Source organism: Aulonocara sp. 'chitande type north' Nkhata Bay, linkage group LG4 (genome assembly GCF_057382095.1).
Source record: "Aulonocara sp. 'chitande type north' Nkhata Bay isolate Kocher_YH1m ecotype deep benthic linkage group LG4, A_spYH_male_GT1.1, whole genome shotgun sequence".
Classification (NCBI taxonomy): Eukaryota; Metazoa; Chordata; class Actinopteri; order Cichliformes; family Cichlidae; genus Aulonocara; species Aulonocara sp. 'chitande type north' Nkhata Bay.
The window spans coordinates 34,254,962-34,397,338 of record NC_141347.1 but is presented as its reverse complement, the minus strand read 5'-3'; the positions used below and the strand labels follow the sequence as shown (position 1 = coordinate 34,397,338).

The following is a 142,377-nucleotide window of genomic DNA, read 5'->3' as shown; positions in this document are numbered from 1 at the left end:
CAGACGCTAAACGTTATTTAGAGTTATCTGTAAAACTGAAGTAAATGATTTAAAAATAGTTTTTTTCTAACCATTTGATGCACTGACCTCTGTTTCACTGCTATATGCTTCAGACTTTCTCTTTTTGACTTCTTGTTTAAGAAATCATGGACCTGCACAGCAATCCTGATATTAGAGATAAACAAGTCTGCTACAATATTCTGCTCTGAATTACAAACAGCAACTTGTCTCAACTTCATGGCAACCTGTCCCACAGTATAGATGTGGAAGTCATGGATCTGGCTCTCCAGCTTCCCGTAGCTGCCTTGATCTATGTAACTTCTCAGAGGTTCAACTCGGAAACCTGCTGTGAGCCTGAGATGAGACTAACACCTTCTCCCCTTGACTTTCAAGGGCCAGCAAGAGCACATGCTGCTCAGGACCTGGGCAACTATCATGGGATGAGCAGGTAGCCCTGCACTTCACAAAAAACAAGAACCCTCCCCGGACGCCTCCACCAGCTTCTTCAGGTTCTTTTGTGTTTTCACATCGGACCCCACGCGGTGTAGCTCCACATCCCCAGTTCAGGGATTTGAACCTGACTCTCTTTACTCAGCTGGGGGCAACGTAGGAGACCTCACAGGGGAAATCTGAATGAGGTTCACCTTGGGACCTCCTGATCAATGTTCAGCTGATGTTCACATGGAAACTTTCTTTACTTTGGCCTTCAAAGTTTTTGTTTAAACATCATCTTCAGCTTCTGCTGCTTCTACTGTTTCGATATGTCCATTGTGATAGGCTCAGCCCTCCTTACCCCCCCTCACCCACCCTCAACCCCAACTATCAGCTGCATAAGCAACTTGTGTGCAAGTTACAAAACATTAAAGCTTCATTAACAGCTTGGTCCAATGCACCAACAAGATCCACGTCATGTTTCCTGTTTTATTTTGACAGCAGCTGTTTTCTGTGCCTTGTTTCAAGGTTAACTTCCCCCTCCGACTCATTAGGTGCATTGCCTTCAGCTGTGTCCTCACCTGTTACTCTCCCCTCGTTGTCTTGCATGTATTTATTTTCTCACTCACCCATTGTCCCCCATGCTTGTCTGTTTCCTTGCACCGCATTCCCTGAGTTTTCCACCATTCCTACCATTTCCTGCCCTGTTTATGTTTTTTTTCTGTAAATTATCAACACTAAACCTGCATTTCCTGGTTTCCTTAGTCTGGCATTTTGATCCCCATTCCTTCTGCCTCGACAATCAGCATCAGCCTTTTCCCACCGTACCACTGAATCCACAGATTGCATTGCAGTTTGTCATTTCTCAACTTTATAATGTCACTGGCTACATGAAGGAAGCAGCTGCTACGCAGAAGATTCATGTGGTAATAAATGATTCCTGTGGTTGGTCTAAATAATTCATCTTAATATTTTCTTGAGTACTTATCTCATACAAAGTTGCCAATTACTTCACTCCTCCTAATTTATCTTACTTGAGTTCTTTATTCTGGTGAAGCCAGAAAACACTTTGACGTTGAGCGATGATGCAAATTTTTCCATCAGTACTAAAAGGCTTTCAGAATGAAATGCCAAAAATCTAATTTGTTTGCAACTTTAGAGTCTACTTATAGGCCTTTTTGAAAACAGGAAATAAATCTCATTCTTTGAGTTTCTTTTAAAAAATAATTCAAAATTGAGATTAAATCCTGCACTGTTGTTTTTATCTCTACTAAGGATTAAACTAATGTCATGTTTTTGGTGACATTAAATGATTCAGTCCAGGAAGACTTAGAGAAATAAAGAGAGATTCCTTTTGCCTCTTTTAGCTCATTATTTTGGTTCCCGAAGTGTTTTAGCACCTTGTAACTGCTTTCATCAATCCCATTTTATGCAGTAGGACCAGACAGCTGTTTGCAGGGTACAAGCTCTGATAATCCCATTGTATGCTACCTCCAGAGCACCAAACAGTAGAGCCAACTATATTTAAAATGTTTAAATGAATGCTAAACATGGAAATCTGCTGTGTTCATTACCCACTGTAGATTTCCTGCATGCTACAGTCACAGTCAACGCCATGAGTGCCTTTCCCAGTGCTGACATGTACCCACTCTGAGGCCTGGATCGATCTTTTTGCCTGCAGCTTTTAGTCGTCATTCATCCAGCATTACTCGCTGCCAAGCTTGTCTTGTAGTGACCGTGCAGAGTGCATATTAACCATGTCATTTACCAGCTGTACCCATGTCACAGATTCCGTCAGTATGACAAAAGTTGGGGCTTAAAATAGCAAGTAGTCTTCTCAGAAAATCCAATCTAAATTTAAGCCTTGTTCAATCATACATAAGCCAAATTTCAAAGGAAGGCAGCTGAATAATGGAACAAAGTGGAGATTTCCCCATGCAGCTGTTGTGTTTTACATGGTCTGTTAGAAGCTACAGTACCTTCACTCTAAAACAGTCTCATAAAACTGGCAGCATGTCAATAAATGTAAGTCTGTGTCTCAGGTGAGTTTGTCAGTTCAAACACACATGTTGCAGCTCAGAACCTTTAAATTAACTCTACAGAAAGGCAAGCAGAATGTTTTTTAATCACCTTTTTGGTGGATTTTGGTTTCAGACCTGGTGATATACACCCAGACATCCTTTTCAAAATAAAAAGTCAGTAAAGTTCAGTTTAAAAAAATCCTGTTTTCTTATCTGCAAATGTATCTCCAAGCAAAAAGAGCATGTATGAAGTGTTAAAATTAAATTAAATTAAAAATGCTGCCTCTGTGTCATTTTATATTAATGACATGAGAGGAAGGAGTTAGCATCTTTAGTCAAATTAAATAAACATCAAACGAGCAACGGGCAGTTCTGACAAACCTGATTAGACCATCTGTATTTTAATATCTGCTTACACTTTTTTAAACCATTTCAGGTCATAATAGCAGGTTCTGTTCTCCACAGTAACTGTTGGTGCTGGTGAATGGCCCTGGAGGACAAGCCTGAGGAAGATGAAGCAAGGATGAGGGGCATAACGGTTGGAGGCAGTCGGTGGTGCTCTCTGGCAGGATTAACTGAACTGTCTGCTCTGGAGGAAGTACCCCCCAGGCCACGATTACTGTGCCAGGCAAGTATTCCTGTTTTAAGGGTGCTGTTAAAGATTAATAATAATGGATGTGGTGATGGACGATGTGGTTGACAGTGGAAAAGAGACCACCCTGTTTGATGTTCCACTTGCCGGTTCGAAAAGAGTTATGGCTCCTTATCCATCGCTCTAATCTATGTCCAGAAGATCCAGCAACGCCATCTTTGACTCCAAGTTCACCCAAAACTCAGGCCTTGTTAAAAGAACCTGTCCCTCTGTCAGTACACTCAGGTTAACCTTGGAATCTCCAGCATACATGTAATGCATGCAAGTAATTTTACATATTCTTATTTAATTCAGTTTTATTTATATAGCACGAAATCACAACAACAGTTGCCTTACGGTGCTTTATATTGTGAGGTAGAGACCCTACAATAATACAAAGAAAACAGAGAAAACCACAACAACCATGTGACCCCATAAGAGCAAGCACTTTGGAGACAGCAGGGAGGAAAAACTCCCTTTTAACTGAAGAAACCTCCAGCAGAACGAAGCTCAGGGAGGGGCGGGGCCATCTGCCGCAACGAGAGGAAGAAGAGAGAACAAAGACACGCTCATCAGTGTTGTTCTTCTTTGCTTCTTTGTAAGTTTTCATTAATCAGCTTTTATGTTGCACATAGCTATATATACATATATATTTTTAAAAAATTAAAAAATAGGGTAATTTCATGATTAACTGTTTATTGGTAGGATTTTGTTGTTTTGCACTCTCCTCTCCCTCTGCTGTCCTCTCTGATTAGACTGAGCAGCTCATCCTCTCTCTTTCGTTTTCTTTTCTCTGGCTCCTGCCGACTTTCATCTTCAGCCTCTTCCTTATTATCCTTCTCTGGTTCACCCACTGCTGAACTTGGCCCTGGAGTCTCCTCACGGATGGAGGCAATTAGGACAGGAGGCCTGGTGGACGGCCTTTGTCCCAACACTTCAACTTCATCCATGAAGCCAAACCAGGCCGAGGAGCAGCAGTGTGCTTCCCCTTCACACCCTCGGCTGAATCCAGATAGACGTAACCCTAAAGGCTGAGGAAACTGAAAACGGCAGTTGACAAACGGAGCAATAAAGAGCATTTTATAATAGCTTAGGAATTAATTACTTTATTTTAAATAAAGATGCATAATATTTGAAAACAAATGCAAACTTTGTATTTTTTTTTTAATTTTCCCTTTTTTTTGGCAAGGAGTTGATTTCCCCCTTCAGACTCATCTTCTCCACAAATGTTCTGATCACAGGCAGACAACATCTTAACTATGTTAACACCTGGAGTAACATGGAATACCTGGAGAGCAGGACACACAGCATCCAAAGAAACGTTTATTTCAGAGCCATATTTGGGATAAAAAAAATAAAGATTAAATTTGCTGACAGGACTAATGGAAAGAACAGTGGACTCTATCTACCCGCCCTGTCACTGGCCATCATTGGCTCTATAACAGAGAGATTTCTGCTGTAAATTCAACCTACGGTGGCAAAAGTCTTGGACCCTGTGAAAAAGTGGTCATTCTCTTTTCAGCTAAATGAAATAGGAAGACCAACATGTTAATCACAGTAGGTTTACTTTAGGTAAAGAAAACAACACATTTAGGTGAAAAAACACTTTTATACAAATGTTAAGAGCTTAAAAGCACTAGAGCTTCTAAGCTTTTAACATTTGCACAGCTAGCTTTTGAAACTCACATTTGACTTACATTTAAAAGCCTAATCCTCTAACGCATTTTTTGGAAGAAAGAAATAGCCCATCGGGTGGTTCAGCACAGTGAAACTTAGGGTAGGGGGGTCTTTAAAGGGGACCAATGTGACCTTTGAATCACATTTTTGGGCTGAGTCTTCAAATTGGGACAGTCGCCTCGCTGTGACGTAATCGGACTCTAAATGCAGCCTTTGGAGAATGTGGCCACTGAATTGGGACACAGCTAGTGAAGTGTGCATTTAGTCTTATAGATAAATGGTAATATAGGAAGAGTGCACACACTGTTCTGTGGTAAACACCCCTACACACACGTACACACAAACAATTTGCAGTACGACGTGTCTCTGGTTCTCCGGCTGGCAGCCTGACAGTAGCATCTGCATGAATCTGAGTTGATGACACTCTGCTCTGAACTGTCACTGGAGCAGATGGTTTATCAATTCATCGTAAAAAAGAGGGGAAAATAGAGTGCCGGGCTTCAGAAAAGCAAACAAACAAACCAACCAACCAGTGAACGATCAAAGTGACGCTAGCCTCCGGATCCCTTTGCTCTTCTCAAAAATGCATGAAAGGAAGATAGTGTTGTTGAATTTTATACAGTCAGCAGTCTGGGAATTTCACTTGGGAAGGAAACCATGTGTAGTGGGCAAATGTTTTATTCTCTTTCAGACTGATGGTGGGAATATTGCAGTTCCAGCTATCTAGAGACACTCACTTTAGCTTCTTTTTCTTCTTCTGCGTAGTGTCAGAGAGTGCATTAATGGAGCAACTGCTGAACAATAAAAGTCATGTTGACAAAGCTGGGGATTTAAAAGGATAAAACAACCGCTCTTTGTGATGTAAAAAAAAAAAAGAATCCAACTTAATAAGAAGTGTTTATAAGCAAGTTTGCTCAGCCGTCTTCATCTCCTCAGGTGGTTGGCTTTCTCTGACTGGATCGATGTTCAAAGGCCTAAATGCAAGTGACAGCACCACTTCATTCGTCTGGCATGAATCTCGTGGCGGAACCAAAATGATAAATTCATTTCACTTCAGTTTGCACCCGTGTGAGGAGTTTACAATCAGTCCGACCTAATGCGATATGTCTTGCAGATTTTCATGGCAAATTGAGTTTTCCACATCCCGCCAAAGCGAGTGCATGAAGACGAGAACGGACAAGCCGGCATCAAAAATAATCTCTCAGATTTCATATTTCACCCCGTGAATTTCAGAGCTCTTTGAAAGGTCTGAGTTTATCAGTCAGGTACTAACAAGCGTGGCTAAAGTCCTTCTTAAAGGTCATCCATCCACTGAGAGGTGAGGACGCTCTGAATAATTCATCTTCACTGTTATCCTTTGGAAATTGAGAGCAGGAAATCAATTACACATGCATGGCACCACGCTCCATATTTACCGCCTCAGTGTCTTAGGCAACATTTACTTTCTAATTAGAAGATAATCAACAAGTATAATGGATTTTACAAGGTAGAGGAGTGTAGTGCAGCGAGAACTGGAGTTTAGTTTGTCAAGATTAATTATTTCCAGCTGTTGAAGATACTTTTGATACAGCACAGCAGTGCTTTATTACAGTCCCAGCAATGTTGGCAACAAGGTCAAAGTCAGTTAACGTGTCTCCCTTTCTACGTGGCACAGTTAAAACGGCAACAAACTGAGCTTTTCTTTCAGCCTTACAGAGAGACGGGGAGAGGTGTGTGAGGTCTCAAATGGCAGAGCATTTACTCACCTGGATTTGAACGTTTTTTCTGTCAGCGCACGGGTTTTTGTACGTCCAAGCTGAGAGCAATTTTTACCTGTATTCTCACAAAACCCTGTCTCCTGGAAAAAGTGAAAAAGAGTTTATATGGAAACAAATTATTTCCTCGCTTTAATAGCTGGCTGATTTACATTCACAGATTTGTTATAAGAAATGCTTCATTCATAAACAGTACTGGAAACCTCAGGAGGTGGCTGGGGTAGATGGTGGGTGTACAAAACACACAAACCAAACGGATACAGCCCACTAACTTTATTGATTGGGAGCTAATTTACATCATCAAAGTACGTCTCTGTGTGTTTCTGGCTGTTACGCATTGAGAAAAAAACAAGAAAACACTAAACCATGATAGTGGAGCATTTACACACCTGAGTTGTTCAACGTCAGATAATAATGAAACAATTGGGTTGGCAAAGAAAACATAAGCACAGAGATAGGCAGAATGGGGACTCAATATATAAGTAATAAGTAACTCAATAAATAAAAAAAAGTCTGTATTATTGGGTATTAATACCCTTTATGTGAAACTTTTGAGATCAAACAAAGAGCATGGGGAATCACAAAAACAGCAGATCATAGACCGTACTACAAGGAGAACAGACAAACGATAAGGACAAAGAGGAAGGCAGGACTATTTATACACACTGGGAACAATAAACATTAGTAGAACTAGACCAAGTGAAATACATGCAGGTGAAAAAAAAACTGACCTTCAAAGTAAAACAGGAATTAAAAGAGACAAGAATAATGATTCCATTGGGTGCAACAGGCACTAACAGAAAGATGAGACACAGAAGAACAGAGAAAGAAAACCGTGAGGGAAATAAAACTTTAACTTTTAATAAAAATCAGAACATGAATCAAAAGAACCAGAACTCATCACTAGACAACACAAAGGGCAAAATAAGGAAACTGATTTCTTATTCTTTTTACTTATTTGTCGCACTTTAACATTTCAGATCATCAAACAAATTAATATTAGATACAGAAAACCTCAGTAAATATAAAATGCTGTTTGTTAAATACACTTTCCATTTATAAAGGAAAAAAAGCTATCCTAACCTGAATTGAATTGAAATACCTTTATTAGTCCCACAAGGGGAAATTTCATAAGGCTCCCAACCTTTTGCACGCAATGGCAGCGCCATCTTACCCTCCGACCATACATACATTACACAAAACATCACATGGGGAAGACAGGTCAGAGAGGTATAACAATGGAAAAGCACAACATGAGGAAAGATGAGGAGAAAAAATAACTCCCTCCAGACTGAGCTCCAACAGGGAGATCAGTTTGAGAACAGAAAAAAAACACCTCTGCACATAGCACATGAAAAAACTCTTAATACACCAAAGAAACACATGACAAGCAACGGGTGGGTAAAGGGTGCAGCATCGGAAGGGAATAAGCATCGAAGGCGTTTGGAAAGGGAGGGGGGATGAGTGTGTGCATATCAGTGTATATGTATGTGTGTGTGCGTGTCCATAGTTCAGCTGAGACAGTGTCCTTCTCCCTGCTAGGCTAAGTAAACAGTCTTCAAGCCAACCCAGGTGGCCTTGCATGGAATGGGAAGGAACAGACTAAACACAGTCGTTATCAGGGTGTTGTTGTTCGGCTCCAGCCTTGAGACCACAGCTGGCGCCAAAGGGGTATCCGCATAAGTGATAGTGGTTTTTACTTAGTGCGAGCAGCTCATATGAATTTCAAAGCAGTTCCACAGTCCAACAAATGGCCTGCGTGGCAATTTGTGAAAGAACTTGTTAAATCATAAATTAACTGTGATCAACCATGTTTTTAACTGAGATCAGCTCTGTTAGCAACACCCAGGCCTGATTACTGCCAGACCTGTTGAATCAAGATCCCAAGAAGGAGCACACTATTCCACAATCTACAGAAATATTTTAAAACAATGATTTAAAATAATTTCATCAGACTGGCTTCTCTTAGTCTGGAAAAGGTTAAAAATCCATTTCTACTCCTTTGGGACTCCAGCAAACCCCAGTGAGAGCCACAAATTGGAAAAAAAACACAGTGGTGCACCTTTCCAGGAGTGGCCGGCCTGCAAAATTACTCCAACACCGCATCAGGGACTCATTCAGGAGGTCACAAAAGCACTAAGAGAATGCGCAAAAATAGCATCTATGGGAGAGTTCCAAGGAGAAAACCACAAACCGACCAAAAGGAACATAAAGGTCATCTCACATTTGCCAAAAAATCATCTGAATGATCCCCAACGCCTTTGGAAAATATTCTGCTGACTGACGAGGCAAAAGCTGAACTCTTTGGAAAGTTTGAGTCCTGTTACATCTGGTATAAAACTAACAAAGCATTTTATAAAAAAAGAACATCACAGCAGCAGTCAAACATGGCGGTGGTAGTGTGATGCTCTGCGGCCATCCGTTACTTCTGCTCTCTACCAGAAATAAAAGGAGTGGCCGAGTCAATGTATTGACTTTAATCAGATTAAGATGCTTTGGCGTGACCTCAAACAGGCTGTTCGTGCTCAAAAAACCTCCAGTGTGGCTGAATTAAACCAATTTAGCAAAGAAGAGTGGACCAGTATTCCCCACAGTAATGTGAAAGACTCATTGTCAGTTATCATAATCACTTAACTGCAGTTCTTGCTGCCAAGGGTGCCATATCCAGTTATTAGGTTTAGAAGGCAATGACTTTTTCACATAGTAGGTTTGAATGTATTTTTTCCCATAATAAATTAAATCATTATTGAAAAACAGAATCTTTTTACTCAGGTTGAAACTGTGTAGACATAGGTATTGTACAATAACAATAAAGGGCTATGCTATTCTATTCTGCTCTAATATTAAAATTAGTTGTATTATATTAAATATGTAAATGTGACAAACATTGAGGTTTTTCACTACTAAAAAGAGCAAAATCAGAATCATCAGGATCAGAATACTTTATTGATCCCTAGGGGAAATTATTTTTCGTCACAGTGCTCCATTATAAACAAACATTAACAGAGACAGACAATACACTAACTAAGAATAGCACAATATTATTATATAAAAATGAAGTGAACAAACATCATATTTCTCTATCATAATCTCTTTGTAGGAACGTTTGCAGTGTAATACTTCATTGCTTTCCCTCCATGTTAATATCGGCACTGTAAACACTGGATATTCTTTGAGCGCGGGTTCTGTTTGCTATTAAAATCCTACTTTTCTTTGCTTCATCGTATGGCTATTTGCAGCTGAAGTGACCCATTTTCCTCCCAGCGATCATTTAAATTCTTTAAATTTTAATCCAATCTGCCTCTAATTTCAGAGACACATGACAAATCACCTACTAGTCTTGCCATATAGGCGTCACTACATCCACTTGAGATGTATGAACACCAGCTTTTTGAAAACGTAGCTGCTCCATAGCAACCAGGCAGCCCCAGCAGAGCCAATCACATTCCAGCAATCATCTTTTGGCCTTTGTGGGAGGCATTTTAAAGAGCCTGTTGTCACAGTGGAAGGAGAGGGATAATGGTGAGAGAGCACTCCAGTGTGGCCTATGGCAAATGAAGCAGTGATGTGCAGAGGAGTGGGAGCTCCCCGGTTACCTTGGGGTGTCCTTGAAAAAACACTGTGGATGTCATTTTCTGCCCACGTAACATCGGTTCCTTTTAGCCTTGTTTCTTTGAGACACACTCTGAGAAAAAGGAGTAAAAATACATAATGTCAGCCTATTAGTTACTATAGTAATACTATTATTACTATTATACTGTCCACTTTCTCAAATTTACATCTACAAACCTTCTGAATGAAATTACAAACAAAGACTTGGATTACAGTAACCATACTTGAAAAGGATTACTCCCTCCCATCTTCCACCCCCTACACCCTTCAGTAGCCCCTCACTATCTGAAATGAGCCGTTATGGTTTTCTTTAAAGCCCCTTCCTGAAAACCCACTTTTTATGATTGGCTCCCCCTCGCATTGGATTCCACAAGTAGAATCCAGTTCTTGTGAGAACAACTATAGATATTGTAAGACAGGGGTGTCAAACTCCAGTCCTTCCTGCTGCAACACACCTGAATAAAATTAGTAGGTCATTAGCAAGACTTATGTATGTATGCTGGATGCAGAGGTGGCAACCCCTAACCTTGCGCAAGTAAATTTAAATAAATGTAAGTTTTTGGAAAAATGTACTTCGAAAAGTACTTTTATTGCACCATGTTGATTCACTCATGAGCTGCTGTAACACGAATCAAATGGCTGAATCGCCACCTCAGCATGGAGTCAAGTTCTATAGAGTCTTGCTAATGAATTACTAATTTTATCCAGATGTTTTGCAGCAGGGACACATGTAAAAGCATCAGGACACCGGCCCTCGAGGACTGGAGTTCGACACCTGTGTTCTAAGAAAAGATTCAAAGATGAATCCATTAGAAGTTTACAGGCAAATAACAGCAAAGATAGATGTATAGCTTCCATCCTTTTGACTGGTGATTGTATCCATAAGCTTTTATTTTTGCTATGACTAATAAAATAAAGTTCATTTATATAGCAATTAAAATAACTGCTAGAAAGTAGCGAGACTAGTCACTATAAGGTTTTGGCCCCTAATGCTCTTGCAGAAGATCCAAGCACAAATGGCAAACTTGCAGAAGTACATATATGTAGCTTTGTCTTTTACCATTAGTTAGTCATTAATTAACTTCACACTGAGCTCTGTTGATAACATTCCTCTGATAAGTGGCATGAACACACGTTTACAGGCTTTTGCTGTTATTAAAGTAAACTGCATGCACCGTTTTCTCGTGCTTCCTCTCTAGGAGTAAATTTAACCTCCAGAACTACATTTTCAAGCCTCAGCAGGTGATTGGCTATGCTGTGACTAAATCCGCAATCCTTGTTTTGATGACCATTAACAGATTATTGTTCTTTACATAGACTTCTTCAAGATGCCAGGGTTCTACCTGATACTTAGGTAACAGGTATTCGTCATAAACTGTAACTCCTTAACACATTTGATATACACTGTAAGCAAACTGTCCAGGTAAATGTTCGGAAAACATTTTTAATGAACCTTAAAGGTGTTAAGGTTTTTAGAAGACTAAAGCAGATGGAGATGAAACGATGTTTAATGTAACAATAAAGAGCTGGTGGCACAGTGGGGGGTCATGGTTTTTAGAGATCAGGGCAGGTATCCAGAACAAGGTGGGAACAGGTGGGAACACAGTGGGAGATTTCTAGGAAGAGAAGAACAGAGTTCAAACTGCAAAATATCAAAAGCACGAGCAGCCGAGTTCCTTCTTTACTGTTCTTAGTGAGTCAAGCGACACTACCACATAGAGCAGAGTATGACGTTCACCTGCAGAGGAGTGGATGATGATGATGAACAAATGTGCCAAGGTGGGAACCACCAGAGGTGCCACACCCCCAGTGAAACACAAAAATAGATTACAGGTCGGCACAGAAGGACGGGAGAGAGACTAACAAAAAGAATTAGAAAAAATGTAAAACATTTCTTCCAATATGAAGAAAATGAGATGGAAAAGGGAGCAGAGTGGGACTTAATGCAATAACAAGAGTTAAGGTGAACACAATGTAAAAGTAGCATTAGGTAAATTAGCACTGTACAGTACAATTACTTGTGCCTTCAGCGCATATAACTTTATTGAAATGAATCATGGCATTGGTGCAATATTTTATTTTACTGCAGGACAAACTGTGCATTCTCAGGTGTTTGTTCATTATTAAATGATAATATAACACTGTAAGATATCCCTGTTTGTTCTGTAGCTATAGCTAAATTCATTTATCTTCTTATCACTTTTACTTCAGCTGCCTGTATCAGGAACATGATGTCTTTTATAAGATAACAAAATGAGGAATACATCACTGCGATTTGTTTTGTTTCAGTGGATTATTTTATTCATTTGCTTTCTTTTGTAATTTATCACTTGTAGGGTACACTGTCACATAGACATTTCACATTCTTTTCCATGCTATCTGGCTTTTATCCATGTATTTAATTGCTTTATAACCACTGAGAGCTGAACAACTCCCCCTTCCAGGGATTAATTTTACATTCCCACCATTTCAGCACCTCTCCCCTTGTTCTCCTCCTCTTGATCCCACTTGGTCTGACAGCTTGCCTGATGAAGTTAACCTGAGAATCTAGGTAATAAATCACATCACCTTGGTTGTCCAGTTGATAACGGTTCATACTCAGCAATTATCTACTGAATCAGACTGGTCAGTGGTCAAGTCCAGGGAGCCATAAATCTGCAGCACCTTCTGATCCCTCAGATATAACCAAAGAAAATGAGTGCAGGTAGGAAGAGAGGAGAAGTTAGAGAGAACAGGAGATGTTAGCGAAAACAGTACGGGAAATAAAAAGATCATTTTGCATCATTAGCCAGAGCAGGAGCTACGTTTCCAAATTGATGACCTCCAGCGGAACGTCTGCAGGTAAAAGCTTAATTGAAACCAATTCCAGTAAGTTGCCGCTTGCTGCAGAAAATTGGTCTCATTTAGAAGCAAGTTGTTAACTGGGATAAAAATTATTGTTTTCCTCTTCAAGACAAGTTGCTGCTGGGGTAAAATAATAGATCACGAGGCAAAAATGTCACAGTTTCCTTTTAACAGTGCAAAAAACAGACAAAACAGTTCATTAAATCACAGTAACGGGTCAGCCTCATACCTCAGCTCTTCCATTAACCCCATGTCTGACTCATAACCTTTATTTGAATTGCAGCTCACGGTGCACTTTATAGCCGAGTGCTTATGGTCCAGTACCGATAAACTGGAGTTGTTTTTGTGACAAAGCACTCCTGGGCCCACCTCCTGTATTTCACCACTGCATGGTTCAGCGGTGCAGTTAGAGGTGATAAATGATTTATTTTCTTCAGCGTTCACCACAGTTGCTCAACTTTACCCGAGCTGTTTCCACTCATAACACTGTATGATTTATGTGGGAACATTTGATTCCCTAACTTTGGGGTTTCTTTAATGCTCTGCCGTGTGGCCTGGAGTGGCTGGCACGATATAAATCTGCAAAATCAGCTTCAAAACACAAGGCTGCTGCAAAGGCGCCGTTCCTCATGAATAAAACAGCTCTTCTCCAGAGGTCAAGTGCTGATTTCTGATGGACAATCAGAATAATCAGCGGGATCATTAAAGTATAAGTTCACAAAGGAGATATGTCGGGTCACCAAGTTCAGAACGGAAAAAATGTACGGCTGCTGTGGCCAATTTGCCGCTAACTGCGCAGAAAAGAACTGGTGTCGTTGTCTCGCACAACCTTAGCTGGAGATGCACTGTTATTACAGTGTTATTGCTCTACAGCAAAGACCATTTTTGAAGATGCTGTTAAACCAGGAAGAAATCAATTAAGTAAAATAAGATGTACTCGAAGTTTTCTTTTCAAATTGTATGAGCAGAACCACAATCAGAAAAATATCTTTTGTCGATACGGTGTAGTTACGGGCATATATTTGTCAAAGAATTGACCGTTAACTTCAAATGGTTATAGAGTTGGCTGAAAAGACGCCATTCTTTGACTCAACTGACAAAGAATTTGAGCTGCAGCGAGAACATTGTTGGAAAATAATCAATCACCCCAACACATAATGGCGCCTTTATGGCGATGCAGTCAATTGTGCACAGAAATAAGGTGTGAGCAAAGAATGAGTGCAGGAGGGAGGTTCAGACTACGTTTTGTCTGTCGCCTTGTCAAACACGCACCATCACTCTGTGATGATGGGATGATGCGTCTCGATTTCTGCTTTTATAAAGTAACGAGATTTAAAAGGGAACGTGGTCAAATTGGGTTTGCTTTAGGCACACAAACCATCTGACTCAGTTTAAAATGCATGGGCTTAAAATAAATGCTGTTCATATTTTGCCTGTCCTTTCATTTTAAAATGTCTTAAACATTTACAGGTGTATATAAAGATAATGAATAACCTGATGTTCAACCACCCTCTCCTCCTCCAGGGAGGAAAGGGTGTCAAGGTGTCAATATATATGTCATCTGACCTCCTCGGTTGTCATTGGCTTCAATGTAAACACGTCACCAGGGACACTTACTAAAATATCTCCTGGTACTCTGCTTCTTCCATTGGCTGCAGTCTTAAGTCATCTGACTCCATCTCACGCTATCCATAGCATTCTCTTGTGTCTCACCAACCCTCTGTATGTCCACCTTCACTACATCCATGAACCTGTTCTGAGGCCTTCCTCTTATCCTAACACTAACACAGTGTGCCCAGTGTGTTAGCCCTTTCTCTCTCACTGCCTCTGAGCATGCCTTCCCCCTCTGCTCTTTTCCGTCTTTGCCCAACAGTGGTTTAGTTTCCACCACCACGCTGCTGGTCATTGTTAACCCAGGCTTTGACCAGTCTGGTATGGGAATCTCATTCTTTATGATCCACATATCTGATTTGTCAAAGATTTTATGTCGAGCTTTCATTATAAGCCTTGAGGTGACTGTTGCTTTGATTTGGTGCTATATAGAAAAAAAATTGGGTTGGACCAGCACTAGAACAATGAGTTGTGCCCCCAGTGACTGGGTTCCCTAGTACAATGGTGCAGGGTCATACCAAACAATATAAACACACAGGTGAATAACCCAAAGAACAATCCAAAAGGCATACACATGGAGCACAAATAGAAACTTATAGAGACAACCTGAAAATGTACAATATCTCTTAAAGAAATACTGTACAGATTAAGAGATTAAGAAATATAAAGTATATCTCAAATCAGAGAGAGGTGTTGTGGTATCTCCGAAGTTTATCTGAACTGCAAAGTCTAGACTTGGTTCACTCTGGATTGAGAAAAACCTCTTGTAATTGGATGAATATTGAAGATCTAATGGCAAATCTTTGACTAGTGAGCTGAGAATTATCATGCACTGGTTTCCATGTTTTGTAAACCCACGATGTTCCAGTTCTGGTGTCTGCATGGTGATCCAGTCTGGAATCTATTAAACAGTTTTTCAGCTGAGATACGACAGCAGTTACCTCATTGTGCTTCCTCTGCATGTCAGAAACCCTCAAATCCAGACAGGACATCCTGGCACAAGCCTTGTTTCCATGCTCTTGGATACTGGTTCATACAAATAGATCCTCTCTGATGATGCAGCGCTGGCTCCTCGTGACATTTTTAGCTGTTTGTCTTTTGCCCAAATTCCTCAAATCTTCTTGTTGTTGTCAGCTTCAATGTCCTCTTTAGCGGGACGAGGGACCGGTTGCTCTTCTCATTATGCTTGACCTCCTCCATGTTTGTCTGCATCTGCCCTCGCATCCTGCCCTCTTCTGTCTGTCACACAGCATAATCATATTCACACAGTGGAAATCACGTTACATATTAGCTGCCACTGTGGAAGGGTTCAGGGCAGCTGCCGGACAAGCCTAATGAATGGCTAACCATCAAAATGACAGCAATAATGGCATGAAAGGAGTTGCTACCCAAAATATCCCCAGCTCTCCTCCACCTGTCCTCCTCCTTCTACTGCTCCTCTGGGTGGTAGGTAACACACTCATTTGTCATACGGTTACCTTCAACTGAAATCCAAAATCGTCTCTCTGTCACTACAGGGTTGTTTCAGAAGCCTTTTTAGATTAATTGTCTGCTGCTAATTATCTTATATTTATGGTAAAAGACTTTTTTGTTTGTTTGCTTTGCTTGTAATTACTCTGTTCCCACTTTATCCAAATAGGTTTGCGACATGCATCCGCAAATGCCAAATATATTATGGCTCCAGCTTCTTAATGTGAGAATTTTTCTTTTTAACAGTTCAAATTATTTTAATTTATTTTGACATTTTGGTCTGTTACTGGGGCTAAACGAGCATCACTTTGGGTTATGGAAAAGTTGTTGATTTAATTTTGCAAACCAAGATCTTATAGGACTTCTCAGATGAGTGGGAGCTGGCCACAGGAAGTGACTGCATGAAGCTTTAATGTTGTTCTCCCTCCCTCCATCCATTTTCTTCCACTATCCCAGTTGTAATGGCAGGAGTAATAGGAGGTGAATGCACCTTGGACAAGTCCCAAGCTTGTCGCAGGGCTAGCATAACAAGCAAGGCACTATAGAATCAGAGTACTCTGAGAGAACCGTGCAGTTATTGTTGAATGCATTAATTAAAACTAAACCTTTTCAGACAGATATCAGAAAAATGTTTCTTAATGCTAAGGGGAGTATTGAAGCCTCACTGGAAAATGTAATCAGTACCAGGTAGGAACAAGTAGGAAGGATTTTTATACAAATGTAAAATTACTGAAGTTATTCTCTACTCAAAGTGACCACTGATGTCACCATTACATCCATACATTTTTTTTCTTTTTGAATCCATGAGAAGAAAAGTAATCCTACACATTAGCCGTGACTCATGTGGTAATAAGACCTTGTCCAAGTGAAGAGCCTTTTATTGAATTATTATGGGAATTCATATAAATAGTACTGATTAAAACAGCTCTTTCCAATGCATTTGTAAATACTGTGTTTCATATAACAGCTCCTAAACCGTGAACATGAATGGCTGCTGGACTTGGACTAAGTGTTTTGTCTTGAAAAGTAACGATCTGTGCAGCAGAGGAAGTAATATGCCTTTAAATGTCATATCCAGAAGGGTTGCTTTAGCCTCAATCACACAGGCCTACAAAAGGGTTGACTCCTGCCTGGCAGCCACTGGATGCTAGAAAAAAACCACTTGTACTCGCTGACCAGTTGGTTGGTTTGCTGAAGGCTGTTGGCTTTTGCAATTGCCCTGGTCACCTGTCGCTGTAATGGAAGACACCTACTTGCTGTAAACACTCACCAAGTGTTTGCTAAGTCATAGCAAAACAATGGAGAGAGCAATGCAAGTAAAAGTTGCATCTTTTGAAACATGTTTCATCAGCATGCACACCTTGTGATGGTTGACGTGCTTCTTTTGAGTTTCACTACAGCTCGGTGGTTAGTTAGTGCAGATAGTTCACCACCTGTCACGCAAACTACAGTAGAACATGATAATCTGCTAGCAACCAGAGAAATCACAGGGAGGTTTTCAGCGCACCACCCTCTTTGCAACTATTTCACTCATCAACAGCCAGCTTAGCCCGCTTACCGCATCCTATATCAGTTGCACGGAAGTAGCTGTCTACGTAAGTAATCTGGGCGCTACAGCTTTGAGCAGCTGTGCGCGCTCCTGCGGGCGGCAATTGCTTTCTGCCCGACGATCACTTTTTGGTACAACTCCTGGAGCTAAGGGGGCAAAACAATCAAATGAGTGCTGCTGTTTGACTGAGGAAGAACAAAGTAGTCGTGGTGAGCCAATCACATGACCACTTTAAGATGACAAAGCAACAAGGTGACATATACCCATTTTTAAATTGTGTTGATAGACCACGTAACAGCAGAGTCATGATAAACAATATATACGCCTGTTTTTTCTTCAATAGTTTCGCCACGTTTACTGTCTAAGGACAGCGCAGCGAGCACTCTCTGCCAAAAAATTCGTGTTGGTGGGAAAATGCACCATGTCAACCAATCAAAAACTGATATGGCAACATGACATTCGGTTGTTCAGGAAGAGGGGGAAGTTTTAGTGAGTGACGGCGAGAGAGAGAGAGAGAGAGAGAGAGAGAGAGAGAGAGAGAGACAGCAGAAAAAGAGAGAGAGCGAGTTTTGAGTTAATGTGTTGTCTTGTGTAGTTAGTGTGTAGTGTTGTGGATAGTTTTGTGTTGTGTGTCAGAACAATAAGGCGACTGCTGTCTCCAGGTAGAAACAGGAGTGACACACCTGCTGCTGTCACACCTGCAGGTATCAGGCTGTGATGTTCTCCTTTATAGTGGACAGAAATTATTTTTTTGGAGTGGCACAAATAATTTGTGCGGCATCTTATTTAATGCAGAACAGCTGATTGTTCTGTAAATAGTTTGAAATGGTTATAAAAAAAAGAGTAAAAGGTAAATGGCTGCAAATAACTTTGTTGTTTGCAAAACTTGTGCATATGATTTTAAAATTCACAATTTATATTTGCATTTAAGGTTATGAAATATGATTCAGTGAACATGTTTGTGGTTGTTACAGTAAAAATATAACTTTTTCTACAAAATGAAAACATAACTGTAAATTCAGATACGTGAGGTTGTGCTGAAAAGAATGATACCAAACAAGGCAAAGTTTTTAAAGGTGAAATGTAGAGTTCAAATCAAAAGTGGTTAAAATGGCCAATTATACCCTGGACCCCAGAGAGTTAAACATTTTTTTTTAAAGTAACGCTATAGTTACTTTTCAAGTAATTAATTACTTTTAGAATCTGGTAACTCAGTTTCTAACTCAGTTACTTTTTTGAAGAAGTAACTAGTAACTATAATTAATTACTTTTTCAAAGTAACTTGCCCAACACTGTCCCCAGGGGGTCAGGGAATACAGATTTTTTTTTTCCAGTCGACGGGGGTCACCAAGTAGCGTTCTGTTTGCTTTTGTTATTTTTAAAAAATGAATAAAAGCCTGTGTTGTTTTGTGTGTTAGTCGCTACAGGGTTAAAGAAGCTAAAACTGGTTGGTTGCATGCTGACTGCCTTACGTCAGTGTCATAAACTCTGATGACCCAATCATCACAAGAGATATTTTGAGAAAACGCATCATCAAATTCTTCTTCCTTTGCTGTAAAAAGGTCACTTCTTAGCGAAATATGTCGTATCTGTTTGGACAAATAGCCAATGATCATTTATTGCGTTTTTGGTCATAGCCTCACCAGAAATTTCTAAGTGTCAAGTCAGGTGATAAATCACTCCATATTGATGGCTCAAGCAGCCTTTAAATACACATATTAGTGGAAACCAAAGTGTTACTACGGTGCGGATCAATTAAGTCAAAAGGTCTATGGCGAGTGCTGAGCTGATGAGCAGAGGGAGGTTAGGAGTCTGATGGGGTCAATGTGATAACTAAAGCAAAGCTCACATCACCCAGACGATCCAAAGCCAAGTGAATATTCATTAAATCCTGCACAATAAGGGAGAATTTAATCTGCCAATTTAATTATGAAGCTGGCGCATAGGAAGGCTTTGGTCTAGATTCTGTTTCCCCGGGAGATTTGCCCTCTATCCCCGACTCCCACAATGAGAAGGAAACAGAAGAAGAAAGAGCAGCCATTTGACCAGCAATGAAGGGAGACCTGGCCCTTAATGCAGCTGCACATACCAGAGGAGGAATAATGAGTGAAGGATGAGAAGAGAAAGAATGCAACTACACGGCAGTGTGGCCATTACTTCTCTGCGTGGCCTATTATGCTGACAAACAAGCAATCTCTCCATAGCACAAATTAGGACACCAGAGGAAAACACGAAGTTACCGAGGATGGAAATTATATTCCTGAGAAGGATTCAGCATCAGTAATAGCTTTAAAATAGACTCTTCGCAATATGGTTTCCCAGATCCTCTTGGCTTCTTGCTTTCTAATGTGGAGTGAATGATTCTACAGGGTGGGCCATTTATATGGGTACACCGTAATAACATGGGAATGGTTGGTGATATTAAAGTCCTGTGCTGCACATCTCGTATCTTCACACCATAGACAATTGCCTTCAGATGACCCCAAAGATAAAAGTCTAAGGGGGTCAGATCGGGAGACCTTGGGGGCCATTCAACTGGCCCACGGCGACCAATCCACTTTCCAGGAAACTGTTCATCTAGGAATGCTCGGACCTGGCACCCATAATGTGGTGGTTCACCATCTTGCTGGAAAAACTCAGGGAACGTGCCAGCTTCAGTGCATAAAGAGGGAAACACATCATCATGTAGCAATTTCAAATATCCAGTGGCCTTGAGGTTTCCATTGATGAAGAATGGACCCACTATCGTTGTACCCCATATACCACACCAAACCATCACTTTTGTTCTTCCAACAGTCTTGGAGGGATCCATCCAATGTGGGTTAGTTTCCTCATCACTGAACAAAATCTTCTGCGTGAACTGAGGGTCCTGTTCCAGTTTTTGTTTTGCCCATTCTGCAAATTCTGCGCCGATCTGGGTCATCCTCGTTGAGATGCTGCAGTAGCTGGAGTTTGTAAGGGTGCCATTTGTGAGTAGCTAATATCCGCCGAAGGGATGTTCGACTAATGCCACTCTCCAGTGACATGCGGCGAGTGCTACGCTGTGGGCTCTTGAAGAAACTTAGCAAGTAGTTTGCTAACTGTAGCATGGGAGATGGGTGGTCTCGTAGGGTGTCTTGCATTGAAATCTGCTGCAATGACCCGGTTACTTTGTTCACCAGATATCAACACAATTTCGATCCGCTCCTCACGTGTTAACCTCTTCGACATGTCAATGGCTGTGAACAAAGAGAAACTTGTAAATAACTCATGAAAGAATAAAGTTACGTTGAAACCAAGCACACCATTGTTTTTCTTGTGACATTACCAATAAGTCTGATGTGTCACATGGCCCTCTTCCTATTGAAAAAACAAAAGTTGTATCCAAGATGGCCGACTTCTAAATGGCCACCATGGTCACCACCCATCTTGAGGAGTTTGCCCCCTCACATATACTAATGTGCCACAAACAGGACTTTAATATCACCAACCATTCCCATGTTATTACGCTGTATCCATATAAATGGCCCGCCCTGTAGAATAAGAAGCGAGGCTGAATAAAGACAGACAAGAGGGGCTGAATACCAAGTTGTCTCTGATTTGACAATATGCAAGTAAAAAAAGCAGACAAATTTCACCCACTGCTGTCTGCCTTTATATATTTTCTGCAGATAAAACCAATGGAAGAAGCAATGCATGGAAAAAAATGTTTTTGTTCACAAGACAAGTTGATTGTTATGGGAAGAAACCAATAAAACGGTTCAGAGTGCAGCAAGAGTGGGTTGAATGTTGGTAACAAAACTGGATGGAAACAATCTCAGAGCATGAGGTGAATAAGCATGAGAGGGGGACAAGAAGACCAAGAACAATCATTTGTATTGTGTGAATATTTTTTTCATTCCTCCCGACATGAGGGGGATGCCGCACCCTGTACTGTAACCAGGGCTGGACTGGGACAAAAAAATCGGCCCGGACATTTTGACCAGAGACCGGCCCACCAAAAATGTGACGTCATTCAGGGGTAAAACCGCAAAGGATTCTGGGAACTTGTGGCAAGAGGTACTAGCGCATGCGAGCTTTCAATTGAACTCGGTTACACAGCGATAAAAAGAAACACAAAAGATGGCAAGAAGCTGTTGTATTATTAACTGCAATAGCCGGTGTTGTGCCAAAAAGTGATTGTCTGCCAAAAACTGATTTCCGGTATTTGCCAAAAACTGTTGCTGGTGCAACATGTAAGGTTTGGCACAATTTGTTAAGATTTTGAGGAGTTTGAGAAACTAACCTTAAGCATAAAATAAAATTTACTATCAGTAACTTAATTGCACCCACCCAGCATTATATAAACTCCGTCATGCTAGCTAGTACGCAGTACCAGTTATTCTAAGCGACTGTAAAAAGTCAGCACAACGAAAATAAACTCCATCTAAACTTGGTTTATATCTGACACAGATAGACAGCAGGTCATAACTTCTTACCTGAAGTTCAGTTCCTCTGCCACTATGACCGGCGGCCGCCTCGGGTCTCTCCTCCTCTTACCTCCCCTTTCCCTTATCCACCTGCTGGCCTCCACCACTTGCTGATGTTGCTAAATCTGTGGAAGCTATGCCATAGCTACCGCCAAACAATTCAGTTATTTTTACACATGTGGCAGCGTCTGCCTGAAGGGCTTGTTTCTTTTTGGCCCTAATTTTCTCTGCACCTCCTTTCCTTTTTTTGTTCTCCATTTTTTTAGTTTGTCTATAAGATTGCTAAACAAGGGGGAGGGTGCATCCGACCTCCTCGGCTGTAATTGGTCCAGCCCAGAGTCGATCATGACCAATTGGCCAATCCAACACCTTTCATTATTTATACCCTTCCAAAAAAAAAAATCGATCTGCCCATTAAAACAAAAAATTGCCAGCGGCCCACCGGGCAAATGCCCGGTATGCCCGATGGCCGGTCCAGCTATCACTGTAACACTGAACAGCTAATGCCTGTGTTCTCCCAAAGGCGAGAGACTTTCAATGTTACACTAATACAAATCTCTATAAACATAGCTCTGCATATGAATATTCAGAATCTGCAGACAAGGGAGATGATTATTGGTCCCTGAAGTTTCTGGTTTACGTTCATCTTTAAGTGCTTTTGTCCAATCATGTTTGAGCAGGTTTTGATTACTTGCAAATTAATGAGGAGTAAAGGAGGCAACACACTGATGCATGGCTGCCATCTAATGACAGTTTAGCTTGATTTTTACATTGATCTGCTTTGGTAAAGAATAGAAGAGAAAACAGTGACGCAACAGGAAGTCCCTGCTTTTTGGAGAGCCCTGTAGTTATATGCAAGTTATTTATGCTATCATGCTAACATTTGATCCCGCTAATGCTGCTACCAAAGACTAATCTCACTTGTCCTGTGATATGATGATGATTACTAACACGTTTCCCCCCTTTTTGCCGTCAGGATTGCTTCAAGTCTTCATCGAACAGATTCAATAACATGAAGGAAACATTGCTCAGAGCCTTTGGTTCATGTTGATATGATAGCATCACACATTTGCTGCAGATTTGTCAGCTACACATCCACAATCTAATTTCCCATTCCACCACATCCCAAAGGTGCTCTACTGGATTAAGCTCTGGTGACTGTGGAAGCCGTTTGAGGACAGTGAACTGTAATGTTCAATAAACCAGTTTGAGATGAGCTTTGTGATGTGGCGCGTCATTCTGCCTGAAGCGGCCCTTGGTAGATGGGTACACTGCAGTTGCAAAGGGATGGACAGGTTATGGGGTTTAAATGATGCTCAGCTGGCATTATGAAGCCCAAAATGTGCAAGAAGATATCCCTCACACAATTATACAACCACCAGCGTTACTTTTTATTGATAATCCATATAATAAACAGGGCTTATCTGGCAACCACGTCACATTCAAAGTCACTAAAGTCACCTTTTAAACACAATCTGATGCTTCGTTTGAACTTCGGCAAGACTTCTTGATAGTGTCCTCTTTGCATGCCTAAATGAATAAACATACTGAGTGGCTGCCATGTGACTGGCTGATTAGATATTTGCATTAATGAGCACCTGAACAGATATAACTCACAAAGGTCTGTGAGTGTGCACTGTAAAATAGGACATTTTTGGAGACCAGTTTTGATCCAGTGTGTGATGAATACAATTAGAAATATTTTAAGACATGAGTACCTCTTAATTAATTGAATTATGGTGAATTAAATTGGCCAATCGGCCAGTGATGTTTTCCACTAAAATTAAAGTAATAGTTTAACTTTCTGTGGTTGTGGTCATTGTTTTCATTTTGCCTTCATTTTAAATCTGATTTACAGATCAGTTTATCTTTTTTTCAGCACATAAAACCTATGCAGTTGGGCTGCCCGAGGCATCAGCTAACAAACAAATGATTTGAGTCCTTTCCCAGTTGTTCAAGACTGAAGAAAATCCCTACTGTTAAACAATAAACAGCTTTATCTGCCAGTGGGCAAGTCAATACAAAGCCTTGTGCGCAGCCAATCATTGTTCAAAATGACAGTAGTGTCTTTTAATTCGTAGCAGCTACCCCAATGTTTCAGAAGGCTGTATGTTGGAAAAATCTGTCATCCATTCTTTTTCACTAATCCGGAGTTGGGTCATGGTGGTAGCGGGCTAAGCACTGTATTCCAGGCATCCTTCTCCTGAGCAGTGCTTTCTTTTTTTTTTTCTTTTTTTCAAAGGATGCTTTTTTTTTTTTAATGACAGAAAACAAACGAATTCACGTGCCAGACAACAGAAGTAGCAGCCTGAACATGCCTCTAACTTTAAGGCAGCAACATTGAGAGATTCATAAATTCTTCTTCGATCAAAAATTATATTCTCTATAGCAGGCTGATTAATAGCTTTTCCCTCTTCTTAAAAATAATATGATGGAATGAACAATCAAAGGTTCTGTCACATAACAAATCAGAGCTGTTGGTTTCTTTATTATGACTGCTTAGCAGTCTGCGGCCTGGTCAGAAGTTCAGATATCATCTCCCTGATGGTCCTGAGGGGCATGCCACAGAGGACGCCCTGATGCTTTGCCCTCAGCTCAAGCATAGCATCCACAATCCTCTGAGCAGTGCTTTTCCAAGTCCTCTCACAGGATCCCAAGATCATCCCAGACGAGATGAGACATATAATCCCTCCAGCGACTTCAGGGTCTACCGGATCGTCTGCTCCCAACTGGGGATGCCCAGAAAACCTCCAAAGGAAGGCAACTGGGAAACATGATCAAAACCAGTGCTTTCAGTGCTAATGTCAAAATTATACCTATTTGATAGACTAGTGAAGCCTGTTTTACCGTGTTAGGTTTAACTTGAATTATAATCTGAAGAAAAGTTCTTTTACAACTACACAGCCACCTAACCACAGTTTTTTTCCTCTCTCTTTCTGTTTATCTGAAAAGTGTCTGTCATATTGAGCCTCCAGTGCACATCCAGGCTTCCTGTGCTTTGAGACTGTTCTGTGATTACACTGGACAAGCAATACTCAGTGTGTGCAGCACCGTTGATTGCAAGAGGAGAGCAGAGGAGATTTGCAGCAGAAGTGATTTACTTCAGTTGTATGTCTCTGGATTTATCTGGCCTTTCACTGCCTTACTATGATCTGTATGTGCGCCCTGGGGCTGTATATAAAACACGTGGTTTTATATTGGATCTCACCTTTATTTAACCAAGAATCCCTTAAGATTGAAAAATCCTCTTTTAAAGTTAGACCCGGCCAAGAACGCAATCTATACATGCCATCGTATACAGGACAACCCTGTGAGGAGAAAAAGGTAGTTTAGCCATAGTTGGATAATATTTAAACAACTCAAGTGAAATAAACATGTTCTAAACAAAAATCCATGCTATGATAGACAACGTTTGTCAAAGTCAGGTCTACATGGAGAATAATAGACTCATTAGTCATGTAACCCAAAAACATACAGTTTATATTCCAGTCATATCATCTTTTAGCACAGAACATAGTCATGCATTCAGGAGGTTGGGGTGGATGGAAGGGTCAGAACATCGAATTTAGCATAAAAGATTATTGAAAACTTTAAATGTACAGTGGGGCAAAAAAGTATTTAGTCAGCCACCGATTGTGCAAGTTCCCCCACCTAAAATGATGACAGAGGTCAGTAATTTGCACCAGAGGTACACTTCAACTGTGAGAGACAGAATGTGAAAAAAAAAATCCATGAATCCACATGGTAGGATTTGTAAAGAATTTATCCGTAAATTAGGGTGGAAAATAAGTATTTGGTCAATAACAAAAATACAACTCCAATACTTTGTAACACAACCTTTGTTGGCAATAACAGAGGTCAAACGTTTACTATAGGTCTTTACCAGGTTTGCACACACAGTAGCTGGTATTTTGGCCCATTCCTCCATGCAGATCTTCTCGAGAGCAGTGATGTTTTGGGGCTGTCGCCGAGCAACACGGACTTTCAACTCCCGCCACAGATTTTCTATGGGGTTGAGGTCTGGAGACTGGCTAGGCCACTCCAGGACTTTCAAATGCTTCTTACGGAGCCACTCCTTTGTTGCCCGGGCGGTGTGTTTGGGATCATTGTCATGTTGGAAGACCCAGCCTCGTCTCATCTTCAAAGTTCTCACTGATGGAAGGAGGTTTTGGCTCAAAATCTCACGATACATGGCCCCATTCATTCTGTCCTTAACACGGATCAGTCGTCCTGTCCCCTTGGCAGAAAAACAGCCCCATAGCATGATGTTTCCACCCCCATGCTTCACAGTAGGTATGGTGTTCTTGGGATGCAACTCAGTATTCTTCTTCCTCCAAACACGACGAGTTGAGTTTATACCAAAAAGTTCTACTTTGGTTTCATCTGACCACATGACATTCTCCCAATCCTCTGCTGTATCATCCATGTGCTCTCTGGCAAACTTCAGACGGGCCTGGACATGCACTGGCTTCAGCAGCGGAACACGTCTGGCACTGCGGGATTTGATTCCCTGCCGTTGTAGTGTGTTACTGATGGTGACCTTTGTTACTTTGGTCCCAGCTCTCTGCAGGTCATTCACCAGGTCCCCCCGTGTGGTTCTGGGATCTTTGCTCACCGTTCTCATGATCATTTTGACCCCACGGGATGAGATCTTGCGTGGAGCCCCAGATCGAGGGAGATTATCAGTGGTCTTGTATGTCTTCCATTTTCTGATGATTGCTCCCACAGTTGATTTTTTCACACCAAGCTGCTTGCCTATTGTAGATTCACTCTTCCCAGTCTGGTGCAGGTCTACAATACTTTTCCTGGTGTCCTTCGAAAGCTCTTTGGTCTTGGCCATGGCGGACTTTGGAGTCTGACTGTTTGAGGCTGTGGACAGGTGTCTTTTATACAGATGATGAGTTCAAACAGGTGCCATTCATACAGGTAACGAGTGGGGGACAGAAAAGCTTCTTACAGAAGACGTTACAGGTCTGTGAGAGCCAGAGATTTTCCTTGTTTGAGGTGACCAAATACTTATTTTCCACCCTGATTTACGAATAAATTCTTTACAAATCCTACCATGTGAATTCATGGATTTTTTTTTCACATTCTGTCTCTCACAGTTGAAGTGTACCTCTGGTGCAAATTACTGACCTCTGTCATCATTTTAAGTGGGGGAACTTGCACAATCGGTGGCTGACTAAATACTTTTTTGCCCCACTGTAGCTGTCAACATGACTTCTTTAAAGAAATGCCCATAACTGCTGAGGACTCTGTATACCGCCCCAACTTCAAGAGATGAAAATAATTCTGCCAGAATGCTAAATAAGAGAGGACCGATAGAGCTAAACAGTAGCATGAGAAAGTAACCATTTGTATTTGTGTTTGACAATTTGTCTTCTCTTTAACATGTTCTGATGTAGGAAAAAACAAGTTAAAAGAGGAAACTTATAAACAAAGTAATTATGGAGATTTTTAAGGATCTTTTCAGCAGATGGTCATCTTTTCCAACTCTTGCAACAATCTCTGTCTGTGCTGCTGCTCTGATTTATCATAGAAATGCTGGTAGTGAGCAGCCTGCTCCCACACTCTCTAAACTGGCTAAACTAAGCGCTCCTGGCTGGAAAACGTAGGAGATACACAACAAATCAAAATGACACCAAAACACACTGAACAAACACAGTTTTGATGTCACTTTAAGCAAGGTACAGTTAATTTTTTCTTGATTTATTAAACAGAACTAAGCAATACATTATATTGCCAAAAGTATTCAACACATATGAACATGAGTGACAAGTTTAAAACCCTATGGATTGGTAGTGCACAGGGTTTAAAACAATGTCAGCCCACCATTTGCACTATAACAGCTTCAACTCTTCTGGGAAGGTCTTGCACAAGGTTTAGGAGTGTTTGGGGGAATCTTTAACCATTCCTTCAAAAGTGCATTTTTGAAGTCAGACACTGATGTTGGATGAAAATGCCTGACTCACAGTCTCCGCTCTAATTCATCTCAAAGTTAAGTTTCCATACCAAAATCATGTTGGAACTGGAAGGGCCATCCCCAAACTGTTCCCGAAAAGTTGGGAGGATGAAATTACCCAAAATGTCTTAATATGCTGAAGCATTAAGAGTTCCTTTGACTGAAACTAAGGGGCCAATTTGAACTTCTGAAAAACAACCCCCTCCACCAAACTTTACACTTGGCACAGTGCCGTCAGAGAAGTAGCATTCTCCTGGCATCCCTCCTCCTCATCTATCAGATTGACAGATGGAAAAGTATGACTCGTTATTCCAGAACACATCTACACTGCTCTAGTCCGATGGAGGCATGTTTAACATCACTAAATCCTACATTATGTATGTGCTTGGTGATGTAAGGCTTGGATGCAGTTGTTCAGCTTTGGAAACCCACTCCATGAAGCTCTCTATGCACTGTTTTTGATCTGAAGGCCACATGAAGTTTGGAGCTTTGTAGTGATTGATTGCAGAAAATTGGCGACCTCTGTGCGCTATATGCTTCAGCATCCACTGACCCTGCTCCATGACTTTAAATGTCCTACCAATTTGTGGTTGAGTTGTTGCCATTCCCAGTTGGTTCCACTTTTAACAACTGGATTTGTTGCGGGAAATTCTCCCTTCCTGGAATTCACCGACCTCCTGAGAGCGACCCATTCTTTCACAAATGTTTGTAGGAGCAGTCTGAATACCTAGGTGCTTGATTTTATACACTTGTGCCTATGAAGTGATTGGAACACCTGAATTCAATGATTTGGATGGGTGAGCTATTACTTTTGGAGATATAGTGTATATCACAAAGGTTAATCGGGTATTTTACTTCAAACACCAGCCCCAAAATACTCTGTGGATCCATATTCTCTGATGTTAATATTTGCTGCCTTCTTTTCTTTTTTTCAGTCTTAAGTCTAATAAAAATGTAGTGCGATAAACTTAAAATAAGCTGAGATCTTGTTATATGTATTTTCTGACTATGTGAGTGATTAACTGATAAAATAAATGGAGGCATTAATTAAAGTGATCATTAGTTGAACCCATAGAAACCAGAGTGACCATTTTAAAAGCAATATCAGAAGTTTGGCTAAAAACAGATTTTGTTTTTGCATTTTTTACAAAGAGCATCATTCAGCATCAGAGAAATGACGTCTGTTTTGGAGACCGGTAAGAATGAATGTGTGAACTCGCCTCCGTTTCATTGAAAAGATGAGGACTGTCACAATAAATCATTGAATCTGTCATCTGTCTGAGAGCCTTGAGGCTTTGAGAGATGCAGAGTGCATCTATTTCATCTCATTTTAAGTCATTACTGATCATAAGCAGGCCAGCCAAGGAGCTAACGAGAATAAAAGGAGTTCACGTCCCAAGGCGCTAATGCTTCAAACTCCGAGCAAATGAGCATGAAACTGCATCAGTGGTATTGTGCATCTGAGCTCTCAGCTCTTGTTATATTTGCAAGGGAAGATGTTTTTTGTTGCCGTGAAAGATTTCGACAAACCTCCAGTCCGATCTGCTGCTGTGACATCAAATTTAAAGATCTTATCCAGGGTTACTCACGCAGGAGTATAAATAGAGTGACTGCAAGCTATGTAGGCCTACTGCAGGAGAATTAATGTCCCTGCTTGGACAAGTCCGGGTCCCCCAGGTCTCCCTCCACAGTAGAAAAGAGCAGAAATAATTCATAAAAGAAACTATGAGATCTATACTTGTTAGGATTTCACGCTGGTAGAATCCAGATTAGAGAAAGTAACAGGATAGCACTGCTGCGTCTGCTGGCCATCTTAGGGGGAGATTACGCAGGTGAATCTCTTCCCATTGTTATTTTCCCTCAATTTTAACAGCAAGAGTCGGATTTTGTTGCCAGCAGCTGAAAAACAACTTGCCTTGGGAAACTCGCATCAGACAGCAGAGAGGATGGAGAGTCAGTCCACAGTCCTTTTCTGGTTTTTATTGTGCTTCTGCTGTTTTGTGTGATGTATCGCTTCGGGGACAGCGAGGGTATTGCTGCACCGAGAAGAAGAAAAACAACAACAAATAGGAGTGTAGCAATATTAAGGGTCTATGATTCGATTTGGATTGTGAGGCAATGAGGCAGAACAATCATATTTACTCTGCAGGCTGTGAAGGAAGGAAACAGAGGATTTTAATTAAATGCAGTGAAAACATTCTTTATACCCTCTGGCCAGGAAAGAACAAACATTTGGAGAACTGAGAAAACAACCAACCTATGGAATTTCAGTATTCTGCACCCAGCCTGCTCCCTCCATCCATAAAGTTGAGCGAGCGACAGAGAGAGCAAAAGAGAGAGTGGGGCAGGTTTTTAATGTATTGCAAGACCCAGGTTCAAAGTTCAACTGTGTCTCTTAGAAACAACATTCATGGATTGTGAAACAGTTTCCCAGACTCCTCTGTGCCACCAACATTATTGCCAGCTGGCAACATTTTTTAATAATTGAAGCATTAATTTTACATGTGATGAAACAAAGCCATGCATTTTAAAAATTAAACATGATTCTCTATTTTCTGATCTGTTTTGCATATTGAGCTCCTGCTATATCCTGTGAATGGAAGGAATCAACTGAAGCCGTTAACAGAGAAACAGCTTTAAACAAGCACACCGTCAGAAGACCAAAATTAAATGCAAACACACAGACAAAGAAATATTTCTCTGTTGGCTTATTTGATGATCAGAGTCATAGTTAAAGGTTCGGAGGGCCTGAGGAATGTTTTGACATTTCAAAATGGGAGTAGCTGCCATAGAATGTACATAACCACTATAATCTCTCATTCCTCCCAGCATCCACTGCACTCGCAAACAAGAGCTTAGCACTTTTGAAAAGGTCCGGCGCCACATCGTCGTGCACCTGTATGTTTGCCAGATTTGTATCTTGACAAATTATTGTATTATCTTTTATTTTTTGATGGGTTTTATAATGCAAATGCAGCTACATATAGTACTGTTTGTCCAAGAGAAATTTCCTGTGTGAGACAATAAAGTTTATTCTTATCTTACCTTAAAAAAGCTGGACTCAGTTTCCATATCTAGAAAGTGAAGCGCCTTAAACCTGCATTCTTTCAAATGACCAGCAGGTGGCAATTCCAGTGGTTACCAAAAGAGTTGCTGTTATGTAGAAGTTTATGGGGAAACAACCCTCAGCACACTTTCTCAGTTACATTAGTAAACATTTTCCTGATTGGTTCATGTCTTACTGAATACAACATGATGTTCATTTCATAATTTATGACGCTCATCTACAGAGACAACAAGCTTGCAACTTCTCTCGGTTTCCTCATTCAGATGCGCCCAGTTCTTGTGATGTTTGCTTTCAAAGAGCTCCAGCAGTGATTGCAACAGCAACACTTCAGCTCACCAACACGTCAAGGGGGCTACATCCATCTTTTATATGCAGTCTATGTGTAAACTTCACATGCTTTGCTGCACCCCACACGGACCATCCAGAAATCCGAACCACCATATGTCGCTGTGCAGCAGTAAAAGTTTTTGTAGCATGTAGTAAAATTTAAACCAAGGACACAGCATTGGATTTATGGACAGGCTGAGATTATATCACCACACTATTCAATGATAATAAGCCTCGACCAATTCATCACCACAGTCAGAAGCCCTTACCTCAGCTAAAGTCTGCTCCATTCATTCCGTCACAACAGAAACAGTCTCACAGCCACATTTTTTTCTTTCTTTCACTCCTGATCCTTTCTCGTGATAAATGAAAACGTCCCCGGTTCAGAAACAATTGGCTTCGCCGTAAATTTGTATGTCTGTTGGAAGCATTTGAATGGGTTCATTCATTTTTACTGTAAGCTGCTGTTTTGTATTCAGCAGACACGATTGTCAGGCTATGCTGTTTGTATCCACTTAACAAATGTGATCTAAATGCTGTTACTGGGGATTTGTCCTCCTGTCCGTGTAGTTCTGTCTATACTGAGCTCGGTGCCAGAAGTTCAGCTTCTTACACACAGACACAGTTAAAGGTGACGGCTGGAAGAAGGACTTTAGAAAACAACCAAGCTGCAATATTTTCTCTGTCACCGTGCATTGTGTTGCAGAACAATGTCTTGTACTGGTATACCGCAGCTCGTAGTGAGGACAAAGAGACCAATGACACTAAATATTTATCTGTAAAAAAATAAATAACACAATGAATTGAAGTATGAGAGCCAGCAGTTTGGAAAGGCTCACTGAGACCTTTGTGCAAAAACGAAATCAATAGAAATCTAAACCCAACTGAAACTAGCAAATACAAACCAGGTGCACAGGTGGCAGCTGTTGTCATATGTACTGCACCAAAAGGCACCACAAACAGAGTCCAGAGGTCCAGTTCAGTGATTTAAAGCAAGACAGGTGAAGTCGAGCAAACAGATCTCACCTACCGCTGCTTTTCAATCAAAGCAGCCAGACCCTGGAATATTTATTCACTGTGCAGTTATTATGAAGCGAGAAACTATCCATAGTGACCAGAAAGATTCTTGGTTGCCAAGCTGTAGCCACGGTTTGAATGATGAGCAGTTTTAACATGGGAGTCTGTGGGAACTGACTCACTTTTTTAAGCTGATGTAGCCACTGGGTTTTCATACTTACATGTTGACTTCAGGTTGTCATTTGATCATCGAGCAGATAAATAAAATCCTAGAATTTCATTCACCAAAGCTGAAGCCCTCATTTCTGGGTAGTCTCTACGACACAGTAGCTCATATTCAAATATTTCCATTAAAAATGCACAAAAAAAAAGTTCAGTGACTCGTAGTAACTGAGGGGAGGCCCAGCCTAGACCAACTGGATACAACCGAACTGGCTGAGTCAGAACCAGTGTTGAGGTCGTTACACCAAGAATGTAATTTATTACACATTACTTGTTAATTTTCCTACAAGTAATTCAATACGTTACATAATTGTCAGAAAAAGCAGCTTGTTGCACAACTAGTTACATCACTTTAACGTTACATGACCTGAAATGCACTGCTACATAATGACAAAAAGGTCTATCCTAATCAGGAAACACAAATTATCTTTCTTATAGAGTAACATATGAACATAAAACCAACAACAAGAACAAAACTGGGGCTTCAGTCCTGACTGCTCGATGCGTCTTTTGTTGAAGATCAGGCTCTGCTGGGCTGAAGCATACAGCTGACTCTGGGGTCTCGGCTAGCTTTGTGTTAGCACACTGTCTGTGCAGATGCTTGCAAAAGGCAGATGTTCTGTCAACAATATGAAGCAGCTGTTTCTGTCCTGGATGCAGTTTGCACTTTAACTTTACGCTCTTGTTTTGTTGTAAAATTTAAAAAATAATGTTCGTTTCACCGCTCCTCAAAAGCTGTAAACATTTCCTCCTCCGGGCACACCAACCAAACTGTAGCACAGTGTTTGACATTATTGTAACTTTCGAATAATTCATGAATTTAGTACAGTAAGGTATTGCATTACTGTGTTAGTGAAAAATGTAATGTGATTAACATGGTCAGTAATCCAGAATAGTCACATCCCCGACTCCTGTATCCAGATGGATGAAAATTCACCTCCTGCAGAGTTAATGAAGGAGGAAAATGTTGAAACAAATAAAAACTTCAGTGTTCATTTTTCACCCCTTGGGTTTCTGGTCTAGCTTTTCTTTCTGTAGCTACAATTTACAGATGTCCCATAAACATTTCACATGCAGACAATCATTTTGGAAAGAGGACAGTTTTAAGCACACGTTCACTGAAAGCATTTATGAGGCTGTGCAGAACGGGCAGATTGAGGGTTGCAGTTTTCTCAAGAATCGTTAATCCCAAACAGCATGAGTCTGACTGAAGTTCTTTCCTCACTGACAAAAAATACATGAAACTACAAAAAAAGAGCTTGTCCTGCTAGCTGTGTGAGAATCGTTTTGTGTTTTAGAAAACATCAGACTGATTTAATGTTGCCAGAACATTTTGGTTGGCTCACATTTCCTTACACAGCCTCCAAAGCTCTGTTTGAGTTTGGTGTGGTGATGGTAAACATTAGAGTAAGGCGACATAGATGATGCATTAATGTTAATGAATGTCCTTACAAAGATAACCAACTATGATTCCTACAAATAAAGTGATGAGAGCAGCATTTACTTTTTGGCCAAAATATGGAAATCGCTTCTCCAAACAACTTCAGACATTTACTGATTTCTCCAGTTGATGATGCATCACTGCTTTTCTTTGTAGTCACGTTATTTCCACTGACTTTGTGCACCAATAAAGTCATTTTGCCCCCCTTTGTGGTCAACTTTATGGTTTTTTGCTCACTTTGTCCGTACTCCTGTCGTTCAGGAATCTTGGCCACGATACAAAACTTCCCTTTTAAGTGTGAATGTTATACAAAAATTTAAACCCTTTCATATTCCCGTTTTCATACTTATCATCTGAAAACTCTGGTATAGTAAATCCCTGTGGTAATCTCTTTTAGTCTGACAAAAGCACAGAACAGCACAGCTTTTATGCTGAAACAGTGTGTCCGATCAGATTTGCAAACACGCTCAAAAACAACTTCCCATTAAACTCTGCTGTTTGCACAGTTTGAGAAGAAGAAAAACAGGCATGCATCTTAATATAAAAAACATATAAAGGTGTGAATGTTCACAATGTGCTCTTTAACGTCTTGTCAGTAGAAAAAGGGGGGCTGACATCAAGATGAGGTCTTAATTATCTCCAGACTTCTTAAATCAACCTTTCACTTATGTCGCTGTTTAAGAAGATAAAGCAAATCCGTCTCTGTCTGCCCACCTTCCCCGAGGGGGCTGCGTTTATCTCCTCACAGCATCTCCACACAGAAGCCACTGCAGAGTGTGATTATGCTTTTCTTCTCTGCACAGCTGGATTGAAATGTTGTCAGCCTTTTTCACCCGGCTTTACGGGCAATGGCAGAATTTGAGCAGCTCACTTCACTGCCGATTAGCATTTGTGAGAGAAAAGGGAAATTCTTGCATTCCTCTTTCTGGAGAGCTTATTACCCAAGGACACCCATTCGTGTTCATTCAGCAAAACCGAAAATTTCCCAATCACAGCCCTCTTATTTTAAAAAGCGGGGGAAATCTTCTACCACCTCAGGATAACAAGGACACAGTACGACGAGGCGCAGATTTTCCTTCTCCTTATTACATGTGTGAGGTGACATCAAGAAGCGAGGGAAGCCTGCCTCTGAAGCACGAATGCAGCAGGACTGCACGCTGGCCTGCAGGGAAATCAAAGCTGCGGAGATGGACGTGGAAGCTGAAGGCTAGTGGGTTTGAAAATGAAGAGATGTGCGATGTGGGACCACTCGGGATAATTGGAGCTCCTTAACAACGTGCCGAAGGAAAGATGGAACAGGACCGGCAACATGGGGCTCCTCGTTCAATCTGCCTGGTCATAACTTTCAGTTTTATCCCAAAAAGATCTCATCTTTCATCTAAATCACCTTCATAAAATTCCGGCTGTTGTTCTCCTCATCCTACCTGCAGCACCCTGCTGAGGTGAAATGTTTCTTTATATTTAAAAATTCTATCAGTATGCATTTAATTATAACATTGTCCGGTGCACGTTTGATAAATCTAGCATACAATTATGTGTTATTTTTGCATACAAATGACACTTAATGTGTGCACAGGGCAAGAAGATTTCCATGCACACATTAGCATGGAGGCCCTGTATCTTCTTTAAATGTTTGTCATAGCATCACACTGACAAACCACCTACAGATATCCAGCACACGAGGGTTGCTCCAAAGCACATCAGTCTCCATAGACGTCCATTAAAATGCATGTTTACAGCCTGTTTGTAGCCTCTATGGATAGTTTTCTCCTTCATCGCAGCTCCACAAGGGCTGATCTTTTATAACTCATCCTTCTTGGATGCTGGACTTAAGACCCTGGCACTTTGGCCAGAGCTGCCTGTAACTGGAATCAATCAGCTGCTGTCTGCTAGGAACTTACCTCCACTAACTTGAATCACAAAACAGAACCTCTCTGCAGTGTTTGTGCCTTTTGGGGCATTTTTAATGCAATTTCCTGACAAATAATATGGCTTCATGTGAGGTACCTCCAGTCTGAGAAGTTTGTGCTTCAGTTTTGGTGAGTGAAATTCGAGGATTTTAATCTAGTTTTTATTTTGTTGTGGCCCCGGGGCCTCTTGCGATGATGCTCTGTCTGTTCTGTGTTGCAGGAACTGCTATTTGGAGCTGAGTGCAGAGCATCTATTTAAACTACTCCTTCCTGTGGACCTGCAGCTGACACTTCCTGTGTCGCTGTCTGTGCCATTTCCACACACTTAGTTTTATATTTGACAGCACGGCCAAACTGGGCTTCACTCCACTAATGACTACTAACTCATGCACTTCATGTTTAGTCTCATTAAGTCAGTTCTGGCCAGTAAACCTACAAAGCAGTAAGGAGATAGTTTATTAGTCTGTCACAGTCCATACAGCCATAAACTGCAGCCATACAAGTTAACAGAGTTTTCAAGCATTGGCTGAAAACATAGCACTCCACTGTTCATCCATATATGGGGTCGCTCTGTTTGTTACAATACTAAGGTTATCGCCTTTCTATAATTACACAAAGCCAAAACTAGAAAAAAAGCATCAAAAACTGAAGATTCAGAGCACTTTGAAGCTAAACTCTCAATCTGAAGACATTAAATCTTGAATGCAGGCTTGCTTGAACACATGTGCTTGAATGGCTGGATTAAAAAAACTTCAGCAGAAGTAAGCGAAGGTTAAAAAGGTGGTACAAGAGTACGGACCATTCACAGTTTAGAAAGAGTCAATAGGAGAAGGGGTCAATCAGTGGTCACTCGCCAGCAGTGCGTCACTACTAAAGTGTAAGAATGTGATACCTGTGTATGTGGTGCAAAAGGGAACAGATTTCAGGACTTTTTGTTCCCAGTTTAGCAGAAAAACCTTCCATGCACAGCATCTCATCTCCCTCCACGAAGTGTGAAACTTTAAAGTGTTGTGTACTCGTGTACAGAGCGAGTACAAATAGCTCTTAATGACCTTTAGAAAGGAGCGCGGCTTTCTATCTCTCAAACTCCATTACTGTACTCTATCCGCCTCGACCGAGCTTCATTAAATGCTTCTGCGTAAGACATCTGATTACCTCCTGAGCCTCATTCCAGCACACGATGACCTGGTCCCACAAGCTTTCCTTCACAATAATACTGTATTGACTTTCAAGTAACTTAAAGAAATTACAAGGTCTTCTGTTGACTGCAACACATTTTTAACCCCCGATAGGCTCATAAAAGCCGTAAAAAAACAATTCAGAAACTGTCCAATTTACAAAAGGCTCTATAAAGTGCTAAAACTAACTCTCTGATTGCTATTGTGTGTGCATGTGTGGCGGCAGATGTCAAATTTTCCTGTTGTAGCAGAATTTGGTGCTTATAAAGCTGTTAAACATTTGTTCCCCTTGAGAGCTTATCTCTTTTTTATTTACTGTTTTTGCATGCAGGCAGATAACCAGAGGTTTTTAGGATCAATTTATGCCACCATTTTTTTAACAATCAACCTCACTAACATCCCACAAAATACTGCAAATAGTCCCATTTTGTTGTATTTTCAATTTAAACTGCTGAACTCTTTACAGTTGTTGTCCAGTGACAAATCCCCTTTGGTCAGTCCAAGTAAGAGATGATTTGCACAAGTACGAATGGAAAACGAGAAAACTGTAAAAAGACTTAAAACTATTAACAAGCATGAAAACTGTAGTTTAAGATGCTTCATATCACCTGTGATGCACTTTTTTTAGCAAGTGCGAACATCCCTATAAAGGCTGAAATTTCGTCAGTTAGCTGGTGTGGAACATTCAGGTGCGTTAGCACAGTACCACAATCTTACCAGAAGAAAAACAAGGAGCTACATCTTAGGTGTGAATTTTGGAACAACACCTAAACGTGGAGATGTTTGTCCGTAATCCACAGCACCACATTTGAAGAAACTCAAACATGTCATATCAGCACAAACTTCACCGCGATGGTGGAGGAGCGATGATTCGAGTTTGTGTTGCGGCCACGACACCTGGGCACCTTTCAGTCATTGAGTTGACCTTGAACTTCTCTCTGCTGCATCGATCCTTTTATTGTTGCTACATGTTTGAATTAACTTAGAACAGGTCGGCATCAGCCGTGAACGAATTAGAAAGCTCTTCCATCCTGCAGCAATATTTGATGATGGGCCTCTTAAACTATAGTTTGAGCCTGAAGGTCGAAATCATTTTGTCGCCCACCTTCTTCACACCTATTATCCTGTTATTCCAAAAACAGCACGGCACTAATGACAGCTGTGTTTCCTGTAGTTGTGTCCAGAAATCCAAGATGCACAAAGAAGCAGCTTTTTTTAACTGTGTAAATGTGAATGGAACGAAGCCATCATCACTGTTTTTTAAATACATCCGTACTCTTCTTGCTACAAGTCATAATGTCTCCTGCAGAAAAGGACTCATTCTGAGATAATATGGTTTTGTTCTGCAGATGTGTTCCCTGTTTTCTCTCGACTGCTGCCAGCTGCTTCCTCAGAATGGACATCGTGACATCGTCTATGCTCAAAACACCTGGATGGAGAGCACTGAATGGCTGTTTTGATTTGCAATTTGTTATTATTCTTCTCCTGTCTGATTTCAGTTCACAGACACACATCCACAATCCTCCAGATAATTGCTACAAGCCAGTGAGCAGTCGGGCACTGGCAGTCTCTTCATCCAACTGCAGCAACAAAATCCGTCCTGTTTTTTCTATAAGCAGTAGCCAAAGCCACGTTTGAGTCTTTTCCTTGCAGAAGTGTTTTTATGCCACCAGGTATAACAATTTGGCTTTTAACTTCTTCATAAGCCAAACGGTTATAAAGAAGTGATGCTTCAGCCTTGCGTGTGTATTTTCTCTAATTCTTTTGCAGAAAAGAAACCACATTTCTTGTCTTGCTGGCCTTTGTTTTCTCTCCTTTCTTTGCTTAATAACCACGTGGCATTCTCAGCATTTTTCCCCTACCCTCATGGATATATGCCATAGATTAACCCCACTGCAGCGTGCTGTTTGTTTTTTGGAAATGTCCAGTGCAGACTTTGTGCATTTTTAGTGTCACCTGACCTCGTATTCACAGCAAAGAGTCTTCAGCTCTAACGAGTGGAATTGTAGTGTTTTATGTCACTAATTAGTAGGAATTTGTGCATTCTCTGCATTGCACTCATACTGCTGGCATTAGCTTATGATATAAGACTACAGCCATCCATATATCCTATTTCCTTATCCAGTTTAGGGTCATGGGGGCACTGGAGCTTCTCACAGCTGCTGCAAAAGGCCTAAAATATAGAGACAAACAACCATCCACTCTCACATTCACACCCATGAGCAATTTAGAATTAGCAGTTATCTCAGTATGCCTATCTGTGGACTGTGGGAGGAAGATACACATAACTCCACCCATTCCAGTCGATTCAAACCAATCGTCTGCTGCTGGATCGTCTTGGAGTATGGTGTGAATCCCAATTACTGCACCACCATGCTGTCCGCATCCCTACACCTCATCCAGATGTGGTCACTTGTGGCTTTAAAAACCTTTGAAACCTGAAGTTGACGTTTCAAAATGAACGTCATGGTGGCTAAAGCCATCTTTATGTCAATGTTTGTTCATACTGTTGATGTCTGTGTGCATGTGGGCTCAGGCCATTGTCTACGTATATTATTCTTGTTACCACTTTAAGTAATTTTATTGTTAAATTTTATATTTTTATGGATGATGCACCAATCGGAGACCACTTTCAATTTCATTGTACCTGTGACAATAAAAATAAAGACATTCTATTCTATTCTATTCTATTCCATAATACTGGTTTATATTCAGATAATAATAAACAGAGACAGGGAGATAAAGTGACAAAGGTCCTGCGTTTGTCTTACACAAAAAGAACCTATGGCATTATTACGCTGAAAATTTAAACTGTTTTAGTAAACAAATGAGGTTTAAATAGCTGCTAAATGGGCCTAGTTCATTCACTTTACTAAATGGGATTAAATAGGATTTTATAAGCCACTATGAGGCCATTATAGATTTTCATTAAGTGATACAGGCGCATCATTAAAAAGGGAAAAGTTATTAGGGTTTCCTGCAAAAACGGAGACATGCTGTAGGAATGAGCCACTGCGGTCTGATTTGGGCTTAAATGACATTTTACAGCAGTTTTCACAGCAGTGGGGTCTGACTGATGCAGGAGAACATCGCAGACTTCCAGGTTTAGAATTAACATCAAAGCATTATAATCAATTTTGTTACTGATGGTCCAATAAATACAAAAAGAGAGAGATTATGACCTGAATATATGATCGCACAGCAAAAGCCAGCGGGCAGTGCAAACCACTAAAATAAAAAAATTAATGGGGGGTGTAAGTATGTGTGTTTCAGCAGCTAATGCCAGCGATATAATGACGGCTTATAATCTGTTAAATTATTCTTGTCCTGACTGAAGTGGCCTCTTGTCCTCCATCTGCATGGCACGAGTGGTCTCTGATGATCATGTTAAAGAAGCTAAAGAGCATCATTAAATTAAAGCCTCGCCTGTTTTTTTTTTTTGCATCATATAGGATAGCTAGCAGTTATCTCATCATACTTGAAAACATAAAGCAGCAACTCACCTTGCTGTCCCCTCTGCAGAGGTGTTAAGATGTTGTTATACGTTTTAATGACAAACTTCATCATTATTCCCCACAGACTGGACCATAAACTGTATCTTTATCAGTGACCGGGTCTCAAACACTAAGCTGAGTGATTTTTGAGGAGCATGTAATGTGTTTTAGTGCACAAACAAAGCATGAAAAATAAAGATCCCACATAATCCTCAATTTGATTGGTATTTTGCTGAGAATTTCTGTGATTCACATTGAACGCAAGCCCTCATGGGACATCGTTTTGAGAAGTGATGAGTAATGCATGTCAAGCATATTTTGCTGTTTCACTTCAAGCTCCTTAATCCTCAACGAGTCTTTATCTGAATGTCAAAATAACAAACTAGAAAAATACAGTTCACCTTGTAAAAACAAACATTTTTAATGTCTCCTCGTTCTGCCTGCACCAGGAAGGTGAGATTTGTGAGCCGACTGCTTGTGAATATTACAGCGGCTGATTGTTTTCTCTGCTGGGAGAAGATCTTTATTCACATGCAGGACCAGGTGAGAGCCAGTGCTTTCCGAGCCTCCCGAGGTTTCTCCCTCAGACAGTCTGTTAATGCAGCGCAGCCATGCTGGGGTGGTGAGAGAGGCTAACCCAGGCAGAACTAGATGGAATATTAATGCTCTGCGTCGCACCACCTCTCCTTTACTTGCACAAAAGCTGCTCTGCCACTTCTGAAAAAGCCATTTTCACTGTATTCGCAACATTATCAAAGGTCTGGCTCGGATCTTTGATCATAATTTTGTAGTCTTTTTTATGAGAAGGTGGGTTGAGGCTTCGGGATTTGTTCCCTCAGGCTTTAGGCCTGATCTGTAGCGGTGGATAAAGGTATCTGAGCAGAGTGGATGAAGATGAAGATGTGAGATGGCAGCTGATGGACAGTTATGTAGAAATAGCTGGTCTAATCAGCAGGGATGGATCTTCCGCCTATAATTACCGACCTGTCTGTGCGTCTGAGATGTGCCGGCCTGGACTGTGACCTCCAATCTGAGAGGCTCCGCAAACTGGTGCCTCTTTTTTCTTCACAAGTCCCCTCAGATTACCTCACACTTTGATTCCTGCCAGACCAGAACGGGGCCGCTCTCTGAATCAGCAGCCAGGCATTAAATGTGAGGAGAGGCGAGCAGGCTGCATAATTGACTCTGGATTGAAGTGGAGGATTCAGGTGGGGAGGTGTATCTGATTGGTGGTGTCCCGCTCTGTTCAGATCTGTCTCTCCTCATTCCACACCAAATAAAGTATGACAAACACGAGTAGCACAGCTGTCTGTTTGTTAGATGTTATATTTTAATGACTTCCCCTCTCACACACGAGCCATGCACGATGCAGATCCAGGGATGATAGCGAGGCTTCTACTGTCTTTTATTAGCCTTAATTTCTCACAAGTAATAATAAAAATAATCCCTCAAGGGGCTCACAAATACCTGCAACCACCTGTGCACATGCAGGTTTCCAAGGTAAGAGTTAATTAGCCATAGCATATTATTTGCAGATGCTACAGGCTTGACTCAACCAATTATCAAGAAATATGTTTTCTAAATCACCTCAACTAGTTTGATGCCATCTTGCAGATTGAGATCCAGTTTTTCAAATATCTAGCGTTTTAGATATAAAATGTAACAAAGGTTAACCGAGTTTATCTTGCTGCGTGCTGAATAGAAGAAAAACTACACTCTTTACAACAGCAATGTCTCTCTAGGCTGAAGGAAAAAGTAATCAGTTCTTCTCACAGAGTTTATATCGTTGGTTTGTAAAGTCTTTTTTTTTTAGTTGTTTTTCTGTTTGTTTTAGCAAAATGCATCCATAGTTGTGTGTGTAATATTACAATGCTACAGAGGTTTCTCATGTGACATTATTCACACATTGCTTGAGGAAAAATGTTTATGTTGTGTTTAGCACCAAATATGATTTTTTTGGTTCCCAGCTGTTTCTTTCTTTAACATGTACACTTTCTATATATTCAAGTAAAGCTGAGGAACACAAGCCTAAGAATTTCATTACAGGTAAATGTTGCTACACTATTTATCTGTACACGACAATAAAACTTGAAACGTGTTTGTCTTCAAACATTTGCTAGCTACTAGCTGTGTAGTAGCAAAACTTGAGAAAGTGTAACACAAACCAGATTCGGGGATTTTTCACCTTCAAAGTATAAGCTGTGCTTCAAACAGTCTCCATTTTGGTTTGTGTCACAAGTCAGCGTGTTCAATGTAAACCACAGTCAACCGGGCAATCTGTTAGCAATCTGTTAGCAATGGTAAATGGTAAATGGCCTGCATTTGTATAGCGCTTTTCTAGTCCCTAAGGACCCCAAAGCGCTTCACACTACATTCAGTCATCCACCCATTCACACACACATTCACACACTGGCGATGGCAGCTACATTGTAGCCACAGCTGCCCTGGGGCGCACTGACAGAGGCGAGGCTGCCGGACACTGGCGCCACCGGGCCCTCTGAATCTCTCTCAATCTGTTAGCAATGTTAGCAACAGCTAGGAACTTTTTTCTCCTCACCAACTGACAATGAAATACATGTTTTTCCCTAGCAACTAGTTGTTGCCACGGGTAACTGGCTGGTCTTTAGGTCTTATTCACTTAACCCTACGTTTTGACGATGATTGTCACACATCCAAAATGGCAGAAACATCATGTTATTATTGTGATTATTAAAACACCAATACTACATATTAATGCTAAGTAGTACACAAGTAAAGCGCTAGAATTTCATTTACACATTTGTTGGATAGTCTGTTGGTCCAGTTAACTGCACAGGATGACCTGCATTTAAAATGCACAACAGCTAAAACACAGCACAGTGCTCTAGTTTAGTTACTCCAATTAGTGGAGGTGAGGTCTAGCAGACCGGCACCCACCTGTCACTCATTGTGGCTAATCACACATAACTTTAAGCCTTATTGCAATTTAAAAAGTTTATCTATTTTTCTTTTAAATGCAAAACTCAGAAAAATCGGATATTGACATGCTTCCCTCTAATGCTATATTCAGACAGATGATTCAGACAAATGTTTAAAATGATTCATTCATTCAAGAGAACATGAAAAAATAAGAACTTCCAGGTTAAACTTCAGGGCTTCCGTTTAAAAGTTGCTGAAACTGTAAGAAAAAGAACTGTCCAAAGTCTCGATACATGTGAGACTCTGAATGAGCTTCCTGTGGAGGATCGTTGTCCAAAGGGGTGCCTAATGAGCCAGAGATGCACATCCTCACAATCTGTGAGTCTTGGTCTCACATGGTCACCATTGTGGGAGAAACTTTGATGCCAGCAGGCTTCATTAGTAACCCACAAAGATTCCTTGATGATCTGGGTCTTTATTTTTGGCAATAGTGAAGCTAGTCCTAAAATCTAGGGGAAGGTGGTGAGGTTTGTAAAAACAAGCCTAATGATCAGAGAAGTTTGAAACAAATCTGATGTTAAGAAACTGAAAGAAAAATGTCATTTACTTTCTATCTTGTGCTGATTTCTACTATTAGTCCAATATATTTGGCAAACAAATATTGTACTTTTTAGTTTTTTGTTTTTAATTTTGCATATCCTAAAACAAATACTTTCAAGAAGAAAAGCTTGCAATTCAGGGCAAACAGTGAAAGCCCTGGTTGTCTAGTGAAGACTAAAAATAAATATCAATCAAAATCAAAGTGAAAGCAATCAGTATTCTTCCCTGCGAGCTTCTGTCATTGCCTGCTTGCATCCATTCTTTAATTTACTGCAGTTTAAAAAAAATACAAATAATTGGGAAAGAAAAAGGAATGAATGAATACCACTGCAGTCACTCACACAGGGTAAAAAGAGAGCTGGCGAAATCTCGGGTAAATCCATTTGAATCATGTCTTCAATATTCATTTGTGGTGGTCCACTGCTGGTCAAGTGATGATTAGGTCCATCAATCCACCATTTTGACTCTGCAATGCTTATGTCAAAACTCAATTATGCCCCCTTTCTGCTTATCCCGCGTGCCTCCTATGATAGAAGCGGCCTCAGTGGTGGCAAAGGCCTCTAAATGGACTCAGAAGGCTCAGGAGCAATGCATCTTCATCTCACTGCTTCACACTCCAGAAAATAGGCTAATCGCAGACCCACCGCTCAAGTCACTAATCTCCGAAAACTCACAATTACTTCATGGTTCTGGCAACTGTCTAATGAAAGAGGAGGGGATCCTTTTAGGAAGTTCATCTGTTCTAACTGTTGCCTTGAATTTAGAGCAGAATCACAAGTGATGGAAATGTTGACAATTTTAACCTAGACACAAAGGTACTGTACTGTATTTATTCTTATTGTATTCTAATTTTTGCGTCATAACTTTTGCACTGTCCACTTCCTGCTGTGACAAAACAAATTTCCCACGTGTGGGACTAATAAAGGTTATCTTATCTTATCTTATCTTAAAACTGTCATACAAGAAAAAGGGTTGCGGGAGAACAAGGCAGTGGTAAATGTCTTCTCGGAGGGCAAGTTCGCTGTAATTGAAAGGTCAGACCTCTGAAACCAAAGTTCATTCATGCCTGCAGACTGTATGCGCCTCGTGTCATACGTCAAATCAAAAGGCAACTTTTAAAAAAGCCAAACTACAGTTTCATAGTGAGCCAGCACCTTTAGTGTAGTTTCTAACAATGCACCCGACCCTTCTGGTGTCTCAGTACTTTTCCTCTGCTGTGAGCAGAGGAGATTCCTGCAGCCGCCCCTCCCTCCAGTGGCAAAAGATAATAGCCCATCTCTTCATGAGGCTTATTACCATGATTTTTCCTTTAGGCCACAGTAACAGGTACCTCGAAGCTCTGATGGCTCACTGAAGCCCCCATGTGGACCTGTGTGGAAATATTCAACATACCCCTCGTAAAGTATCCTGGTATCTTATTAATTTTCAAACATCATCTGACGCTGAAAGAATGGATTTCTTTGTTAAAGCCTTTCTAATCATTTCTATTACATTGTACTGTTCATTGATCCCCAGCTTCTCCAATCAGCCTTTTGAAGTGTTCTTGGGCAAGACACCGAACATCTGCACCTTTTGGCATTTCAGTGTGTGATAAATGACTTCAACAGGAGTAAAAGTGCAGTATGACTGTGGCTTGTTCATAAATCAAATTATTCAGTAAAAGACCAGAAAAAATAAGCTGCTGCAAGATGTGAAAACATTAGAAAAATGAACTTCTTCTGGTGAATTCCTTAAAGCCACAGATCACATAAAGGATGGAAACTGCTACAGTGACAACGTCCACTGTATTTTGGAGGGTTAGCATAGTTACTTTGACCATATGCTACCATAAGTAGCACAGCACATCAGATGTGATCCAGAGACACTGATAAGCTCCAGGTGCCCACGTCAGCACACCTGTTTATCAACATGGCCACACCCCTCCCTACAGAATCCAGCTGGATGAGTTGTTATGAAGGGGAAACGCTCCACAGAGACTCAGAATGTAAATGCAATATTAAACATGGGCATCCACGGGGATTGACTCTGTTTTGGTATCAGCTTCCATTTTGACATTAAAGTAACTATAATGTATGCAAATTACACTTTAGCTTCATTTTTCAGCTCTGGATGTTGCCACAAATTAGCTTCAGCTGAACAGACTATAGAGATTTGTTGCTATTTTTATGTGAATGTAACTAAATTTAAACTAGTTTTATTCTAAAAGTTTAGAAAGTCTGGATTTAGACGTCAAGTGAAATGGCACCCAGCAGGAAACAGATTACAAATCACTGTTGAAGGACACATGGCGAGCTTTGCTTTATTCTGTTTAACACAGATCTGCACAGTTAATGCAACAAGCGCATTTTCTTTAATCAGACCACACAAGTCAAATAAAAATCTCCAGCTCATTTAAATAAAATAACTCAAGATGGATTCATCTAGTCTTTCTTTTTTTTCAAAACTCATGTTTAAATGGAAGAGAGGAATCAGCTGGTTTTCAGCCTCTTCGTTTCTACGTGTGCTGCCGTTTCCTCCTGGTCTCTTTTAGCACCTCTGCCGACGTCCGGCGCTCCCGTCTTATGCTCGCTGGTCACTTCAGAGCTGCTTCCTCTTGGATATCTCATCTCCCTCCTCTCCCTCCTCTCCTCCATCTCGCCGAGCTCCTCGGCAAACAGGGTTTTCAGTGCAGGAATGAGTTTGGGGATGATTTTGGAGTCATCAAAACGAATCTGTGAGTAGATGAAATAAAGGAAATTGCCACAATATTTAAATGAAAGCATTCAGAACTATTCCATTTAGACTTTTTTTTTTTTTTACCATTTAGCTCTTTTTATCCTTATTTATACTCTTTACAGTAAATGTTTTATATACAGTATAATTTCCTTGTTATTCTTGTATAAATGTTTGTTGTTGGTAGTTTATGTTACAAAAAATGGAAAATCTTGTCTTGGAAGTTGCAGCAATCACCATCCAACTACTAGCATTTCTGCTAACATTTAGATTAAGAAACAGCTGAAAAACCGTTTCTAAATGTGCCTTTAACTGGAGATATTTCATCAAACTTAAATACTAATTTGTCATTTCTCGTGCTTTGGTTTAGTCTTACTGGTAATGTATGCTGTCTTACAATCACTAATGAGCAAGGCTGAGGAGCCAGAAGTTTATCATGTCAGTCATACATAGGGAGAAAGTACTCAGCCTCCACTAAGGTCCAGGTTTAGTCCCAGCTTCCTGTTTTTACATACATGTTTTGTTAATACTGTGCTCCCTCGTTAATTGCGGGAGTTATGTTCTAAAAATAACCCGCAAAGTAGTCAGCTTTATTTTTTACAATTATTACAGATGCTTTAAGGCTGTAAAACCTCTCACTACACACTTTTCTCAGACAGGCGTGAACATTTTCACACTCAAAGTTTGTTTTTTTAGGATTTTTTGATCTATAAATAAGCGCCGGTTTTATCATAAAGCCCGCGGCATTTTACACAGATAACCAGAGTCACGTAATCTTTTTGGGCCTTGACTCCTGGGGCTTTGGCTTCGTCCTGAATTATAAAGGTGCGAGAGGGCATTCGTTTCCAAAATAAGCCTGTCTCAGCCATACTGAAAACTTGTTCAGGCTTATATCTCCCTTTCTTGATGATCGCTTTAAATTTGTTGTTCACCTATGCCTCTGCTCTAGAGGTATCCGCAGAGGCGGTGCATGCAGTCAAACACTTCTAAGTCCAAAGCACTTCTGAAATTTGTCAAACCAGCCCTTGCTGGCATTAAAAGCACTCGTCGATGGCCTGGACTCCGCAGCATCCTGCTCCTCGCTGTCAGCTCAAGTTTCATAAAGCTTTTTAGCTTTGATGCGGATGATGTTGGTATCCAGCGTAATGTTCTTTTTTTATGTAAATGTGACAAGCTGAACGCATTCTGTACTGTACAGGAGACATGACATGGAGGAGACTGATTGACATGCTCTACAGCCAATTAGGATGCAGAACACAATGCGCTGTTAAAAAAGAAAAAAGAAAAACAAAAGCATGCAAAATTGTGCACAAAAAAAATCTGCAAAACTGGGAGCCCGCGAAAGGTGAACCGCGTTATAGTGAGGGACCACCGTACTGAATAAAGAGATTAACCCTGTCCGGACACAATGTTGTTCTTTAATTTTCTTATTTAGACGGACGGGAAAAAAATCAGATGAAGCAAAATGTAAAAAACAAGATGTTGATACTTTTGAAAGTATCTAAAGATATTAAAGTTACATATTAAAGTCACCATGAACTTTAAAGTGGAGTTGAAGGAGATGCCAAGCAGATGATATAGTAGTTAGAGTAGGTAAAGTTAATTAGCAAAGAAAATCAGTCCATGACTGCCGATCTCTGCCAAGCAAACATGAAGGCAGGGCTCATCACAGAGGAAAGCCAAGGAACTAAGCTTCACTGAAATGTAGAGATGTCCTTAAAACCTTAAAAAAATGTTATTTCTAAAAGTATTAATATACTATTTTTTGAAGTTCTTGCTCTTGTTGTATATAAATGTGCAAAACCTTCTCTAGGAACGCATAAATGGACCCTGCTGCTGAAGCTGTGGATGAATTGGAGAAAAGTTCATTTCTGAAAGCAGAGCCGAGAAATTTCAACTGAAGCTCGGCTGAAATGAAACGAGTCGAACTTTCCAAGTTTAACTCCATGGGGACCCCTGTCTGCAACACTATAGCATTAAAACTTTCAGGATTGCGTGATCATTAAGAGAGCCTCCATCTGCACACGTCTGTGGACCATGTTTCACGCAGTGTCCCCGTGATGCCTTCAAGTGCAACAGGATATCTGGAAACCAGCTGTCAAATCCAGTGAGACATTATTTGTCAAAGAAATCAGACACAGCTGCACTGAGACTTACTCTCATGTGGTCGAAGGATATTCCCACCCTGTCGTTGAAGTCTTCGCTGAAGAGAGGGATCTTAGCGTAGCGCTGGCTGAAGTGATTGAGCATGATGAAGTCGGCGTTCATCTTCATGCCGATACCGATGGCCTGGGAGGTTGTACTGTGAGAAAAGATCAGTCATAAAGTCACAGATTTACGTCGCTCTTCGATGGGAACGTTGTTTTCTAAAGACATAAAAACGCGCTTTTGTGAAGACAGACGCTCACAGTGGCGCCGTAAAAAAGGAACAAAAATCAATATCAATATGTGCGGAGAATGAAGAGATTTAACAATGCACTCAGAACATAACGGCTGCCTCAATCAGCAAGTGAAGAGAGCTCTTTGCTAGCTGACACGGAGCTCCACCTGCTTGTTTTTCCTCCTCCAACATTTCCTTCATTTCCTTCATTAAATCACCTTAAAGTACCTGCAGAGCCACACAGTTTGTTTCACTCACCTATGCCTTTTCTCTACAGCTTCCTCCTCTAGCTCATCCTCCAGCGTGGCCTCGTGGATTAGTAAGGTCGCATTTTTTCCTGGGTTAAAAAAAGAAAGAATGAGATTGAGAAGCCCAAATCAGAGGGAAGCACTTAGAGCTTCTTCCCGTCCCACAGGAAATCAATCAGGTGGTCAGTGTGATCAAGAATCCGCATGCCCTGTTTGTCCGGTGAGCTGAGCCATCTATAATGAACAGACTTGGGAAACACTGGCTGTCTCTGGGAGGCTTTGCTTGGACAGAATCCAGTCAAGCAATTTAAGAAGAGTCAATGAAGAGGGATCCCAGAGGAACCATTAGAAGAGGCTGCCAGCTACAAGAGTGATTGAGAGCATTAAGAAATATCGGATAAATTATTCAAAACAACCCGTGTAGTCGAGCTAGAGTCAAGATGACCTTATATGAATCACTGTAATATCGAAAGCGGACGCTCAATTTGCTATTATGTGCTTCTGCCTAGATACACTTGGGTGACGTATGGACTTTAATCAGTCTGAGTAGGACTAACCGATGTGTACGAATGCGTCGCAGGGCATGGTGTCTCCAGAAAAGGCCAGCTTCCAGCCTGCCTGGTGAGTGAAGCTGCAGGCAAAGGCATTCTTGCAGTGACGCACTAAACATGTGTGGAACTGTGAGACACACAGGAATAAAACGATGAGTCACTTTAAAAAGGCTTCAATAAATAAAAAAAAACACGTGACGTTCAAACGGCTGCTGACCCGCTGCAGGTTGTTCTTCTTCAGCATCGCTTGGATGAATGACTTCGTCCTCTGTTTGGGAACCTCGACGGTGTCACACAGAAATTTATTGGGGATGAGGCTGAAAAACAAATCAGACATCCTTCAGAGAAACGACGCACTGAAACTGACCGTTTCACCTTTAAGCACAGACAAGTGCGTGCATGATTAGTGTGAAGGGTGTCTTCACTAAATACAGAAACTGATATCACAAGGACCTGGTGCAGGAAATTAACAGAGAGATGACTTACATTAAGTTAATTCCAGTGGTCTAATGTAACATAAAGCCAAAGTGCAGTTCCTGTTTTGGCCACTTGAGACTGCCTCCAAAAGCAAGTCAATCCCCATAGACTCCCATGTTAAAGGCCAACATTTAGTTGGTCATGTTTGCAGTCTGCAAATGTGTTTTTGCTTCTATGGACGAGTTTCTCCCTTCATAGCAAATCTACAAGAATTCATTTGTATTCCTGAGCCAACTGATCGGTCCCAACACAGGCAGCTCTACGCCTCTCCGACATGTTTTTAACTGTTGGTGCCTTTAGGAATTATATGATTAATATTATGACTTGCTACTTGGTTCAGACAAAAAACAAAAAACAACAAACAAACAAACAAAACAGGCTTGTAGGTTTTTCTGAAGTCTGATCTAACTGCCAAGGATCTCTTACCCAAATATGTAAATAACTACACGATGACAGCCAAAACACAGCTGATGATGATTCGAAAGCAGTGAGCACAGTGTCTATGCTCATCTGTTATCCTGTTCATGGTTTCAGTCAATGCAACTTAAAGGCTGAAAGACCTCCTGCTGCTATAGTTCTAGTAATTTAGTTTACTGAGTTACTCCATAAGCATTTCTCAAAACTCGTATTTTCTATGTCATATATTTCTATAAAGTAAAAAAACAACAACATACTTGTAAATTTAACTGTACAAGTGGATTCTTCAATTACAGACCTGCCCCTTTTTCGATTTTTAAACTCAAATAAAACAGAAATTCTCATCACTGGTTCAGGGAAGCTCCAGGTATTCAGTCTTCCCTAAGCCCTTTATCCATTCATGACATCACCTGTTAGAACCGTTAGTTTAGTCTGACCTTTGAGAAACATTTAAAGAAGGTCAGACAGTCCTTTGTTCTTTATTCTGTGTTTCTTATAATACTGGTTTTGATATGTGCAGCACAAATAAACATCATTATTATTATTAATGATATGTTGTTAAGTATTTAATAGTAGTCTATGACAGTGTTTCCCAACCACTGTGCCACGGCACATAGGTGTGTCGTGGAAGATTATCTGGTTCCACCTGGTTAGTACTCTAAACGACCAGCCTGAGTAACAGGCAGAGCAGTTACATTCTCTTCCACTAGAGGGCAGTACAACTACCTGCTCTAATTAAATGGGTTGCCAAGTGCCAGTAAAACAGAAGAAAACGAAGAAGAAATGACATAATAGTCAAGCTGCGAGTTAGATAACGCAGCGCGTAACAGCAATAGATACATATTTGAAAATAAAAGTATCCAGTCTGACCTGGTCCTGGAGAAAACTGACCCAGATGAAGGCCCTAGCATGATTAGTGGTCAGAAGAAAGCAAAAGAAGTATACTGTGGACAATATACCGCTATACCTGGTGCGCAAGGGAAAATGATCAATATGCTTTTTGTGACATTTGTGTTTGTTGGTGTGACGTGTGATCTTTCTGATGTGAAACATGTGCCGTGGCTCCAAAAGGTTGGGAAACACTGGTCTATGAAAGATCAATGACAAGAATTAGCTCCCTAAACGTACTGCATGTAATTACATGATTTATATAGTTTAGGAATCTTTCCAGCTACTCTGAACAGCTCAAACACTTTTCAACCAATCAGAAGAAACAAAATTAAAACCCCTGAAAGTTGCTGATAACATAACGCCAACTGTATTTGTCAAAAATACACCAAACAGACTTCTTTCTTTGCCCAGTACACACAAATAATGTAGTGCAAGTGGTATAATATACATAAATGCAATTGTGCTTTGGTTTTACTATTAATTTCACATTATTATAAATGCAAAGACACAATGAAACTGTTCAGTAACAGCAAAAACAGTTCAGCTTAACTAATCCAGTACTCATGGAGCATGGAGGTGGAGTGTGTCCTAATGAGTTAAGATGTTTTTGTGTCCACATACTTGATGTGACTGAGAATCTCCTCGCAGTAGTCGTGGTACTGGTTGAGCCAGGTCATGATCTGAACCGGAGCAACCAGGAAAATCAGGCTAAATGGCTTTCCCAAAGTTGCCTGGAGGTATAGATGTGACACAAACCCCTGAATGTCATTATTTGGGATCCTTACACAAAACAAGGAGGTAGTATAAATGGTAAATGGCCTGTATTATCTTTACACATCCAGTCATCCATCCATTCACACACACATTCACACAGTATATATCAGAGGTTTCTATTTTTAACCAACCTTTCATGTCTTGAGTTTTCACTTCAATCCAGAAAAAAGAAACAGTATTTCAAATACTCACCAGTGCCCTTTCTCTCTGGTACAGCAGCTTCACCAGCCCCTGAAACAAAAAGATCACAACGAGAGTAAGTCGAGCAGTCTAACTTTGTTTTTACAAGTTAAAACCTGATGCACGGCTGCTTACTGTGTGATGGTCAGCATGCAGGTGTGAGATGAAGACCGTGGCGATCTTGGACAAAGCGTCATCGACGTCGTCCCCGTAGTGTCTGCAGAGCTGACCAAAGGTTCCCTCTCCACAGTCCAGCAGCAAAGACTGACTCGGGCTTCATGCGAGTACAAACAAACAAACATGTGAAACACGCCCAGACAAACACTAAACTGCAAACAGTGGGTGAGTACAGCCTTCTCAGTACACACGCATCATTATTCATTACAGGACGCCTTTGTAGGTTTTACAAATTTACACTAAGAAATCATTTTAATCAGTTTTTAAGCCTCTTAAAATTGACTAGAGACAGTGAAGCACTGTTTAAACACTACTGAGGATACATGGGGAATACATCAGGTGTATACAACGATGAAAACACCTGCCAGGATGCAGCAGCAGATTCCTGCAGCTGAATGAGATACTGTCTAAAACTGATTTTTTAAAAAATGGAACATTTGAACCTAATTTACATCACAGATGAGACTTTGTTATTCTTATTTGGACCAAACACAGTGGTAACTCAGTGCACTGAAAAATGATGCAATAACAACATGGCTTAAAGATTTAGGTTTTAAATATATTTAATTTAGGCCATTATTCAGGTCTATTCCCTTCATGACCACCAGGGGAAGTAAATAACATTGATTATCTGGCAACTTTCAGGAGAGGGATGTTCTTTACGGTGGTGTGCTGGAAGAAGAAGATACATATGGAGAAAAGCCACTTTGTAAGCTGTTTTAGAGCATCTTGTAGTTTATGTGCTAATCCTTTCATGTTCTCCGTCACCTCCACCTTTCCACCCACTCAAAACTCGCTTAATTCCCACTTTGGACATCAAACATCTTTGATCTCTGTGGGAATACCTCCCACCTCTCTGTGTTTAAATACCACCACACATACTGTAAGATGCAATGACCTTTCCTAAGCTAAACACAAAAGAATAATAAAATACTGAGAGATCATCTGAAGTCAGATGTAATGTCTTGAGTTTGGATGGTGGAGGAGGATGCACAGATGGCTGTCTATGAATCTAAATGTCAGAATAGCAGTGAGCTTTAATGAAAGGATCAGAGTGATGACTACAGAATGACTTTGACAGGGTGGGAAAAGTGGAATTGATTAAAAAAAGAAGACCAGAAGTCACCCAAACTCCCCAGGAAAGCAGTGAGACGTGAGAACAAAGAACTGAGGCAACAGCTTCAATTTAAAATTCAGCCCTTTTGTTATCTACGGCAGCATACTATTGCCAATATGAAACAAAAAGAAACTTGTGCAATATCTAGTCTAGGTTTAGGTCATATACTGCATTAGGTGCTTGGAGACACAGTGAATAATATCCTCTGTACTGCAGATAAAAGCTTCAGTCTGTGGAAACAATGAGACGCTCTCAGACGGCCGGGCTGTTCGTTGACAACAGATATTTGATTGTACAAGTCAGACTCACTTTTCACTGAGAGCCAAAAGTTTTAAATGTGTTTGAGTCATTTTAGCAGTTCCTCTGTAACACTGAGTCAAACATGAACATCAATTAAGGATCTCACAGGATTAAGAGACGATCGAAGCTTCTCTTTGGCTTCCTGTTTTGACCGACCAAAATAAAAGCAACATATGCAATCTCATTAAAATGTTGGTTCTTGATAAAAAGATGATTTTCCTCTTTCTTACGTAATAGTCTTGAAATTCTAAATCAATTTTTATTTCAATGTTGACACCAGCGGTGAGCTACACTGCCTGTCCTGAGAGATGTTACCTGATATTAACTAAAGTGCCGCTGACATTCCTGATCTTCATCGGAAGAGCTGACCCAGTTCCCAAGAAAACCACCTCTGGGTATTTTCCTCCTTGACCTGCAACAAAAACAACACAACCATACATGCACGATGAGTGAGGTCGACAAACAAAAACACATTACTAATGCAACAGAGAAAGAAGCACACCGGGGGAATACTTCAGGATCTAAAAAAGGTGTTGGATGATCAGACGTTGCTTTTAAGTAAATGAGACAGGTATGGCATCAGAAGCTTGCCTATCACTGGCTAATTCAATATTTGGATGACAGGTATCAGTATGCACATATAAATAATACAGATTCTGGTTTATTAAAAGGTAACTTGTGGGGTGCCACAGGGTTCACTTCTTGGACCACTATTGTTTACATTACATAAGTCAATGGAGTGCATTTATCCAAAGCAGTGTTTGGATACTCTGGAAAGTAAACTACTGACTGGTTTGAGTCTAACAAATGATCTCCTCACCTTGGAAAAACTAAATGTATTAAAATCGGAAAACCACTCATTAAATAACCAAAGAAAAAGTTACGTTAAAACTGCCATAATCCTTCAAGCAAAATGTTTTCCAGTTAGTGTTAATAACAAATTAACCTGGAAATTAAATATAAAGTATCAAACAAAAGGTCTAAACTGCAACACTGTTTTAATTTGAAGACTTCTTATGCCAAAAATCACTAAGCATTTTATATTATTGACTTGCTGCTCCACGTATGACTGTATAGAGCTGTGAGGAAACACAAACCAAACATCAACTCGATCTTTTACTCCCAAAACATAAAACTAAATATGAGTGATAACAAAGAAAACCTACTGAGAGTCAACAAATCCATAATTTATTGGATTAAACTCACTGAAATCCAAACACAATATTTATGAGCTGTTTAAAATGAGGAATAATAAAAACAAATTTAATTAAAACTTGTTTTTAAATTACAGCATAGAAATAACATGATTACTCAGGATTGTGCTAAATGTATAGTGTGATGATGGTCTCGACACAGTTCATCCATATCCATCTTTTATTTAAATCAGAAGCTAAAATTGCAGTCGATTTAATTTTCCTTACATTCTGACTGCTGTATTACATAAGCTGTAGCTTCAAGCTACACTCTTTCAGTTGTTCATATAATTTCTTGTGATATTAATGAACTTAATACAGATAAAGACAAAAATAGGGCACTGTAGATAGACCATGCTTGAGTGAATCCAACACTTTTTGGGCGGGTGCTAGTTTCCATAACTGACCGGAAAGCTCTGCAGAGCCAGCGGAGCAAATCTTCCTGCACTTGTCCACTTCTGCCAGAAAGTTTGGGACCTCAGAAGCTTCTTTCACAAACTCCTCAGAGTTGCAGGAGGGGATGGCATCTCTAACAAATGAGACAAGAGTGAAAAAGACACACACCACTGCCTGCAAAAACACTGCTGGGGAAAAAGCAGTGGGTTTTTTTTCCCTCTCCCTACATCTGACTTTGATGCGCCTCTACAGTACCTGACAGAAACAATGTGGGAAAAAATAAAAATAAAACCCTGACACTTGTAAGATGAGGTTAAAAAAAGACGAGGAGAGAAGAAAGCAGTTGAGAGGGGCTGGTCCAGCGCAGATCGTTTTCTATGACAAGCCGGCGCTCGGAGCTGCAAAGTAACGATGGCTAAATTGGAGGGATTGAAGGACAAACTAACCTTTGCCACTCCATTACAGGTCTGAGCTGGAACTTGAGCAGACACTCCGCTCTGACGTTCGGGACGTGTAAGGCCGCCTGAGGCTCCTACAGGAAACCAAAAAATAAGAGTTTTTTGATGTTTTCTTACATGCAGTTTGGGAGCTGCGCTTCTCACTCTCAGCGTATAAAACAATGTGCTTTTTCAGCACAGTACAAGTCGAGTTTAAATGCATGCAGGGATTAGTCTATTGTAAAAGGTGTAAGGTCAAACTTCCCCGTTTGAAAGGGAACGTTGCAGTGAACACCGAAATGTTTCTTCTGTCCATCAGCCTTGCCTTTGCTTTGTAAGCTTTCAGTTGTGGGAAGATTTCTGGGTGGATCATGTTGAGCTGGGCCTGAATCTTGTGACTTCTGATGTTGTGGATCGTGCACGCGTGTTCATTAAGGATCAGGTGTTCTGTCGTAGATGGAAACCTGCAGAAACAAACCACTGAGTGCTCGGTGGACAAAATGCTGTGGCAAAAAGTTTTCAGACAGAGAGAGAAACTGCAAACCTCTCCATCCACTTCTTGTATTGGTCTGTTTTCAAAACAGACTCTGGAGTCATGTGGACCACCAACGCAGCAGGGTCCTCCGTCCCACCTGTCTGGTATCTGGAGGGGGTGACAACCTCAACTTTAGACACTTCTAGAGAATATTTATAAGAACCACACTTCCTGCCACAGCACAGAAAGAAGCACTGGGTCAAACTTACACACAATAACTGGTTATCGTTGTCAAGTTAAACACCACACAGGCACTAAATGCACAAAGGCTACAGTAGCACCGTTTCATCACGTGTGGCAGTGTTGCTTCGCTAAACTATTTTCATCTAAGTGCGTCATGTGCACATATCAGGTCTTCCAGAGCAAGAAAACTGCAAATTGTGACTCTTTGACTCTACGTAGCCTGATGCGGGGGAATTAGTTTCTACCAGGATACAGTTTCCTTTAATTCAAAAAAAGAAAAGTTTCAAGGTCCTACAAGCTCTCATGTTATCAGGTTTTTTGTAGAACTGAGTTAATCTGAACAGGACACTTTTATGACATCATGATAACTAAGAGGGAAAAAAAAGACATCATATCAAAACTTTATGACCTATTTAAAAGTTTATAACATGAGATAAACGAACAAGACAACGACCTGCAAAACTGAAATCTCAGTTTTATGAGTTTGTACCATAGCTCACACTAATACACTGTGACTCATTAATGCATCTCCTGTCAAGTTAAATCTTTATGATAAATATACATCAGATATATGAACTGAAGGAACTTCTCCAATGCTAATTCTGCTTGGTCTGTATCCAGGAAAACACCATTATGTTGCAAATGAATGAAGATAAATCAGCACATTAATAAATTAATAAAAAAAAAAATCATAGATCAACTTGTTTTGCACTGGAAAAGACAAATAGTTAAACTATCCACTAGAAAGAAAAACCGCAAACACCTAAATGTTAAAACCCAAAACATTTTTGATCACTTTCATCATTTGTTTTATCTGAGAACAGCATGATTTTATTAAAATAATAATTAAAATAGCGCTGGAAAAACAAATGTGACTGGCAGCTAAACTATTACCTTCCAAGCTGCTGATTGGTGCAAAGAGCTCCAAGAAATTCTTCAGACGGACACTCGACCATAATAAAGACTGGTCCTGGATCAGTAGGAGTGCAGACCTGCTCGGGTCGGATCTGAAAACCAGCAGCGACAGAAATGTGAGCAAGTCCAGCTTAGAGCTGCAGCCTGAACGAAAAGAAAACAGAGTCTTCACCTCTTTTCCTTCATGCACGATACTTTTCCCGTCTTTCAGAGCTGCAATGATGGGACCAATAGCAGCTGTGCCCCTTAAAGGAGGAAAGATCAGGAAACAGTTCAAAACTAATATTTTGCTACTGCAAAGCTTTTTATAGACAAGAATTGTTTCATGTAAAGTATAATTTGTGCACACCAGTGTCTGCCAAATCCTCAGCCAACTGAGTACAAAGCTTTTAAACATTAGGAAAACAAAAAGTCCACATTGATAAGACAACTGGACCTCATGTTAACTTGGAAAGAACATAACAGTGATTCCACTTACACGGGCAGCCCGAGCTCTTTGGCTTGAGCAACTAAGAAGTTGCCCTTCTTTGGGTGAAGCTGTAAAAGTGTCAGACAGGTAAAAAGCAAACTGTCAGATACAATAAGCTTCAATTTGCACGTCACAGGATGGACGTATTTTCACAGCGTCCTACCTTGCAGGCAAAGGCAACCACCAGAGAGGAATCTCTCGCTGCTGTTCGCCTTTCACCTAAAATTTGAAGCGATTGTTGCACTCAGTTTGTTCATTTTATTACCAAAGACACGCAGCCACAGTCGGCCTATTACACTTTTATTCACACCTCAGTCCTGACAGAAGACGGCATGAAGCCTAAAGCTTAAGATCCCACATTGTGGCTACGCTTAAAATTATTTCCAAATCTGATGACGCCGATTTATTTTAAATGATTATTAATAATTTTTAAATTTGATTTTGTTTTTGTGCTGGCTTTCTGTTTTATTTGAATGCTCCAACCTCAGGTGGTCAAATGAATCTTATCTGTATAATACTGCATGTCTAGTCTAGCCTGCTCTGACTCACCTGGATCGTCTGCACTGCTAACGTCGGCTTTCTGTGGAGTCGCCTGAGTGGGGCTGTTCCTGCCCGACCTGTGGGAGCGATTTCTGTCATTGTCCCTCGACTTTGCTGCAGAGACGACGGCATAAAAAAAAAAAAAAAAAAAAAAGATTAGATGACAAACAAACTCCTTCCTGAGGTTAAGGAATAAAAAAATAATAATCAGGAAACAAACCCACCGAATATCGGCACCTGATAAACCGTCATGGTGTCATCGGAGTACGTCTCCTCAGTGTACGGTCGGACCGCTGGGACGACACAGTGAATATCACACAGACGTAACACAAGAATAATGCATTTGTCTCAAGTTCAACATACACAGCTTGATGTCCTCCAGTGGTCCAGAGAAAGACTTGATGGCATTCAGATAATTCTCCTGTGATTAGAAAAAAAAAAGGAAGAGAACAGATGTAAAGTGAATCCTTTCACATTAAAAGCTCCTCAAGGCGTGTTTGCACTGTTTGATCCAGCTTCTCACCAGCTGTGGAGGTCCAGAGAGAACACACTCAGGGACGCCGGTGTCCTTCAAGGTTAATATCATCCCTGCAACGAGACGAGACACAGATGAATATTATTACAGAACAAAGAGATATAAGAATATTTAATATACTGAAATTAACCAAAATCAAATAGCTATTCTGTGTAATGGCTCTACTTATACAGAATATAGACATAAATCATCTAAGGGTGCACGAATATTATTTTCATATAAAACTGAAAATAACAAGTTTAAAAAAATAAAAAATTGACCTGTACATTCAGAAATTATTTCAAATTATGTGCAATTAACAATCAAAGTAAAGCAGGTCACGTTTAAAGGGTCATATTCTGCTCTTTTCTATGTTTTATTCTTGAACTGTGCATATATAATTCCAACCACCGTAATAAATCTCGGCTACAAGAGCTGTAGTTTATTCCAGGTCTTCGTGTGGGAGTCAGTCAATTTTCAAAGCCTTCACTTCTGCAACCAGCGTGGGTTTAAGGCAAATGATTAAGACGCAACCAGTGGAAACAAAAGGAGGTCTCTTCATGTTTAAAGGGATTAAGGGTTCATCTCTTTGTCCAGGTGTCAAAGGGATGAACCTGCTCTGCTGGAGGTTTCTTCCTGTTAAAAGGGAGTTTTTCCTTCCCACTGTCACCAAAGTGCTTGTTCATATGAGGTTGCATGATTGTTGGATTTTTCTCTGCATGTATTATTGCAGGGTCTGCCTTACAATATAAAGTGCCTTGAGGTGAGTATTGTTGTGATTTGGTGCTGTATACATTGAATTGAATCCCACAGTTGCCAAGTACTTGCCCATAAGGGGCCGTGACATTGTTGCAGTTCCTAAAGTTTTCATCTTAAAATATAAAACACCTGGAGACGACTGTTCCTGTGAGCTGTTGCTGCATAAATCAAACTGAGCTGCAACAGCACGAAGCACAAAATTCTGCAGGTTGAGGTGAGAGGCAGACCTCCGCCTGGGTTGGATTGTTATTTCAGTGTATTTGGCTCCATCCACAGTTATGAAACTGTCCTCAGCTTCAACTGGCATTTTCATGAATGCATATATTTCACAAAATATGTCACTAATCAAGTTGTGCTTTTAGAACCTCCCTGTTGTAAATAATGCAGAAAGACACAAACTGATGAATACTGGTGATGAAAACATTTTATTTCCATTAATGCTGAATATTACTGTCATGTATGTGACTTCAGCTCTGTAATATATACCTGGTGTTAGTGTGGAGCACCAGTGTGATGACAGGGATTAACATGAACCTGTGTTCACTGACCTGACAAGCCTCCCACGTTCTCCCAGCTCAGTCTGGTCAGGAAGATGTTGTCCAAGCGAGCAGCTTTCAGCCTGCCACAGGAAAACATGACGATCATGTTCATGCTGTTTTTAAACCACCAGACAGACTGAAATCTTAACGCTGCTGTGGCATCACCAGCTTACTTGTGTTCCTGCATGAGCCTCTGCGTTCCTTCACCACAGTTGAACAGGTACCTGCAGCAGAGAGAGGTTTGTTTTGCATAGGTGTATTTCAGAAAGCGTTGGGCGAGCTGCGATCAGAACCTCTGAATTACACCAGGCGATTGGTCTCAGGATTTTAAGGGCAAGAAAGATTATTATCATGATCATTCCTGTTGCTGCATTATGCTCCACAGATTGTGTCAAAGTTCCTATTTTTTGTTTTATGCCAAACTGTCCAAAGCATCTTATTATCATGTTGAGAAGCCTTTTCTTCGCCTACGCCAAGCTGCGTAAAACTAGGTGTGTGTGCTGCTGAGGACCTGAGTAAGTGCAGTCAAAGGTTTAAAGTTAGTTTTTGCTATCAGAGGTTACCATAAAGTAACTACAGCCTGCTCCACATACACTCACACTGGGACACTTACTAATATCAATGCATTTCCAGCTTTGTCAAATCAAAACAGTCCCAAACCGTTACCCTTACCTGCACCTAACTTTAACCCTCAAACAGGTCTTTGAAAGGGAGTGAAAAGTTCTAAAATATCATCACTGAGCCAGATACTGTATGAGAAATTACAGGAGCTGCGTGAGAAACCAGGGATGTCTCATGCTGATTGGCTAAAGACTTGGCTAACCCTCATCAAGGAGGACACTGTGGAGAAACATCTTTCTGCCTCCAGTAATAACCACAACAGACATGTTTAGCCTCAAAACCAGTCAGCAAAATGTGTCCGGAGGTCACCGAACAAAGGGAGCGCCCCACTCCCCCTGCCAAAGGCAGGTTTAATGTTCTATGTTCATCTTTTATCCTGTCTATGAGAAGGTCAGTGATTGACTTTGTGGTTCTAGCGTCTGATCTGAGGCAGTTTTGGACACTTGGATGCTGGATGAGATCTCAAAGAAGTCTGTCAGGCAGACCTGGAAACCCAAATGAGTACTGAGGAGGCACCTGACCACACGGTCTTTTTTAAGGTTATTTAATAGAAAAACAGAATATAGCACTCATAAATCACTAACGGCCAGTTTGCAGCCATCATCAACTACAGGTAGACGACACCTGCCTGCTATGGTGACGCCTCCCCTCCCTCCTGCTCAGAATGACGTGTTGGTGAGGAAATCATCTCGACCTTGGCTAACGTGAGAAAAACCCCTTGCAGAGTTAACCCACGGAAAGCTGCTAGTCCAGATAACATTCCTGGGAGAGTACTCAGAGAATGTGCAGAGCACCGTAGATCTTGCCCTCAACCACCTGGATGATAAAGACACATATGTACAACACCTGATTGGAAAACTGAGCCTACAGGGCCTGAAAACCTCCCTCTGCAAATGGATCCTGGACTTTCTGACGGAGAGACCTCAGACAGTTCGGATCGGTAAAAGCATCTCCAACACCACCGCACTGAGCACTGGAGGGCTGTGCGCTCAGCCCACTACTGTTCACGCTGCTGACTCACGACTGTGCAGCAATGCACAATTCGAACCACATCATCAAGTTTGCAGATGACATGACTGTGGTGGGTCTCATCAGCAAGAACGACAAATCAGCATACAGAGAGGAGGTGCAACAGCTAATGGACTGGTGTAGAGTCAACAGCCTGTCTCTGAACGTGGACAAAACAAAAGAGATGATTGATGACTTCAGGAGAGCACAGAGAGATCACTGTCCACTTAACACTGATGGATCATCTGTGGAGGTCGTCATTGTTGCACTTTTCTATCGCACTATTTTGTGTCTTATCGTTCTGTTCTGTCTGGTGTTGCACTGTTTGTTTTGGGGGGGGGGGGGGGTTGTTGCACACTTGCACTTGTGTGCAAACCCCCCCCCCCCCCCGTTGATTGTCTGTTATATGTAGCACCACGGTCTTGGAGGAACGCTGTCTCATTTCACTGTGTACTGTACCACTGCACATGGTTAGAATGACAGTAAAGCCACTTGATAAATATACACTGATTAGTGTGTATTCATGTCTTCCAACAAACTGATGCAATCTCATAAACTTACAATTAATCCATTAAATACAAATGGTCTGTGGGAGCCATGTCTGACCTCACAAATGCACTTCTGAAAGACTGGTCAGAAATTCCTATAAACACTCCCAAACCTGTGGAAAGCCTTCCCAGAAGAATTGAAGCTGCTACCGCTGCAAATGTTGGGCTGACATTAGCTTAAACCCTAAGGATTAAGAATGGGATGACACTCAAGTTCGTTTAGGTGCGAAGGCGAGTAAAGTTTCAAGTAAAGGATGTCTCATTTTGTTAAACACCTGTCTCGACTCCTCTCCTGAGGAGAACTGAGATATGAGGTGAGGACTCGAGGACCCACAACCTGTGAAATACCAGAAGTGAAAAGTGTAGCTTTCTCTGCATCACTGCAGTAAAGTGGAGCCCAGGATCGCTTTGACCTGCTGTTAATGCCTGCTATTTTTGCAAGTGTGCTTACAGTGGGGTACATTAAAAAGTCAAGTTTTTTCTAACATACAACAGCACAAACAATGTGCTCCAAAGTGCCTTCAGACGTACCTGTTGAACTCGGAGAATACGTAAACTGACGCAGCATTATCTCTGCTTCCAGCTCCGACCACCTGCAGGTACACAGTGGACGGTCCGTGAACGTCTCCTCGCTTGCTGCGGTTCTCTTTGGTTTTCACTCTGCGCAGCGGCTCCTTCTGCTTGGCTTTCTTCGGTAAATTGTTTTTGTTGTTAGTGGTAGTGGTGGCCATGGTCCGAAAAAGCTGAAAAACAGACCGATGGAGAGAAGAATCGCAGCGGACAGGAGCAGGGAGAGTCCTGCCGTTCACAAACAGCGACGTGAAGTGCCAGAGCCTCACATGGAGCCTGTTCATGCTAATCGTCTCCCGCAGTCATTCAAACCACAGCGTACCGATTAATCACATGTAAACGCGCTGAGTTAGTCTTACTTAAACATTACTGTCTTCTTTCTGATCGATTAATTGCCCCACAGACGGTCTCCGCTCATTCCACAAGGGCTACCAAGTTGGTTGACACCGTATATGACACATGTGACAACTTTTTTCCGGCATCTAGTGATGACGTTGTCCGTTCTTTATGCCGATTGGTTTCCGAGATTGTTTGGCAGAGATGTGGACCAATCAGAGCGGGGTTTTCAGAGACAGAGGCGGGAACAGAGCCTCTTCTTGAAGATGTGCTTAACGTAAACAAAGTACTTCAAAATAAAACGCCTAAACGTTAAATTACACGTGGTTAGCTCTTTATAAACCGAAAATTATATATAAAAAAAAAACAGAATCACTAAATTTAGTGCATGTAAGCAATTTTTAGATTATATTGATTTTAGTTTATTATCAGTGTTATTAATACACAATTATTATTAAACTTTTACATAAAGCTCATGTTACATAATATAAACTACACACAATATGGGTTTCAGGGTTCCTGATACTTTGCTGATATCTGATTATCTGCATGCGACCTGGTTATGTTCCCAAAGTGACCAAGAAAAAAAAAAAAATCACTGCAACACTTTCAGCCCTGGAGATCTTGCATCAGTTAATCTACCACTGAAATATGAGCAATCCATACTAGTTCTAAGAACATAATTGTTCTAAACTGGAAAGACAAAAAGTAGTTTCTTGTGACTCTTTGTTCCACCCAGTGCCTGTTACTGTATGTTTCGCCACTACTTTAGGTTTTGCATACATGTCAATAATATTACTACCACCCCATTAAACTCATAAAGTTAAACTACAGTATGAACCAACACAATTACAAGTAAACAGCTAGAAGAAGTAGTTAACAGTATTTGTACACATCAAAAAGTTGTTTAAATCACAGTCATAGTCTGAGCATCTGAACGTTTTGTGCTTTTCTAGATTCACTAGGAATTGTATGGCACATGGCATAATTTAATATATTACATTTTTCTCCTTAAATAGCTGCCTTTTTGCAGGTGCAGGTCACCTGGATCCAGGCAGAACAGACACCGTAAGAGTAAAGAGGCAAAACACACCTTTAACCTTCTCTCTCTTTATTCATAAATCAGCTTAGAGTCCACTGCACAGCGAGCACTGAGTGGACTGCGGGTCCAACATGACTGACTACCAACACTTTTAAACTGCTTTATACCCAGAGAAGCACAGTTCCATTAAGATACCAAACACGATGCTTTCGTTACATGAAGAGGTGGGAACATTTCACAAAGAGCATAATTCCAGTATGTCGAAGAGTCTCCACGATTTTTGGTTCTATAAATACAAGTTCCAGGGGTTTTTTTTCTCCTCTCTTTAAAATCACTGTTACTAAATCACTGAGATGTATCCTGATCAGGATGAGTCATGATTGATTGACTGATTCAGCTGCTATTAATATTTAGGTGACTGTGCGTCTGTGCGTTTGTGAACAAGAAAGAAACAGAAGTGTGTTAATATACAGAAATGACTGAAAGGACACCACTTTTACTGCACGTGGTGCTTTTTTTTTTTCTTTTCTTTTTTAGGCTTTACAATTCTCTTTTTAACACTGCAATAATGGGACCGAGCAAATTTACACAAGGACTTTTTTTTTTTTTTTTTAATTACTTAGTTATCTCTTTTTGATGCTGTCATTGCAGAGTGGTTTATATTTATGGATGAGTTCCTGTTTCATCTTGCTATCAGTCCATATACATGGGGGAGCTGGGAGAGGCCGGCATCTGATCCATGATCCTGCAGACGTAACCGGCTACGTCGACTGAGCGCTCCTCGTACATCTGAATGAACGGATCTCTCTGAGGTGGATTAAAAAGAAACAAATTATTACATTAACTCAAACTCCTAGAAGAAAAAGAAAAACATGAAAGGTTAGGGTGACTTAACATGAACTCACCAGCAGCTCTTTGTACTTTGGCCTTTTTGATTCATCCTTTGTAAGGCTTGAGACGAAGATGAGAAAGAAAGCAGAGGTGTTAAATTATGGGAGGGTGCAGTTCGGTGATTAATCCACCGGGGGGCAGAAGAGAACACAGCACAGACTACAAAGAGACAGAAATTCTTGTCTATGGAGGTATTTCTTACCACACATTGACAAAGGCGATGAATTTGGGGGAGAAGCGCCTCTCCTCCGAGTTGCTGAGTTGCGGCGGGTCTCCTCTCACCACTTGGGTCAGCTGATCAAACACACTGTTCCACTTTGGGTAGGGAAACCGTCCCGTGGCCAGCTCGTACTGAAACACATAGCATTAAAGTTCAAGCACACTGAGAGCGGAAAACTACAAATATGGCGTAAATCCCAACATTTTCTGCAGATTGCTTTATTTCTTAATAAACATTTACTGCATAAAGCATCTTTGTTTAGAGAAGAGAGCAGAGGTGCTACTCCACACTATATTTAAATGTGCTAACGGTTTAAAGGTGAACTTCAGACCTCCAACAATGATTATAGTGCAGGTTTATTGCTCATACTGTATGCACTGTCATCATGGGCCTAATAAAAGAAAGGTCGCGCCGTCTCTGGAAACCATGAGGCTTTCAGCGATTGGCTTTTCTTCCTTTGTTCTGGTCTGTGTGTGCTGAAGGTGCAGTGTGAAGAAGCTGGAGCACCGAGTACAGAGAAGCCTGTGCAAGCAGAGGGAGAACGTGCAGCCTGCATGTGAATCCAGAACCCTCTTATTGTGAGGTTAGGATGCCAACCAGTGTACCACCATACGAGATGTAATCCAAGAAGACTGCTTTTAGAACAAGTCTGCCACATTACCAAAACCAGTCACCACTGTTGTTTTAAACTGTATCTAACAGTTTAATATTCAGTTTGCGAGAAATTTAAGTCTTGTTAAAGTATTTGTTGATTTTTTGGGGAACCCCCCCAAAGCTTAAGGCTGACTCTGCCTTCAATAGGGATTTGTTGCAACGATGCCCTCTGTACACGTTCCTGTGCTTCAGTTTCTAGACCAAAAGAACAACATGCAAAATATGTAATACAATTTCCACAGTCATTTGTCCAGGTTCTTTCAGGACCTGAAGAGACGTAAGAAGAGCTGAAACTCACCAGTGTGATTCCCAAACTCCAGACATCTGAGCGGACATCGTAACCTTGCCGGGACGCGCTGGGGTCTATTCTCTCCGGCTGACAACAGAAACAGGACGAAGCAAGCACCTTTAAATTGAACACTGGTTTTCAAGGAAAAGAAAAGCTCATCAGGGGTTTTTAGTGATGGAAACAAACTACAAACCAGTGGTCCCCAACCTTTTTTGCGCCACGGATCAGTTTATGTCCAACAATATTTTCACGGACGGATAAATACAACAAAATAAAACCAGTACCGGGAACCAAAAAAAAGAACATTTATTCATAACACACAGGAAAATACCCAGGGAAACAGAGTTAACGATAAAAATGATTAAACAAGTAATGATAAAAACCCCCGAAAACCATAAATTTCACACCCGAGCCTCATCTCTCGCGGCCCGGTACCAAACGGGACCGCTGCTATAAACCACACGTGTGTTCATTAAAGATAAAAACAGTCTGAATCACTAACATATTAGCAAGTACATTAGTGAATTAATGTTCTGAGATGATGCATCTATGCTGTTGAACTGCTGAGACAGCTCCTGAGCAGGCTTATGCTCTGACCATAAGAGATAAACAGCGTGTGTCTTGGAGTCTTAGAAAAGGCGTTAACGCAGCTTTGAATCACCTCCCAGGTTGGAAAGGTTTGCCCCTATAATGCAATAACTGTGCTGCAGGCTTTAGACACCAGAGGTCACTGTGAGTGTTCGGTTTAAAACTGCACACCCTTTCTTCCTCAGCGTTAACAGAAAGAAAGCCCACAACCTCCACAGTGCAAGGAAAGAACAAAGGATTACTTTAGTTTGGATTTTAGGATCTAACCCAAGTGTTTCTCTTGCATTTTAAGTTGCACACAAGATGGTAAGAAAGAAATCTGTGCTTCCAAAACCAACAGCTAGCCCTAAGAGCACTAAACCAGCTCATCGCCTCTGGGCATGCTTCCGCCTGCACAACGACATGCCATCAGCTCTGAGGTTCATCAGCTCGCTGCCTCCTTCCTGCCTTGCGAGGCTTCTTCTGACATTATCAACCTTCACTTTGTCTCAGAGCCGCAGAACAGACACGGGAGCAAAGTGCGTCAGAGAGCTGCAGAGATCTCCTGCTGCAGCACTGAGAGGAGGAGGCACCTCGCTGGCCCATTTACAGGCCTGAATTAGAGGCTGATGTCACCCAGCTGAGTGGGACGCTCTGCGCTGCAGCAAGAGGCTGCACGCATCTACCAAGACTTCGTCTACACAACCACTGCACATAACGTTAGTGAAGAAATCATTAGACAGCATTTTTTTTCATATCTGGATTTTCCTCTCCAGTAATCAGATTTGCATCTTTACCCTGAGAAACCAAACTTTATTAGGCTCTGAGCAAATCTGTAAAAGCCGAATAACTGTGCTGGATACAACCACAACCAAACTACTAAAGTAAAGAGAAACTGGTTCAAATTTAATACTTTAAGTATCTACAGAAAAAATAGAAAATTAGCCAAATTATTACAAACTTTATCAGAACCACTAACAGCTGTGAACAAGAGCTACTGGTCCTCTAAAGTCCAACATCCACATGCATCCGGTACAGGCTATAGCCTGAGGTAAAGTGTGTGATCTGTTCCCAGCTGCACCGAGGTCTGTTTTTCTACGTCACTGAGCCTGTAGTAACCAGCAGCACGGCGGTCACACACCTGGTGTGTGTGCCAGCTGGAAACCAGAAACTGGAGCTGAGATTCCTGCATGCTGAGCTCACAGCCGTGGGAAGCTCCTGGGTAACTTGGTTCATACAGAGTCATGAATGAAGCGCCCTGCCGCGGCCTTTGGGAGAGCGGAGAGCGTGCAGAGGAGGCCGCGTACCGCCGGGTCCTAATATCGCCTAACCAAATTTAGAATGGAAACTGCTGCAGAGAGACAAGGAGGGCTAGGAGGTACGGAGGGTCAGAAGGAGGTGCCCCCCAGCTGACGTAACCCTGCGGCAAAAATAACCTCAAGCGATGATGTCACGATGAGATCACCTCTTTGAAAGCTTTGGTTGCATGCACACACGCAAGCATGTGTACGACACACAGTGTGATTAATGAGAAAAAGCAATGTGACAGATTATTTATCGTCAGATGTTTGACCTGTACATTTAAAAAAAATGTTTATCAGCATTTTAAATAATTTTTCCAAATAATAGCAACAGATCTCCAAATATTCTACTTAAAGTCTCATAAAGAACTAAAAATCCTTAGAAACACATATTCGACTGTTTCTTAAACAATTCATTTTTTCTCCTCTAACAGGATTTCAGGTATTGAGGATGGTGTCTCTGCACAGACTATCATTAAGACCTTCATGTGATATAATAGGCTGAACTGTTGTAACCTCTGACTGTCTGTCGTTTACAGTCAGCACAAAACCCAGGAGGAACATTCAAGACCAGTAACCTTCTTACTGATAAGTGAAATTATTTAAAATAACCAGTTAATAGTTGATTGGTCCTCATTGTAACTACTCAACAGCTAAGTTCTTGGATTCTACGAGGCACTAGAAACCTTTGAGACTCTGCTTCAAAAATTCTGCAATTTATCAGATTTTGTCAGCTGCACTTTCATGCATCGACTCCATTCTACCACATCCCTGTGCTGCTAAATACCAGATCCAATTAAGCAGCACAACACACTCAAAATATGCTGAACACAGGTTACAAAAAAAAAAAAAAAAAAAAATTGTGGAAGAAGCAAAACTTTTTATTAGAAAGCAGAAAAAGCTTTTTAATGCAGTCGGTGCAGTTTTATGTTCTGGTGATCATTGAAATTAATGCTTCAAATAAGTACCTAGAGGTGCTTCAGCTCATTTCAGGGACTCTGATGTTTATGAAACCTGTTTGAAGCGATCGTTGCCGCGTGACTCGCGTCATTATCCCGATGGCAGCAGCCATTAGAAGATGGTTAACTGAGTCTATTACGAGATGGGTAATTTGCAGGAAAAACACACAGTGAAGGTTCATTGTCTATCCCATCCCCAATCTCCCCAACTATCATTTACCCATAATGCATTTTGTAGCGTATATTACAAGGTCTTTCTCAGCCACTTTAAATTCAACTTTACTGGTGGCACTTTGTTTATTCAGTTATTCATGGTGCTGCAGTCAGGTATACAGAGAGCTTCACAAAAGCCAATTAGCTGTTTTTTGGGTTGTTTTTTTTTAAACATCCCATTAACCCACCTCTGTCCTGAACTAGACTCTTACTGTGAAAATTTCAAGAGATCAGCAGCTTCAGAGATACCAGAGTCTTTATACAAGGAGAAGACTTGAATAGAAATCTTAGCATGTTTCTATTTAGAGCTCTTCTAAGATGAGAAGGAACAAAGATTTTCAAACCTCATTTAGACCCGATTTTCAGGTAAAATTGCCACAAAAATGAGCCAATTTTGTGTTTTGTTTTGTTTTTTTTATTGAATTTTTCTAGTGATTATAAACATGTTGTTTTAATGTTTCATTAACCACTGAAATTCATGTTATTGGCTCTTTCCAAGTAGCCACAATTTCTTCCATAAGAATGATGGAAATACACAATGACCAACGTTAGACGACACATTTTCTCCATCCTAATGTTTAACTCAAGCTGTGGTATTGTAGATGGCACTACTGGAACATGGCTGGTTCACTGAGTAACAGCATGGATAAGCAGGTGATAAATAAAGTGGACAGTGACTGAAATACTGGTTGGTCAGAGCTGTCATTTTCCATGAAGCTCAATGGACTCAAGCCGATTTGTGGCTAACTCTACTTCGGTAACCTCATCCTGTTACTCACCGCCATGTACGGTCTGCAACCGGCATCTCTGGTTTTGGCGATGGAGTCCACCAGCTGACCGCTGATGCCAAAGTCACACAGCTTTATGTTGCCGTTCCTGTCCAGGAGGATGTTTGACGGCTTAATGTCTGAGTTAAGAGACACGGCTGGTGAAAAGACACGCAATGATCCAAATGCATTACAATGGTGAAAGTCAGGTATCCTCTTACCTCTGTGTATAATTTTCAAGTTTTCTTTTAAGTGGTTAAGCGCCTTCACAGTCTGTAACATGCAAAAACAGAGTTTAGGACAACAAGACGATAATCGGGCTTCTAATATGGATAAAATAAGGAAGACTCAAGTCCAAAAAACTTACAGCTAAAGTTATTTTTCCTAATATTTCTTCTGGAATCACATCATCTAATGAGCCATATACAAACTTGTAAAATTTGTCTAACGAGGTAGCCATAAGTTCCATACAAATCCAGCAGTCCCCCTGAAAAAACAAACAAACAAGGAATATTCAGTCACTTGTTTCCTTTGAGGTGAGACATTATTGTTCATTCTGTAACAAAGTGACTTCATTTCACCTCTCTGAACAGAGCACCATAAAACTGCACGATGTAAGGACAATCACTACTTCTCATAACCACGTCCAAGTCCATCAACAGCTGCTTCTGTTCTCTCTCATCAACTGTTGATCGAATCCTCTGAAAATGACAAAATGCTTCCATACGTATCAAACAGACTCACAGACATCGCTCCCGTGTTCAGTTTTAGCTCAGACAGAGAAAGGGCAATGATCACCTTGACCGCCATGATCTGGTTACTCGGCTTATGCACCATCTTGTTGACGGAGCCGTAAGCTCCTCGGCCGATCTCGCCCAGATCTTTGAGATCTTCGGCTGTGAAGTCCCAGTGCTGCTCTGGGGAGATCTTCAATTTTCCCGAGGACTCGATGCTGTGTGTCCTCAGCCTCTCTCTGAGAGGGAAGAAAGAAAGAGCCGGCCAAAATAACGAGAAACTGGATGAACTACATTAACAGACAAGCCTGGGGGAAAGCTCACTCACATGTGAGGGTTCTGGAAGGGCGGCCCGGCCGTGTTCAGTGTGAATCTAGTCATGGGTTTGATGGGAGGATTGGCAAAGTTCAGCTTCAGGGCTTTACGTTTACCTGAGCGAGAGAAACATGAATCAAACGCCGATGAAACGACCAAACTCATCCCACACGACAGCTCCGAATGATCAGTGATTGAAAACGATACCAACCATGAAATGAGGCAACACAAGGACTGGGCAGATGATTAAATGCATCCCAACCTCCTGAAATCTATAGATGACATGCTTTTTATAGATTATTGGGATGGGAACTGGCAACCTCTGCAACACCTGCATATTTACAAAAATACTCATCCGCAAGCCTTCGAACATATTGTTGGTAATTTCGCCAATTTTTCTAAACTTAGCTACCCCATGAAAAGACCAAAGAGATGAGTTTGTGAGCGGTGTAGCATTTCTGTTCCATGACATTCTTTATTACTTTCTGGATTCAGTCCATTCATCCATTTTCTTCGTTCTTGCAGTGAGGTTCGAACCACTGCGCTGTGGATTCAATCCACATCCAGAAACTTTTGAAAGGGTTCTTCACGATTGCCTAAATGCAAATCTCAATATTATAAGAAAACCTATTCCATTCAATTTTCTTTATGTAGCTTTAAATCACAACAACGGTCTTCAGACGACCCCCTGTGAGCAAGCACTTGGTGACAGTGAGAAGGAAAAACTCCCTTTCAAAAGGAAGAACTCTCCGCAGAACAAGGTAGAAGGGGAAAAAAAAATAAATATTAATGATAATTTGGAAAAAGTCTAATGTCACCATCTTGAGGTTCTCAACAAAATTAAAAGAATTCAAACTTCATGAACTGCAGGGCCCCAGTTTTACAGATTTATTGCATTCATCTTCATCAGACAACAATGCAAAAAGCACCACCTGAGGTCACATGCTTCTAGTCACATGGATGTTGTTACCAACTGGAACATGAAGACAGAGGTAAACAAATCTGTCTTCAATATCCTTCTGCATCCAGGGATTCAATTCAGGCATGCTGCAGAGAGAATTTTCATCCCCGATAGAGATATGCAGTCTCAAACTGCACAACAGCATTAGCATGAACACACATATTGGAGTTTATTGGATTAAAATGGGATTAATCCACCAATGAAAACAGTCCCCAACAAACGTACAACTTTTCCAGTTTAAATAATGTCTGCTTAAAACCACACTGGCTGTAGCTTTTGGGAAACCGATAAAAACACAGGACGTTTTTATTTCTATTCAGGTTTGCTGACAGCTCAGTCAGTTACTTTGGTCTTTTCATGGGAACAATACAACCCTCACCCAACCACATTTTTCATAAAGCTCAATTAAAAAGAAAAACATGGTGGGTCCGATAAGATGCATTCTAAAGTCAGAAGTTTTATAGATTTGGAGTACTAGATTGTCTTTGTATGGGAAGCAGACAATCTTGTAATATTTCCATGTTGAAATCCAGACGGGGTTTTTCCTGGCTGACTAGACACGTAAGCATGACTGAGTAACAAACAGAAGGCAATGAGTTATCTTGATTAAAAGATCAGCGCACTTTCCTAATGTTTGTATTTTTTGTGATTTTTGAGGAAATGGACAAAAAAAAAAAAAAATCTGATAATAACACTAAAAAGTTTACTTGGAAAAACAAGTGAATGAATCTCTTTTTGAATAAATCGACTTTAATCAAAAAAATGCAAATAAATAAGTGAGTGGAGCAACCTCACTGACTCAACTGCAAGCAGGCTGATGCTGGTGTACAGTCAGTTGCCAGTTTAGTATCATTAGCTAAAACTGAAACGATCTACTTGAGCAGTCCTGCAAAAAATCCTCCCTCGTGAAGGTCGTTCAGACAGCTGTTCTAAGCACTCAATGTTGCCTCATCAAAACAATCAGGGTACATCAAACAACAGAAAAACCAATCAGTCCTGGTAATATAATGGGTATGCATCTTTATAATTTACAACTCATACATAGTAAAGAGGCGGGGCTTTTCAAAGTAAATCTGATATCTCCATGATGACACTTGATGATGTATAATAATCTTTAAAAAAAACAACACCTTAAAAGTGAAAGAATGAAGATGATTTCAGGGAAATCTATGTTATTGCTTTACACAGGTGTTTGATCTGCAGGTACTGATATAAATGTGGTGGCCTAAATAATAGAAAAACCTGTAGGTACAATGCATCCTTGAGTTAAATCCAAAGTCATCTGGTCCTCTGTTACCTACGACATTCTCCAGAGACCAAAGACACAAAATAACCAAGATCCATTGGATGACAGCACCTTTCAACTCTGGGTCTAGGGGGCCACAACAGCAGAACATGGCCTAAGAATAAGTTTTCCCCGATTGGAGACTCTGCCAGACACTCCCAGACGACCCTCAATCTGCAGTTGGATGCGACAGACCTCATACACAAGCTCTAGCTTCTTTCTTCATAAGAGGGGTGGCGTTCCATGTCCCTAACACCAGTCAGGGCAGCCGTGGACCAGACGACAAGGGCCTCCACTCAATCCGCAAGTAACCAAACCCCTACAGCTCCTCACGCAGTTGGTAGGAGTCGTAGCGGGTACTATAAAGAGGAGGATTTACTGCAGGACTGCTAGATTGGACCGTTTGGCTGTACAGACCAAATAAAATAGCAGATGAATGCAAACTAGGCACAAAAACCAGTGAGAAATGATCATGTCACTGTTTATGTTTCTCATAATCATAACTTGCATTACCATCTGGCTTTGTGCAAAACTAAGAATTTAAAGACTCAAATTTCCAAAGCATGTCAACAGTAGATGAAAAAATACCCAGACACTGATGTTGATGCAGAGACAGAAATCCAGCATGCTGCTTAAACCACCTCCACTTACAATGCAAACAGACCAACCCAAAGATAAACATGAAGGGGGGTGGTGGGGGGGGGGGGAATGTAAGAAAGAAAAAAATAAAATGAAATATATATTGGGAAACATGCTCCTCAGGCCAACTGCTCTGATTTCACCTTGAATCGAAGGACAGCTCACTCCACCCAAAATACCACAGGAATGCGAGTGCTGAAATTCCACTAGGTTTCAATGGAAGAAGTTGTGTGAAATGACAACTTCACAGTGTGCGTACCTTGTCTCGACAAGAAAGGGCTATGCTGGAGTGCACCAATGCCAAGGGGAGGGAAAAAAAAGTAACACACAACACTTATACAGGCACTACTTATGCTGGTTAGTTGCACACTGAAAACCAGCCAGGTAGAGCTTCCATTGCACTTTTTAAACTGGTGTTTCTTTGGTTGGCAGAAGGGGGAGAGGGGGGTCCGTTGAGAGATCTCGTGCCAAAATATCAATGGAAGCTCTGAATTTTAGGCTTGTGCCGACGAGAACAGACACGCTTTTCCTCGAAGTGTGTCTGACAAAAAAATAAAAATAAAGGTCTTTTTGCGCAGCACAAAAATCCTGACGTGGACAAAACAAACAACATTTCTATAACTGCATGCGTCTGTAGCCTGATATATCCTGATATCTGAAAAGGTCATATTAAAAGCATCAGGTACCGGCACAAGCCTACTTGAACCCATCAGAAGTTTTGACTCAGATTAGTGAAGAACAGCAGGACAGACTCCCCCATACCAGACTGTCAGGCAGAAACAAAGGGATGAGAACTGTTGGTGCTGAAGCAAAAGAGATTTGGCTTACTTGGGGGAGCTCCAGACAGGTTTATCTGAAACCCTAGAGGTGAGAAGACAGCTTTTTATTTTTATTATATTTCACCTTCCATATGCCAGCCTGTGTTATATACCTCAAGAGATAGACTACTACTTTGTCAGTTTTGACTTTGACATCCCAACAACTCAAAAGCCCGAGAAGCAATTTACAAAAACTGCCCTGGCTTTAGTTTCGGAGCTGTCAAACATTCGGGTGCATCTATCGCAGGTTAAATGCATTTCCTGAATGGCAATGCACTGGCATGCACGCATGTTTATGAGCCAAGCACTTGGAGCAGGATGAGGTGTCAGTCAGTGAAGAAGGAAAAATGGCCTGCAGGTAAAACTAAAAAGGAACGAGCATGACTTATGATCGTGAAATTATTTGAACTTAAAAACAACAACAACAACAACAACAAATGTGTACATAAATAAAACACTTTTGTTTTTCCTCTTAGGACAGCTCACCATCCATCAGCATCACGGGAGGAGTTAGGAATCGTTAGTTAGCAGCATTAAAATGAAAGATGAAATACAGTCAGGGAAAAGTAAACAGACAGGATTACGTGACGTAAATGTAAATATAAAAATTAAACAATCAAAGCACTTGAAGGTTATGTTATCGCTAACGTTAGGCTTAATTAAAGTGGCATAAAGTTTATTATTGTGACATCTACGAGGGCTGAAAAATGCATGCATCTCATTTACACTGATTACATTAAAGTGAAATACACCTAATTCCAATCAAGCAATATTCACCTTCATGATTCAGGGATTCTTACATCAGTATATTGTGAGATTTATTTTCTAAATCAGAGTATGTAATAGCTGTTTCATTTTCCCAAGAATTTACTATCCAGATTAAACACTGTATTTTTAAAGTCATCTGCTTATCTGACTCTACTAAGTCAAGGAAGTGTGTAGCTACCTGTTTCACTCTGACATCTCCAGCAGGTGTTGGACTCTGAAAGTTAAAATGAGAGACTGTTTGTACAAAAACCACAGCATAGGTAAAGAGCATTTTCGTGTTGTGGTACTGAGAAAGCCTTCACTACTGTCTGCACAAGCAAGCAGAGGTGGGACCAAGTCATTGTTTTGCAAGTCTCAAGTAAGTCTCAAGTCTTTATCCTCAAGTCTCAAGTCAAGTCTCAAGTAATGTCAGGCAAGTCAGAGTCGAGTCTCAAGTCACTGGTGTAAAAGTCCGAGTCAAGTCACAAGTCTGAAACTTTGAATTTCAAGTCCTTTCGAGTCTTTAAAAAAAAAACAACGAAAAAATAATGTTGCAGTTATGCTAAATGTAAATATTAGACCATGTAATTTTAAAATCTGTGTTTTTCTCAACACATGACAAAATAGTGAACTTAGAAAATATACACAAATTGTGAAATTGCACCTCTTTAAAATGCAGCTCAATTAAACTTAGCTCCAAGAATAATTTTCACCGACAGTTCTGAGATAAGCTGCATGTTATTCTTGGATGCGGTTGTAGGACCAGCTTTAAAATCGCATGACAAAAATATCATACACATTAAAAAAAACTGTATCACCAACGTAGCCTGGACAACATTTGCTAGTTAGATGAAGTCAGCTATCTCATCGTAGCATATTTATATGCATATTTATAATTATACGGTTCTTGGAGTGAGCGCATACACTCATGAAGTTTAGTAACTTCCGGTCACTGCAACAAGCCCAGGTACAGTTTACCGACGGATGGGTGCAGGACCTTGAAATGCACCGTGTAGAACGAAAGACCATCGTACATATCATAAGTTTACCAGTCTCACAAATCGTCGTCATAAATACACATTCCTTAACCGTTTATTAATATAACCTTTGAGCTCAACGGTAATTAATTAGTAGTGGAAATAATTTCTGGTAGCATCACAGAAATGTAGCAGTGACAATAATATTGTATGCTGTAATCGTACTGGGCAATTAGTGATACAAAACAACTGTTTTATCCTGTGAATAAAAGTATGTTTTTGTCAATGTACCATAATAACAGAAGCGAAACGCAATATTGTGTCAGGACAATTCACTATTTATGCACAATAAATAAAGGAGCATAGCGCGACCATTTCTGTTCAGCGCCAGACTTGCTTGTAACCTATATCACCAATTATGTTAAGAAAAATGACGTATTAACTACTAAAAAACACTGACCTTCGTGTAAATGCTTGGAGCAGACTAACCTGTGAGCTGGAGTGTTCTGGGACGTTATATTTGATCTTTGAATGGCTGCAATCCAGGCCATCCGTCGCGTCTTTGTTACTTCGGAAACATGGCTCGAACAATTTCTCTTCAACGACGTAATCCGATAACAACCGATCTCTTTACCCGTCGGCTTCCCGTGGCTGTCATGCGACCGGCTATTGCAGTTAATAATACAACAGCTTCTTGACATTTTTGTGTTTCTTTTTATCGCTGTATAACTGATTTTAATTGAAAGCCTGCGTGCGCTAGTACCGCTTGCCACGAGTTCCCAGAATCCTTTGCGGTTCTACCCGTGAATGACGTCACATTTTCAATCTCTATATAATATGCATGTTAAATTTTATATTTGGGGTAAAATATCAAGTCTTTTCAAGTAAACCGGTTCAAGTCCAATTCAAGTCCCAAGTCATTGGTGTAAAAGTCCAAGTCAAGTCACAAGTCTTAGAACATTTTTTCAAGTCAAGTCTAAAGTCATAAAATTAATGACTCGAGTCTGACTCGAGTCCAAGTCATGTGACTCGAGTCCACACCTCTGCAAGCAAGTATGGAGATGTGCTGCACTGAGTTGCATAAACCTGCTGCTTAATAGATCTGCAAATAATGCATCCAATATAACTAAACTCCAATAACGAATCCAGCTATTTAACTTACGTTATTTCCATCAACGTACAGCAAATACTTCTGAGAAAATCTTAATCGTTGGGCGTTTTGATAAAGTCAGCCTACGTAACACTAACATAACTGAGGTGCAAGCCACCGTGTACGTGTGGAAGATCATCTTGAATGTCAAGAGTGCTGCAACCCAAGTGCATTCAGAAACACTGCTCTAATCTAAGCTGAACAATGTCCCTCCACTGTCTGTGTTATTTACCAACATAAATATTTTAATAGGTTTATGTACGATAAAGAAATATCACCGCTAGCTAAAATTGCCTGTTTTTGTAATGGGACTTGGCGAGATTATGTCCAGGCAATAGAAAAACAGGATGCAACGGGGCAATAAAACACCAAAAAATGGTAACAAGGACATTTAACTCGTTAGCAAAGAAATAATAAATTGATTATTTTTCCAATTGGGGAACTCGGCAATAACAGCTCTCCTGTCTGAGAGGGGATGCTAGTCCGCTCCCTTGGGAATGTTTTTCAGTCCTGGGAGTAGCCTGAGCCTCCCACGGCTAGCCTTGCTAACATTAACCTTCACTGCAGCAGAATGTGAGCCCTCCCCTCCTCCTCCAGCTTCACCAGAATATTTTCCCACCGCCTCCCACTTACCCTGCATGCTGCTCATGGTGGTAATGTGCTGGGACTGGGACTGCTGGTGTGCTCCTGCGTTGTTGCTGCTGGGTGTTGTTGAGTTGTTAGGGCTGGGAGTCGCCATTGTTGTGTGTTTGAATTCCATCAGCAGCACCCGGAGCTGCAATGCAGAGACTCGGAGAGCAACTTCACTCCCTTCCCCACGGCCACTCTAACCGTTGCTAGGCTAACAGCCGCAAAAAAAGGCAGGCAGCGGCGCTTGAAATGCCGTAAATTGCTACAGCTTTTTAAAACGTCAGGGCTACGTTAAAGGCCACCTTTGTACCAACGTTAAAAAAAAACAAACATACAGCCAGCTAGGCTAACTAAACTGGCTATCCCAGAGGCTTTACGACCCGCAATCAGCTGACCAAATGACACGGACATGTCAACACCCACTGTTTGGAGGGCTAACAGTGCCAACATGAAATGCGTCGATAAATAATTCATTATCCCTGACGTTCTCACACTGCAGGCGAAAGCGCACCAAATCCGATTTTTTTGACCCTATGCGACCCATATCCGATCATGGTATGACAGTGTGAACGGCACAAATCCGATATTTTCAAATCCGATCTGGGTCACTTTCGTATGTGGTACTGAATCCGATACATATCCGATGTTTTAGAAAGCGACTGCTGTTTGAACGGTCATGTCGCATTAAATCCGTCTTTTACGTCACTGACACAAGACAGACGCCAATTATCAGCACCGGAGAAGACGTCGCGAACGCTTCCTGGCCATCCAGTGTAGATGTCAGTGAAACTGTTGGGAAGACAACGTGAACATTTTATTTGTACTGTAATCTGCAGATTCTGACAGAAATCTGCAGCTATCCTTTGAAGCAGCGCTCCTCTCTAAAACAGCAATAAGGATAATTATTAGGTTATTTACATTATTATGTAAATAACAAAATAACTTAAAGTAAAAATTGGGAAACGTAAAGTCCGAAGTCTTTATATTAAGGGCCATCAGTCAAACAATACTGTTTGGTCTGGGTCTAAACAGCGCGTTGTGTGACATCTTCTTTTGCGCATGCGGGCCGCTTTGAGCGTTCACACTAGAGCGCGTTCGCATTTTATCTGTAGTGTGAACAAGCAGACAAAAAAAATCGGATTTGATCAAAAAATTGGAATTGAGCATTAAGACCTGCAGTGTGAACGTAGCCTAAGTGAACGGACATAAACACTGGACTCATTTGGAAGACGGTGGTGAAAAACGGTACACCAGTATATTAGATATAATATGATAATTAATCAACAGACTGTTCTGTGTAGATCTCTCCTAAAAATACTATAAATGTGTACATAACTCTCAATTCTCATTGAAAAAGCCCTTTTCATATTCATTTGTTTGTTGTTATTTGTTGTTTGTTAGACTTTCAACACTTATAACAGACAGCTCGTGTTTAGAATACAGTTGACTAAATTTTGATAACAAATATTTTTTTTAATCTGGCATGATATCACTCTTCAGCATCTGCTGGTCCAGATGTTTCTGAAAAGGTTCTGAGTTCTTTCCCTGCATTCAAATATTTTCAGTGTCAGTTAATTGATGTTAATTAATTAATTGAAAATAAAACGCTATAAAGAAGTATAATACAATCTGAACATCAGGTATAAAAACAAGCAAGTGACACAATTTAAAATATACTGACAGTGCTCCACTGAAACTGTCCAGTCCAAGATTAACTTTGATATCAGCAAAACTTATTTGTTGTTGAAGAAATAAAACACTGAAATGAAGAAAACATCACCTGTTTGATATCACCTAAGAGGAGTAAATCCAGTTTTTCCATCCATTTAGAGATTAGGGTGAGTGCTTTGGAAACAGAGTGCTGGGAATAGACTTCTTTTCAGGTGTGCCAATTAGGTGAGATCTGACAGCCTGGGCAGCTCATAGCTGCTAAGGCAAACTGGGTGTTAGGCTAACCACAGATTTCCAAAAACAATGGAGCACTTCTCCAAGTAGACTCTACATTGACAAATCATTTAGACATTTGAAGATCGTGTCACTACATTCACAACTAAAAAATAAATAAAAATAAGAAAAAAAACCAAAGTGTATTTGGTGAATGTAACAACAGAAAAAGCATTTGACTTGCACTTTGTCCCACGATCCTCCATCATTACCAGTTGGGATTTGGGATACCTGGCAGCCAAGTGGACACCAACACTAACTGATTGTGGCAGTCATCCATTCTCTGTCTTGACTTGCTGTACAGGGTAACCATATGCTAGAGTCTGTTGGCGATTGACAGCGTAAATTATTCCATGATGCACTGCAGCACAGGAAATACAAAATAATAAAACAGTGAAATAACTCAGTATGTTTTCAAATAAAATGAATGGATATTTATTAAATCAATTATATTGTATTGTATTGTATTTATTTACGGCTTGATTTCATTCATGTAACTTCATTTATTTATTTAGTTATGTCATTTTGGCACCTTTGTCCCTCCATACATAAGTAGCGGTCGACTCGCGAGCAGCAGACAGAACCGACGTTCAACGGAGTTTGTTTCAAAATAAAATACAGCAGTGCTTGGCTAAAATGTATTGGGAGTCACATCAATGTCCTTAAGAGATATTATAAGCAGGAGATATGACACAGAATCCTGAATTACATTTTATGGAATAAGTGAAATTTAATTGAAATTAAACTGAAATTGAGGTAAATTGACTATATTAGATTAAAAATAAGTATCTAGTGGAGTTTCACCTCATTTTAGCTCACTGCCACATTGATTAAACCTGTTTGTGACTCAGTGTGCTTTCAGTGTACTATCCTGCAGAATGTGTAAAAGCGTGCCAAGAATCAGCCTTCACAGCTGTACATAAAAACATCCAAATTACCAAAAATTACCAAAAATTCTTATATAGTTCTATATTGTGTATTTTGTTGTACAGTCATTTTATTTTCAACTTTAATTTATATATTTTATCTTATTCTTTCCCAGTTAAATTTACCCTTCATTCTAATTTGTGTTGTACAGTTATTTCATTTTTAACCTTAATTTATATTTTATTCCTTCCTAGTTAAATTTACCCTTTTTAATTTTTCGTATTTATTTCCTGTCTTATTCATAGCCTTTTCCTTTTTTGTTTTCTTTAGGTCACGAGCAGTTGTCCAAGCATTTCACTACATATCGTACTGTGTATGACTGTGTACGTGACAAATAAAAATTTGAATTTGAATTTGAAAAAGCTTTTGAACATGTTGCCCTTCTTCCTGGAATAATCTACAAGCTTCAGGCTGGATACATGTTAAAATAATAGTGTCTAAGGTTGCACTGAAGTTCATCTGAGGTGAAACCTTTTTGCTTTTTGTTTTGAGCTGGATGCTGTGTTCACTCCTTATACTTCTTATAGATTACAGTTAATTTAGATAATTCTCAAAATAAATGCATGGTACATTTAAATTAATATTCAGGGCACACTTGATTGTCACAATATAAGACAAAAAAGTAAAATGTAAAACAGGCAAAAAAATCAGTGAGAAGTGAAAGAGCAGTGACCCATGACCAGCACCTGCTAAACTGTCTTGTGTTGCTGCTTCGCTGCACCTGCTGTCACTTTGATTTGCACCAACGTAATAGATTCCCAATGCTGTGTGCACACGTGTAAATCAAGTTATTATGTATTTTAATGCCATTTTTACCACATACAAGCAATGTCAAAGCTACAGTTAAATTTTATGGGCTTGAAACATCTAAACAAATGAAACTTTACTAGTATAATATAAGAGTCTGAGTCTGCTGATTTAATACAAAAGTGTTAAAGTAGTGTTTACACATTTATATTTAACAAAAGAAGAAGAATGAAACAAAAAAATAAATAAAAATCTAAGCAGCTGTGTTTGCTTTGTTTGCTTTAGTTTAGATTTTCAGACATTTTTCTTTCTTTTCTGGTCTTTGTTCTGACCAGTGACAAGGTTTATACTCATGGTACTTTTATTTTGTAAAGATATCATAAATCTTTGCAGCAACACCTCCGCCCAGCCACCATATTGGTGCGGGGAACTACTGTAATTCCTAGTGCATTATTAAGGCATATAAATATATATCATAACCGGGATCTCCATTATTAAAAGGAAAAATATTTCATGTCAGAAACGTCAGAAACTGGAGACAAATAAATGCAAACCTTCAAGTTTTCATATTAAAACACACACAGAGAGAAAGAGCTTCTGTAAAATGATATTTAACTGCATGCTTTGTGTAAGTAATGTCGAAACATAGCCTGTTCCTTTTTGCGGTTTTATTTTGAACATGTTAAAATAACACAACAACAACAATGACAACAAAGAAAAGACAAAAATACAATAAATCAAACCTAACATGAGGAAAACAAAACAATCCTCATCCTGATAAAGCATTTAAAGGATTTAGATCATATTTCCCTGCTGTGGAGAACTTTATCAGCATCTTCACAGTAGCAGAATATGGAAAATTGTCCCGATTCCATCTTTAACTGGTCTCAGAACCCCGCTGCAAGATGGCGGCGGCAAGGACGCGTCTGATTAATCGGATAAGGCGTGTCTTCTAGCAGACTAACGTCATTGCGGACTTTTGAAATGTGTGCTCGATTTATCGATCAAGGTGTCCAGGAATAAAAGGGTGCCAGGTTTATTTGATGCTTACGTACACGTTTGTTTGTTTTAGAAGATGCTTGCGGGATATGACACATTAAATTAACAACTTTAATTACTTTTTTGTGCAAATTATGGAAAATTAAACAAAATAAAAAGTAAATATATAAATAAAATAAAGAAACAACGCGATAGTGAGTGTCGTTTACACCGCCTGTGATCGATGCATCCGTCAGCAGACGTGATATATATCGAACGAACCCATCACGGTTTTGACCAATTTGACAGCCTTGCGGAACTGCAGGTGCGCCTGCTTTAAAACGTGTGCACGTCCCGTTGGCCCGGGCGGGGAAGTGAAACAATAAGCAGCTATGGGAGAAGTTTGTAAGGAGAGGAAGCCGTGGCTTCGTGTTGTTTGGCAAATCTGCAACGTTTTCATGTGTTTGTTCTTCGCTCTGGCGTCGTACGTCCAGGTGAGAGTTTGATTTTTTGTCTTCTCAGCACTTCTTTGAACTGTGATCAATAACTATGTCCTGACTTCCCGCTGCAGATCAATGATCCAGATGCAGGTTTATGGATGGTAAGATTACACAAGAGTACACTTTTTTTTGGTCCATATTTTTAGACATTTTGATCTTTTTGCACAGTTTATTATAAACACCACCCTCTTTTTCAGGCTGGTTACGGCGTCCCTGCAGTCCTGAGTGCGTGTATTGTTGTGAAGCCTCATGTGACAGGTACAGGGATGAGTTTGGAGTCATTTGCCAGTAGATGCTTCGCATATTAACAATAAAGTCCTCATATTAACGTGCATGAAGCTGGTATCTTACGTTGCTGCTGAACTTTACTCGTGCATTTCCCCAGTGCACGTAGCGCCACCCTGCGGCTGTATCCTGACCGTGCAGCTCGTTGCAGAGTTAGGGTTGTGATTTCAATTGTTTGCCTTCATTATTTTTGTTTCCTTTTCAGAGACTTTGCCCTGGAGGCGTGTTGCTGACCTTCATGTGCTGATTTCCAGTGCGATCAGTGCCATGTTGGGATGGACGCTCTACAAAGAGCAAATCACACAGATCTTCCAGAAGGAGGAGGGCAGGTACGCCACACCTCACCTGATCTGAGAAAAACAAACCGTTTACGCATTTTTAGGCTCTCCATTCAAAAAAATGTGCTGCCTATCAGACGGTATAACTATAATGAAGCTTCACTTCATTAAAGGCATTCTGCTGTATCATTATAGTTTAATTCTGTATGAAACACTAATGTAACATATTTTGCAGATTATTATTTTTATACATGGATATTTGATATAATTTTTATCCCTTTAGAGAATTTTCAGGTCTCGTTTTGACTGCAATTTGGCTCCTCCTGTGTCGCCACTCTGGAAGGTAACAGATTTAGTTTGAATCTCATTTCCATCTTATACTGAGAACTTTACAAAATATTTTTGTCTTTTGTTGTTTTGTTTTTTCTTAACTTTTTGATTTTATTTATTTATTTATTTATTTATATATATATATTTATATATATATATATATATATATATATATATATATATATATATATATATATATATATATATATATATATATATATATATATATATATATATATATATATATATATATATATATATATAATTTTTTTTTTAACTTTCAAAAAACTTAACTTTGTATAGTTTTTCTTTCTCTGTGTGTGTCTGTATGTGTATATATAATATATTATAATAATTACTGTGAGATTTTTTTTTTTAGAAAAACAATTTAATCCTAGTGATTTTTCTGAGGTAAACTCAGAGAATATCCAAATGTTACCTCATATTTTTGTGTCAAAAGAATATCCTCTTCATGTTTTTGAAAATTTAATCTCAGCTAATAAATTTAGCATTGTTAATTTTTTTTCTTTTTGTTGTTGTTGTTCTTTTTTCTGCCTACATTGAGCCTATAACTCAACCATACTTTTTTTGTCCTTTATATTTCATCTGCTCTCTGTTTTCCTTTCCTCCCCCTCATCTCCTCATTTTGTCAGAGCTCCTGTCGGGATACTCAGAGTCTCCACAGCTGCTGCCATCACAGTCTTCCCATTTGTGGCCTGGCTTTATTACCACATCAACAAGGATCTGAGATCAGACTGGCCTTCACACTGTACGACTGCCATTTAGACATCAGCCTGTTTTGGCTGATGAAACATGATTAAACACAAATCTATGACAGCTAAAATGCACTGATCCGTTTGAGTTTTTATTGAACACTTATGTAAAATAATTAATAAAAATAAAAAAGTTTATTATTTAAACTTTATCTTCTGTTAAATCAAATGTAATTTTCAAGTTAAATAAAATAAAGTGAATTTAAGACCAGTCTAGTCTAAAAGTAAACCTTTTCCATTCTTCGGGTGGCAGCATAGACACGGCCAAAAGAGACAGTAGAAGAAGAAGGTTGTGACGTATTTTCCTGTGTTTAGTAACCGTTCCCCGGCTACGGATCTGAAATCAGCCACTTTAGCGCCTTGTGGGCTATTTAAAACTAGCACCGCTGCAGTATAACTGATCTGAGAACAGAAGCCAGTCCGCAGAGTTCCTGTTCACTTCTCATGCTTTCCCAAAGCTGTAGCGGCTTCCTGCTTGTTGTAGCGGTCCTGTTCTGGTCCAACCATGGCTCTGAGTGTGCTGTATCACAGCCTGGGCTGCCGGCTGCTTCACAGCAGAGTCTTACAGAGTCCGGCGAAGCTCACACTCGGCGCTTTACCGAGGCAGTCGGCCCTGAAACACACGCTGTCCCCGCGGAGAACTCACTGCTACCTGGTAGGTCAAACCTGCCTGTGTCCGCGGAGCTAGCACACTTCATTGAAACATTTAACAGTTAGAGTCATGTGGCAAACAGTCAGATGATCCGGTCTTTCTTTGTAGTTTAACCAGGTTTTGTTTAGTGACAACAATTTCAAATAGTTTTAAAATACTTATTGGCAAATATTTTTGCTGTCTGTATCGCGCGCGGGGGGGCGGGCACTCAATAATTTAGAACCATCTCCATTCACACCTGCTTCACCTCCTAACAGCACCACCTTAACCTAGTTTGGAAACTAGATGAGCCACAGACACGGGGCCAAGACCTGGATTAAACCCACTGCTGGACGAAGATCCATTTTCAGTCCCGTCTCAGGGAAACTGGTTGTTCAAGCTGATTTATTATAGAAAGTTCCAACTCCACATATTTTTTTTTCTTGGACTTTACTAGAGTAGCTTGACATATTTCCCATTTCAAATTAAGCTTTATTTGCCTTATACTGGGCCCTGAAATAAGCAGTTTGAGCTCTAACGAACTTTGAGCCATCCTTTTTCCTGATTGGCTGCCCCTCGTTACATTGCTCTTTGACATAATAAACATGCAAAAGTAGAAAATATGTGAGAAACGTGAGTGTTTGGAGCAGTTCATCTCCACTGTTGCATCATTATGAACATTGGTGCTTGTTGATATTGATGTCACAGCTGTGGGCGATCAGTGTATTTGATGAAATATTAGCTCTTGATTTCCGTGACCTGGGAAACACAACGTGACTGGTGTGATCAGCCCATCAGGAACTTTAAGATTAAACCTTTGTGTCCTTTATCGACCTCGTAGTATTTTTGTGTGTGTGCGTCCGGTGTGAGTTGAATTGTGTGTCATTTGTGTCAAGGTAGGCAACAAGGAGGGAGTCCACAAAAGATGTTTACTTTAATAAAAGATGATTTATTAAACATAAACCAACCAAGACACAAACATCAAGGAGAGTTGATACCTGGTGGAATGGAAGAGACTGAGCAGGTCACCTGGGCCGGCTTTTATAACCTGGAGAGTACAGCTCAGCTGCGTTAGCTGACAATCCTTCCTCATCAACCAGTTATTAATAACAGCAGGCCAGGACGTCTTTGATTACTTTGTATATTGACTGTGTAAATCTGTCTATTCCTAAATGTGACAACCCACCCACTGTCAAACACCACTAAATATAAAAAGTACATACAAATAAGATGGTAATAATAATAAGGTAGCAGCTTTGGTAATGCTAATAGGGGAGTGTAGCTAATTAAGCATTAAGCAGTGTAATTATTACGCTGGCGCATATGTAATGCCTACTGTATGTAAAGCTTACTGTCACAAACCTGGATTTTAGATTGAACCTTCAGGGCAGCAGCAAAATCCAGCGTCTTTCAGCTGAGACAAGAGGAGAAGATGAAAGAGATTCTGTGGAAAGATCACTTTAAAGCAGTAACCTTTGCCTCATTTATGAGCGCTGAGCTGTTAGAGGTCCAAGAGTAGAGATGACTCTCAGTGCAGTTATCATTGCTGCAGACGGGGGCGCTGCTGTTCCTGAAATCAGAGATAAATGCCTTTGTTTTCAAGACTTACAGCAGTGACTTTAAGTAGTTAAGAGCAAAGAGAAATGCATCAGCCGCATTGATGACACCACCCCTGTATCCACTGACCTCATTTGAAACTGTGGCCATATTTAACTGCAGCATTTTTATATTTTACGACTTAAATCAACTCACAGCTTCCTGTGCTTGCTCATTAACAGGTGAATGGGAGTCAGCGGCACACCTGCAGAGCAACGCAATGGCAGAATCAACACAGCTTAAGAACGTTTTCCTCGATGCCTCCTCCACCCTCATCAGGAGATAAGCCAAAGACGTCTGGGGTAAGAGTTAAACGTTTATGTTACAGCTGATCCCCAGCGTGATCAACTCCATTTGTTCTCAATTGAAATTTTCAGACATTAACTAAGTTTTAAAGGTTTCTTTTGTCATATAGGGCAGGGACATGACTGACATTAGGGCCTGTAGCAGCAGTCTGTAGCAGTCTTCTCCCAAACTCAGCTATAACTGATTTATTTAAGGTGACCCAAAGGATATGGAGCTGTTAAAATAAGCTTACCAAGAGTTTATTTGCAGGTAGAGAATGTCAAGACATAAATATCTGTATAACTACACCCGTTCAGTCCTTTTGCTTCCTTTGTGCTCTCTTTAAAGCCTGTGACGTGGAAATCTTTAGCAGTAACGTTTGCCATCGGTGGTGCGCTGCTCGGAGGGATGAAATATTTTAAGAAAGAAAAGGAAGAAAGTAAGTATTTCACTGGTTAATGCGCTCTAAGACTAAACTTCAATGCCTGTATAGAAAGAAACCGCAGACAGACTGTGTATTTTATAGATATAAAGGTTAAATAAAGTGATAGGGGTCCTAAATGCTCCTCCTCTGTGACTGTGTTGCAATTGGCAGTGATTGAAAAAGAGAGGAACAAGTCGATAGGGAAGGCGGCGCTGGGAGGCCCGTTCTCACTCATCGATCACAACAACAAGCCCACCAAGAGCGAGGACTTCCTCGGCCAGTGGATCCTCCTCTACTTCGGGTTCACTCACTGCCCCGACATCTGCCCCGATGAACTGGAGAAGATGATCGAAGTGGTGGATGAAATAGGTATTTAAACCATTTTTTATTTGCAGCGAGAAGTCAAAGTCCTGATTTTACTCAACATCTGGCTTTTTTTGTTGTTGTTTTGCAGACAAAATAAAAACTTTGCCAAACTTGACGCCGATCCTCATCACCATCGACCCCGACAGGGACACACCAGAGGCCTTAGCTACATATGTGAAAGGTAAGAAAGCAACGTGATCAAACTGTGCCTCAGTACACGCACATGACAACATTTTCCACTATGACGTCACGACTCCATCTTAGTTTTCTGTAATTTTTGTAATTCATCTTCTCAGAAGAAAAGCAGAGGTATCAACTGAACCCCTGCTTTTATAGAACTATTAGACTTCTATTAGACAAATAGAATATTTTTCATTTTCATAACACCTTAGTGCTTCTGTGTGTGTATTTATATGTACAAACACTCTTTTGTAGCTAAATACCAAGTCTTATAAACTGATGCTAGAACCTAACAGCATGTCTTTTATCCTGTCTTCCTTCCCTCACCCCAACCAGACTCCTGCCCTCCCTGAGCCTGGTTCTGCCGGAGGTTTCTTCCTGTTAAAAGGAAGTTTTTCCTTCCCACTGTCGCCAAAGTGCTTGCTGATAGGGGGTCATATGATGGTTGGGTTTTTCTCTGTATATATTATCATAGGGTCTACCTTACAATATAAAGCGCCTTGAGGTGGAAGGAAATTCAACACATTTCTGTTCATCCAGTGGTCAAAAATAACAGCAGACAGACACGTGCAGACATTTCTGTCAAGTAACGTAACACAAAACCTTCACTGTACACAGATCGATGTCCCTAAAAAGCACTCTGAGCCAGCATCACCTGATGGTCAGACTGTGAGAGGACAAGAATTGATTCTGTTTGGTCTGTTTGTGCTTTTTAATGATTGAGGAAAATAAGAAATATCGTGACTTATGTGAGCAGTGTTGGAGTGGTTAGCACTGATGCCTGACAGTGAGGTGGTCCTGGGTTCTGTGTGGCCTCGAGCTCCAATGACACTGAATGGGATAGGTGTTGAAAGCAAAAACAATGCAGGTGTGCACAGATTCAGATCAGGGACAAAAAGTTGCAAATAAATAAAGTTTTTGTTTTTGGAGTTGTGGTTGCAGGTCTGCAGGTGAAAGTGGTTTGTGTTGATTAGAGCTTCTTATAAAATCTGATTATTATGCCGTCATTTAGCTGCTTTACTCCTGTGTTTCTAGGTGTTAAACTTTCTTACCGTCTCATCTTTCAGAGTTTTCCCCAAAGCTGATCGGTCTGACGGGAACGACGGCTCAGATCAATGAAGTTTCCAGAGCGTACAGAGTGTACTTCAGTCAGGGGCCAAAGGATGAAGACAACGACTACATCGTGAGTTACCGTCTGCTCTCAATCAGCTCCCAGATCTCGTGATTTCCTTCAGTTACTAAGTTTGTGTCTGTCTTCTGTAGGTCGATCACACAATCATCATGTACCTCGTGGGACCCGACGGAGAGTTCGTGGATTATTTCGGACAGAACAAAAGAAGTGTGGAGATCACCAACTCGATAGCGGCACACATGAGGAGGTTCAAGAAGGGAAAATGAGCAGCAGCCCATTAAAGCGGACTCATCCTCAGGTGTGTCTCTGCATCACTGCCGTCTTATCTGGGCTTTTATTTATTGTGGATACACTACTCCATAAAGATACATATCTGCAGTGACACTCGGTGGTGTGCAGTATGCCTGATATTTGCATCTTACTTTCTATGACTCTGTGATCATTTTGCAAACTGTGGAATAAAAAACAAACAAACCCACACACAGCCAAATGACCTTGATATAGTTTCATTTCAAGCTTGAATGACAAACATTTAGCTTCATGTTTTTAATGTTTGATTTTTAAATTAAAAGTGGATCTATTCTTTTTTTTCTCTCTTCATATCAAACATGGCTAAACTTTCAAATAATGTGCCAACATGCATGTGCGTCACACATTAAGGCTTCAGACTCTAAATTCTTAGTTTCAGCCTGTCTTCTTTACCACTGTTTTCTCTGTAACATGCCACAGAGCACGTATATCTATAATGTGTTCACCTCGAGTAGCCAATCAGAAGAACTCGGCCTTAAAAGAAGAGTGATGTGGGCTAAAACAGCTTGTTTCAATGAGACGATTGGAGGGACGGCACCAAGACCCAGTATGGGCTAAATAAGGATTGTTATTGAACAGAGAATCATGCAAAGCTGCTCTAATTGGGTACAAGCTGTAGGATCATGAATAGGGATGGGTATCGTTTAGATTTATCCGATACCAGTACCAAACCGGTACTTTTGAAACGGTGCCGGTGCTTAAACTGTGCTCGAACCGGTGCTTAAAGAATGGAGAACGCAAACTTTGTCCGAAAACCTCTCATGTTTAGCCATTTTTTGTAAAAAGATAACAATGTTAGCCTTTTCTGCAGCTATAGGGGATTTAAGGCATCACTCTGGGCTGGAAGCAGCGCTTAAACAATGGAAAAAACACAAACGTTGTCCAAAAACCTCTCATGTTTAGCTGTTTTCCACTTTTTCTTTGGTCATTTTAGCCTTTTTGGCCAGGGTGAAGGGAGTATCTGGCATCAAACAAGAGGACAGCCGCATGTAACTACGACAGTGTTCATGATTCATGAATGACACCACAGCAGGCTAAAAAATATTAACTTTGTTCACTTACTTTTAAAAAACATGATGTTTAATGTCTTAAAATATAGAAAAGAAAGAGAATGTGGGTGATTATGGGTTTAATTTTTATAGCTCACTTTGAAACACTTAACATTGAAAAAGAATACTGTAAACAAAGATGTTTAATATGTTTAGAAAAAGCCAGGAGATGAGATTTAAAGCAGGACACAGAAGTTGCTTGTTTGGGAGGGACAGCAGACGGGGAGGATTCGAAGCAGCAGAGGGAGTCTCCAGGTCACACGTGATCAAAATGTGTTGGTGACTCTGTGCCTGCAGTTTTATACAATGCAATTAAAATTAACTTTAGGTAACATTTTTTAAAAAACTGCAAGCAGGTGTTTCTTTAAGTGCAGCTGCAAAAATCTATGATGAGACCGGCTCCCATAAGAACCACCCCAGGAAAAGAAGAGCAGCAGTTTCCCCTGCAGCAGAAGATCAGCTTCCAAAAGCACAGCAGGTACCAGTACCTCGGGTCAGAGCTCACCTCAGTGCTTTTTGCAGTTCAGTCTGGAGACACATCACAAGGTCTGGACATGTGGAAATGCTGCAAAGAAATTAATGAGGGATCATTAAACTGGTAAAAACTGCTGAGATAAAGAAACAAAATGATGTGTCTAACAGATGTTAGACTCGTGGAAACCTGGACTTTGGTCTGATGTCAGATCAGCTGTTTTAATTAGATGCTGAGAAGGTGAACAGATGGTGTCTGCATTAATCGTTACCATCATAAAGCATGGAGGAGACACTGGTGTAGGGATGAATTATCTACTGAAACTGTTGGACATCTTTTCAGAATTTGAAATCACCATGGCTACCACAACATCCTGCGGCGACGTCCCATCCCAGCTTAGCGGGATCAGTTTTTTAAGAAGGAGGAAGGAGCTAAAATACCCCCAGGCTCTGTGAGGAGCTCACTGAGCAATGGCCTCAGCAATCACATGACCTAAATCCAGGTGAGATGGTTTAGGTGTGAATTACAAGCAGCCGCGAGGAGTGTGCAAAGGGAGTATGAAAGCACAGGTGTCTGTGATGTTTTATAGCTTGGGAGACTTTAGTAACATTCTACACTGTAAAGAAAATGAGTGAATAAAGGTGGCAGATAGAGACGGAGAAGGACAAACTCTTGACCTTTCATTCTGGAGGCAGCTGCTCAGACTATTGAGCCTCGAGTATTTGGACTGATTAATAAGGTGACAGGAAGAAACTGTGTGGATGGAAACTGTTTTCATAGGCTGGCAAGACGTCTAATTCACCAAACGCCAGCAGCAGGAGTAACTTTTCCACTACAGATGAATGATCAAATACCAGAATTTCAGATTAAACCATGTAATCTATCTTTCAAGTAATCTATTATTTGGTGATTATTTTCTAAGGCAGGGAAATAGTGTTTGAAGGAAAAATCAATGGGTTAAATCAATGGGTAGGAGAGCAGTGTATAGACTGGTGTGTTCTACTGTAGCAGGAGCTGGATGTATTGTGTTGACAAAACTTTATCAAATCTCCTTTTTGTAGATATTGTATTACCTGGTCTTTCCAATATTCTTTCTCCTAAATTGCTACACTTTTGTCTCTCTTTGCCGTCACTGATGTATGATGTTTTGAGAGAGGTTTAACATATCAAAAATATTTAGTCTTTGTCAATTTGTGGGGCTTTATGCCCAAAAATCATAGCTATCTGTATCAGTCTGTGACATATTCCTTCCTGATAGACTCATCTGATCATCTGCTGATGAAAATTGAATTCAAAACACTTTCGCCTCATTGTCAGCGAGTCCATGAAGACTGAGCTCAGCCATAATGGATAAGTGTTTTTAGACAGCCCTTATCCACAGGCTGATTGTATCATTAAAAACTCACCGTTCACCATTTGCTGGATAATTTCCACCGTCCTTTCCTTTGGAAGAAAATCTCAACCATTATGTAATCATGTCTAACAGACAACAAAGAGGGACTGCGATCTTACCACCAGCCAGTATTGATTTATTAATATCCCTTCCGCCTGTGCACCTGTTGTAGTTCCTCCTTTGGAAATCAGATTAGAAAAGCAAACACAGCAGCCGCTTGGCCCTCCGAGGCCAGACACCACCCTCATTCCTGGAGGAGAGGGGGCTCTCAGCGCTGACTGCTCTGTGAACCATCCACAGGGGAACACATTGATTTCTGGATTAAAAGGCTCTTACATAGAATATATATATATATATATATATATATATATATATAGCATCAGCTTCTCTTTTGTGTTTTTATTCATGATATTATTTTGGTCAGCTGATTTGATTTTGTGCTTTAAACTATACAAACTATACAAAAATTACATTTTTACACAAGTGAAACCTCATGTTAGACCTCTTTAATATGTACCAGACTGAGGAGGAGGATTATCAACACTAGGGGGCAGATCACAGTACTTTTCTGTTTTTCTTTTTGTTTTGGGGGGGTTTTCTCCACAATCAAAAAGTTATCAACAGTTTGTAAATGATCATATCTTGCATAACTGTGACACAAAGTTTTTGAGGTTTGGTTTGGGCTTCTTGAAGAACATTAGGGATGCAATATATCAGGAAGTAATATTTTCCTTTTTGTTGCTTTTTGTTTGATTTTATTGTTTCTTTTGAATTTACTCACATATTTCGCACTGATTTATTGTCACAACAGTGCTTCACTCTGTTGTACATCTGTTGGCAGAAGTGTCGTGTAATAATAAAAATAAAGAAATATAATAAAAAATCTGCTTCTGTGCTTTCTTTTTACTTTCTTTTTAATTCTAACCGAAGAGCAGTGAAAGCTAAAACTAAGCTTCATTCAGACTGACAGCACGGTTGATCTGCGATGCTGTCAGGCTCCATCAACACCTTCCACTATCGCTCATTGTGTGCAGATCAATCGTGTTGTCAATCTAAATGCAGTGGGGTGCTTTCTTTCTTTGCAGCAGCAGCTTTGGCTCAGAAATGACACAAATCTGTGCTGGGCTTAATCCTAGCCCAACAAAGCCGACTATGAGCTCAACAGAAAGCTTCTTGCACATGTTTGTGACAACATGATTAGATTTTTAAAGCATTTATTGGAAGTGTGCTTTGCAGTAGTTGTACTTTGATGTGGATCCTTTTCTTTCCCATTGACCTCCTCACCTTGTGCGCTCATCGTTAGATCTGTTTTCCGTCGGGTCAAAGCTTCGGTCTTTGCACCGCACAAGCAGCTGATGGGGATTTTCTCCCTGCTTCTTCTTTTTCATCCCGCAACCCTTAAATTCATATCTCATGGCCTTTTCACAGTCAGACTTCAACATGCACATTTGCTGCCGTGTTGAGACATGACAGAGGGGTCGGGGTAGTGTAAGTCCCTTTTGCCAGACCTTCAAGTGACATTAGGAGGCTATTAAATCAGCGCCAATTAGACTGTCTGTGATGCACTCCCAGACAAAATGCCCATATCACACGGATATTCTTTCTCAGTATTACCATATCATTTCCTCTGCTGTGAGAAGGAGTAATTATAAAAAGTCAAAGTTCAATCCATCAGGCGGAATTTACCCTCAAATGGAATGCAAGAGTTGAGAGGGCCATTTGTTTATGAAGCATATGGTACAGTTTGCTGTTGTCATAATGCTTAAAATGCATGTTTATTACAAGAGGAAACTAGCAAGTACATCACTATTATTTGTCTGTAAATGCATTATTAATCCATGAAATTACAGTGAACATTCTTTTATCATTTCTAAGGTGGCTTAATCAAATATTGACCCACAGTCTGAAGTTAAAAAATGTCCCAGTTTTATTTGTATGAAATTGTGGGCTGTAGTTCTGTTTTGGAGCCTCAGATTTGCATTTTTCCATCTCCATCTTGTTTTCTTGAAACTGGACATGATATGATGAAAGTGAATCTGATTAAAAATACAAGAAACACCTCATGCTCATCAGCTAATGACTTCTGATTGACCTATTGTTAGCTAACTAGCATATCCTGATTTATCCCGCTTTCTGACATAATAATAACAACTGTAATTTACTAAATGACTTTCATATTAAATTTAGCATCAGCTCCATGGTATCATCACATTCACTTTAAATGTGAAAGCTACCCGGAGCCAGCATCAGGGGCTCACAGGCCTGTCTATTCCTAGTGCCAGTCCTGAGCCCTGATAAACGGAGGGCTGTGTGAGGAAGGGCATTCTCCATGAAACTGGTGCCAAATCAAACATGCAGATCCAGCCCCTGGGAAATAAGGGAGCAGCTGAAAGTACCATCTTCATATTGTATTCATTATGACTTTAAACAAGTGAGTGGGCCCATAAACTTTGGGGGGAAGTGTTGACTGAGATCTTAAAGCAGTTGACTATTACACAGGCAGAGGAGCCTCCTCTTGCTGATCATTAAAAAAAAAAAAAGCAGGTTTAAGGCACTTCTGCTTTGACTTCACTTTGCAGACCAAGAAGGTATGTCCAGAAAGTTTATCATGAAAAATAAAATTCCAAAAGTATAAGAGAGAAGGCAGTAGCAATCAAACAACATACACACCTAATGAACAAGCACTTGGCGACAGTGGGAAGAAAAAACTCCCTTTTAACAGGAAGAAACCTCCAGCAGAAACAGTAGGGGGGTGACAGAGACAAGACAAAACACATACTCTGGAGCAGAGCCAGAGATGAATAATAACTAATCATTAAATGCAGAGTTGTGTGTAAACAGTTAAAAAGGTGAGTGAAGATGAAACACATATCCAGCCCTAACTACATGTTTTATCCAAAAGCAAAGTTTTAAGCCTAATCTTAAAAGTAGAGAGAGTGTCTGTCTCCTGAATGCAAACTGGGAACGAAAACGACTCCAAGAGTCCTCACAGTGTTACTGGAGGCCAAGGCAATGCCATTCAGACTATTATTCTGGTCGGACACCATGTTATTAATATTTTTAGTGGTAAATACAATAACCTCAGTTTTATCTGACTTTAGAAGCAGGTCTTTACGTGTTAAAGGCATTCCTGCAGTCAAGCTAATTGGTATGTGCCATCTGGCTTCAGAGGTAGATAGAGTTGGGTGTCATCTGCATAGCAGTGAACAACTATGCTGTCTTCTAATGCTACTGCCTAATGGCATGCATGTATAATGTAAACAGAATTGGTCCTAGAACAGGACCGTGTGGAACTCCATAATTTAGTGTAGTGTGTGAAGAAGATTCCCCATTTACATGATTAAATTGGAGTCTATTAGGTAGATATGACTCAAAACACTGCAGAGCAGTAATACATGCTCTAATCTCTGTAATAAAATATTATGGCCAAAAGTATTGAACACTGAGATCTAGCAGGAGAAGCACAGAGATGAGTCTACTTTGTTACTTCACTAATGCTGTTTCTGAACTTTGATGAATTCTGAAACCCGACTGAAACTCTTCAAATCAGAATTAGTTGTCAGTTAAACATTTCTCAGTAAATTAGCCGAGCTTCTGTCCTGCTTCAACACACGATCTAACTAAAGTTATGTTTACAGCATTTATTTGACTCTTTAAGTTAAATTTATTGAGATCATAATCCAAGTTTCTCAAAGTTAAAATTGTAAGACTCAAGCAAATTAAGGAAATCTCAACATTATCCTGACTTTTCTGTGGGGAAGTCTGAATAGCACTGGATCCAAAGATAAAACAGTCAGCTAAGCTTCCAGTAAGTCCTGCCTTAACACTGCAGTCACATCCTATAAACGTAAACACACATATCTGCACTATATTATCTTTGGGGATGGAGACACATTAATAGAAACTTGCTCAAAGGATTTTAAATGGATTTATGGTAAATCATGTTAGCCAGGACGATGCGCTAATGTTGCCCACCTATCCCAGCTGCCCCAATAGAGTGGTGTGTGTGACAGGCTCTGCTCTCCAGAGTTTTAGCGAAGCCCCAACAGAGCTAATCTTCCCTGATCCCAGAAAATTAGGCCTGCCATGTTGGGACAGTAAGCTTCCAAAGCTGTTGTCCATGCCATTCATTGCTTTTTAATGGAAAGTCTGAAGGATTACAATTGAAACAGTTTAAAAGTGACACAATACACCTATATATAGACAGTTTGAAGTACAAAATGGACATACTTGCTCATCCAAGGTGGCATGAGAGCCAGATCTCCAAATATAGGTGAAGCAGAACCCCCGACCATCTCTTATAAAAGCTGTCAAAGTCTGGTGAGGGTGTCTAGTCAGGTGTCTGTGGTGCACCATTGGAAAATTAACAACAGTACAGACAGTACAGTCATTTTTTATGATTTAAAGGCTCTAAAACTTCTGGGATTCAAGCATTCTTTGGAAATTCTGACTCAGGTAAGCAACATATTTTTTAAATTTCTCGTCATCTTCACTTTACTTTTAAACTCTTTTTTCATCCTTATCGCTCAGCTCAACAAAATGAGTGACACGGACATGGAAGTATTTGGGGTGGCCGCCCCATACCTGCGTAAATCTGAGCGGGAGAGAATTGCAGCTCAGAATGTGCCGTTTGATGCCAAAAGTGCCGTTTTTGTGCCTCACCCGAAGCAGGAGTATGTCGAGGGAAAAATCAGAAGCCAGGATGGCACTAAGGTCAATGTGGAGATTGAGGATGGAAAGGTGAAAGAGTCCAGCTATTATTTGACTATTTCTGACATCTTATATCGGTTTTTCTGTCTTTATCTGTCATTTTTTTTACAATGTATCTTTTTGAAATTGTACTTCAGGTTGTCACAGTGCATGTGGATGACATTCGGCCAATGAACCCACCCAAGTTTGACAAGATAGAGGACATGGCCCTGCTGACGCATCTGCACGAACCCGCCGTGCTTTTTAACCTCAAGAAACGCTACGCTGCCTGGATGATTTATGTAAGGACAACTGTGACTCACAATATCTTTAACTTTAATTCAATACCAACAGTCTGTATTCTGGGTTTTTTTTCTTGTTAATTCAGACCTATTCTGGGCTCTTCTGTGTGACTGTGAACCCTTACAAGTGGCTGCCGGTCTACAACCCAGAGGTGGTGGCCGGGTACAGAGGAAAGAAACGCCAGGAGGTCCCCCCACACATCTTCTCCATCTCTGACAACGCTTACCAGTACATGCTTACAGGTCTGGCCCCATAGTATTGTTATTGGCATGACTAGCGTCATGTTTGTCTGCATTTTTTGAGTTATATTAACAGTTCAATTAAAATTGTGTATAGTTTTAGATAATTAAAAGCATAATTACTTTAAAAAGTTTGATGTACTATCCAATATTTACAAAATGCAAATTAAACATGCTAAAAAAATTAACAAAATAATGCAATGAAATGAAAAAGATCAATATTAAATAACCAAAATTACAGGCATATATGCACAAAAAGCAATACTCATACAGCTTTTAAGAAATACATAAAAAGTCCTGTTAACATGATTTTTTTCTTACCTTTTACCAGGTCCAACATGTAATTACAATTTTGCACTGACGTAAACCAAAATAATTTGTATTTACTTATTTCTTTAGTTTTATTGTGAAAAACAAATATTAGTCCTGAGGTGAAAGGTGGTGTAAGCTGTGTCTGTGTCGTGCACAGTGGATAAATCTAATTATCAGAAGTGCGCGAGTTAATTATATTGTGAGAAAAAGTTATTTATCTTGTGCACACAGGATAACTAAATAGTAGAGCAACTTAATTAACACGCTTCTGCAACAACTGCAGATGAAAGCAGTCACCTTATAATAGAGACTTTAATGATTCAGCTTTAGTTTCACTTCAAACATAAAACAGATAAACAGGAATCACTGACAGCTCAGGCTTCGTGTTACACAGTCCTCCATGGAGATCTTCAGCATGTGAAGCAAACGGTGTGTATACAGAAGAACAGAAGAAGTTCTCATGCTTCTTACGACCTTCCCAGGTGGAAATACAGTCCTGTGCTAAAGTCTTGAGCCACCCCTTATTTCTTTAAATCAGGGATTTGGAACATCAGGCCTCAAGGGCCGGTGTCCTGCAGGTTTTAGATGTTACCCTGGATCGACACGCCTGAATCAAATGATGAGGGCCTCTGGAGAACTTCGGACATGTTGAGGAGGTAATTTAGCAATTTAAATCAGCTGTGTTGAATCATGGACACATCTAAAACCTGCAGGACTTCGGCCCTCGAGGCCTGGAGTTGCTCACCCCTGGTTTAACTGGTCAATGTTCAATGCCTTAAACCAGAGGTGGGGAATTCCAGGCCTCAAGGGCCGGAGTCCTGCAGGCTTTAGATCTCACCCTGGGTGAACACACCTGAATTAAACGATTAGTTCATTACCAGGCCTCTGGAGAAAACATGTTGAGGAAGTAATTAAGCCATTTAAATCAGCTGTGTTGGATCAAGGACATGTCTAGAACCTGTTTGGAAGGATATGAAGATTTTTTTTAAATTTTATTTATTTATTTATTTATTTATTTTTATTTTTTTGAGCGTTGTTCCAGACCATACTCCATACCAGTTGGTGGCAGTAATGCACCTTTCAGTTATTTGCCAACTGCCAATACAAATGTAAGAAAGAAGAAGAAGGACATGTCTAAAACCTGCAGGACCTGCAAACCTGGCACACACAAAGCAAACAAACAAACAAACAAAAAAAACCTCTGAAAATGGTCAGGTACAAGGACTGGACTGAAAATGGGTGTAAACGCATCCAGTCTCCAAAGACAAACTGTGAAAGACCTTTAGAAAGCTAGGAGAACTGTTGCTCGAGACCACTTTAACAAAGTCTGGCTCCTTGGAAGTAAGATATAAGGAAAAGAAGGCTGGCTGGCTCAAGAATTTTGCACAGATTTGTATGTTGCATGACTTGAAGCACTTTTTATCTCTCACTCATACATTCCTTTCCTAAATAGACGCACAGGGGACATAAAATATAGTAAAAATTAAAGTGAAATGAAACTCTATTTAAAGACTAAAAAAAGTTCAAAGCCTAAAACCCCACAAACGTGCATCAGCCCCTCAAACTCCGATATCATCCACTTTCTTTCTTCTCTTCAGATCGAGAGAATCAGTCTATCCTGATCACGTAAGTATGACTTTATTAGCTGTTTACTTTTCGTTCTGCATATATTTCATTCCCATTGTTTGTCTGATGTCACATTTTATCAGTGGAGAATCTGGTGCTGGGAAAACAGTCAACACAAAGCGAGTAATCCAGTACTTTGCAACAATCACAGCAATGGGAGAGTCAAGCAAGAAGGAACAACCGGGCAGTAAAATGCAGGTTCAGTCCAATTAATTCATCTTCTAATTATCTAGAGATGAAACATGAGCAGAAAATCTGAAAGCTTTTACCTTAATTTAAATGAAAAGAACTTGAAATGTCTTTTTATTCTTCTGCAGGGGACTCTGGAGGATCAAATCATCCAGGCTAACCCTCTGCTGGAAGCTTTCGGGAACGCCAAGACTGTGAGGAATGACAACTCGTCTCGATTTGTGAGTTAAGACCAGCCGAGGCTGACATCATGCTATCATACTAAGAAAATTCAGCTGTTATAATGACAAAAAACCCCAACTGATTATATCAGGTGATGTGAGCTTTAAGAATAACTTTGTTTTGTTTTTTTCTTTAAATGTAGTTTATTTATCTTAGAGCTTGATTACCAGAGACATCCAATGGTCAAAATAGTGTCCCAGCTCATATGTTAAACTTTTCCAGGGAAAATTCATCCGCATCCACTTCGGAACAAAGGGGAAGTTGGCATCAGCTGATATTGAAACTTGTAAGTGCCCATTTTAACAGTTAATAATAAAGATAATTAACTGCAGCTTTTCTGTCACGAATGTTGGGACAGACTTTATACAAAAGATGGGTTTAGCCACAGTGAAATTACCCTCTGGTTTAAGGCTTTGGCTTTCACTATCTCCCCAAAGAATATGATAGGTGATTATTCACAGACATCTATGTTTTCCACACAGTGTGCCCAGCTGTTCATCAGGAGTGTGACGGTGCAGAGGAGAGGTGATAGGAATGCCCTCCTCATCCAAAATCACTCAACGTCACAGCGAAATCAGAAGCACAGGAGACATTTTCTAAATCAACTCTACCTGCAGTAGACACCTGTCCAATCTAGCTGTATAAATTGCTCAGTTAGAAGCCTAAGTTGATTGAAAACTGATGAAAAATCTAGCAAAATTGAAATCAATTATTATAATAACATTAAGGTATTGGCCTGATAACAGCAAAATGAACATCATGTAGTTTTAAATATGACTTGAAACCAGTGACTGACATCATAAGCTCACAATCAAGGTACTGAAGTCATACATCAAGTGATCACTAGACTCCTTCTCCCCATAGACTTCCATATAATCTGACTGCTTTCTGGAAGCAGAGAAGTCGCCCCCTGGTGGTCATTGGAAAGAACGCAGGATTAATGCGCCCTCATTACCTTTATTTTTCAGACCAGAGTCCTTTTTTAAAAAATATATTTTGTTTTATGCCTGAGGTCAATTAATGAAGGTCTTCTTATACATTTTCGATCAAAATCTAAACTTTATAGCTGCAAAACGTCTGACAGAGAGTGAGGCCTGAATGTGACTGTGAATATTTTTTGGAATAATTAATATTCTGCTGTCTGTCCAAGTTTTGTGATTTGTGTTTTATTTCTGGTTATTGTCAGACCTTTTGGAAAAATCCAGAGTGACTTTCCAGCTGCTTGCAGAGAGGAGCTATCACATCTTCTATCAGATCTTGTCAAACAAGAAGCCTGATTTAATCGGTGAATATACCAATCAATGAGCTCTAAATGGTTGTGACACGGTTTCCATGGCGTCTGGTCCTGCACAGAGCTATGAGCTATTTTTCTGTGCCTCATTTCAGAGATGCTGCTGATAACCAGCAATCCTTATGATTACCCTTTTATCAGCCAGGGGGAAATCACTGTGCTGAGCATCAATGATGCAGAGGAGCTGATGGCCACAGATGTAAGTGCAAAATATGCACAGAAATGTGGAATACAGGCTGAAGCCATGCACTTAATTACAGTATTTTTACTGATATATTTTGACATCAGATGAAAGACTTGAAATACCTGATTTTTGTTGGTTTTAAATTTTATTACTTAAATTATATGTGAAAAATAATTATGCATAAATGTATTACTATTAATTTGAAAAATAAATCAATGCACAACATCAACACATCATTACATTTAAATGGTTAAAATCATGACATTGGCACTAAACTCAGAGAAGTTCCCATGTCTGTGTCTGTTCTTCAGAGAGCCATTGACATCCTGGGTTTTAGCACTGAGGAAAAGGTCGGCATCTACAAGCTGACGGGTGCCGTCATGCACAACGGGAACATGAAGTTCAAGCAGAAGCAGCGGGAGGAGCAGGCCGAGCCCGATGGCACTGAGGGTGAGACGTCTGAGGTGGTGCCTCCACCCTAATTTAAAACCAAAGCAGGCATCAGCGGGACAACTTTACAGCTTCACTGTGAATTTTGTTCCAACTTTTACTTTTGGGCCCCACAGCTGACCAAAACTAGGACGGCAATCTCTGTTTAACCAGGAAGAAAAAAGGTGGTTGGCGAGTGATTGCATTCAATGTTTTTTGCTGTCTGGGACCAGTTGCAAGTAGCTGCAGCCACCAACTGGTCACCAAGAAGTTTAGCTACACCACCTTCAACCAGCTTTGGCCACCCCGTATGAAGCAACTTGTCTCAGTCCAACTGAACTGGCTGCAGTCAGTCTCAAGGTTTGCAATTAACCGTCATCCAATTAATAAACGCAGACTGCAAAGACCTAAATATTCAGTCAGTCTGTGCTCATGAGCACAACTCGGCTGCTCCATCAGTCTGATGCATGTAGCTGCCAACTTGATCCCCAAAACTGATAACAGTCTGACTCTTATTGCCATTTTATTGCTGTCTTGACAAGTTGACTTGACGTGGTCACTGCAGTCTCCAACCACTGTTTCCCCCAATGTGACTGTAGCCTTAGATTTCCACGTTATACCTCTGCTAAATACACTGAAACAGATGCATACGTGACACAGAGGGGCCTGTTTATGATTTTGCTCAGTTCAAAATAGTTTTAGTTGGTGAATCATCAGTTTCCACAAAGTGTTTCAGAGGTCTATGCATTTCCTGCTTTGAAAGCTTCATGTAGGCGTGATGTGACACTTGAATTTGCCCCCTTTGTTCAGAATAGGCCTTTGATCTCAGGCACTTCCACTTATTTCTTTCACTCTTATAGTACTGCTTACTTTGCAATGTTCTGCATGAGGCACTGCCATATTTCGAGCAAATGAACAAGGCTGCTGTTTCCACCCGAGAGTCATCTGAACACAGCGCACAAAAAGTGAATTCGCTGAAATAGAGGTTATTTTTAAATTTTGCTTCATTTGTTTTTGATTCCTCATATTTTCATGATTATTATCAGTTTTGATGTGACATTTTGCTGACCTGCTTTATCCATCTGTCTTGTTTCTTAACCATTTATCCAGGCTAAGGTCATAAGGGGCTGCAGCGAGTTTCATCTAAAATGCAGGGTACACTCTCCCACTGACCTTCCCCTCTGTGTTATCTCTCCTGCAGTGGCGGACAAAGTTGCCTATCTGATGGGTCTGAACTCTGCTGATTTGCTGAAAGCTCTGTGTTGCCCTCGAGTGAAGGTTGGGAATGAATATGTCACCAAAGGCCAGACTCCACAGCAGGTACATGATGTTTCCACAGCTAAAAACGCCCACTAACCACAGCCCATCTGTAAGCATCCAGTATTTTTAAACCTACTTTGAATCAGTACAGACAGAAAGCATCGTAAAACCTCCTTCAAACTGGAGTTGAACCAGCAACCTAACGATTCCTGTTATTACACACCTACAGTCCGCTGTACAAGCTGAGCTATTAAAAGCAACACAATGTGAAAATGATGTCTGATTTTTCAGGTGAACAATGCTGTGGGCGCCTTATCGAAGGCCGTGTACGAGAAGCTGTTCCTCTGGATGGTCACGAGGATCAACCAGCAGCTCGACACCAAACTTCCCAGACAGCACTTCATTGGCGTCCTGGATATCGCAGGGTTTGAAATTTTTGAGGTGAAGGGGATTCCTGCAGAGATGAAAAAACATCAAATCCCTTTAAACATATTTCTGATTGTTTGATGGGTGAAACGTTTCTGTTTGACGCAGATAAACAGCCTGGAGCAGCTGTGCATCAACTTTACCAACGAGAAGCTCCAACAGTTTTTCAACCACCACATGTTTGTGCTGGAGCAGGAGGAATACAAAAAGGAAGGGATCGAGTGGGAGTTTATTGACTTTGGCATGGACTTGGCTGCGTGCATTGAGCTCATTGAGAAGGTTTGTTTACTTTTTTGTTACCTTAAATATTCAAATCAAGAGCAGAAGACAGGAATGAAACACTAATCACCTTTTCCACCTCTCAGCCGATGGGCATTTTCTCCATTCTGGAAGAGGAGTGTATGTTCCCGAAGGCCACAGACGGGTCTTTCAAAAACAAGCTGTACGACCAGCACTTGGGGAAGAACAGCATCTTTCAGAAGCCTAAACCATCCAAAGGAAAGACAGAGGCCCACTTCTCCCTCATGCACTACGCCGGCACCGTCGACTACAACATCAGCGGCTGGCTGGAAAAAAACAAGGACCCGCTGAACGACACCGTGGTGCAGCTTTACCAGAAAGCTTCCCTCAAACTGCTCTGCCAGCTCTTTGCCACGTATGCATCAGCTGATGGTATGCCAGCTCTTTAGACATCAAACACAGATGAGAGATTGAGATTAGATTAAGATTTCACCATTTATCTCATGTGGGGGGTTTTAGCTGCTGCTGATAGGAACAAGAAAAACTACAAGAAAAAGGGGTCCTCCTTCCAGACAGTTTCTGCACTCTTTAGGGTAAGACATAGTTATTATTTACCCGTAAATCCTTTTAACTCTTTTAAAATAAACTTACATGACACAGTTTTTCTGTATTAAGAACTGGAGCAGTAGTTATAGTTGTAATAGTTTCTTCTTTGTCCATCAAATATTGATAAAGAAATAATACAACTGGTTGATATTTGTGAGGAGGGACCACAAGCTTGAAAGCTCGTCTGGTCTTCTATACATTCCCTGAATAAATCATTTGTTTTTGTTGTTTTGCATAAATTTATAAAAATGTAGCATTTAAGGAAACATAGAAGAAGACTCACCAGATAATAGATTTCAAGTCATTCCTCCTCCTTCTTTTTTCGTCTGCTCCATTTAGAGGTCACCACAGCAGATCATCTCTGTTCACCTCACCCTATCTTCCTCCTTCACTGCATCCATGAATCTTCTCTGTGCTCTTCCTCTTCTGTCAGCTCCATCATCAACATCCACTAATCTTCTAATCCTGTCCATCCTGCTCATTCCTAATCAAGATCTGAACATCTTCAGCTCCACCTCCCGTCTTTTTGTCAGTGCCACCGTCTCTAAATCATTCATCACAGCAGGTCTCGCCACCATCTTTTAAACCTTTCTTTTCACTCTTGCTGCTCTCACAAAGGCACCCCTGACACTCGTCTCCACCCACCCTGCCTGTCCTCTCTTCCTTACCTGTTTCGTGCACTCTCCAGAGCTTTGACTGCATCTTCACCTTTCCACATGTATTTTATCTTGTTTCTACTGACTCTCATTCCTCTTCTTTCCAGAGTTTACCTCCACCTCACCAGGCTCTCTGTCACTGCAGATTAGTGGTCTGAAGTTTCCCAAATTCCCAGACAGCTCTAGATAAATGAGACTAATTAACTGCTCACGTTTGAACCATAAAATAGATTATAGCACAAAAATGAATAGAAAAACAAAAAGAAAGCCAAGAAGCTATAGTTTTTTTTTTCCGACGAGTCATTGTGACATGAGACCTCAGTTCGTCCAATTTATTTATCTTGGATAAACTAGGGTTCCAAGAAATTAATAAAACAGTTCCTCGTGATAATGTTTATTTGGGAACTTGCCTCAGAGTTTTGCTCCTGCGTGAAAGAAATATCTGCTTTAATGCGTAACCTTAGCTACTGTCTATTTATATTGAAATTAACTGAGTGTTAAAAGCAGTTTGACACTTTGTGAATCACACATTTGTGTTGTGTCAAGTTAACTGACAAAACTGTGTCTGTACAATAAATATTAATCTACTGCCAGCAGTTTATAAGCTCAACACAAAGAATTTTTGGAGTTTCTTTTTATCAGACATTAAAATATAAAGATTAAACATCTTACTTAGTGCCATTCAGAGAGTGTGGCTTATTATACTAATATTATAATAGCCTATCCCGGGAACTCTGTGATCCAGATTCAGTGACTTTCCGTGTTTCTCACTGACGAGCATCTGCATCTCTGCATTGCACTCACACAGTTTATGGAAGCAACCAGCCAACCAAGCTTGCTAACATTGTCTTACACTTGAGCGCTCCATCGTGCGATCTAAAAATTGTCATATCTAGTAACAATGCTACAGTCAAAGCTCGAGAATAATGATTCCAAAAACCAGCGGGTAACATCTACTGTTAATGTGATTTCTGTGGTATCAAATGGTATCAAATCACTTTTATTGTCACATCACATGTGCTGGTACACTGGTGCAGCACATGTTACCATCAGTCCATCTGACTGAAAGCATGATGTGTTGCAGGAGAACCTGAACAAACTAATGGCCAACCTCAGGTCAACACATCCACACTTTGTCAGATGCATCATCCCAAATGAGACCAAGATACCAGGTAAAACAAACAGGAATAGACAACAAATAAAGAAAAAAAATTTGAACTGAAGTTACCCTGTGGGGAAAAGTTACCTCTATCTGTTGTAGGAATCATGGATCACCATCTGGTCCTTCATCAGCTGCGATGTAACGGAGTGCTGGAAGGTATCCGGATCTGCAGGAAGGGATTCCCCAGCAGGATTCTGTATGGAGACTTCAGGCAAAGGTAACATGTAATTTGTTTGAAGAACTGCCTCGAGTTTTAGACTAAACCTCCACACGTGTGTGACAGATACAGGATTCTGAATGCCAGCGCGATCCCCGAGGGCCAGTTTATTGACAGCAAGAAGGCCTCCGAGAAGCTGCTGTCGTCCATTGACGTGGACCACACCCAGTATAGATTCGGATACACAAAGGTATGTTTAAAAAATATATATATATTATATAATATTTCAGCTAAAATAATTTGAAATTGCTAGCAGGCAGCACAATGATGCCTCACAGAAGGTCCTGAGTTCAATTCCACCATCAGGCCGGGGCCTATCTGTGTTTGCGTGGGTTCTCTCTGGGTAATCCGGCTTCCTCCCACATTCCAAAGACATGCAGTTAGTGGGGTTAGATTAATTGGAAACTCTAAATTGCCCATAGGTGCAAATGGTTGTCTGTCTCTGTGTGTTAGCCCTGCGACAGACTGGCAACCTGTCCAGGGTGTACCCCGCCTCTCGCCCTAAGACAGCCGGCTGGGCTCCAGCCCCCACGTCATCCTGACAAGGATACGCAGAAGAGAATGGATGGATAATTTGAAATTGAAGAGAAATCTTTCTCAACTTGCAGGTGTTTTTCAAAGCCGGCCTTTTGGGTCTTCTGGAGGAGATGCGGGATGAGCGTCTAGCTGTGCTGATGACTCGAATCCAGGCTGTAGCCAGAGGTTACGTCACCAGGCTGAGGTTAAAGGAGATGATGAAGAAAAGGTCTGGCACTTTTTTTTTTCTTTTGGATTAGTGGATGTAGAATTTATGGAAAATTAGGCGAATGAAAGACGGAGAAAGTTAGATGGGATTGAACACAGGCTATTTCATAACTGCGTCCTTTATGGTAACAAAGGAGACTATTTCTTCTAAACTGTCATTAATTATGATTGTAATTGCAGTCGTGATCTTTGTCCCACATTAAAAATGCCAAGATAATTTCTCATTTTTACTCTGCTTCCCTTCATTTTTTTTCCCTTTCATTTTTTAAGCTACTCTGACATTGTAGCTAGTGAAAAAGTGAGGAATAACTTAGAGAAACCTTAAAAAGATCAGATTTTCTCATCACCTTCACATCTGTAACAAATTCTTCATTGTTTTGCTTTTTCACTCTGTAGAGAGGCCGTTTACATCATCCAGTACAACATTCGTTCGTTCATGAATGTGAAGAACTGGCCTTGGATGAAGCTCTTCTTCAAGATAAAGCCTCTGTTACGAAGTGCAGAGGCTGAGAAGGAGATGCAGACCATGAAGGAGGAGTTTGCTCGACTCAGAGAGGAGTTGGCAAAGTCGGAGGCCAGGAGGAAGGAGCTGGAAGAGAAGATGGTCATGCTGGTGCAGGAGAAGAATGACCTTTACCTTCAAATACAAGCAGTATGTAAACACTCAGCCCTGAGTGGGACAAAGTGGTCTGTTTGTATTGATTTTGTTCTGCCTGATTTGAAGATCAGATTAAATTAAAGATGATCAATAATGAGGTAAGATAAGAACTAGTATAATTGATCACTGCAGGGAAACTGGAGGAAAACAAACTTAAAATAAGAAGAAAGCAAACTGACCATGATGTTAAACTTAAAGCAAATAATGCTTATAACAGCGTTACAACATATTAAGATTTGAGTCAAAGGTTTCTGGTGTTGGTGCACAGAAAAAGCCCACTGCTACTACTGTGGTAATCTCTATTAATGCAAGAACAAGTGATGTAAAGAAAATGCTGGTCTATCTTTTATTCAGACATGAAGGTCAGTCAGTACATGATTTATTTAAGTACTGTGAGTTCACCTACGCAGGCTGTGATGCTCAAGGAAACAAAGAGCAAGATCTCTCTGCTGTGCAGAATAACGCCATTAGAATCACCATCCTCTGAAATTAGAGCTCATGTCAGCGCACTATAACAGTCATTGTGTCCTGTTTCCTCAGGAGAGGGAGAACCTGTGCGATGCTGAGGAAAGGTGTGAAGGCTTGATAAAGAGCAAGATCCACCTGGAAGCCAAAGCCAAAGAATTCTCCGAGAGGCTGGAGGAAGAGGAGGAGATCAACGCTGAAATCACCGCCCAGAAGAGGAAACTGGAGGACGAATGTTCTGAGCTCAAACGGGACATAGACGACCTGGAACTTACCATCGCCAAAGTGGAGAAGGAGAAATATGCCACTGAAAATAAGGTGCCTCTGATGATTTCTGTTGTCTGAACTTTTAAAGCTTTTGTTTTTAACAAAGTTCTCTCCTTAGGTTAAGAATTTGATCGAGGAGTTAACGACTCTTGAGGAAAACCTGTTGAAGTCCTCAAAGGAGACGAAAGCTTTGCAGGAGGTGCACCAGCAGACTTTAGACGACCTCCAGGCAGAGGAGGACAGAGTCAGTTCTCTAATAAAGACAAAGACTAAGCTGGAGCAACAAATTGATGATGTAAGTATAAAAGGCTCAGTGCTTCTTAAGATGAAGCCATCACGTAAACTTGTAATGTTAGCTGCAGACTTAGTGATTGATGTAAACATCCTGCAGTTGGAGGGGCTGGTGGAGCAGGAGAAGAAGTTGCGTGCCGACTTGGAGAGATCCAGAAGGAAACTGGAGGGAGATCTGAGGCTGTCCCAGGAAACCATCATGGACCTGGAGAATGAAAAGCTGCAGGTGGAGGAACAACTGAAAAAGTGAGTTAATAAATAGATTACTAAAAAAAAGATTTCGCCAAGCAATGAATCCGAGCTTTTACCTCCTAAACCCAAGAACATTCTGTTCAGCAGTGTCCGTCCAGACAAAAGCTTTTTATTCCTTTTTATCTAAAGCTGACCTTTTGCTGTTTTATCTCCTAAACCACAGAGTGAATCCACATCCAACTATCCCTGTTTCCTGTTTGAAATGTCAGCTAATCACACCACCTTGTTGTATTGAGCCCACACAGCAGGTAGCAAAGCAGCAGATGTAGTAATGAACAAAAAGTGCTTTTCGATACAAGCAGGAAGAGTTCAAAAGGACAAAAATCCAGACAATCGACAAGATCACAGAATCATCACAGAGGCACAAAGTGAAGGAAAACACACACAGGTGGAAACAACAGGACTTTATGGCAACACAACAAGGTTTAAATACTAATAAAATAATAATTAAAAAAAACTAACAGCAATACTCTTTAAATTTTCATTAAATTACATTAATATTCAGCACCATCCCACACTGAAAAAACAACATGGGAATGATGGCTCCATCCATCTTTTATATACAGTGAAACTTTGATCTTATAAATGGAGTTAAATATTATCTGAACCTGAAATCATTCTCTTCTCAGGAAGGACTTTGAAATCAGCAGCCTGCAGAGCAAAGTTGACGACGAACAAGCTCTTAGCACGCAGCTTCAAAAGGCGATTAAAGAGCTTCAGGTGTTTATGTAATTGTAGCAGTCTCAAAGTATCGAGCACTTGATGTTCAGCGTTATGATACCAGTTTCATGTGTTCAAATTGTAGGCTCGCACTGAAGAACTGGAAGAGGAAATCGAAGCTGAGCGTGCAGCTCGGGCCAAAGTGGAGAAGCAGAGGTCTGACCTGTCCAGAGAGCTGGAGGAGATCACCGAGAGGCTGGAAGAGGCCGGAGGAGCCTCCGCCGCTCAGGCCGAGCTCAACAAGAAGCGCGAGGCTGAGATTCAGAGACTGCGCCACGAACTGGAAGAGTCCACCCTGCAGCATGAATCCATCGCTGTTGCTTTACGCAAGAAGCAGGCGGACAGCGTTGTGGAGCTCGGCGATCAGATAGAAAACCTTCAAAGGGTCAAGCAGAAACTGGAGAAAGAAAAGAGCGAGATGAAGATGGAAATCGATGACATGGCAAGGAGTATGGAGACTGTTCTGAAAAGCAAGGTAAACATCTGTCTGCAGAGGGGACTTTTTTCTGAAATCTTCTCTTCTATTATAACCAGAGCTCTATGTTTCAGGCTAACGTGGAGAAACAGTGCAGGAGCCTTGAAGATCAAATGAATGAATACAAGACCAAAGCAGATGAAGCCCAGAGGTCTCTTAGTGATTACACTACCCTGAGTGCTCGACTGCAGACAGAAAATGGTAGGTTTTTAATTAAAAAAGGATAAAAAGAACATTTTAGATGCTCAGACACGTGAGTTTTTATTCTTTTTGTCCTGGACAGGTGAACTTACCCGTCTGCTGGAAGAAAAAGAGTCCATTCTGTTCCAGGTGAACAGAGGGAAGACTGCAGCCGGTCACAAAATTGAAGAGATGAAGAGACTTTTGGACGAAGAAATCAAGGTCTGAAAGGCACAACAAAGATTGATATCTAGTCACAGCAAGGATTTAGAGTTCTTACTAATCTCTTGTGAACGGATGAGAAATTCAATCTCAAAACCATCAGCTATGATGATTTAGCAGTTTATTAGCTTTTTTTTCATATCTATCTGCATTAGGAAACAATGACTGACTGAACTGGATGTTTTGGCCACAGACATCAAAGATTTTAGGAATCTTTTAGTTCATTGGAGCCAAACCATGTGACCGTAAATAAACGTTTGATGCATGCAGACTAATTTTGCAGTCCATGACTGCAATACCTCGACTGACTCTTTCCAAGACAGGTCAGTAATTTATCAGACATTTATCACTGTCTTCTCTGTGTACAATACAAAAAGCTGTAAAGCTGTGATTAACATATTTGTCAAACATGTAAAAGCCAGAAGAAAAAAACAAATAAGTTTATTAATATATTCTGAATGTGTAAAGAAGGTGCATTTTTACATTTAGGCCGAAGGGGGCAGTATATTCTGAATTATAAGAAATAGCCATGATTGATCTGAATGATTTTTAATGACCAGCAGGGGGCGACTCCTCGTGGCAGGAAGAAATATTTTCACGCCCCATCTAAACAAAGCAATGACAGAAAAGCTGAGGCGTGACTTTATTTAGAAACTCATTCTCAATGAATCCTTCAGTAATTGTTGTTATAAACAAACAGCTTTCATTTCAAACAACTATTTGTAACTTTTGTCTCTAGACTGCTTCATTAGTCTGCGCCACTTCTTCAAAAAAGCAACAATTTAAAGAGAATGTGAACATTGCCAAACATGGAAAAATACAGTTCAGTCTTAGTTTTATATAAAAAAAGAAAATTCAGAAACTTGTGAACAGAGATGAAAAAAATATAATTTAGTGAGAGTTTAATACTATTCACTCGTATTGGCTGCAGTGAGCCTGTTTTTGACTGCAGAGCTGTGGCGGGGCGTGGTCTGGGGCGTGGCTGCAGGGGAGGCGGACAAACCTGAGCAGCATCTGCAATCTTGCCTTGCCGGCTTAAAACAGAATGAACTAGGTCCTGTTGTTGTTGTTGATGTGTGTAGGCTGTAGCTGAAAAGAAGTGCACTGAAGAGTGCAAACATGTGGATGCGGATGCGCATATTTGCACCCCACCAGTCAGAACTCTGCACCCCACCAGTGGGGTGCACCACACACTTTGAGAAGCACTGGTTTAGAGTAAAATCTAGCAGCTGTTCTGTCACATTATTGTGTTGCCACCTTTGTGAGATCTTTGTGAGTGACTTCATAATTGGATCTGAGAAAAAACAGAATCTGAAGTCAGCTTGATAAAGCTTCACAGCCAGTTTCCGCTCCTCGTTTTGTTGTTTCTGTCTTGCTGTTTCTCACGGCTCCTTTCAGAGAGAAACCTTTAAAAAGCATCTGTACCGCACCTGCTCAGGATGAAAAATAGAGCCATGTTAGAGATTAGCTGGTGAACATTTAGCAGCTAGAGTCGGGAGACCAAAATCAGACTTCAAAGGAATTCAAATGTTGCTCCATAAATATTAAATGTAAAAGTTGCCTGCAGTCATGACTCAGTATGATTCACAGCTGTAGTCACAGCTTGTTCCTTCTGTTCCCAGAGGGCAAAAAAATTTGTTACTGCATCTCGGTGAAGCAGTTTTAAAAGGCATGAAGCAGTTTTTTTGTGTACGTTTTTAAATTTCTTTAGACAAAAAACACCTTGGCTCACAGTTTGCAGTCATCTCGTCACGACTGCGAGCTCTTAAGAGAGCAGTACGAGGAGGAGCAAGAGGCCAAAGTTGAGCTGCAGCGCTGCCTGTCCAAGGTGAACAGTGACGTGGCTCAGTGGAGAAATAAATACGAGACAGACGCCATCCAGCGCACCGAGGAGCTCGAGGAGGCAAAGTAAAAAACCTCACAGTGTGTATCTCGGGTCAGCGCTGATGGGCTTCTTCTGCTTTAACGCAGTTTATGTTCGGTTCAAAGGAAGAAGCTGGTCCAGCGGCTGCAGGAGTCCGAGGAGATGACAGAGGCAGCAAATGTCAAGTGTGCATCGCTGGAGAAGACCAAGCAGAGGCTGCAGGCAGAGTTCGAGGATCTCATGGTTGAGCTAGAAAGGTCAAACGCAGCAAATGCCACCTTAGACAAGAAACAGAAGAATTTCGACAAGGTGGGTCTTTCTGTTTTGAAACATGTCCTCATTTGTATCATCATAAGGCTACACTGATTACATGTGCTGCTTCCTGCCAGGTTTTGGCTGAGTGGAAACAGAAGTATGAGGAGAGTCAATCAGATCTGGAAGTCTCCCAGAGAGAGTCCAGAGCGCTGAACACAGAACACTTCAAGCTGAAAAATTCATACGAAGAAGTCTTGGATCACCTTGAGAGCATGAAAAGAGACAATAAAAATCTTCAACGTAAGGCTTCTGCAGGAAATAAATTGCTGTTTGGATTCTGAGCGGCTGCAGTCAATGTTTTACATAAAGTGTGTTGATGTGTCTTTTAGAGGAAATCACAGATATCACCGAGCAAGTTGGACAGTCCACCAAAATGCTCCGTGAGCTGGAAAAAGCCACAAAGCACACCGAACAAGAGAAGAGAGACACCCAGGCAGCTCTCGAGGAAGCTGAGGTATTTTTTCGCCCCAACAAACTTTAATATTTTATAAAATAACAACAACACTAATTGCTGTTTTCTCTCTCTGAAGTCTTCCTTGGAACAAGAGGAGGCCAAAATCCTGCAACTTGAGCTGGAGCTGAACCAGATCAAGTCAGAGGTGGAGAGGAAGGTGGCAGAGAAAGACGAAGAAATCGACCAGCTTAAAAGGAATTACCAGAGAACGGTGGAATATCTGCAGATCACGCTGGATGCAGAGACGCGCAGCAGGAACGATGCTGTCCGGATGAAGAAAAAGATGGAAGGGGATCTAAACGAGATGGAAATACAGCTGGGTCACGCCAACAGGCAGGCAGCCGAGGCAACCAAACAACTGAGAAATCTGCAGACTCAGCTGAAGGTGCGTGGGAACTTTTTCTGTTCTGGTTAAAAATTCTGGGATGATGTTTAAAATCCCAGAACTACTGCCTCCATCCTCAGGACACCCAGGTCCATCTGGATGAAGCCCTCCAACGTCAGGAGGACCTAAAAGAGGAGCTAGCTATCATAGAACGCCGCAACAATCTTACGATGGCGGAGAACGAGGAGCTGAGGGCGTCGCTGGAGCAGTGTGACAGAAGTCGAAAGCTCGCTGAGCAGGAGCTGATGGAGGTCAGCGAGCGTGTTCAGCTGCTGCACTCTCAGGTGAGAGCGCAAAATACAGAGTCCATTTTTTAGTGTATTTTTTTTGTGTAATTTTTTAGAGAACTGGACTTAATCAATAGTAAAAATAACATTTATTTGCAGTCTTTCTGTGTATAAAGTAGTTGAAAATAAGCTCTATTTAAACCAACTGCCCAATAAAATCTGGTTTTATATCAGCGCTGTGTAACAAACACACGAAACATCGGCAGTTTGATTTAGGAAATTATGGATTGAACTACCTCCTCTGTGTTTTACAGATGATGCGTTAAAGTTCAGATTTTCAGCTACTTTTCTCTTCATTTCTCTCTTTAATTTTGACACTTTCACTAATGTAAGGGACCCAAAGACTTCTTTCAATGTCATATTTCAATGTTGTTTAATGACCAGAACACCAGTCTCGTGAACTCTAAGAGGAAAATGGAAGCTGATTTGGCTCAGCTGCAGTCGGAGATGGAGGAGACCGCGCAGGAGGCGAGGAGCGCAGACGAGAAGGCCAAGAAAGCCATCACGGATGTCAGTCTCCTCCTCAAATCAATTAACTGCGCTGTCACTTGAATGAGGGCTGCTGGACTTTGAGGCTGGATTAAAATTTCACAGTTCACATTTGCATGCAGGCTGCCATGATGGCTGAGGAGTTGAAGAAGGAGCAGGACACCAGCGCTCACTTGGAGAGGATGAAAAAGAACCTGGAGGCCACGGTGAAAGACCTGCAGCAGCGTCTGGATGAGGCCGAGCAGGTGGCACTTAAAGGAGGGAAGAAGGAGATTCAGAAGCTGGAAGCCAAAGTACGATCTGACAGAGAGCAACGACACATGCCGAGAAATTAAGGCTCAAATCGAAACTAAATATATTTCTATTAAGGTCCGTGAGCTGGAAAATGAGTTGGAGGCAGAACAGAAACACAGTGGAGAGGCCGCGAAAGGTGTGAGGAAATATGAAAGGAGGATTAAAGAGCTCACTTATCAGGTAACAAGTCTGTTACGTAACAAAGCAAATTTCACAAGCTGCTCAGAGAAGGAGAGAAAATGTTCAAAGAGATGTGAGAGAAGCACTTCTGTTTGATTTCAGGGTGAGGAGGAGAAGAAGAACTCGGCGAGGCTGCAGGATCTGGTCAACAAGCTGCAGCTCAAAGTGAAAGCATATAAGCGGCAGTGTGAGGAGGCGGTGAGAGAAAATCCTTAAACACTGTGAGAAATGCAGGCGTGTTATGTAGACAAAACTCTTCTTTACTGTGGCTCTCTGAAACACAGGAGGAACAAAGCAGCATCCATTTGGCTAAGTTTCGGAAAGCGCAACATGAACTGGAGGAGGCAGAGGAGCGAGCTGATGTCGCAGAGTCCCAGCTGAATAAATTAAGAGCGAGGAGTCGTGACGTTGCTGGTAAAGGGGAATCGAAGTCTTAGGAAATAGAAATCATCAACTTCCAAAAAGTCCCCTGAACAAATGGTTGTTTTCAGCTTTGTGACAGTGCATCGTTGCATTTTCTTTTGTATTACTTTGAAGTGTTTTTATTGGGATTAAGAATCAACTTTTACATTTATCTGAACAAAAAAAAAGAACAAATTAGTTCTGCAAAATCTTATGATACAAATAAGCTGAAGTCAAAAAGTCAATTTTTCACAGGAATGTTTGTAGCTGAGTGAAGTGACCTGAAAGTATGTGCGTGGGAGCAATAATATGAGCTGGAACAGTTCTCCAGTGCTTTCAAAGAGGATACACTGGACCACATATTACGAAAGGAAAGGTGGTAAAGCATCCCGTCCCATCAGACATGCTTACAAAATGTGTTTTCCATTTCACACCATAACCTCTTGATGTGTTTTGAACCTTTGCTGACAGACTGATAAACCCGCTGATGGTTATGCTGCTGTGATAAAATCAGCTTCTTATGAAGTTGTTTATTTAAAAATAAAGATTATGAGACATTAAGTTTCTGTTAGTGCTGTCTGCTGCTGTTTTTAAAATCATAATGACTTAATTTGAGCTCAGTCATAGAAGGCCTTAATAAAGGCAGGAGTCACACTGGATCGGCTCTCCAGCAGGAGCAGAAATACAAATGAACAGAACAAACACTTCAGTTCAGTTTACAAAATTATTATTATTTTTTTATTTAAAAATTACAATCTTGGAAATGAAGTAATATTTATCACTGATGGTTCTCTCTTTTATGATCTGCATGTGATAACACCGAGCGCATGGTATCTGAAATGAGCTCTTTATGGTCTGTCGTCGGGATGCTGTAGTTTGAGCTCAGCAAACACGTCTCGACATCTGTCGTGGCATTAAAGCCGTTCTCTTGGTTCTCGTTTCCCGAGTCCTCATTAAGTGCTTTCATGATGTGGTTAGGAAAGAAATACACAGTTAGGTCCATAAGTATTTAACAGTGTACCTTAAATCAAATAATAACTGCAGTTTTTCAGTGAGAAGAAAAACCAGGATGTTAAACCAGGATGTTTAATACTTCTGCGCTCTCTCGGGCCACTTGGTATTCCTGAACTGGACAGTACATTCCTGGATGTGGACTGTTTGAGTGAACAGTTACTAATTGCGAATTAAACACTTGGAATCAACTCTGTATTTTTGTTTGTTTGTTTGTTTTTAAATCTGCTTCATCTGGCCAAGAAATGGCTAATATTATTTTACAAATGGTTGCAATTCCAAAACAATTAATGCAACACTCCTGTTGAATTGCGTTAAAGTGGACTATCTTCAATCAGATCTCACTCTAATATCTGCAGTGCATTGTCACTTCCTGTTCCTGTTAAAAAGCATGTGGTGTTTTGTGTAACTCAGGGGTGTCCAACTCCAAGCCTCAAGGGCCAGATTACCTCCTCAGCATGTCCTGAAGTTCTCCAGAGGCCTGGTAATGAGCTAATCGTTTAATTCAGGTGTGCTGACCCAGGGTGACGTCTAAAACCTGCAGGACACTGGACCTTGAGGCCTGGAGTTGGACACCCCTGGTGTAGCTTATCTGTGTAGCCCATTTAATGTAAACTTTTAGATAACGACTTATTTAAAAGTGTAATCTTCACTTTTTATCCAAAGCACACTCTCTGCTGAATCACAGTATTCACTCACTGTCTTCAGGGATTCGCTAGCTTAGCTCAGGTTGTAGTTGACTCGCTAGCAGCATGGCCTCTTCACCTGTCCCTCCTACAACTTCCTGCTCTGTGTGTAAGAAGTTTAGAAGTTTATTACAAGTACAATGATACTTGTAATAAATGTCACCTGTTTACAGCTTTGGAGGCCAGACTCACTGAACTGGAGACCCGGCTCCACACCCTTGAAAATCCCGTAGCTAGCCAGGCCCCTGTACTCGGTGCAGGCAAAGGTAGCTTAGCCAGCGTTAGCTCTCTCCCAGCTGATTGTCCGGAGCAGGTGGGAAAACAAGATGGCTGGGTCAGGAGGAAGTCTAAACCAGAAGTCCCTGGAACAGCACTGACACGTTCACGTCTCGTCTCTTCAGCAGCTTAAAACCGAGTTCTTCCTTCCCACTTTGCCAAGTGCTGCTTATAGTAGGTCTTACCTTACAATAAGCACCTTAAAACAGAACCTTAATACATTTTATATAAATAAAATTTAATGAAACTAAATTTAATAAACCATAAAATACTTTTTTTTATTTTAAGGGGTGAACTTTTAGACTATTTTTCTTGCAGGTTTTATCTTTAGTTTACACATTTGTGCTTTGTGTAGGGTGTGGAGCAGGATCCACATGCATGCACAGTCAGGGTGAGGCTGTTGTGGAAAATGACTAAACTGCATAGCAACAGGGAGTTTCCTTTTGCAGGAAGAAGACATGTGATTGGAGCAGAGATGAAACATTTGCAAGACACCAGACTGATCACCAAAGGGAGAGCCAAGTCTAAACTGCGGCTCCTCCTCAACTTTTTAACCAATCACATTCATGTATTGTTTTTATTGTATTAAAAAACGTTGGCACGCTTTTGTCCATCCAGCCTGTGACAGTGCAGAGGGACGTCCATGGTGCTGTGAGATTTTAACCTTCAACCGTTTAAAATATTTTGAAAACGTATGTTTCAAGTTTGCTCATCTTCTCCCAGAAATGAACACGACAGTCCACAATTTAAAAAATGGAACTTATTAACAATATGTGGGAATAAAACTGGTACAGATAAACTTCTGCAGTGACCAGAGGAGCGGCCAGGTGTTGGGTTGTGCCTCTCTCTTGGCTTTGCCCTGGCTATGAGCAAAGAAATGAAAATAAAATATTCCCTTGTAAAATTATAAAACAGTTAAAGTATTAATGAACTGTTGCTTAGTCCGTTAAAATAATAATAAATGATAAAAGTAACGCATTGTTTATTTCTGTTTTTCTTACTGACAACAATCAGGAAAACATTACTGGGTTCAAAACTAAACTTAAAAACAAGACTTACACGTTACAACAAAATAGAAGAAAATATGCAAACAGCTCACAGTAAAACATACAGAGTGATTGGACAAAATGAATGGAGTAAAACAGCCTGTTCCCACTCAGCTGCTGCTACCACGCTAAGGATTTCAACAAAAAAAACGATGCACACAGCCAGTATTGAAAAGCTGCTCATTAGCACTGCAGACACTCACCAGTTCAACTGTAACATTATTATCGGCTCACAGCTACAGCAGAAAAGCAGAGGGCTGAGATAAAAGCCCTGAACGCCACAGGCCTGAAAATCATTGCAGAAAAGCAGCTAATTTGGCCGCACGAAAATCCACCTTTTTCCCCTCCTGTCAGCACCGCAGTGACCAGCAGCAGCTGCTATGGTCATGACATTTGTAGAAATCCGTGTGAAGCAGGGCTGGAATTACCGCTGCACATGTGTGACTTTGAGCGCAGGAGGGTTACATACAAGTGCTGAAGGTAACCTCCAAGAGAGGAGGAGGAGGAGGAGGAGGAGAATGTGAAGAGCTGACAACTTGTTTGCACTGACAGAAACAGGATGCTAAGTGGACATACGAGGCAAAGAGTGTCCACCGGCTCATCAATATTTTAGTCACACTGTGGGATTGTTCATTCACCTCGAGCACAGGAGCAGCAGCTTAAAACTGTTGCTGGATACTCAGAGGTTTATACAGATATTTAAAACAAGAACATAAAGAGACAAAAAACAATGACAAAGACACAAAAACTAATCATTAAAAACTTCAGTTTGTGGTCTAAGCGTTGAGAGGCCTCATAACTGTCATAATAAACTTTATATAGAGAGCGAGTTTTCGAAATCAACATTTAATAACAGTGATTTTTCTTTCAGGGTCTGAGAAACAGTGGGATACGTTTCATTAAAATTCACAGAGATGAGAAATTTGACCAAAATATATACTGCTTAAAAAAATGAAAGAAAGCCATTTTGTGTGGCATCGGGTCAGTTACGTAGCTGAGGGGGGTGTTAATTAGTTTCAGCTGCTTTGGTGTAAATGAAATTAGCAACATGTGCTCTGAAGGAACAGAAACAGGAATGGTTTTACAGGTGGAGGCCACTCCCTCATGATCTTTTCTGATTCTTTTTTCAGTGGTTTCCTGTCAATGCCACTACTGGTAGCACGAGGCAATACCTAGACCTTACGAAGGTTGCACAGACGTCATTGCAAGAAGGTTTGCTGTGTCTTCCAGCGCAGTCCTGAGAGCACGGAGGAGATTCCAGAAAACTGGCAGCTACTTTAGCCGGACAGGGTCATAGGAAGCCCTTAACCCTCCAGCAGGCCACAGTGGGAAAGTCTCTAACCAGACAATCAGAGGCAGACTTCATGAGGGTGGCCTGAGGGTCTGATTGGCATTTGCCATAGAATACCAGAATTGGCAGGCCCACAACTGGTGCCTCTGCTGGGTCTGGAGAACATTGTTGGGCATGACTGGTTTGGTGGTGGGTCAATGTCGGTCAGGGAAGTAAATCCATGGAGGGACTCTGCAGGCCTTCCAACAGCACCCTCACTGCCATGAGGTATCGGGATGAGATCCTTGGACCCACTGTTAGGTCCTATTATGCATTAAAAATCAAAATGGGCTCTTTCTGGAGAGTAAAATGCAACATCTCACCATAAATATGAATCAAGAAAAATGCCTCATTTAAATTATATAAGACAAAGATTTATGCGTTCATATTTGACACTTCGGTTAATTCAATTTGCTATTATTGTTATTATTACAAAGCCTGTAAACATACATTCTTCCATACTGCTTGAGAGTAGATGTGATATATTTTCAAGCTGACAAGCTGCTGTTCACACATGCTCCCGTGCACTTCTCCCTCTAATATGACGACATATTAAATTACAGACACTCTCCCATGCTTAGTCTAAATGTGGCACAAAGCGGTCACCGTGTATTTCCATACGCCTGTGATGTTCACACGGCCTTCAGTGAGGCACTCACTGAACTCTGTTATGTGTTAACTTGTAATCAAAGCAGACAAAGCAGACACGTTCCCCCAAGATGGCTGACTGTCACCAACTTTAGGAGTCATCTGGGCCAAGAAGCATCTAAATGTGAATAATTTAAGCATAATGCATAGTGCCACTGAGTTAGACCCAGAAACCAATGCCTGCCAATATGTTTGTATTAAGGTATATACAAAAGTGATTTAAATGTAGAATTATTATTAATTATTAATCAATAATAATTGTGTCTGGGTTATTAATTACATTTTTGTTTGACTTTTTCTTTAATTATAAGCTGTTTTTTCTATCAGGTGATGCTTGATAAACTTTTATTTAGTGCATAAAAAATAACAAGCATTAACCCGCCTTGCTCTCCAGTTCTCTAGTATGCAAAAATACGCTGGTATAAATAAAATGTTTTTGGAATGCAAAGTGACAACATTGAACAGGCATGACGAGAATGACATGATAACCTTTGAAAAGCATTTTATATGTATTAATGGCACATGTAAATCTGATAGAGTGCAAAAACAGATAATATACCATTTAGAAAGCCATATTTTTGACCTTTTGCTAGAATATATCAGTATTTGCTAATCTTACATTGAAGATGTGATGGTCAGTGCTACTGAGATCATAGATTACACTTCTTTGATGCACGTGCATGGACTGTACTTTAAAAGAATGGAATGTGATGAAATATGATAAAAGGAGAAATAACAGTGTTCTTTAATCTCTCTTGACTTTAAGCCAGTTAATCCAAACAAGGTGCTTTGGAGGTGAATGAGCAGCTGGTCGTTGAGTCCAGTATGAACGTGAAAGTCACAATACATCATGCAGACAATGTTTATGTCCGGTTTATGCCCATTAATAAATACAATGACAAATTCTCCCACTCCAAATCAAAGCTGTCACGCTGAATAGCCCGATTAAGAGATTCATCATGCGTTAAATGTGACGCGCGTCCTGCAGATGGAGCCGAGACAGGTCTCGACAGTATGGAAGGCATGTAAAAATAGTTCTTGAGGATCATCACCTGCTGCTGCTGACATGTTCTTATTACCACAGCGAGATCCTGTGCCATATTTAAGTGTCAAGCAGAGATCGATAATGCAGAGAGATTGACATTTGGACAGAGTGACATTGCCAAGTTTGGAGCATCCGGTTTGCTTCAGCAGCATCTCGATAAAAGGAGTTTCAACCTCCTGCTGGAACCATCCATCTACTCTTCTGGTCCCTGTCAACAGTGCTGACTCAGGACTGCATTTGTTTTTTTAATCACTTGTTGCCCTGTCATTTTTAACTGAACTGGGTCTAGATACCTGGTGGGTGAGAAAATACAGTCATTCTCTCGCAAACTATTTTTAATTTCCTGACGTTCCTTTTTTCTTTTAAAAATTCAGATATCATCATGAGCACCGATGCTGAGATGGCCCAGTATGGGCCGGCAGCTATCTATCTCCGGAAACCTGAGAAAGAGCGAATTGAGGCTCAGAACCGTCCGTTTGATGCCAGAACAGCCTGCTTCGTGCCCGAACCCAAGGAGCTGTACATCAAAGGTGTCATCCAGAGCAGAGAAGGTGGCCAAGTCACCGTGAAGACCGAAGCTGATGAGGTGAATATTTGTGCACGCGGCGTCGTCGTAGGTGGCAACTCTAACCTTAATCCATGAAGGAAAAGGCCAAAATTAGTCTTTGTGTGTCAGCTATAAATACTGTTTTCCTTGTTTCCTGATTGCCAAGACTTTGGAGAACAACTGAGTAAGAAGAGAAATGACATAGTCTGGTTGTCCAGGGCCAGGGTTAGGGTTTTAAGATAAGATAAACCTTTATTAGTTCCACTTGTGGGAAATTTTTTGGTCACGGCAGAAAGTGGAGAGTACAAAGTTAAGAGCAGCAAAAATTAAGAATCTATAGAATAGAATGAGATAAAATAGAATAACATACTGCACAAAACAGAATAAAATACTATGTTGTATCAGAAAAATTGCACTCGGTAATATTGCACATCAGCGAGACTAGGCGATGGCTACCATGGTGTATTGGATGTGTGTGTGTGTGTGTGTCTGTGCTCATGTGTGGTCATCTGCAAAGTCTTTATTGTGGCGTCTGACAGAAGTTAGAAGGAAAGACCTCCAAAATCTCTCCGTCCCACATTGTGGTTGCTGCAGCTGCCACTAAAGGAGCTGCTCAGTGCTGTCAGAGTCTCCTGCATGGGGTGGGAGATGTTGTCCAACGGGGATGACAGCGTAGCCACCATTCTCCTGTCACTCACCACCTCCACTGGGTCCAGAGGGCATCCTAGAACAGAGCTGGCCCTCCAGATCAGCCTGTTCAGTCTCTTCCTGTCTCAGGAAGGGTCACTGAAGTTATGTCAATGACCCTCCCAACAGTCCGTCAGACAATTTGTTTTGGAGCACAAAGACAAAGTCAATGCACGGCCAGCATGCATGACACTTTTCAAGCCTTCTCCACCATGTGATGCTCCACCAAAGCAGTTAGAGTAGAGAGAAAGCGAGAAGAAGGAAAAGAAATAACAGAGGAGAGAAAAGGTTGCACGGATAGAGGTTGGTAATGCATTCAGTGTATCACGCATCCTCATCTCCCTCCATCACTCCTGCAGGGGAAGGAGGGAGACAATAGTAAAGAAAGGTCAAAACTTCTTGAGATAGAACAAAGATGGAGGGGTGAGGGTAGCGAAAGGGTTGGAGTGAGGAGGTTCCCAAAGGTCAGTACCACTTAGTCCAATTCTGAAAAAGGTTAAGGTCAAAGATGAAGAAACCAGCAACACGTAAATCCAAATGTGGCAATATGTATACATCTACTACATAAACATACATATACGTAAAGCTAAAAAAATGTCATTTTTTAGAGGAGAGTTTGAAATTATTTGTCTTATCCACTGTGTAACATTTTGTCTATGAGCATTTTCCCCAAAATAGTGTCATAATCTTTTTTAAAAAACAGTGAAGGTTCCTTAATGGTTGCTGATTTTTATGCTGTGTCCTTCTGGATACAAAGCAGATAGAAAAAAGTTTCAGTTTTGTTAGATCTTCTTTAAAAATGTTTTCATCTTTCGGCAACCATCGCCGTCTGATTTCCTCTGCTGACATTTTAGTTTGAACTGTCCTTTGTTGTCTTTGCAAACACAAAACGAGGTCTTCCGAGTTCATTTTGTGCTTCTGCAAAACTTCTCAGCTGCAGATATTTAAAGAAATAATCTCCTGTTCAGAGTGAAAAGGAAAACATGCGCATTTAGATGATAAACCTAAAGCAGAAATGCTCTTCTGCTCTTCCAGGTTATAAGAGAATCTTTTTCTTTGAAGTTTTTTCTCACATGATACCAAATTTAATCACATTTAGCAAATGATTTAGCCGTCTCCTTTGGGTGGTTTTTCCACTGTGTCAGAGCATAAACACACCAGGCAGAGGTAGTTTATGCCACGTGTGCCCACTGAGAGATATCATTTGTTAAAAATTAGAACATAATGAACCTCACAGACTAATAGCACAAGAATAACCTTGGCTATTTTTCAGATTTAATCACATACAATCAAAACACAACTACAACAGAAGCAAACGAAGCCCAGCTCAGTAGCAGCTAATAAAATAAAATAAAATATTTTGCTTTTCTGATTCTTTGAGTTTTATATTGTGCTGAATCTCATCACTCCTCTTTCCTTTTCTCTTCTCCATCCACTCTTACAGATTGTAACAGTTAAGGACGAAGATTGTCTTCCCATGAATCCTCCAAAGTACGACAAGATCGAGGACATGGCCATGATGACGCACCTCAACGAGCCCTCTGTGCTGTTTAACCTCAAAGATCGTTATGCGGCGTGGATGATTTATGTAAGTAATAAACGACATTCTCGTCTCTCTATATGACTCGCTGATTTGTCCCACTTATATTCTCCTCTGCAGACCTACTCTGGGCTCTTCTGTGCCACTGTGAACCCTTACAAGTGGCTGCCAGTTTATGACCCACAGGTGGTGGCAGCCTACAGGGGGAAAAAGCGCATGGAGGCCCCGCCACACATTTTCTCTGTCTCTGATAATGCATATCAAAATATGCTTACAGGTGAGAAAGAGAAAGACTTTCTGTGAGCTTTTAGAAGATTATTAAAGACAAACCAGCAGTTCACATGGCTGTTTTGTACAAATTTGTACTGAAGTACAACTATATTTATTTATTTTGTACTATATTTATGTTCTCCCCAACAGATCGTGAGAACCAGTCTGTCCTGATTACGTGAGTCTGAGCATGGAAGCTAAAAACGAGCCTCATATTCCAAAACATTACAAAATGAAGTCAAGTATTGTATTATTCTGTCTTCACAGTGGAGAATCTGGTGCAGGAAAGACCGTCAACACCAAGCGTGTCATCCAGTACTTTGCGACAATCGCAGTGTCCGGTGGTGACAAGAAGGATCACTCTGCTGGAAAAATCCAGGTACTGATAGTAAGACAAGAATCCAGCTCATGATCCGAAGCCTGGATTTAATACCAAATCCCAAACATGGTGCTGGTCTTGTTTTTCAGGGGACGCTGGAAGATCAAATCATTTCAGCGAATCCCCTGCTGGAAGCCTTTGGGAATGCCAAGACTGTGAGGAACGATAACTCCTCAAGATTTGTACGTTTTTAAATCAGCGAAAACTGAATAGTGAAAGATGTGTAATTTAATTGTTTGGTGGGTTTTGGTGGGTATAAATCCAATGGATGACATTTGTATTATGTTTTCTTTGAGGGTTTTCACAGACTTTATGTTTTTACAGGGCAAATTTATCAGAATTCACTTCGGAACTACAGGAAAACTGTCTTCTGCTGATATAGAAACTTGTAAGTTTTCTTTTACGTAATTGAGTCATCCTCATATAATGGCAATTTTATTTATATAGCACATTTAATTACATGCAATCTCAATGTGTGTAACACAATAGACAAAAACATTAAAGTTTACAATGACTTAAGGTCGTTTAAAGAAGTCAAAATATAATAAAACAAAGCAAAAACAAACAAAAAAAAAGATTTAATTTGAGGAACAGTTAAATGAGTTGCAAACATATATACATGCTATCTAAACAACATGTATTAGATGGTCAGGATTGTTAATTATTTCCTGTAAAACCATGTAGATCTGCTGGAAAAGTCCAGAGTGACTTTCCAGTTGTCTGAAGAGAGGAGCTACCACATCTTCTATCAGATACTGACCGGGCACAAGCCAGAGCTTATAGGTAATGTGAGCATATTAGGTCTTAAAGCATGATTTAACTTTAAGACATTTTTATAAGAAATGTTCTGCTTCTCCTCAGAAATGCTCCTCATAACAACAAACCCGTATGACTTCCCCATGATCAGTCAGGGGCAGATTTCTGTGGCCAGCATCAATGATATAGAAGAGCTGGTGGCCACGGACGTGAGTCAGCTCTGCAGTTCTAATCATTTGCAATGACATACAAATTTAAACTTTAGCTCATTATTTGTCATGTTTCACAGACTGCCATTGACATCCTGGGCTTCAGCAGTGAAGAAAAAGTCTCCATCTACAAACTGACTGGCGCTGTGATGCATTATAGGAACATGAAGTTCAAGCAGAAGCAGCGTGAGGAGCAGGCCGAGCCCGATGGCACTGAGGGTGAGTCCTTCTGCCTTTTCATTATCAATAAACACACCATGAATGTCTTTATGTCAAAGAAGTCCTTCTGTCTCTCAGTGGCAGACAAAGTCGCCTTCCTCATGGGGCTGAACTCTGCCGACCTGCTGAAAGGACTCTGCTACCCCAGAGTGAAGGTGGGGAATGAATATGTCACCAAAGGTCAGACAGTCCCTCAGGTACAGTAACAGCATAAAGACTCTTAAAGCGTGATAGCTTGGACTGATAGTTTAAATTACTGCACCAGAGGGTTGGGAATGATGCAAAGAGAAGTGTCGTCGCTATCCTCCTCACATCAGCTGGAAAACAAATCCTGTGATCAGAGTCAGATCTGTGTGAAGGGCATGAATGTTTCATAAGAACTGTCATCTCCAAGGACTCCAAGATAAAACACAATGACAAAAATAAAATAGAAAATGAAAAGTATGCAAAGATCACAGTACAAAGATTTCTAATGGACTTTAATGTGATGAATCCTGTTAGGTGCTGGTAACATGTTCACTGGTTCCCATTATTCCACCTAATCAGGGAGATTCGGTGTTTGATCATCCCTGTGAAGTTCATTTCCACTACTTTGCTGAATCAGGGATAAGCTTCAGAGCTTAATAAAATCTCTTTGGATTTTACATTTGTTTTGGCAGATAGAGTTGTCTGCCTCACTTGTTAGGCCCCCAGGTGGAATTAAAAATACTGATAACATTTTCCAGTCTAAGATAAATAGCAACTAATGATTGCAACAGTTGTACTAACTAGACTGTCAAGGACTCACATTTCTCTGTGTAAGAAATACATAATGCGGATTCAAGGGCTTAGACAGAATACAGCTTTTTTGTAGGCATAATCTTCCTGCATTTGTTTGCTTGGGCACCTTTCTATATACATGCAAAATAGCAAGAAAAGAAGAGCAGCGCAGGTGAGATGGACTGCAGTTGGATGCCAATTTACTAAAGTAAAACGTCTCAAAGCCCCATCAAAAACAACATTAATTGGTCTTTGCTCGAACAGAACTGCTTTCCGAGTCTGACATTTAAGTCAATCAGCACCTGTCAAAGACTGAGTCCTTATAAAGGAACTCAAAATAAGCTTCTTTCAGACCATATGAACAATTCCTTTAAAGTCCAGCCACAATGATGTCATTGCCATGTATTAAAATGTCATAAAGTGATGTTAGTGTAATGTTCTCCCCAGTCATACAGTTATGCTAAACGGTGGCTGGAGACTGCTGCACAAAATTATTGCAACCTTGTATAATGAATCTAAAATGGCAGTAAGACAAATCAGTGTGTGATTGAATATCAGCTTGTAATTTTAATGCAAGCTGTTTATGGTAATTTGATAATTAACTATGATAAATGTGCAAAAATATCAAATCTGTTGTTGTCTACATACACATAAACTATTATTTATAGTCAAGCCAGAACACCATAGTCCTGAAACAGAAACTCTTCCATGCACAGTGACACAGTTGCTGCAGGACAGATGCATAACCATATATAACCATAATACAGTCAGTTGGTCCAATATTACTTTTAAGAGACACATTGAAGACGAGTTGCACTCATTGGTGCACGCTGACTCAGACGGATCGAAACATTTGCCAGCTTTTATGAATTTGTCAATCATTTCCAAACCTTCACCAATACAGTCACTGGGCAACTACTGATTTTTCCTAGTCAACAGGAGGTTGCCCACCTATTTGGTTTCCTCTAGTGTGACCTAGCTTACAGCTCTTGGACTATGTCCTTGTGTAATTAGCAGACAAATAAAAATGTATCATCTGGCAAAAACTACACTCAAAAAAATTGGGGGGGATTTACTTTAAAAAGTGGTTCCACACAAATGTGTTAAGGAAACATTTTGGGTTTACTTAAGTTATTTGTGTTATTTCAGTGAAATATTGTATTATTGCAGGTTAACTCAACTGATTTTCATTGAGTCGGGTCAAATTAATACTAACACTAATTTAGTGGGTTTATTATGAGTTAGGAGTACAAGAGGATTCCTCAAAACCAACAATAGTGATGTTTCATTTTTTTAGTGTACAAAATCACCCTGCACTGATGTCAGTGTCCCCTTAATGAACTGGCTCACTAGCCTGAACATTATTATAGACTGGATAAAGTGCAAGAAGCCCAGATTACCTTGGTATACTTTCCTTTACAGCCTTTAGCTATCTGTAATTGTATTTTTTGTTTTTCCCACACAGTATTTTCTCACCTACTTTGTATCACTAAAAAGGTCGCCAATGCAGTCAGTGCTCTGGCCAAATCTGTCTATGAGAAGATGTTCTTATGGATGGTCATTCGGATCAATGAGATGTTGGACACAAAGCAGCCAAGGCAGTTCTTCATCGGTGTGTTGGACATCGCTGGATTTGAGATATTTGATGTAAGTTTCGACTCTCGCAGTCAAATATACTCTCTTTCCTATTTGTTGAATTCTGGGTTCTTGTTGTAGTTCAACAGCATGGAGCAGCTCTGCATTAACTTCACCAACGAGAAGCTGCAACAGTATTTCAACCATCACATGTTTGTGCTGGAACAAGAAGAATACAAAAAGGAGGGGATCGACTGGGAGTTTATTGACTTTGGTATGGACCTGGCAGCCTGCATTGAGCTCATTGAAAAGGTGGGATAAACATTCTGATATAAATGCATCAGATTTCATTTTGGACACCGTATCTCATGTGTTTCCATTATGTATTCAACAGCCAATGGGCATCTTCTCTATTCTTGAAGAGGAGTGCATGTTCCCCAAGGCCTCAGATGCTTCTTTTAAGAACAAACTCTATGACCAGCATCTTGGCAAAACAAGTGCTTTCCAGAAACCAAAGGTTGTCAAAGGCAAACCTGAGGCGCACTTTTCCTTGGTGCACTATGCCGGCAGCGTGGATTACAACATTAGCGGCTGGTTGGAGAAGAACAAAGACCCACTGAACGAGTCGGTGGTGCAGCTGTACCAGAAGTCATCAATGAAACTGTTGTCGTACTTGTATGCCTCTTTTTCCAGTGCAGAAGCAGGTACATTATATCTGCTTCACACACAGAAATAAACTTCCTGAATCTGAAAATCAGTGGGAACTTCAAACCTTAGACATGCAAACTAATATTTCTGTTCCTTCTTTGCAGAATCAGGTGGTGATGCTGGAGGAGGCAAAGGTGGAAAGAAGGGAGGAAAGAAGAAGGGAGGCTCATTTCAGACAGTGTCTGCTGTTTTCAGGGTACAGAAGTGATCTGTGGAAAGTTAACTTTCACTGTTTTGATTTTTAGGGGTGGTGATCCTCCAGTAAGCAACACAAATTGAATACTAATGACTTGTTGGGTTGGTCTTAGAGAAATTTGTGTCCATAATCGTGGCAAAGCCTCCTCGTGTTGTTGTTTTTTAAGTTGTTGGTCTAATGGATGGGATATCCCTAACTCTTGTTTTCAGTAAAACCAAAACATAAAAACTGCTCATTGATCAAATCTGCTCAAAAAGATTCATGTTCAGGTCAGGTCGCTGACATCACTCCACTTGACAAATGTTGGCTTTTTGACAAGTTTTATAGAGTCTCTTTTTGGATGTCAAGGACCTTTAAATTTGACCTCATTTCCCAAGAGGACGAGTCCGCGATTCCTTTTGATAGTCTCATTTTCCAAATTATGTGTGCCTGGTGTGAATGCTGAACTGAACTGATTTTGGATTATTTGCACCTTTATTCTAAATGTGTGATAACCTCAGAGATCTGGTAATTGTTCTTCTGCAGGAAAATCTCGGAAAGCTAATGACCAACTTGAGGAGCACACATCCTCACTTTGTCAGATGCTTGATTCCAAATGAGATTAAAAAACCAGGTACACATGAAAGAAAACACTTATTTAAGACAAAAATAATGCAAATTATTACCTGATTATTATAATCTGTTGTGTCAACTTCACTGCAGGTGTAATGGACAACCACTTGGTCATTCACCAGCTGCGCTGTAACGGTGTGCTGGAGGGCATCAGGATCTGCAGGAAAGGATTCCCCAGCAGGATCCTTTATGCCGATTTTAAGCAGCGGTTGGCACTGATTACAATTCAAAAACAGCTAATAATGAGCATTTAACTAAATCATTAGTGTTTATGATTGCTCCCATTTATCCACATCCAACAGATACAGAATCCTGAATGCCAGTGCCATCCCAGAGGGACAGTTCATCGATGGAAAGAAGGCTTCTGAGAAGCTTCTTGGTTCGATTGACATTGACCACACACAGTACCGGTTTGGTACCACAAAGGTATTTGTCCAGAGTGCTGTGAAGTTCTAAAAGCTTTTAGGTACAAACTGATCTGTTCATACGCCATAATGTTTGCAGGTATTCTTTAAAGCTGGCTTACTCGGCACTCTAGAGGAGCTGCGAGATGAAAAGCTGGCCTCTCTTGTGACCCAGACTCAAGCTCTGTGTCGTGGCTATCTGATGAGAAAAGAATTCAACAATTTAATAGCACAAAGGTGGCCCATCATTACAAATACTCCTCAGTAATCCTAAAAAACAACCACTGCAGGGAATAAAAACTGTATGTTTTTCAGAGACTGCATCTGGATTCTCCAGTATAACCTGCGCTCGTTCATGAATGTCAAACACTGGCCATGGATGAAGCTGTTCTTTAAAATAAAGCCACTTCTAAAAAGCGCAGCAACTGAAAAGGAGATGGCAACAATGAAAGAAGACTTCATCAAGTGTAAAGACGATCTGGCAAAGTCAGAGGCCAAGAGAAAGGAGCTCGAAGAGAAAATGGTTTCTCTGTTGCAGGAGAAAAATAACCTCCTCCTGCAAGTACAAGCTGTAAGTGTCAAATAACATCCAGTCAGTCAAATCAGAGTTCACGCACTCGTTTTTAATGCTGGTATATCATTTCATTTTCTCAGGACTCTGAAAATCTTTGTGATGCAGAGGAGAGATGCGAAGGTTTGATCAAAAGCAAAATTCAACTGGAGGCCAAACTCAAAGAGGTGTCGGAGAGGCTGGAGGACGAAGAGGAGATGAACGCAGAGTTGACCGCCAAGAAGCGGAAGCTCGAAGACGAATCTTCTGAGCTTAAAAAAGACATCGATGACCTGGAGCTCACGCTGGCTAAAGTTGAGAAGGAGAAACATGCTACCGAAAACAAGGTTTGTGATTTTTAATGGACGTTTTAGTTTTGGTGATAGGGAGGAAAAATCTTCTGTGAATTGTTCTACATGAAGCGTTGTCATTGTTGATGTCGATCAACCTGATCAAACTTAATGGCAGTTCATGTAGAAACCATCAAGTTGGTGGATTTATTTTGCACAATCTGCACAAATACATGAGTGGTATCAGTAAAATGCTTTTCACCTTGCCTTTTCTGCTTTTATATAGATCAAGATTACCAAAAACAACAAGGGGCTGCCTTGTCGCAGCTCTATGCACTTAGACACCACGATTGCTAAGAGCTAAATGATAATGTTCGCATGTTTACAGCTGCTTTTTAGGTCCCAAGATCTTCTACCAGCAAGTCTCACAACCTCGTGAACATCTTAGATCTAATCTGAAGCCCGGATTCAGTCCAAAGCGGCAAAATGGGAACAGAGACATTACTTTAGTTTAGTGAGACATATTTACCTTTATTCATCAAAGGACCGCTGCGACAAATGTTATATATTTGACTTTTATTCAATATAACTCAAAGTGCAAGACTGAACACAGGAAGTCATCAGGAAAGTACAGAGCTGAAGTGTAGTTTCACAGATATCGCCCCCTGGTGGCCATTTAAATGTATGCAGTGTTTTAGACCAAGAAGTTAATGCCCGTCCTTCACCCTCTATTAGTGCTCTATTAACAAAGTCATGTGACAAAAATCCATCTACTGTTTCAGTCTAGGAGGACTCACTCATTGTGTGCTCTAGGATTATTTTCTGTTTGTACTCTGATGTTCATAGCGGTGACCTATGACCTATTGCAGGTTAAAAACCTGATGGAGGAGCTGGCTGGTCAGGATGAAAACATGACCAAACTCAACAAGGAGAAGAAAGCTCTCCAAGAGGCTCATCAGCAAACACTGGATGACCTTCAAGCAGAGGAGGACAAAGTCAACACTCTGACCAAAGCCAAGTCTAAGCTGGAGCAGCAAGTGGATGACGTGAGCTGGTGTGACTACTTTCAGACCCTGGTGTCGCTAAATATCTCAATTAACTTTGTGCGATTTGCTTGTAAAGCTTGAAGGTTCACTGGAGCAAGAAAAGAAGATCCGCATGGACCTGGAAAGAGCTAAACGGAAGCTCGAGGGGGATCTGAAGCTGACGCAGGAATCCCTCATGGACCTGGAAAATGACAAACAACAAGCTGAGGAGAAAATTAAGAAGTAAGCTTTTGCAGTGGTTTTGTGTTCAAGTGGAAATGAACTGATTAAATACTTCATATCTTCTTATCTTCACAGAAAGGAATTTGAAAACAGCCAGCTGCTCAGCAAAATTTCGGACGAGCAAGCTATAAACAACCAGCTCCAGAAGAAAATCAAGGAGCTCCATGTATGAAGTTCAGAGTTAGACCATAAATTAATAACACTGTTAGAAATGACCTGTTTAAGTCTCGGTGATATCGTGTGTTGTGTTTTTCTGCTTTCAGGCTCGCATTGAAGAATTGGAGGAAGAAGTTGAGGCCGAGCGGGCGGTCCGAGCCAAGATCGAGAAGCAGAGGTCTGACCTCGCCAGGGAGCTCGATGAGATCAGCGAGAGGCTGGAGGAGGCCGGAGGAGCTACCGCCGCCCAGATCGAGATGAACAAGAAGCACGAGGCTGAGTTCCTCAAACTGCGGCGCGACCTGGAGGAGTCCACGCTGCACCATGAGGCCACGACGGCGGCTTTACGCAAAAAGCAGGCAGACAGCATGGCTGAGCTGGGTGAGCAGATCGACAACCTCCAACGAATCAAGCAGAAGCTGGAGAAGGAGAAGAGTGAACTGAAGATGGAGATTGATGATCTGGCCAGCAATATGGAAACTGTTGCAAAAGCAAAGGTGATGTTGCGGAACTCCACTTTTTCATCCTTAGGCTTTGCTCAAGTAGTTCAGCCACAGTTTTGAGGATATTTTGCTTATTCGCCTTATTCTTATGCTTCAATCATGGCAGGCGGGTGGAGCTTCTGAGAATATCATGTTAGGTATATTCAGTCTCGTCAACATCATATCCGGTCGTTAAGTGATGATGTGACGAATCCTACTTCCGGGCCTAAAGTAGTCTGCGTTTAATATGGCTTTTGTGTTGTTAACATGTTTAATGTTTTGTATTTTCTTCTATTTGATCTCAAAAAGCTCCTAAAACAGTCAGTGATCACTGTTGACCTCCCTCGGCTTTTATTACCGCTAATCATTTATTTAAGCTCAGTTTTTAAAACCTTAGGATGTAACTGCAGCCCAGCCCATGCAGCAGTATATGAATGACTAACCTCGTATTGTGGATGGATTATCTCAGTTGTTCTCCTGGCTGAAGTTTGGTCCTTTTACAGCATCCTGCCATGAGATTACATTTGTTCCTGATAGGGTTGCCAACTCCCTGAAAAATAAATAAGGGACACCTCGTGGCCAGGGCCGGGCAACCCAGTTGTCTTCACCCTTCCCAGTGTGGTAGCTCTTTTTTTTGTGTGTGAAATTAGTTTTTTAACCATTTGACTTGAATTTGATTTAAGCAGATGCATATTCTTTGTGATATGACCATATGGGAAACAAATGATCATTTAGCCATTTATTTTTAGCTCAAAATGACAACATTAACACAGTAAAACAGGTCTCCTTCTTAAACGCCCCTCATGTTCTTCATGTGCCCACCACTAGAAGCATGCCTATGGAAAAAGTGCGCCGGCACACAGTGCAGTGCGCTTTATAGGTGTTATCGTGCATGTTCCCAGCCCAGTGGTTTCTTTTTCCCATTCCTCCCTGTATTTATTCTTATTGTATTCTAATTTTTGCGTCATAACTTTTGCACTGTCCACTTCCTGCTGTGACAAAACAAATTTCCCACGTGTGGGACTAATAAAGGTTATCTTATCTTATCTTATCTTATCTTTCGCAGCCTTTTTTTCTTTCTCTGGGCGAACAAACATTGCTGCTCTAATGCTGGGCTTACACTGTGCGATTTTTGGCCCATTTTGAGACGATTTATGAGTCGTGCGACCGATTTGGTGATCGGCCCGATTTTGGCCTTCATCGTGCGTCGTGTAGTATACGTGGGGTAACGAGAAGCGATTAACACCTCGAGCAGCTCCCGATCATCAATCGCTCGTGAGCCGCTCACACTGCTCACGCGCAAACAGGTAAACGTCGGTGAAAAAGACGGCGCAGCACGGCTGTGCAGCGTGTGATCTGGACACAAGCGATGGAGGCACAACTTGTAGAACTTTGGAAAGCTCATCCGAGCCTTTTCGATGTGGCCTCACAAAATGATCACGACCACAACAACCGTGAAAATAGTTGGATTTACATTGCTGCTTAATCACAGCTGCCTGATCAATGTTTTTCATTAGCAATTTAGCAAAGTTGATGGTGGTGTGCGTGTCTGTGTGAGTGAAAGACAGAGGGAGAGCGAGCAACAGATTTTCTGTTATAACCTTCATGTTATGGAGGCACAGTGTGAGCACTCAGGTCGCATCAGAGCATCGGGCCGTATAGTGTGAGACCTGCATCGTGACCTACCAACTTCTAACCCCTGCGAGTCAATCGTGCAGTTTGAGCAGGAGCTGAATAACGTGACTGAAAAAATCGCACAGTGTCTGCCCAGCTTTAGGTGTACTGTCGTCCGAGACTTGCACCGCAGTGACGGCGTTTGTTCCCCTGTTGGCCATGCTTCTTGTTATGGTCATCTGTTGTCTTCCGGTATTTTCTCCGCAAGCGACCTTTCCTCGACCAATGAGATGAGCGGTAATCTGAATTGTCATACTCGAATTGTCATAAGTGTGCTGTCAGCTCATTGGTCACAAAGCAGGAGAGGGGCTGGGAATTGTGTTTTCAAACAAAGCGTTAATTCCATTAAAAGTTATAGACTACTTTTGATTCTCACTGGATTACGGGACAAAGTGCGTCCCTTATTAGCTCAATACGGGACGTGTACTTTTGTTTCTAAATACGGGACGATTCCGTTTTTTAAGGGACGGTTGGCAACCCTAGTTCCTGACCACCGAGAACACTCACGTTAACTTTTATCGAGTGAGAAAAAAAGTTAGCTTGTTTATATTATGCTAACATAGCTGTGTCGCTAGCGGTCACGTAGCACATCATTATATACCAGCTAGCCAAACTTCAGTAACCCTACAAACGTCACTGCTGTTTAGTTTTCTGTCTTCATTTATGTTGGAAGTGATAACAGAGCTGTACGTTTGAATTTGTTTCCAAAACCCCGCAGTCAGGACATGCTATATTGTATTTAGATAGAAGCTAGCGAGCTAACTCCCTGCTAACTTTTAACTCTGTTAAATGTCATAAATTCCGTTTTCATGGATGCCTGGATGTTAAACTCAATTGTTACACCTGGTAGAGCAGAACACTGATCATTTTATTAAAGATGAAAGACTTTAGACAGTTTTTCAACTCTCAGTAATGCCATAGTGATCGTTTGATATATCAAATCAAATCACTTTTATTGTCACATCACATGTGCAGGCACACTGGCACAGCACATGCGAGTGAAATTCTTGTGTGCGAGCCCCACAAGCAACAGAGATGTGCAAACACAACAACACAAACGAGCAAAATACAAGAATGGCCAACCTGAAACTAATAAATATATGTACAATATATAATAGTGTATGCATTTCTGGATGTGTATACTAAATATTTTCCTACGTGTGTGTGTGTGTGTGTATACACATTTTTACAAATTAAATGGTAAAAAAAAAAAAAATATATATATATATATGGACCATATATGGACCTGCAGAGGAGTTTAGGCCCAGACACGGCTAGTGACGTCAGACTTAACGACCGGATAGAGAAGAAAAGTAGAAAAAACCTCCCTGAAACAGAACATTTAGGGCACCCTGAAGCCTGACCTTGAGTTAAAACTGTGCTTTTAAGAATATATAAGAAGAAAATAATAAAGCATACTATAAGTCCATCTTAATTAGTTTTAGTGTGACAAGAGGAACAGTTTTAACAGCTTGAATATCTCATTTGTGTTCATTTATATTCTCACAGGTCAACCTGGAGAAGATGTGTCGCTCACTCGAAGATCAACTCATGGAGCTGAAAACTAAAAACGATGAAAACATGCGGCAAATCTCTGACCTTAGCAATCAGAGAGCCCGCTTTCAGACTGAGAACGGTAATTCCTCCTTTTATTGGAGTCGATAAAATGACAGAGCCTTAATTAAAAAGTGTTCTTCTCTCCTTTGGCTGCTGTAGCCGAATTATCCCGACAAATGGAAGAGAGAGAAAGTCTCATCTCCCAACTGACAAGAGGCAAACAGGGATTCACAACACAGATTGATGAGTTGAAACGAATGATAGAGGAGGAAATGAAGGTAATCAGCGCCCACACCTGCAAACAGCTGGTTTACTTTACTCTTTTCACGCACGGTGTTTCATATTGATGTGTTCCTCTGCAGGCAAAAAACGCCCTGGCTCACAGTCTGCAGTCAGCTCGTCACGACTGCGATCTCCTTCGGGAGCAGTACGAGGAGGAGCAGGAGGCCAAAGCCGAGCTGCAGCGCTGTTTGTCTAAGGCAAACTCGGAGGTGGCCCTCTGGAGGAACAAATATGAGACTGATGCCATCCAACGCACCGAAGAGCTCGAGGAGGCAAAGTAATTAAACAACGAGAACGGATCAGTGCATCAGGCTTTGACTAAATATCGCTCAGTTTTAAGCACTTTGATATAATAATGAGTAAACAAGTAAATGCACATTACTACGGTATTCATAATTTATTTTTGTTTCCAACAAAGCACAACACTTAATTTTCCACATCATCATTAACAAGAAAGGAAAAAACTGTAACGTTTCCTCCATCCATGACAGGTTTTCTAAAATGTTCTCATGTGATTAATTGTGGTTTTCAATCATTTTTCAGGGAAAAGGCTGAAAGACCTGTTAGATGTGTTTCACTGTAAATTATTACAATTAGAAATGGAAAATTACAATAAAATCAAAATGTTAAAAAATCATACATGACCCCATAAAACCTTCCATTATCCTCACCAAGCCGATGGGCCAATTCCTGTAGAAATATGAGGCTAGGATTAATATTTGACGTCGCTCCTTCACTTGAGGTAAAGGATTAGGAAGATTAAAAAATAGTTAAAAAAAGAAAAAGAAGAAAACCTATTTTAATACAAAGGTGAGAAGTGAGTGAGACTAAAACTGGAGCTTTAAGGTAAAGTCTGGGCTGCAGCATTTTGGAACAGCTGCTAATATTTGATTGGTTGCAGTAAAGTTAGTGAGTCTAGTCTACATGAGACAAAAGTATGGAGGTGTTGAAAGTGCTGAGGAAGAATTATACCGTGCTCATGGCTGGATGGCCTCTCGCCATCTTTATCTTCACAGAGGAGGGTCCTGGATTTGAACCCGGAGTTTCTCTGGGAGCTTTGATTTCTTAGTTAATGCTGCCTAACCTTGTGATATCTAGGGCCCTCTCACAGATGACATTCATAATCTCCAGTAGTTTGCTTCCTTGTTAAATAAAGGCTGAAAAAAAATGTGTCCTAAAACACAACACAACACACAAAAGAAACACTAAGACTTTTTGATTTGAAACAAGCGGTTTTACTTCTGACAGGAAAAAGCTTGCCCAGCGTCTGCAAGAGGCCGAAGAACAAATCGAGGCGGTGAACTCAAAGTGCGCCTCTCTGGAGAAAACTAAACAACGGCTTCAGAATGAAATGGAGGACCTGATGGTGGATGTGGAACGATCCAACAGCTTAGCTGCTACACTAGACAAGAAGCAGAGAAACTTTGACAAGGTATTATGTATTTATTATATTAATTATCACACACATATTACAGCATTAATTCTGACCAGCGAATGTCTCCCTGAGCTCAGATTCTGGCTGAGTGGAAGCAGAAGTACGAGGAGTCTCAGGCTGAGCTCGAGGGAACTCAGAAAGAGAGTCGATCTCTGAGCACCGAGCTCTTCAAACTGAAGAACTCATATGAGGAAGCTTTGGATCATCTGGAGACGGTGAAGAGGGAGAATAAAAACCTGCAGCGTGAGTCAGATCAGAATGTTTTGTGTGGATCAACAACTTTAAAAGAGTTTTTTGGAAATTTCTTGCAATTCTGATTTTCCAACACATAGAGGAGATCTCAGACTTAACAGAACAACTTGGGGAGAGCGGAAAGACGATTCACGAGCTCGACAAATTCAAGAAGCAGGTGGAAACGGAGAAATATGACATGCAGGCTGCGCTGGAAGAAGCTGAGGTATAACTCAAAAGGAAGTGAGGAAAATCAGAAAAATACTGCATTCTTACCATTACAGTGTGAAACGCAACCGAAATGTTTTTAAGGCTTCCCTGGAGCAGGAGGAGTCGAAGATCCTGCATGCACAGATGGAGCTGAACCAGATGAAGGCTGAAGTCGACTGGAAATCAGCGGAGAAAGACGAGGAGATCGACCAGATGAAGAGGAACCATCAGAGAGTGTTGGAGTCCATGCAGGCCACTCTGGACGCCGAGGTCCGCAGCAGGAACGACGCTCTGAGGGTGAAGAAGAAGATGGAGGGAGACCTGAACGAGATGGAGATCCAGCTGAACCATGCTAACAGGCAGGCAGCCGAGGCTCAGAAACACCTGAGGAACATTCAGGGGCAACTCAAGGTACAACCACACATTAATACTTTTATAACATTCACGAAAGGGTTTTTTTTTTCATGCAAAACTTTAAGAACTGGCTGAAATACTGAAAGCGTGTTTGCAAAAGCAAAATAGAGACAGGTTTGGAAGATAAGAGTGGAGTAACAAGAGTCTTTGCATATAAGTTCCATGCAAACTGCAGGCAGCCGCAGCAATCAGACATTTTTGCTGCAGCATCCTCTTAGCAACCAGTTTCACCTCAAGCAGCCACTCACCAGTCTGAGAATGAACATTTCTCCCTAGCAACCGGAGGTTTCCAGAAGGTTGCCGACGGGTCTCTAGGCCTGTGTGGCTGAAGCTTGAAGAGCCAAAAATTAGACCAGGGCACAATTTTAGCTCAACAGTGAAGCAGGCCAAATGAAGAAACCCAGATTCGATTCGAGACCCTCTCTCTCTGTCACCTTTTAATACAAACAAAACCTAATAAAAGTGACAAAAGCCCAAAATAATTCTTTCTCGGATTAACATGAAATACAAATGTTAACATGTTTCACTCGAGCTCCTTTGGTTATCGCTTTTTTGATTTAAAGACACCCAGCTGGAAGACTGCTGCCACTAAATGTTTATGTTACCGAACCTGAATATCAGTTTAGTTCACATAGGAACCTTCCTCATACGAATAGGAAGCTAAATTAGCTTAAGTTATAACCAAGCTGATGACCAAGCTGTTCCATACACTGTAAATTGTGACCTGATGCTCAAGTTAGACAAGTGTTGGTCAGTGAGATCTCTCAGGTGGGCAAAGACAAATTAACTGGACGCTCACCTGAATGCATTTCCAGGATGCCCAAATCCACCTGGATGAATCTGTGAGAGGACAGGAAGATATGAAGGAACAAGTAGCCATGATGGAGCGCAGAACGGCCTTGATGCAGGCCGAGATCGAAGAGCTTCGAGCTGCTGTGGAGCAGACGGAGCGCAGTCGAAAAGTGGCTGAACAGGAACTGATCGATGCCAGCGAGCGCGCGGGACTTCTGCATTCTCAGGTAGGCTGCTCACCTGTTCAACAACCCATTCTGACCTGCGGGATTTACAGGTCACAGTCTTTTTTTAATTATCTTTTCCAGAACACAAGCCTTCTAAACACCAAGAAGAAGCTTGAGGCGGATGTAACTCAGCTTCACTGTGAAATAGAAGAAGCCGTTCAAGAGGCCAGGAATGCCGAGGAGAAGGCTAAGAAAGCCATTACTGATGTATGACGCTCTTACAGGGCTTTTATTTGAGTTATCACATGTTTGATTATCATAAAGATGTGATGTGCTCATGGTTCAGTGTCTCTAGGCTGCCATGATGGCGGAAGAGCTGAAAAAAGAGCAGGACACCAGCGCTCACCTGGAGAGGATGAAGAAGAACCTGGAGGTGACGGTGAAAGACCTTCAGCACCGATTGGATGAGGCTGAAAACTTGGCCATGAAGGGTGGAAAGAAGCATCTTCAGAAATTGGAGGCTAGGGTGTGTATGGCTATGAAATTACATTTTAACAATCCACGAGCTTCGTTGCAGACTCTATGGGCATCAGTTAGCATGCTAAATGTTTGTGACTGTATTTGTCTGGAAGGGTTCCCACGAGAAACCCTCATCTGTCTAAAAAGAGCAGGGCAGCGTGGTTTAGGTTTGCAAACGTGCAGCTGAACAAACTAGAAGACTTCGGGAACAATGTCCTTTGGACCGGTGAGACTAAAATGGAGACGTTTGACCATAGTGCACAAAACCAAACACCCCATAGCAGCTTTTAGCACGGGAGTGGAAGGCTGTTGATTTGGGCACCTTGCAGTCATTGAGGTGATCATGAACTCCTCTTTATACCAAAGTGTTCTAGAGTCAACACATTGGTACAAAGAGGAGTTCATTGTCCTAATGAAACAGGGCAATGGTCCAAGCACAGCAGCAGCAAATCTCCAACAGAACAGCTGAAGAATCAAAGTGGTGCAATGACCCAGTTCAGACCTAAACCTGACCGAGTTGCTGTGATGGGACCTTCAGACAGCGGTGCATGAACCAGTGCTGTAAAATTCAATGAACTGAAGCAACATTTTAAAGAAGAGTGGGCTAAAATTCCTCCACAGCAAATTGAGGGACTGACCAAGTTGTTGCTGCTGAAGGAGAGTCAAACAGCTGCTGAATCATATTTCACGTGCTGCTGTGCATCTGAGGTTGTATTTAATTCATTTACATTTTTTATGTCCT

General features: G+C 40.8%; 6 protein-coding genes and 2 long non-coding RNA genes across 12 annotated transcripts; 5 read left to right on the top strand and 3 right to left on the bottom strand.

Annotated features, from left to right (window-relative positions):
* The first annotated feature begins 1,100 nt into the window (after positions 1-1,100).
* On the top strand, positions 1,101-4,221 carry LOC147333153 (uncharacterized). The gene is made up of 4 exons (XR_015128947.1): positions 1,101-1,358; positions 2,919-3,081; positions 3,587-3,682; positions 3,905-4,221. It is a non-coding gene; the product is annotated as an uncharacterized LOC147333153 (long non-coding RNA).
* A 42,217-nt stretch (positions 4,222-46,438) lies between these two features.
* elac2 (elaC ribonuclease Z 2) lies at positions 46,439-64,306 on the bottom strand. The gene is made up of 24 exons (XM_086290124.1): positions 63,578-64,306; positions 61,043-61,093; positions 60,879-60,949; positions 59,581-59,645; positions 59,421-59,478; positions 59,282-59,350; positions 59,067-59,171; positions 58,681-58,736; positions 58,527-58,585; positions 58,221-58,293; positions 58,028-58,140; positions 56,960-57,058; positions 56,741-56,879; positions 56,425-56,510; positions 55,990-56,111; positions 54,705-54,801; positions 52,931-53,069; positions 52,808-52,846; positions 52,463-52,572; positions 50,274-50,373; positions 50,063-50,183; positions 49,516-49,594; positions 49,035-49,179; positions 46,439-46,876 (listed from the first exon to the last, which is right to left on the bottom strand). The coding sequence occupies exons 1-24, from the start codon at positions 63,898-63,900 to the stop codon at positions 46,634-46,636; spliced, it is 2,562 nt and encodes an 853-aa protein (XP_086146250.1). The 5' UTR covers positions 63,901-64,306; the 3' UTR covers positions 46,439-46,633.
* A 740-nt stretch (positions 64,307-65,046) lies between these two features.
* Positions 65,047-79,826, bottom strand: map2k4a (mitogen-activated protein kinase kinase 4a). 3 transcript variants are annotated; one of them, XM_086290125.1, is made up of 13 exons: positions 79,115-79,826; positions 76,554-76,589; positions 75,618-75,650; positions 71,918-72,020; positions 71,654-71,828; positions 71,437-71,556; positions 71,223-71,342; positions 71,077-71,128; positions 70,868-70,995; positions 67,058-67,135; positions 66,088-66,236; positions 65,900-65,945; positions 65,047-65,801 (listed from the first exon to the last, which is right to left on the bottom strand). In XM_086290125.1, exons 1-13 carry the CDS (start codon positions 79,239-79,241, stop codon positions 65,688-65,690), a joined length of 1,281 nt encoding a protein of 426 aa, XP_086146251.1. In that variant the 5' UTR covers positions 79,242-79,826; the 3' UTR covers positions 65,047-65,687. The 3 variants fall into 3 exon arrangements, with proteins under 3 accessions (XP_086146251.1, XP_086146253.1, XP_086146252.1); XM_086290127.1 differs by lacking the exon at positions 75,618-75,650 and having other exon boundaries at positions 71,918-72,008; positions 79,115-79,825; XM_086290126.1 differs by lacking the exon at positions 75,618-75,650 and having other exon boundaries at positions 79,115-79,824.
* Positions 79,827-84,022: 4,196 nt separating this feature from the next.
* On the top strand, positions 84,023-86,084 carry tmem220 (transmembrane protein 220). Its single transcript, XM_086290123.1, has 6 exons — positions 84,023-84,201; positions 84,279-84,308; positions 84,405-84,465; positions 84,698-84,821; positions 85,054-85,113; positions 85,754-86,084. The coding sequence occupies exons 1-6, from the start codon at positions 84,100-84,102 to the stop codon at positions 85,884-85,886; spliced, it is 510 nt and encodes a 169-aa protein (XP_086146249.1). The 5' UTR covers positions 84,023-84,099; the 3' UTR covers positions 85,887-86,084.
* Positions 86,085-86,184: 100 nt separating this feature from the next.
* Positions 86,185-92,651, top strand: sco1 (synthesis of cytochrome C oxidase 1). 2 transcript variants are annotated; one of them, XM_086290122.1, is made up of 8 exons: positions 86,185-86,528; positions 88,283-88,402; positions 88,734-88,824; positions 88,981-89,178; positions 89,264-89,356; positions 90,423-90,538; positions 90,619-90,785; positions 91,731-92,651. In XM_086290122.1, the coding sequence occupies exons 1-7, from the start codon at positions 86,379-86,381 to the stop codon at positions 90,751-90,753; spliced, it is 903 nt and encodes a 300-aa protein (XP_086146248.1). In that variant the 5' UTR covers positions 86,185-86,378; the 3' UTR covers positions 90,754-90,785; positions 91,731-92,651. The 2 variants fall into 2 exon arrangements, with proteins under 2 accessions (XP_086146248.1, XP_086146246.1); XM_086290120.1 differs by lacking the exon at positions 91,731-92,651 and having other exon boundaries at positions 90,619-90,965.
* A 2,896-nt stretch (positions 92,652-95,547) lies between these two features.
* On the top strand, positions 95,548-117,899 carry LOC147333148 (myosin heavy chain, skeletal muscle, adult-like). Of its 2 annotated transcripts, XM_086290117.1 has the most exons (38): positions 95,548-98,450; positions 98,558-98,701; positions 98,788-98,944; positions 100,852-100,879; positions 100,963-101,077; positions 101,197-101,289; positions 101,513-101,576; positions 102,477-102,575; positions 102,677-102,780; positions 103,077-103,215; positions 104,396-104,514; positions 104,746-104,895; positions 104,989-105,159; positions 105,246-105,552; positions 105,640-105,713; positions 107,467-107,554; positions 107,644-107,761; positions 107,828-107,951; positions 108,370-108,506; positions 108,902-109,157; positions 109,704-109,946; positions 110,014-110,190; positions 110,287-110,432; positions 111,068-111,158; positions 111,244-111,633; positions 111,708-111,834; positions 111,917-112,035; positions 113,747-113,943; positions 114,025-114,208; positions 114,289-114,454; positions 114,544-114,668; positions 114,745-115,053; positions 115,134-115,337; positions 115,725-115,850; positions 115,952-116,122; positions 116,199-116,303; positions 116,406-116,501; positions 116,588-117,899. In XM_086290117.1, exons 1-38 carry the CDS (start codon positions 97,959-97,961, stop codon positions 116,738-116,740), a joined length of 6,108 nt encoding a protein of 2,035 aa, XP_086146243.1. In that variant the 5' UTR covers positions 95,548-97,958; the 3' UTR covers positions 116,741-117,899. The 2 variants fall into 2 exon arrangements, with proteins under 2 accessions (XP_086146243.1, XP_086146244.1); XM_086290118.1 differs by lacking the exons at positions 95,548-98,450; positions 98,558-98,701 and having other exon boundaries at positions 98,861-98,944; positions 101,031-101,077.
* Positions 117,900-123,129: 5,230 nt separating this feature from the next.
* Positions 123,130-141,549, top strand: LOC147333146 (myosin heavy chain, fast skeletal muscle-like). The gene is made up of 35 exons (XM_086290119.1): positions 123,130-123,333; positions 125,426-125,569; positions 125,642-125,798; positions 125,942-125,969; positions 126,059-126,170; positions 126,260-126,352; positions 126,495-126,558; positions 126,855-126,953; positions 127,032-127,135; positions 127,216-127,354; positions 127,433-127,551; positions 129,611-129,760; positions 129,830-130,000; positions 130,083-130,392; positions 130,522-130,592; positions 131,118-131,205; positions 131,295-131,412; positions 131,507-131,630; positions 131,709-131,845; positions 131,924-132,179; positions 132,263-132,505; positions 133,318-133,494; positions 133,571-133,716; positions 133,792-133,882; positions 133,980-134,369; positions 137,538-137,664; positions 137,745-137,863; positions 137,948-138,144; positions 139,116-139,299; positions 139,380-139,545; positions 139,635-139,759; positions 139,846-140,154; positions 140,973-141,176; positions 141,258-141,383; positions 141,463-141,549. Exons 1-35 carry the CDS (start codon positions 123,130-123,132, stop codon positions 141,469-141,471), a joined length of 5,301 nt encoding a protein of 1,766 aa, XP_086146245.1. The 3' UTR covers positions 141,472-141,549.
* Positions 131,211-134,864, bottom strand: LOC147333147 (uncharacterized). Its single transcript, XR_015128874.1, has 3 exons — positions 134,798-134,864; positions 131,731-131,807; positions 131,211-131,361 (listed from the first exon to the last, which is right to left on the bottom strand). It is a non-coding gene; the product is annotated as an uncharacterized LOC147333147 (long non-coding RNA).
* Positions 141,550-142,377: the final 828 nt, after the last annotated feature.

Bases quoted from the DNA above. Each gene is read 5' to 3' on its own strand.
- map2k4a (XM_086290125.1), bottom strand. From the start codon at position 79,241: ATGGAATTCAAACACACAACAATGGCGACTCCCAGCCCTAACAACTCA. The intron at 71,557-71,653 runs GTGATCATTGCC...TGTCATTTTCAG, and splicing joins ACCAGATCATGGCGGTCAAG to AGGATTCGATCAACAGTTGA. The intron at 67,136-70,867 runs GTGAGTAACAGG...TTCTGTTGTCAG, and splicing joins GTTGCAGACCGTACATGGCG to CCGGAGAGAATAGACCCCAG.
- sco1 (XM_086290122.1), top strand. From the start codon at position 86,379: ATGGCTCTGAGTGTGCTGTATCACAGCCTGGGCTGCCGGCTGCTTCAC. The intron at 88,403-88,733 runs GTAAGAGTTAAA...CTCTCTTTAAAG, and splicing joins ATAAGCCAAAGACGTCTGGG to CCTGTGACGTGGAAATCTTT. The intron at 90,539-90,618 runs GTGAGTTACCGT...TGTCTTCTGTAG, and splicing joins ATGAAGACAACGACTACATC to GTCGATCACACAATCATCAT.
- LOC147333148 (XM_086290117.1), top strand. From the start codon at position 97,959: ATGAGAGCCAGATCTCCAAATATAGGTGAAGCAGAACCCCCGACCATC. The intron at 107,762-107,827 runs GTAACATGTAAT...CGTGTGTGACAG, and splicing joins TATGGAGACTTCAGGCAAAG to ATACAGGATTCTGAATGCCA. The intron at 107,952-108,369 runs GTATGTTTAAAA...CTCAACTTGCAG, and splicing joins ATAGATTCGGATACACAAAG to GTGTTTTTCAAAGCCGGCCT.
- LOC147333146 (XM_086290119.1), top strand. From the start codon at position 123,130: ATGAGCACCGATGCTGAGATGGCCCAGTATGGGCCGGCAGCTATCTAT. The intron at 129,761-129,829 runs GTAAGTTTCGAC...TTCTTGTTGTAG, and splicing joins CTGGATTTGAGATATTTGAT to TTCAACAGCATGGAGCAGCT. The intron at 131,631-131,708 runs GTATTTGTCCAG...TAATGTTTGCAG, and splicing joins ACCGGTTTGGTACCACAAAG to GTATTCTTTAAAGCTGGCTT.
- elac2 (XM_086290124.1), bottom strand. From the start codon at position 63,900: ATGAACAGGCTCCATGTGAGGCTCTGGCACTTCACGTCGCTGTTTGTG. The intron at 58,737-59,066 runs GTGAGTCAGAGC...TTCAAATTTTAG, and splicing joins TAGCAGTGCAGACGATCCAG to GTGAAAGGCGAACAGCAGCG. The intron at 52,573-52,807 runs GTGAGTATTTGA...CTATACCTCCAG, and splicing joins ACCAGAGAGAAAGGGCACTG to GCAACTTTGGGAAAGCCATT.
- tmem220 (XM_086290123.1), top strand. From the start codon at position 84,100: ATGGGAGAAGTTTGTAAGGAGAGGAAGCCGTGGCTTCGTGTTGTTTGG. The intron at 84,822-85,053 runs GTACGCCACACC...TTATCCCTTTAG, and splicing joins TTCCAGAAGGAGGAGGGCAG to AGAATTTTCAGGTCTCGTTT. The intron at 85,114-85,753 runs GTAACAGATTTA...TCATTTTGTCAG, and splicing joins CTGTGTCGCCACTCTGGAAG to AGCTCCTGTCGGGATACTCA.